Below are 144,179 nucleotides of genomic sequence, written 5' to 3' on the forward strand. Positions count from 1 at the left end.
TAAGAAACGTTAGAGATTTATTCCGTAGGTATGTATTTCTAGAACAAAAGAATGCCAAGTATGTTTGGCAAATGCACAGTTCTACTGAATCAATAAGACCCAAATGCGATTTTATTCAAAGTATAATACAATGTCTAGACTGATAAAGTATTCCTCTTACAGTCAAAGATTATGAATCTAAATAGTTGAATAAGACTTTATTTAAAGTATAATACAAAGTCAAAACGGATAAAAGCGCTTCTTCTTACATTCAAATTTAATATATTTAAATATTTGAATTAGAAGCGCGAAGGAAAAATATTTGAGTACAAAAACAATAATCGATATGCGAAGTAAAAATCGAAAATGAGCATTAATTCATCAATTAATTACGGCCACCTTTGAATCTCTTTGACAAGGGTGCTGGTTAATTAAACCAATTAGTCTGCATTTATACCGTATGATCTTGAAAGGAATATCTCACCATGACTAAAATGTTACATCCCCAGGTATCAATTTATGTGGGTACCGTTAGATAAATATGCCAGAGTCTCAAGGAATACTCGCAGTTCTATATTTTAATGTAGACTGTGTACTAGCTAAATTATTTTGGCTAGCATTATTCTTTATAGCATGCATTGGAGATAGTAAATCTATTGTTTGTTAGATCTTACTAACAATGCAAAAAAAGCCTGCATTACTATTTCATTTTTACACGCTATACAAAATAACGAGAACCTACCTCGTACATAGCTGAGCTCACTTACACCAGGTTTCACCTGGATATTCAGGAACCTACCTGACAGAGCATTAAACAATAACAGGCTTTAATAAAATCTAACGTGAATCACGTTAATATTGATTAATAATTTTAAATGAAAAATGAATACAAATATTAATACAAATCCATAAGATTCTACTAACGTAGGATTTAGATTTTATAGCAACTGAAGAAGACCTTCGGGTCGAAAGCGCTTTTGCGTCAGGATATTGTTTTCCTGGTAAAATCTTCCAATCCTATACCAGTGTATCAATTATAAAACGATACAACTGCTCATACTATGGAAAAAAATACGTCAGCAATTGACAAAAAATACGTCATTAATTGACATTGCAAATACCGCAAAAATTTAAATTACAATATATAATAACGTGTCAGCGGTATGCATACATACAGGGATATATATTATTAAAATACACGTTAAAGAGTTGGGTGAGATTAAACCCATGAGGTTACCTCAAACTTGGCACGGGGCCCTCATGAGGCATTCTGAACCATCAGCTGTGGTCGGACACCCGCAACCCCCCTAAACATTTTGTATCAGGGACCAAGATTATCCCGAGGGCGGGCACCCCTTAACCTGTTACGCAGGGGTTGATGGCCCTCAGAATGCTTATCCTTTTTAATCATACTAAACAAACTACGACACACTGCCTTAAAGATACCATAAAATCAAAACCCGTCTTTGAACAGTTATAATTCTGTAGCTCTTATATAAACAGTGGAATGTCGAGAAAATGATAACAAACATGAGAAAAGAGCAATACTTCTTGAAATAATGTAACAGACATGAGAAAAGAGCAATACCTACTTAAATAAAGGAATGACTAAATAAAAGATGGCCAATTGATTGATAAAGTGATTGATTAACAGATCGATTGATTGATGATCGACTAATTAATTGAATAAATGAGCATTTTGTAAATGACAGAACACAACGGAATGAATAGAAACTATTCAAACGAAGAACGATACTAGTTGCGTACTAATAAACTGATTGACTGATTGATTGATTGATTGATTGATTGAGTCGCTGATTCAAAAAATGAACGAAAATCAACAAATGGCACTATATGAATAAGTAAACGATTAAACAATGCATTGGCATTTTTGTTGGTACTAACGGATTCAGTAACTGAATGAATAAATGATGATTGATCAAAAGCTTGACTGACTGACTAATCGAAAGATTGATTGAATGAATAATGATGTAATATTAAATGAACAATCATCAAGTGCATGTATAAGCATAAGTCAATGCAGAAGTGACTGAATGATAAAAGTGTTGACTGATTGATTGATTGATTGATTAGTTGATTGATTGATTGATTGATTGATTAGTTGATTGATTGATTTCATCAGTAAATAAATATTCAAAAGTTGCAATTAATAAAAAAGAAAACGAGTCAACAAAGTATTAAGATTCATTCCTGTGGCAACGAACCTAAATACAATACAAATAAATCAGAAAGATAAAATCTGGTTAATAACTAAATAAATCACTATTAACATAATTATGAAATGAATATTGAAGGAATAAATTGAACAATGTCAATAAATCTATCAAAATGCGATTTTATTCAAAGTATAATACAATGTCTAGACTGATAAAGTATTCCTCTTACAGTCAAAGATTATGAATCTAAATAGTTGAATAAGACTTTATTTAAAGTATAATACAAAGTCAAAACGGATAAAAGCGCTTCTTCTTACATTCAAATTTAATATATTTAAATATTTGAATTAGAAGCGCGAAGGAAAAATATTTGAGTACAAAAACAATAATCGATATGCGAAGTAAAAATCGAAAATGAGCATTAATTCATCAATTTAATTACGGCCACCTTTGAATCTCTTTGACAAGGGTGCTGGTTAATTAAACCAATTAGTCTGCATTTATACCGTATGATCTTGAAAGGAATATCTCACCATGACTAAAATGTTACATCCCCAGGTATCAATTTATGTGGGTACCGTTAGATAATATGCCAGAGTCTCAAGGAATACTCGCAGTTCTATATTTTAATGTAGACTGTGTACTAGCTAAATTATTTTGGCTAGCATTATTCTTTATGCATGCATTGGAGATAGTAAATCTATTGTTTGTTAGATCTTACTAACAATGCAAAAAAAGCCTGCATTACTATTTCATTTTTACACGCTATACAAAATAACGAGAACCTACCTCGTACATAGCTGAGCTCACTTACACCAGGTTTCACCTGGATATTCAGGAACCTACCCTGACAGAGCATTAACACAATAACAGGCTTTAATAAAATCTAACGTGAATCCACGTAATATATTGATTAATAATTTTAAATGAAAAATGAATACAAATATTAATACAAATCCATAAGATTCTACTAACGTAGGATTTAGATTTTATAGCAACTGAAGAAGACCTTCGGGTCGAAAGCGCTTTTGCGTCAGGATATTGTTTTCCTGGTAAAATCTTCCAATCCTATACCAGTGTATCAATTATAAAACGATACAACTGCTCATACTATGGAAAAAAATACGTCAGCAATTGACAAAAAATACGTCATTAATTGACATTGCAAATACCGCAAAAATTTAAATTACAATATATAATAACGTGTCAGCGGTATGCATACATACAGGGATATATATTATTAAAATACACGTTAAAGAGTTGGGTGAGATTAAACCCATGAGGTTACCTCAAACTTGGCACGGGGCCCTCATGAGGCATTCTGAACCATCAGCTGTGGTCGGACACCCGCAACCCCCCTAAACAGATCAAAAAATAGGTCAGTACGTTAGATCAATGGAAAGCCTTGTGAACACTCTAGAGACCATATTTATGACCCAATCTTTATGAAACTTTGTTAGAATGTTAGTCTTGATGATCTCTAGGTCAATTTCGAAACTGTGTCATGTTGGATCATAAACTAGGTCACCTGGTCAGATCAAATGAAAAGCTTGTAAACACTCTTAAAGGCCACAGTTGTGTACCAATATTTATGAAACATAGTCAGAAAGTTTGACTTGATGATTTCTAGGTCAAATTTGAATCTAGGTCATGTGGGGTCAAAAACTATAAACGACAGTGTCTACTTGCAGTAGGGAGCACAATGCCTAACTTTATAGTGCTGCCTCACCCCACCCAGTCACATTATACTGACACCGGGCTGACCAGTCCCATCATTATCCTCTTAATGCTGAACGTCAAGCAAAGAAGCTTCTAGTACCATTTTTACGTCTTTGGTATGACGCGGCCGGGGATTGAACCCACGACCTCCCGCACTCAAAGCGGACGCTCTACCACTAGGCTACCGAGGCGGTAGGCCACAGTTGTAACTCAATCTTTATGAAACTGGGTCGAATGTTTGTCTTAATCATTTCTAGGTCAAGGTCGAATCTGGGTCATGTGGGGTCAAAAACTAGGTCACCCAGTTAAATCAAAGGAAAAGCTTGTGAAATCTCTAGAGGCCACAGTTGTAACCAAATCTTAATGAAATTTAATCAATATGTTTGTGACGATCTTTAGGTCAAGTTCAACTCTTATCATGTGGGGTCAAAAAAAAATAGGTCAGTAGGCCAGATAGTAGTAAAGTAATTGTTTGTGCGAAGTCAATCTAACCCCATTTGACCTTTTAACCCTTGGTCCGAACCGACCAATGCCGAACAATTTAAAATCCACAGGTTTTAAACCCAATAAAAACCTCTGATTTAACTAAAGATGATTTAATTAAAGATGATTTAAAATGAAGAAAACATATGTCTTTATTTAAAAATAGTTTCCACTTAAAAACTTTAAACACTACACCGAGATACAAAATGTAGAATAAGTTTGGCCTAATATAACATACAGGAAGTAAAATATAATGTGGTTGAATTTAGACCACATTTATTTTCTGTTTAAATAACTCTTTTACTTCCTTGTTTTGTAATCCTTCTACATAGATAAAACAACTGTTAAAGACATTAGAAATGACACAAAATGTACACAATACCAATAAATACATTAATAATTATCCATGAAACAAGAAAATTTCAAACTAAAAATAACACAGACCGGGAAACCAAATGCTAAATATAACAACTAAAAATAACACAGACCGGGAAACCAAATGCTAAATATAACAAATATAATAAGGTTGGTTATTTACAAATCTATCCCTCTTTTTATTAAAAAACAAGTAATATCTCCCTTTGATAATTGAAATTCATACAAATTATTTTAATTAATGTTGGAAGAATAAAATTACTTTAGGAGTTGTTATTATTTAGAAACAAAAAGTAATTGAATAAATTTAACACATTAAAATTATCCATTCAGAATCCATCCGTAGCAGTTCATTTCAGCAGCAATTGCAAAGTAAGGAACTCTACTGACTTAACAGTAAAGAAATTCATCTAAACGTGCATTAACACATTCCAGTATCAATCCGTATCCAGTTAATTTTAGCAGCAATTGAAATGTATAGAACTCTACTGACATAATAATAATATAATAAAGAAATTCATCTAAACGTACATTAACACATTTCAATATCAATCCGCATCCAGTTTAATTCAGCAGCAATTGAAATGTATAGAACTCTACTGACATACTGATATAATAGTAAAGTAATTCATCAAAACGTACTTTAACACATTTCAATATCAATCCGTATCCAGTTTATTTCAGCAGCAATTGAGAAAGGAACTCTAATGACAAAATAACTTGATGTTGATACACAAGAGTTTTCATAATGAACATTTTTATATATCGAAGGTCTGCCGTATTTAGCTTCACCTCATAAATGAACACAATGTGAAACCTTTTTAGCTCACCTGAGCCAAAGGCTCATGGTGAGCTTTTGTGACCGCTCAATGTCCGTCGTGTGTCGTGCGTCCGTCAACATTTTCTAAAAAAAATCTTCTACTTGAAAACCACTGGACAGAATTTCAAATTTATTTAAAGAATTGAATTCCATGCAGAACTCTGGTTGCCATGACAACCAAAAGGAAAATCTTTTTGTCCAAAACCGCAAGGCGTAAAGCCTTGATATTTGGCATGTGACATCATCTAATGACGATTGTTCAAATTATGCCCCTGGGATGAAAAGAGGCCCCGCCCCGGGGGTCCCAAGTTTTACATAGACTTATATAGGAAAAAAACTTATTTTTGTCTAAAACCACAAGATATAGGCCTTTGATATTTTGTTTGTAGCATTACCTTGAGGTCCTCTATCAAAATTGTTCAAATTATAGCCCTGGGGTGAAAAGAGGCCCTGCCCTGGGGGTTCGCAAGTTTTACATAGACTTATATAGGAAAAAACTTTAAAAATCTTCTTGCCTGAAACTGCAAGGCCTATGCTTTTGATATTTGGTATGTTGCATTGCCTTGTGGTCCTCTACCAAAATTAATCAAATTATGCCCCTGGGATGAAAAGAGGCCCTGTTCTTGGTTCCCAAATTTAACATAGACATATACAGGGGGAAAAACCTTCTTGTCTGGAAGTTCAAGGCATAGGCTTTTGATATTTGGTATGTAGCGTTGCCTAGTGGATGTCCAACAAGAATGTTCAAATTATTCCCCTGGGGTGAAAAGAGTCCCCACCCTGGATGTCACTTGTTATATAGGAATAAATACCTCAAAAATTATCAGATCATAATTATTTCCTGAACTGTTTAATTATAATTACCTGATGACCCCAAGTGATTAGGGGTCACATGACTGTGACCTTGACCTACTGACCTACTTCCTTGTTTTTTAAGGTATAGCCTTGAAATTTGGCTGGCATGTACAGTTTTGCACACCTATCGTATAACTGACTTTCATTGACCATGAATGTGACCTTCTGACCTACTTTCTAATATTTCAACATCAGTTTGCCAATTTTAAACATGTGGCTCATATTACTCAGGTGAGCAATTCAGGGTCATCATGACCCTCTTGTTAAAAATTTACTTTTGTATGAGCATGTGAGCTCAATAGATACTTATTGTTAAATCATAGCAAATGCTACTTGGCTCCGCAAAGTTAAATAATATTGTATTGCTGAGCAATTTATTATCAGGTATCTTAGACTTGGTAGCAGTTACATTCACAAAATGCATTATTTAAGTACATAATGAATGTTGATGCACCCGTATTTATCACGTGTAAGATTGAATTGTATCAAGTAAAGTCGGTACTGTAACGTGTGTTCATGTTATTAATTTCAATACAGATTTGGCAGAAGTACAAAATATAATTGGTAAATCCACGTTCTTATATACGGTAATATATAAAAGTATTACTCTTTTTCATCGTCATCAATAGTCATGTTTATTATGCCCCCTTTGAAGGAGGGGTATTTTGTTTTGCAGATATCAGGTGGTCGGTCGGTCGGTACGTAGACCAATACGTTTCCGGATGATAACTCAAGAATGCTAAGGTCTAGGATCATGAAACTTAATAGGTCGGTCATAACCAGCAGATGACCCCTATCGATTTTGAGATTGGTAGGTCAAAGGTCAAGGTTACAATGACACAGAACAGTTAAACCGTTTCCGTATGATAACTCAAGAACACTCAAGCCCAGGAGCATGAAAATTATCGGCGAGGTTGGTCATGACAGCAGATCCCTATTGATTTTAAGGTCAATAGGTCAAAGGGCAAGGTTACAGTGACACGAAACAGTTAAACGGTGTCCGGAGGATGACTCAGTGCAGCTCTGGCCTAAGATCATTGAAGTTGACAGGGAGGTTGGTCATGCCCAGCAGTTGACCCAAATTTATTTAAAGGTCAGTAGGTCAACGTTCAAGGTCATAGTGACCCTGAACAGTTAAACGATTGATTTCTGAATGAAAACTTAAGAATGCTTGGGCCTAGGATCATGAAAATTGATTGGGAGGTTAGTCATGACCAGAAGATGATCCCTTTTGATTTTGACGTCAAAGGTCAAAGTCACAGTGACCCGTAACAGTTAAGTGGTTTCCAGACGATAACTTGAGCCTAGGTGAACGAAGCTAGATAGGGAGGTTGATTGTGATCCGCAGATGACCCTACTGATGTTGAGGTCAAAGTTACAGTGACCCAGAACATTTCAACGGTTTCCGGATGATAAGAACGCTTTTGCTTGGGATCACGAAACGTAATAAGGAAGTTGATAATGAGCAGAAGATGACCTTTGTTTATCTTAAGTAAGGTCAATGTCACATTTATGCAAAACAGTATAACTTTCGATTGAATGACCAAATAATTTCTGTTCCTTGTGCAGTTTCTGAATGCATCAAGTGTGTGTGAGTTGGGGGGGGGGGTGGCATTTCCTGTTCTACGATTTCGTGTTTCGTCTTAGTTTCATATTTACCATCTAGTGTTTGATATTTAACATACATTTGTTTGATGCTCTTCACCTTCTGTTTAAGTTAACTGTCAGACAGTGCAGCTTTTCTTCTTCAATTTATAAATGTTCGAATTCTGCTTATCCTATTTGCAGTAATAAGAATAACAGAACATGCTTATTTACTTATCTGTCCAGAAACTCCCTGTGCACAGAGAATGTAGATATCTTGCTGATATCCTTTTGGATATATTTTGTTGGTAATTTGCTGCATTGGGACAGTATCCATCCCAATTATGTTGTTATTGGCAGTATAACAATTCACACAATAAAGTTTATATGATAAGAATGTCATCAATATTTTTCATGATATACTAATTTGTTGAAAGGCTTCAACCAAGACAAAAATATTTCAGTCTTTAAAAACACTATCAGTTACATTACAGCAATTGTTTCTCCATCAGCACATATTGCAATTTGTAAAGTTACATGACCATTTACAGACGCATTTGATTGATATGGATGTTTTATACCTTTCTGTACTGCCCTGTAGCTTTGAAGAGACCCCACTTTTTATCAAGGTTATAATTCTTGTGATGTCATCTTTAATTCCTAACTTCGTGTTTGTTGTTAAGCAAAATAGTAAACCCATCAAACTGCTCAGGCTGGAGTTCTGAACGGGCCTGCCTTTGAATCATTGATTTCAATATTATGATATCATGGATTTGTTAAATCTTTAAAGTATTAATTCTAACATTCTTTCTTCACTTTTGTCAACAAAGACAATATCTGAAACATTCATTACACATTCAATGTTCCTTTTTTCATTTTGAATAAATGCACCTATCAGTTTAATTATACTAATATCTGTTTCTTAAATATGTTGTTCTTTTATTTGATGGTTTCAATATTGTTGTCAATACTTACATTTTACATTGATTATATATTTTATGTATATATTCTGTATATATTAAACATGTATACATCCCTTCTAACATTCATACACTGATAATAGGGTTACAATCTGGGGCTTCCTTTCATGGAAATCGTTTTAATGGAATATTTATCTTGTTTTGTGTTATTGTGAAGTGCATCAATGCAGTTATTTACGTGAGAAATAAAGAATTTTGCTTTTTAGTTTCAGAAACACATGTACTGTATTGAGATATTCATGGGCTTATTGATGAAATATTCACTTATGAAAAACTACACTGAACAAAAACTAAAAAGCAAAATGAAATTTCAAGTATTCCAAGTAATCTTTAGATTTAAACTTATAAAACTGGAAAAAGCAGTCAAGAATGTGAATGATATTAAGTCTATGAAAACCAAATTGTTACGAAAACAATCACATAATGCTATTTAAAGCTGACAGAAAGATACTGAGTGCTGTATGAAAGACACTAATGAGTCTGAAAACATTTTTCATTAGACTTTAAGAAGATCCTTTTAAAGCAAAGATCGCAACGAAGCAAATAAATAGCAAACTCAGTTGGATCTTAGCTGTTTATGAAAGGTAATGAAGTGTGAAAAGCACCTTATGCCCCCTATCACTGGCTTAAGAGGAATTCTATTTTAGTAAGTATGGTCCAAAAGGACAAGAAAATCAAACAACACTGAAAGTGAGAACGAGGATGTTATTTTTTTACAATCATCATATGGCACTTAAAGAGTATTTAAGGGATAGCAAATTGTTTTTTTAAGCTCATCCTTTTGAAAGCATAACAACACAATCGAGCAAAATAATAGCCGATTTGATTTGATTATGTCTGCTCGTTAGATGTAGTGAAATGTGAAACTGCCTTCATACCGCTAGCACTAGCTTAAACAGTTTTCTGTTATAGTGAAATTTTATGGATTACTTAAAATTTGAACTTAAAAGCAGATGAAATGTCTGAAAAATATGGAATGCATAAATTATGAGGCAGTGGTGTTACAAGAATCAAATTCTGCACGTCTTGATTAAGATGTTACTTACGATGTTTGCACTTTAATATTACCTAACATTCATGAATTAGAAAGCAAATGACAAAAGAAGATCATAGGCTCTCAAAATCACTTAATTTTTATGAATGAAATTTGATTACACTTTGATTCTGAAGCAATTTGTATCATACTCTCGAGTAGTTTCTTGCTTCAGTTTGAACTTTTGACAAAGAAAGGTAATGCCTTTGTCATAACCTTAAGTATGTAACTTAATTGATAATCAAACTTTTTTGTTATGATTGATGCATAGTTACTATTAGTAGCGTTTCTCTTAATGTTAGGTATATTAAGGAATATTTCAACACATAATATAATTTAGTCCTTGTCTGTACAATTTAGAATACCAAAGAATATTTTGTACATTCTGTCATTCTTGTAAATGTTTCAAAATGACAACAATAGTCTTCTTTATTTCATTTGTATAAAGTTTTATATATTTCTTGTATCTTGATTTGGTATCACTAAAACAATTTTGTCCAGCTGGTTTTAGTTTTAAATCTAAAGTTTTTACTTTAAATACCAGCATATTTTCTTTTGTTTATTAGTTTTAGTTTGGCACAACTTTGCAAAAGAAATCCAGTCATGTAATGTTGAGCAGTTAACCTAACAAGTGTCGATGGATTCTGTAGTGGAACTACTCATTTCTCTGCAGGCAAGAGCTAAGTTTCCCGTATTGTACTGGTGGGTGTAAGTCTACTTGTACTATGCTGACTTTAGACACGATGTCTTTTTTTAATCGTCACGGAGAGCAAAGGCCTCATCCAGATATCTGACTCAGGACCCTATGATTCATACAATAAAGCTAGGGTTGGTTTTGTATATGTTCTTTTAATGCTACTTTTACTGAAATCCAAAGTGAATTTTTTATAAAATATGACTTTTACTAACAGGAAGACTGAAAATATAAGCTGTATGATCATAATATTATGAATGCACAGACGGATATTATTGCGTGTTTTATTGAAGTTCCATCTGGAATTAGAGTTACATGGACGGTGCATTATATTTTAGGCTATTTCTGAAATAACAGAAGAAAACCTTTTTAAAATTAACAGCTAACAGTTTAAGTAAATCAGTATGCGACAATTTAAGCTTCAGCTTCTTTTTAAATATCTTTTTAAAAAGCAATGGCTGTGGTAACGTATTTTAAAGTGTGTTACGGAAAACATAACACATTCTCTGACAAGTAAAGAAGTATATTGTATTTTTATAGTACAAAATAATTAATATTAACCATGTTTATGGAATATTTTCTGAATAACTGATGCAATACAACAAGGTTGTTGAAATGGTAACGTCGTAACATGTGTAATGCATGTTACTTTTTTATTCTTCCTTTAATAAAGTGTTAGTTCTATGTCTAAAAACATTATAGACCACATAAAAAATTGTTTTTCATTGATAACAATTAATTATATCATTTTATTCAGTTTGAGGGGTTTAAGAATTTTATTCGTTGTTTGTGACACCGATTCATTTTATGCAAATTAGCTGAGCACATCCAGTTTTGAGTAAACAAATGTGCCATAAAAGTAACAAAATAATATATTACAAGACACTGAGAGACTTTAAGATCAGAACAAAGCTGATTAGTACATTTAAATTGATCTGAAACTTAGAAAATGTTTTTTTTAACAACATTTTGTCATCTTAACATTCTCATTAATATTCATGAATATGCAAATTAGTTAATTAACATAAAATGCTGCTTTCTAAATGCCAATGTCTTAGCTCCATTTTGACATGGTCGTATTTTCCAAAACTGAACGGTTGCCATGGAAACAGTGAAATCTTATTTAGTGGGAAAGAGTTTTTTCATGGGAACATTTTTTATCTCGAAAGGGTTGGTCCTGCCGAACAATTTGGTCACTATGAAAAAAAAGTCTAGTGGGAGGTGCATGGCAGACCTCATTGGCCCCCGTACTATGTATTAATATACTATTTTCTAGAAGTAGTGTCGGTTTCTCAGTCTGAATATGCTAAGTTAATAGTAATTGTGGCTGGTTAACCCCTATTTCAAACAACACCAAATCATAGAACGAAACTGAACATCATATTAAACTGGCGTAATTTAAAGGAGTCGTACTTTCAGACAGCTCAACACTTTTAAACATGCCATTTTCAAAGAACTGTAACATATATATTCGTTTTGAAGAATTTGCAAAAATGTCCCCCGAGTTCTGAAATTTCACATAACTATGTGGAACGTAGTTTTCAGCAAGTGTTTGCTTATTTCTTTACAAATGACATTCATTTTAAAGGGGGATGGGGGAGTGGGGGACAACTTATCCGAGCATATTTTAGTATCAAGTCGTACAAGACAGTTCCGTAGAACATGTAACGGACAGGTAGATTGTTGGTAAAGATATTTATAAAATAACTGATAAAATCAGCTGTTGGGATTTTGTCTTATAAAACCCAGACTGTGAATTAGCATGTACAATACTGCATTGCTTTTCTAATTATGTAACTATGTGTAGTCTCTATTTGGAAAGCTGCTTGGTATGTGTTTTACAAACATTTAAAATTAATATGTTATTTTAACTATTATAAGTGCATGTATTTCCTTGTAGGTAAGGTTAGAATGCAATACCAAAACAACACTTAGGGTTATTTATTTTTTGTTCTAGAACTTCCTATCATAACAAAACTGACTAGTTCCCTTTTCTTACGGAATCAACACATGTACAAAACACGGTAAATTTGTTGTGTATATAATTGTTTAATCTGAAATATTAAAAAATAAATATTCAATTTGTGTTTCTTTTTGTACTTATTATACGATATATTCCAGTTCGCTATAATAAAATTGGGTTCGAGCCTCACTCGGGGCGTTGAATTCTTCATGTGAGGAAGCCATCCAGCTGGCTTACGGAAGTTCGGTGGTTCTACCCAGGTGCCCACTCGTAATGAAATGATGCACGGGGGGGGGGGGGGGGGGGCACCTGGGGTCTTCCTCCACCATTAAAGCTGGAAAGTCGACATATGACATATCATGTGTCGGTGCGACGTTAAATCCAACAACAACAACATTTTGAAGTAAATTTCTATGCTGCGGATGAAAATCGGCTTATCCCTTTTAAGGTCACAGTAACTGTGCTTGTTTTATTTTGTTGCTGGGAAATGCATACCTGCAAACACGATATGAGCTTGCCTACTTTGGTAGAGCACAGATCAACAAATAGAGGGGTTCCGAGTTCGATTCAAGGGTTAGGTGTATTTTCTCCATGAAGATTTGTTAAAAGACATTGTCTGAAATCATTTATCTTTTAACCTCTGTTTTATGTTGGTAGTAACTTGCGGAAAACAGGTTAGTACTGGTACAGAATCCAGGAACACTGGTTAGGTTAACTGCCCGCCGTTACATGACTTAAGTTCTGTTGAAAAACGTTTTTAATGGATAAACAAAGCAAACATGACATGACTTTTTGTAGATGAGAACTGTGATAAATCTATACTGGTACTGATGATAAACCCGGACAGATGATAAAGTCGACCACCTTGGAAATATTTGATTGCAATCGGTTATTTATAAAATTGAACACACCATCTAACAGTTTCCATTTACAACACCAACTGGTGTAATTAAAACCAAAATTGGTAAATATTCTGTATAAATATATGACTTACATTTATCTGTATAAAAAATATTTATCCAAAATTACTGGGGAAGAGGGTGTTTTTCTGCGCATGCTCACTGACGCCACATGAAGGCCTGCCATTGGGTCACTTTTCATTACTTGATCAGGAATGACTGTTGCAGTTTTTGGGGGAAAGTTTCAATATAATACTACCAAGAAAATTTTGTAAATGACAAAGTGTTGGAATTTATCATCAGTCAACCTGCTTATAGTCCCCATTTTACTAACGTCTTTCAATGCCTCATTTCGTGTGTTTGCTAACTAAATATAAATTTGAATTATGTTGTTTTTAGCAAATGTTAAGCTTTATTTTGATACCAACCATTGATTACAAATTGCAGAAATAAAGAAGTTACAGGTAAAAAAACCTCATTTTCTGTTCGGGTTTATCATCTGTACCAGTATATTTGTAAAGTATATGTGGATATTTGTCAGAAATAAACTGTATGAACAACTTAACAATTATTTCTGATAGGGAGTTGGACATAGTGGCAGGAGGGGACTGAATTCTAAGTTCTGATATGAACAGTTCATACCTATGTTTACTGTCATGTTTTAAATACATATGCTTTGACTTAGTTTCACTATTAGTTGTTGGTTAAATAGAAGGAAATTTCCAATAATAACATGTGACACATTGTTTCTTAGTATCTGTATACATATCCAATTGTTCTACCCCCTAGTAAGAAGTTGACATGCCTTTATTATCTGGACTTCTAAACCTATTGTTTATGCAGTTCATACTTCAAAATGGGATCAGTATATTATCACATGACTCTTTATATAAATCGCCAGTCTATAGTTTGTGCTATTGACCAGTCTACAGTTCAACAAAAAATTTAGATGAGAAAAGGTAAACAAGAGGGTCATGATGACCCTGAATCGCTCACCTGAGTAATATAGGTCACATGTTTCAAATGGCAAACTGACATTAAAATATTAGAAAGTAGATCAGTATGTCACATTCATGATCACTGGAAGTCAGTGTTAAGATTGGTGTGCAAAACTGACGTGTCATCCAAATTTCATGGCTGTATCTTTAAAACAAGAAAGTAGGTCAGTAGGTCAAGGTACTAATTATAATTAAACAGTCTAAGAAATATGATCTGATAATTTTTGAAGTATTTATTCCTATATAACTCATACAACAAATGAACCCTAGGGCTGGGCCTCTATTCACCCCAGGGGCATAATTTGAACAGTCTTGTTAGAGATCCACTAGGCAATGCTACATACTAAATATCAAAGGTCTAGGCCTTGAACTTTCAGACAAGAAAATTTATAAATTTTTCCTATGTAAGTCTATGTGTAACTTGAGACCCCCCAGGACGGGACCTCTTTTCACTCCAGGGGCATAATTTTAACAATCTTGGTAGATGACGACAAGGCAATGCTTCATACAATATATCAAAGGCCTAGGTCTAGAGGTTTCAGACAAAAAGATTTTCAAAGATTTTTCCTATACACAAGTCTATGTAAAACTTGGGATCCCCGGGGTGGGCCTTTCTTCAACCCAGGGGCATAATTCTAACAATCTTGGTAGAGGACCATAAGGCAATGCTTCATACCAAATATCAAAGGCCTAGGTATTGCGGTTTCAGACAAGAAGATTTTCAAAGTTTTTTCCTATACAAGTCCATGTAAAACTTGGGACCCCCCGGGTTGGGGCCTCTTTTCACCCCATGTGCACAATTTGAACAATCTTCATAGAGGAACATTAGGTAATGTCACATGCCAAATATCAAGGCTCTACGCCTTGCAGTTTTGGACAAGAGGATTTTTAAAGTTTTTCCTTTTGGTTGCCATGGCAACCAGAGTTCTGCATTGAATTCAGTTCTTTGAACAATTTTGAAAGGGGGCCACCAAAGGATCATTCCTGTGAAGTTTGGTGTAATTCTGCCCAGTGGTTTTCAAGAAGATTTTTTTAGAAAATGTTGACGGACGCACAACGGACATCGAGCGGTCACAAAAGCTCACCTTGAGCCTTTGGCTCAGGTGAGCTAAAATCTTAGGAAAGAAATTTTTTAACTCATTTCCAATGTCACATAATTAAACACTTATTGAATGTTATTATTAAAAACTTATTGCCAGCAATTGTCAAAACTACTACCTTCAAATTGGCTGGCATCAGTAAATGTATCATATAAATTAAATTGGTTAATCAAATGTTTCTGTAACAAAAACTTATTTTGAATGCCAACAGCTATTTTTATATGTAACACAAACAGTTTGGAAACTGACTATAAAAATAAATTTATAGACCATCCTTAAATTACAGAACTAAGCAGAAATGAAAATCATAAATTTTGCAATTTGGCTAGTGGCCTCTTTCAAGCATTTGCAGATACATTAGTGTGTTTTAGGCATTTTTAACCTCTAGAAAGGTATCAGGTAACCAAACGTTGGAAAATTTTTCAAACGCTTGATAAAACATGTACTTGTAGGTTTCAGCTAATTCAATCAACACTACATTATAACAAGAGCTCGTTGAACATGAAATGCCACCCTTGATGCATTCAGTAATTGCACAAGGGACAGAAATTATATGCTCACTGTAAACAAAAGTTCTACCATTCTGGTTTAATCTGACTTTGACCTTTAATCTATTAACCTAACAAGAGATTACAGAGTGATCTTGGTATCATCCACTGAGCCATTTTTGAATGTTCCAAATTTCAAGACTAGCTCAAGGTCAAATTTCAATTCAGTAAAAGACAATGTGTATGTGGTCCAAATTTGAAAGCTGTGGCTTGAGAAATGTGAAAGTAGGTCACTAGATCAATCTCAAGATCAAAGTTCATTTCGGTACACAAAACTATGTATGTGGTTCAAATTTGAAGGCTGTAGCATGAGAAATGTGAAAGTAGGTCACTAGGTCAAAATCAAGGTCAAATTTTATTTCAGAACATCAAACTATGCAAGTGGTCCAAATTTGAAGCCTGTACCTTCAGAAATGTGAAAGTAGGTCACTAGGTCAATCTCAAGATCAAAGTTCATATCAGCACACAAAACTATGCTTGTGGTTCAAATTTGAAGGCTGTAGCATGAGAAATGTGAAAGTAGGTCACTAGGTCAAAATCAAGATCAAATTTTATTTTGGAACAAAAAACTATGCAAGTGGTCCAAATTTGAAGCCTTTACCTTCAAAAATGTGAAAGTAGGTCACTAGGTCAAAAACAATGTCAAAGTTTTTTTTCGGTACACTAACCTATGCATGTGGTCCAAATTTGAAGGCTGTAGCTACAGAAATGTGAAAGTAGGTCACTAGGTCAAAATCAAGGTCAACTCATGTCAAGGTTCATCTTGCCACTTAAAACTATACATGTGGTCAAATTTGAATGATGTAAGTTATGTGCATGAAGATTCTAAGTTTTTCCCTATGTAAGTCTATATGAACCATGTGACCCCTGGGGCGGGGCCATATTTGACCCTAGAGGGATAATTTGAACAAATTGGTAGAGAACCACTAGATGATGCTACATTACAAAATACCAAAGCCATAGTCTTTGTGGTTTGGACAAGAAGAGTTTTAAAGTTTTTCCCTTTATAAGTCTATGTAAACAATGTGACCCCCCGAGTGAAGCCATATTTGACCCTAGGGGAATAATTTGAACAATCTTAGTAGAGGACCACTAGATGATGTCATATACAAAATATCAAAGCCCTAGGTCCTGTGGTTTTGAACAAGAGGTTTTTTAAAGTTTTTTCCTATAGAAGTCTATATAAACCATGTGACCCCCGGGTGGGGCCATATTAGACCCCAGGGAAATAATCTGAACAATCTCGGTAGAGGACCACTAGATTTTGCTACGTACCAAATATCAAAGCCCTAGGCCCTATTGTTTTGGACAAGATCAGAAATCTTTTAACTGTTCCTGGCCAATGTGACCTTAACCTTTGACCTCAAAATCAATAGGTGTCATCTCCTGGTCATGAACAACCTCCGCATCAATTTTCCTGACCCTAAGCCCAAGCATTCTTGAGTTATTGCCCGGAAACCATTTTACTGTTCCTGGTCACTGTGACCTTGACCTTTAACATACTGACCTCAAAATCAATAGGGGTCATCTGCTGGTCATGACCATCCTCCCTATCAACTTTCATGATCCTAGGCCCAAGTGTTCTTGAGTTATCATCCGGAAACCGTTTTACTTTTCAGGGTCACTGTGACCTTGACCTTTGACATACAGACCTCAAAATCAATAGGGGTCATCTGCTGGTGATGACCAACCTCCCTATGAACTTTCATGATCCTAGGCCCAAGGGTTCTTGAGTTATCATCTGGAAATGGATTGTTCTACATTCCGACCGACCGACCATCTGCATTCTTCGAAGGGGGGCATAAAAAGCATTTGTTCTACCTTTTAATGAAAGAGTTTGAAATGCTGAATAACAGAGGACCATTTGTCTGTTTTTACCATCGGTTCTGATTTATATCCTTTTCTACTTCAAAATGAAAACAAAACTGAAACAGATATACGTCAGCTGATATAAACCCACAATACATGTCTGACTACAGAAGAATGTTTTACATAATTTCTGAAACATGTCGTAATCTAATCATAGTCACATTTACAAGCTTTTCTTAATCAAATATAAATGCGACAGCCATAACTGCATGCTTGATAACAATTTGTTAATCAAAGGCCTGAAGGGCCCGAGTCGGCTAATGATTGATGTACTGACAGTATAGTCTACCAGTTTCAGTTTGTTTTTAGTTTTTTTCCCCAACTAAAGAGAGATTTTTTTACAATAAATGAAATGAACATTCGGTCGATGCTAGTAAAACTTTGATTGACATTATACAAGTATTTAAACCCAATATATTTCTCTAAAATTGAAGAGTGGTTCGCAGAAATAAAAATGTTGAAAGTACAAACTACAATTTGACAGCTAACACTAAGATACTGCTCATGTCTTTATATATTTTTCCAGTAAACATTTGCCTCCGGCATTGCCAAAAGAGGCAATTATCGGCTGGTATATATTCCCACATGATAAAATTTGAATATGACAATTTATAATATTAAAATTTTACAGCGCGGATTGCCACATACAATTTGTAACGGATGGACGAAAGAAATGATATTTTACAGATATTATAATGGGCCTGGTGATAGTCTTGTCATATGTTATTGTTCAATCATATTATAAGTGATGTCAATTTAAAGTATACTTACCTTTCCGTTTAGAGATACATGTATATAAATGTTGCTCAGTGTCAATATATAGTGTAACCGATATTAATAAATGCAGTTCTTTTTTAGTTAAAACTATCATTTATTCTATTTCAGACTTGTTAACCCCTTAAAAATCATGTCTGTTATCCCGAAGTCCATCCACTTTCAATTATCCATTTTGATTCATGTAGACAGACAGGCCCAGACCGGGCAGAAAAATGTTTGAGCCATTTTTACGTGGTCGGTAGCAAGGTGTGTGTGGGGAGGGGTGTTTCTTTCCGCTTTAAATTGCAGTCAGATTTTGAAATGGGCATTGCGGCAGGTGGTAAAAGGGCAAATGTATCAAGCTGTAAAGTGGCAATATGGGGGAAGGGTGTGGGAGGATACCCCTTCCTGCAAGTAGGGTTTGGGGTATTACCACAAGAAATTTTTGAATATGTAGACCCTTGATACAGCCTTTGGTGCGATTTTAACTGAAAATCTTCTGTTTCAATTTCTAAATATTACCTAGATTCTTTCTATTATTACAATATCCAAAGTATGACTGTCACTTCATCTTTTTACTTTCAGATCATGCCTCAGGACTAGAATATGAGTCTGATATAGATTATATGTAGGTGTAATAAAAATAAATTCTAGAATCATTTCTGTTACAATAATATTTATCATGTATGTTACTTGAATGTTAAAATTTCATAACACAGCTCGATATTTACCCAAAATATTATATCTGGATACGATTACACTTTTCCCCAGTTTCAACAATATATTTTACAAATTGTGATGATACGAAGACATTTAGCAGCAATTGGCAGTATCTGACATTGAAGTTTACGGTTCAATTACCTCTTATTTAAATATTTTCATAAAAACGTTGTTTCGTTTCGTCAAAGCAACCAAACATAGACGATCTACTTTCGATTTCAAAAACTACAAGAAAATACAATTTAATGTTTCGCCTATTTGTTTATTTCTCGAAAAATAAGAAATAAAATCATTTTTAATATCAGTAGTAACTAAACAAACCAGCAAGAGCTTCTTCTTCCGATAATTTATCCATTTACTGACTGCAAAATTCAACCCACGCAAAGTCGTAAGCGTTGTTATAAACAGGTCACACGTGTCTGCCGACAAGTGTCCAGAATGTAGTTAGGATTCATCCGCGAAGTCTCGCGGAAGAATTAACGTACTGCACATATCTTATTCGGGTCATTTAAAATGAAGCTGTCATAATCTAATTTCATCGATGTGGTCAACTCTTTGATAAGAGACATTCAAATGCTTTCAGAGGTACCCACTCAATAAAATACTAGCAGTATGTTCTGGAACTATATTTTATCTTTCGCTGGATGTTACGCAAGCTTTGTAAGCCTATGCAATTCATAAAATGCACAGCGCAATAAATTTGTTATTTGCGCAATGATTTTAAAGATTATTTTTTGAAACGGACAGGGTAACAAAAGGATAATTTGGCTAATAAGTTAATATGCAGTTTTTATTTGAATTTGTGAACATCATATTTGCTATTTTGTGACAAAAGGGCATAAAATTCGTCACCATAATCATATGCACAAATGTATTACCAAATCCCACAGAATCGTTATGCGTGTTTATGCTTAATGAGTTACCGCGGAAGAAAAAACGTGGCTTTATTCGAGTATTGCACTATTACAAGTCATAAATATGACAGATTACATCGTATATTGGTCATAGCAAATAGGATTGACATAAATGAACTTCATTCGATCAATGAACTCTTTGAAATTAGAGACAATCTAATGGAACGTATTATTATTATATTAACATCACTTCGCTGTGTTGTGAGGCCATTTAAGAATGAGAAATCGGGCGATAGCAAGGACTCGTCAAATGCTTGACAGCGTTTAGCCGACTCAAAAATTGCACTAGATAACAAGAATGGCAGACTGTCAAAATTATGCCTGTCATCAAATTTGACTTGATTCACGGGCCATAATCCAAGAGTGCCTGGGGCGATTTGGCTGATTATCAAACTTGGCTGAGATATTTTGCCCACAAACATTATCAGCATGTTTGGTGAAAGTCAGATGAAAACTGTTTGACTTAGAGAGCAGACAAGGCTAAATTCACAGATTTCCAGTAATTCAAGGGCCATAATCCAAGAATGCCTGGGGCAATTTGGCTGGTTATCGAACTTGGCTGAGATATTATGCCGACAAACATCTGCAAGTTTGCTGAAGATCAGATGAAAAGTGTTGTCCTTTGAGAGCAGACAAGGCTTAAGTCGCAATTTTTAAAGTAATTAAAGGGCCATAATTCAAGAGTGCCTGAGGTGATTTTGCTGGTTATTGAACCTGGCGGAGATATTATGCCCACAAACATTGTCACTAAGTTTGGTGAAGATCAGATGAAAACTGTAACTTAGAGGAAGGACAAAGCTAAATTTGCAGATTTTCAAGTAATTCAAGGGCCATAACTCAAGAGCGCCTGAGGGGATTTTGCTGGTTATCAAACTTTGTAAAGATATTAGGCCATAAACATTGTCACAAGGTTTGGGGAAGATCAGATGAAAACTGTTTGACCTTGAGGGCAGACAAGGTTAAATTTTGCAGATTTTGAGTAATTCAAGGGCAATAACTCAAGAGTGCCTGGAGGGATTTTGCTGGTTATCTAACTAAACTGAGATATTATGCCCACAAACATTGTCATCAAGTTTAGTGAAGACTGTATAATAAACTGTTTGACTTAGAGAGTGGACATGGTTTAGCACGCCAACCGCCCGCCACGGGTGTTCACATAATATGCCCTGGGCAATAAAAATGAGAAACTGCTTCATGTTTTGTTTAAGTTTCAAATCTTTTTATACTGCTCAGCTCTTTCAAATTATCACTTCATTGTTATTCTACAGCTTTTGTATTAAACATTCAATCATCATAAAATCAAAATGTTCTGGCTGATTTTGCCTCGTATTCAGATAGCCGTTTCAACATGTCCCTTAAAGACAACTCTACAAAGAGTGCTGAAAGGTTGTTCTAGAAAAAGTGGCCTCAGATGCACAGGAAATGAAGAGGTTAATTGGAAACTATGGCTGAACTCTTTACTCCATAACTTCTTCCTGTATCTTTCCTGTATTTTTGGGCATTTTCTTTCCAGATCCATCTTCCAGTTCCTTGGCCTTGTAGTAATGGGGAGCAACTTCTAGTAACCAGCTGTTGTCTATCTCAATCACCTGATATAAATATTGAAAATATAAAAGTAATAAAAATACCTATGTTCCCTAATTAACACTCTCCCCTTATAAACATACACTCAATATAAAACAGATTCAAGCTATAAGGCAATATCAGCACTATATTAAGCTATAATTATTAAAATTCATTTATTAGAAGCTGGATTTATAGTTTACATATATTGTTAAAAAGGGATGCTTTTTTAATATTTTCGGATCTTAATAAATACAACATGTTATGCACTCAGGGGCATTAGTAAGCGGATGTAAGGTAGGTCAGATCTAAACAGGTTCTCGTTTGTTATACCATGCTAGATTCAATTATGTAGTTAGTTTCAAACACGAGTCAAAGACTAAACTTCACAGGTAATGTTGTATGATGACTTTCAAACTTGGTTAACAGAAGAGAAAGACAGTAGGTTCTTCTATGGGCAATATATTAGGCCAGGACTTAGTCTGGCATGCACCTTGGTAGTACCCATTATATTAAAACCACTATCTGCCATAATAACCCTTATCATGCTGGACACAATTGATTCTGCTTTTGCTGCCAGTGTAGATCATGATCAGCCTGCACATCCATGCAGTCTGATCATGATCTGCATTGTTCGCCATTCAGTCAGTATCTTTTAGATATGTACCTCTTTTAACAGTTAATAGTAATGTCCAAATTGAAAGATGCACAAGTTCATTTTAGAAATTTAGCAGGATTAAGGTTAATGGCTCCCGTATTACAGCTGTCTCTACCATTTGGTCACACGAGCTCACTAGATGTTGAACTGTAATTTCTCTCAATCAGTACCTAAACCTGTTGAGAACTGCAGCTGCAAAGGAAATTATATTTATCATTTAATTATTACCTGTCTCATGAATTCCTTTGTTGTAAAAACTAGTTCATGATAGATGAGCCATTTAGGTCTGTCTTCAAATAGAGAGCTGTTTGGATGGACCATAACTGTTTGTTTATGTTTGACAGTTCTGTAGTTACCTCCCTTGTCTAGTTTTGCTGTGTGATAGAAGAAACCTGCTGTAATGGCCTGAAGATGAAGATAAAAAAAATCGAGATTAAGTTGCTCATATCAAGAGCAATATGACAGCCTATAACAAGTTATAAATGGACCAAAAAAATCATAAACTTGTAAGACTAATATACAGTCAAAACTCAGTATCTCAAACTCACTTACCTCGAAATTTCGCTTAAGTCAAAGAAATTTTCAAGTCCTGTCAAATTTCCTCAATTATGTATGCATTTCAACTTTTGACTTACCAAGACTCCAGATGTGTCAAAAGGGATTTTCAGTCCCATCAATAAAATTCAAGTGCATTGTAAACTCGGTAAGTTGAAGTGAAACAAGAGCACCGCCTTGCAGGTGCTGACGCTCATCTGATTTTTTTTGTGTAATAGAAATATTGTCCTACCCATGATTTTCTAAGTCTAAAAAGGGTCATCATTCTTGCAAAAAGCAGGATAGAGTTATGTTACTTGATGTTCAGTGTCCACTTATGATGGTGAAAAACTGTTGCAAGTTTTAAAGCAATAGCTTTGATAGTTTATGAGAAAAGTTGACTTAAACATAATACTCAACCAAGAAAATGATTTTCTAAGTCCAAAAGGGGCAATAATTATTGCAAAAAGCAGGATGGAGTTATGTTGCTTGCTGTACAGGGTCAGATTATGATGGTCAACAAGTGTTGCAAGTTTCAAAGCAATAGCTTTGATAGTTTAAGAGAAAAAGTTGACCTAAACATAAAACTTAACCAAGAAATCTGATATTTTCTAAGTCCAAAAGGGGCCATAAATCTTGCAAAAAGTAGGATGGAGTTATGTTTCTTGCTGTACAGGGTCAGCTTATGATGGTGAACAAGTGTTGCAAGTTTTAAAGCAATAGCTTTGATAGTTTAGGATAAAAGCTGACGTAAATATAAAACTTAACCAAGAAAACTGATTTTCTAAGTCCAAAAGGGGCAATAAATCTTGCAAAAAGCAAGATGGAGTTATGTTTCTTGAGGTACAGGGTCTGCTTATGATGGTGAACAAGTATTCCAAGTTTCAAAGCAATAGCTTTGATAGTTTAGGAGAAAAGTTGACCTAAACATAAAACTTAACCAAGAAATTTGATATTTTCTAAGTACAAAAGGGGCCATAAATCTTGCAAAAAGCAAGATGGAGTTGTTTCTTGCTATACAGGGTCAGCTTATGATGGTGAACAAGTATTCCAAGTTTCAAACCAATAGCTTTAATAGTTTAGGAGAAAAGCTGACCTAAACATAAAACTTAACCAGGCAACGCCGTCGCAGACGCCGACGCTGACAACCGCTCAAGTGATGACAATAACTCATCATTTTTTTTCAAAAAATCAGATGAGCTAAAAACTACGTGATAAAATTTCACACATCATTGTGAATGTGGTTGGTTTTTAACACATGTTATAGTAAACAGATATAATTAATTACACATTTACATTTAGTAATTTAATTGAACGCCTCTGATTTTGAATTTGAAACTGGTCTTAAATTTTTTATATAAATCTTGATATAGAGACATAGAGTGCAATAAAAGAATGAGTCCCTCCTAATAACTCGAATTCTGGTTATCTCAAACTGAAAAAGTATGGTCCCTTGAAATTCGACTGTAGTTTCAAGTGAACAATAGGTTAAACTTGGTGTCCCTACCATTATTCCAATTCCAAGTGATCAAATGTTTTTAAGATATCCAAAATTTGACTGGTATTTTGTGCAACTGAGTTTTGGGCAGTACTTAAAAATGCCTTCAAGACAGCCAGAATTTTGAGATACCTTAAGTGAGATTCAAATATCAACTTTCAACTGTTTTTATTGTTATTTCTTCCCTGATGAAGGCTTAACGCTGAAACGTTGGAAGTTAATAATTATCTATGAACAAACGCTACACGTGTTGTTGATTTTCTTGTTTATTAGAAGATAAACAAGAGTGCTGTCAAGCAGGGCAATATACGCCCGAAGCTTTACATCACAGGATGGGAGCAAAATTTAAAGAACTTGACTGTTGAAGCCCAAAGGACAGGAACAACAAAAAGAAGAAATTCCAAAAAAAAATTCTTACCAGGTAAAGTTATGTCAAAATACATCTAAAAATTGGATGTACAACAGAAAAGTGGTCTCGGTTTTTCCCTACGGCCAATAATAAAAAAGTAACAAAAAATGGAAGTAATACAAAAAAAATTTAGTGTAAGAGAACAAACAAGAGCTGTCCGTAAGACAGCGGGCTTGACTTTTCTCAGTGCTTGACTCTAAATTAGAGCTTTGCCAGTAAAAAATTCTAAGTTAAAAAGACACATAACTTTGTCAAAATTCAATCAGAGTTATGGGAATTGTGTCTTCTGGTGTAGACTTTGATAGTAAATAACCATTTTGAGTTTTAAGTCAAAAGCTTTAATAGTAAAAGAGATATTTGACTTTATCAAAAATTTTAGCAAAAAATTCTAAGTTAAAAAGAGACAAAATTATGTCAAAATTCAAATCAGAGTTATGTGGACTGTTTCTCCTGGTGTAGATTTTGATGGTAAATAAGTATTTTAAGTTTCAAGTCAAAAGCTTTGACAGTATTAGAGATATTTGACTTATCAAACATTTTAACCAAAAATTCTAAGTTAAAAAAAGAGACAAAACTAGAAAATGCTTTTGTAAAAAAGCGCATGTCTCCCCCAATGCAAAGTCCTATAGGCAAGAAGTCAATAGGGGTCAGGAGCGAAAGTCAAAGAGACACTGATGGTTGGCTGCAATAGGGATCATCTACTTGGCATGTCCAGTCATCCCGCTAAATTTCAACACTCTTGGCCTAGTGGTTCTCAAGTCACTGTTCAGGCTCCTGTGACCTTGACCTTTGATCAAGTAACCTCAAAATAAATAGGGGTCATCTACTCTGCATGTCCAATCATCCTATTAAGTTTCAACATTGTAGGTCAAGTGGTTCTCAAGTTATTTCCAAAAAATGATTTTACATGAACAGGCCACTGTGACCTTGACCTTTAATAGACTGACCCCAAAATCAATAGGGGTCATCTACTCTGCATGTTCAATCATCCTATGAAGTTTCAACATTTTGGGTCAAGTGGTTCTCAAGTTATTGATCCGAACTGGTTATCAATGTTCAGGTCCCTGTGACCTTGACCTTTAACGGAGTGACCCCAAAAACAATAGGGGTCATTTACTCTGCATGAACAATCATCCTATGAAGTTTCAACATTCTGGGTCGAGAGGTTCTCAAGTTATTGATTGGAAATGGTTTTCCATGTTCAGGCCCCTGTGGCCTTGACCTTTAACAGAGTGACCATAAAATCGTTAGGGGTCATCTACTCTGCATGACCAATCATCCTATGAAGTTTCATCATTCTGGGTCAAGTGGTTCTCAAGTTACTGACCGGAAATGGTTTTCAATGTTCGGGCCCCTGTGACCTTGACCTTTCACAGAGTGACCCCAAAATCGTTAGGGGTCATCTACTCTGCATGACAAATCATCCTATTAAGTTTCAACATACTGGGTCAAGTGGTTCTCAAGTTATTGACCGGAAATGGTTTTCAATGTTCAGGCCCCTGTGACCTTGACCTTTGATGGAGTGACCCCAAAATCAATAGGGGTCATCTACTCTTCATGACCAATCATCCTATGAAGATTCAACATTCAGGGTCAAGTGGTTCTCAAGTTATTGATCGGAAATGGTTTTCAATGTTCAGGCCCCTGTGACCTTGACCTTTGACGGAGTGACCCCAAAATCAATAGGGGTCATCTACTCTTCATGATCAATCATCCTATGAAGTTTCAACATTCTGGGTCAAGTGGTTCTCTAGTTATTGATCGGAAATGGTTTTCAATGTTCAGGCCCGTGACCTTGACCTTTGACGTAGTGACCCCAAAAACAATAGGGGTCGTCTACTCCAGCAGCCCTACAACCCTATGAAGTTTGAAGGTTCTAGGTCAAATGGTTCTCCAGTTATTGCTCGGAAATGAAGTGTGACGTACGGACGGACGGACGGTCAGGGCAAAAACAATATGTCTCCTGGGGGAGACATAATTATGTCAAAATTCAAATCAGAGTTATGGGGACTGTTTCTCCTGGTGTAGACATTGATGGCAAATAAGTATTTTAAGTTTCAAGTCAAAAACTTTGATAGTAACAGAGATATCCGACTTTATCAAAAACTTTAACCAAAATTCTATGTTAAAAAGAGGCATAATTCCGTCAAAATTCAAACCAGAGTTATGGGGACTGTTTCTCCTGGTTTAGACTTTGATAGTAATAACTATTTTAAGTTTCAAGTCAATAGCTTTGATATTATGATAGTAACAGAGATATTTGACTTTATCAAAAACTTTAACCAACACAGATGCTGACACCAGGGCGAATGCAACAGCTCTACATTTTCTTCGAAAAGTCGAGCTAAAAAGGATCTGCCAAATAAAAACAAGAGCACTGCAATGCAGAGCAATATACACAAAGCAAAGTCATATATGACCTTTGACCCCTAAGTGTGACCTTGACCTTGAAGCGAGTCATCCAAAACATGCACTCTGCATATCGCCTCAGTGTGGTGAACATTTGTGCCAAATTTTTTTAAATCCTTCAAGAAGTTCAAGAGTTACAGTGCAGACACAGCAAAGTCATATATGACCTTTCACTCCTAAGTGTGACCTTGACCTTGAAGCTAGTCATCCAAAACATGCGCTCTGCACGTCGTCTCTATGAGGTGAATATTTGTGTCAAGTTTCTTTGAAATCCTTCAAGGGGTTCAAGAGATACAGAGCGGACACGAAATTGCTAACAGACAGACGGACGGACACTGGGGGTATAACATAATACATCCCTTTGGGCGTATAAAAAAATGTAAACAGTTAATGAATGACCACAACTTAAATGTCATTCTCATGTATTAAATACACCCACAATATCATCTAATTTTTGTAAAATGGTGGTACCTAATTGACTTTAATGTAAGTTACAGAAATCCCAAGTCTACTCATTTTTCGTACCTAACAGCATCTAAAGGAGTTTATTAGACCTCAATTTCAATTAACCTTTCTTACACTGACAGTATGAGACACAGTTTCTAATTACTTACACTTACCTTCCTACTATTTATAGTATCTAATACATTAGATCAGACCTCATTTTCCACTTACCTTCCTATAAATACTGAGTTTCTAATGGATTAGATCAGGCCTTAATTTCCACTTACCTTCCAAATATTGACAGTTTCTTATAATTTAGATGATTACACAGACTTTCACATACTTTCCCATTACTGACAGAATCTCATGGACATCAGTTTCCTCTTACCTTCCTAATATTGGCGGTATCAAGTGGATTAGATGAGACCTCAATTTCCACTCTTTCCATAATACCCTCCAGTTGATCACGTACATCTCTTGCTCTTTTCATTGACCTGTTCAAGTAAAACATTTATATAGTTATTCTGGTTACAAAATGTTAGAAGTTTACACTTCAATAAACTGTTGTTTTAAAGAATAATTACAAAAAAGCTTGTTCATCCTTCCTCAAAGGTGAAAGGGATATAGTAGGGTTATTATAACAGTTCCTAGATCTGGGATGCAGTATTCGGCTGGAGTGGATTTTGCCAGATCTTGCAAACTCCACGAGAGCCGAATACAAAGTCCCAGATCTGGCTACTGTTATAATGACCCTTTTATTATATACCTTTACCATTTTGATTCTTGTTTTGTTCTTGAACGAAATCTTTTATGTTTATTGATATTAAATGGAACTTAGTGAAGTTTTTATGTGCGCTATTTATAGTAATATGTTGGATCATGCATATTAATGAAAACAGTCCGGCAGCATGCAATATGGAAGGTACAATACAGAATTTAAAAGGTACAATACGGAATTTTTGTCTGTCTCTTCACATTTAATTGTGAAATACAAGCCGATTTTTTTACAGAATTTATATAGGTATATAATAAAGTAATATATAGTACCGGTAGTCTTATCTGTTACCTTCTACAAGGAACTGTTTCATGCACAGAAAAACTGAACAAAAATTTTCAAAGTCCATGACTCTTATGAACCTTTTTATTGATTGTGGTCACCCTTTTTTTTTTGAAACATTTAGAAGAACTGTTTATTATATGAAATGCTACTACAAAAATTCATTTGTTAAGAAATCAATAAGATATTAAAATAGTTATTTCTTATGCATTTTGGGAACAGTAGAATACCACATTTAGAGCTGTTGCCCTTGTTCTATCCACCTCTGGCACCAATTGAAAAGCTGTCTCCCCTTCCTCAAAAAAAAAACCTTTTGATCTTTCCTTAAACATTCATAAATCAACTGTTCTCTTTTACTGTACACTCATTACACAACAGTACAGAACCTCCTATGTAACAGATGACGGACCTACCGATACTGTATAAAGTTCTCATAGCACCACTGAGTTGAGTGCCCAGTTTCTTCCCTATGATTGTAGACATTCATCAATGTTATATGGTCCCCTCCAGGAAGGAAGAAATTCCGTCGTGCAGTATCTGCATGTACAACCTTGTCTTTGGGTCGGTAGAAAACCGAGTTGTTCACAGATAACATCGCTGTTATTGTAAGAATCTCTTTAGAACACTTGTATCTGAAATAGTAAATTTGAAGGGAAATAATGTTAGCACTGACTAAAGATGCTGTATTGTTCTTTGTTCAAATTGTGTCAAGTAAGAAAACAATCTAAATACAAATCCTTTTAACAACTTTTCATCTACACATTATGGCAACCTTTGAAGTTAAGAATTACTCTTGACAATAATAAGGCAAACAGATAATGAAAGATGCCTTAGTAACCTTTGAATAACAATCTATTGATTGAAGACCAGTCTGAAAACAGCAGATTCTGATAGGCTGTGTCTGCAAACACTTTGGATTGCCCAATGGTAAAGTTCTATTTTGAGACTAGTCTCTAAACTGTTGTAGGATAACTGAATTTAATAGATTAAAAATCTGATCGATCAATTTTGTTCAATACTCACTTTTCTGATGCTAAGATCATTTTTGACAACATTGGATCTACAGGAAATTCAGCCATTCTTCTTCCTAGCTTAGTTAACTCCCCTTTGTGATTCAGTGCACCAAGGGCATATAACTCTTCCAGAGCTAACACAAGAGTCTCATGAGGTGGTGGGTCCATAAAGTCAAAGTGAATGAGATCATTAATTCCTAAACTTTTAAGTAACAACACAACATTTCCCAGATTAGTTCTCTGTATTTCTGGTATTGTATTGTCTTCAAGTTCATTTTTATATGCCCATGCTGTGTAAAGACGAAAGCACTTTCCAGCTGAGACACGACCAGCACGTCCAGCTCTCTGATTGGCTGATGCCTGAAAAATAGAACAATTTTTCCATTCTGTTACATAAATGGAAGGGTATAAATTACTTAGCTGCTTTTTAAGGTTTATACATACTTATACACATTAATTAAAGTTAACTTACACTGTTCAGCAAAACAGCTTTTTCTCAATGTCCATATCTGGACAACCTACCTTTTGACAAAAGTAAAATACTTCTGCATTTGCTATTCAATGACATCAAAATAACCAATTTTAGAGAAATGACTCAGGGGCTAGCTATAGGTCGAATTTTTTTTGTTTTTTGGAAGAAGTCACTTCTCCCTCACGTTGGTTTAGGGAGAAGTGGGGAGACTTTAGAGAGCAGTGGGAAGATTTGAGTGATTTGAAAGGTGGCTGTAATTTTCTTGTTTCTAGATAAAAACACTGATGTGACCATTCATTTTCTTAGTTAGATCATTTCTCATACAGTGGTTATTGTTTCATTACAAAATTCTGAAAAAAGTTGTTTTCAAAATTCAAGACGATGCTGTAAATTTAACCCACCAATTCTTTTGCTGTATCTCGTGTTTATTTATTAACACCGAGTCATCAACTCCGCAAACAGTATCTCACCTGAAAAAAACTGTAAGTAAACTGTGTAAACTAGAAATATATATTCAAATCAATTCATTGATGGAAGTCGATTAAATGTAGTTACATTACATGTCATTCTTTTCCCATAGACAACAACTAATTGTGTACAATATTCCAATTAATCGCATGATTAATCAGCAATTTCTTCGTAAAACATCGGGTTTTTTTTCACTTGAACATGTTGACATTTAACTTTAAGTGTTAAAGGCATAACTGCTGCAGCAATTGGCTGAACACAATCGACTCTGTTGTATCAGATAATTTCTTCTTGGAGAAAATCTCACAAGTACCTGAGGTATGCGGAGTTTAAATTATGCTATCTGCGTGTGTGTCTTTGTATTTAACACTCATTTTGACACGGTGCAAATTGTCAAAGTTAGGGTAGCGGACCCTAATTATTGAGTGCAGATATCAAAGAAAATCTGAAGACTTGCGATTTGCTTTCAGGTTAGATCTGAGCGAAGTTTGAAGTTTCAAAGCGAATATGTCGCTCAAGTCGCCCACTCGCGAGAGCCCTGATAATTGCAAAAGAGCAAGACAGTCTTATTTACATTTACTACACACTTATTCAGTGTCTCGCCAGAACAGACTTCGTTCATTATGCTGCAGTATACTTTCCAAAAATAGCCAGCTCAATAGAACCTGAATGTTAATTTTAAACAAAGTTTTTATGTAAATGCTTAAATACAGAAAAGAGTACAGAAACTGTTAAGTTTTTTAGTACGTGTTAAATTTCTAACAATAGAGAAAACAAAGAGAAAATTTACAGAAGTTGATAACTTTTTCATCAATCTGTAACTGGAAACCTGAAAAATATGTCACTGATTAGCAAAGAGGAGAACTACTTTATAATCATCACTTGGCAGGTACAAAATGCCTTACCTTTGACACAGGTGTCACTACCAATGAGTCCATTCCTGTCCTTGCATTATAACTATTCTGTTTACAGAACCCAGGGTCTAACACATATTTAATACCATCAACAGTCAATGAAGTTTCAGCAATATTTGTTGCTAACACAACTTTACGAGCCCCAGGTGGGGTTGGATCAAATATTTTTGCTTGTAAGTCTGAGGGAAGATTTGCATAAATTGGTGCTATAATGAGTTCCTTGATTTTGGATCCGAGTTTCCTTGTTCTTTCCTGAAGAAAAGAAAAAACATCACTATTGACAATAAGCAAAATTCCAATGCTTGTTTCTTTAAAACACGCTAATGCTACAATGATGTCATGTTAACATGTCGTCACCTTGGCACAAAAAGTGAATAAGTCCTTCTTTAAGTCAATGCAGTTATCCACTTCTTGCGTTGAGGTGACGATGTGATGATGTCAATTTTGTTGCTACCAAGAAAGAGCACTGCTATATTTTATCTTCTGCTTTAGATTAAGGGCATATAAGAATCGAATTAATGTATAGCAAAATTGTGTTTTACCTAAAGCAATACATTCGAAATTGGTTTTAAGTCACCAGAATAATTCACATGTTTTGTGCTGTGGGAAAGAAGTAATATTTATTTATTTATTTGGGTTTTACGGCTCACCAACACAACATAGGTTATATAGTGCCAAACAGGACTACAAAAGAAGTAAAGCCATTACAACCTGTTACTAACCTGGAGTAATAACACTTTGTCATAAATTTCTTAAATTTGGGGTCTTGGCTCATGGCCTATCACTGATGTTGTTCAAGAACAGGAGATATTGGTTGAATTAATTTTGTCTATAAAAGGTAAAGAAGAATTTTTTTGATATTCCAGCAGGAAAAGCTTACATGCAATAAAAAAAATAAACATTCATGTTTTTGGACATTGAAATTGTTAAATTATTTGAATAAATCTAATAAAATGCTCACATTTTATTATTTCATTTAATTTATTTTATAAATCAACTTGTGTTCTTTCCAAAACTGAGTACATTTTTCTTTAATCATATAATAATTTTTTTAAAAAAGATCAAGATTTATCAAGGACATCGTACGATTTGATGGTATTTGGTCCTCATTTTCAATCATGAATATTTCAAAGAGTGGGCGCACAATGGCAATAAGTGAATTAAATCTTGTAGTTTGATACGTCTCCAGTACACATTCATTGAAAAACTCTTTGAGTTTCGATTATTAAAAGAAAAACAAGAGGACCGTGATGGTCCTGAATCGCACATCTCTTCCTACATGACCCAGTTTTGAGTATCACGTCGTTTTTTCTATTATCTGACATAGTGACCTAGTTTTTGAGCTCATGTGACCCAGTTTTGAACTTGACCTAGATATTATCAAGATAAAAATTCTGACAAATTTTCATGAGGATCCATTGAAAAATATGGTCTCTAAGAGAGGTCACAAGGTTTTTCTATTATTTGACCTATTGACCTAGTTCTCGAAGGTACGTGACCCTGTTTTGAACTTTACCTAGATATCATCAAGGTGAACATTCTCACTAATTTTCATGAAGATCTCATGAAAAATATGGCCTCTAGAGAGGTCACAAGGTTTTTCTATTTTTATACCTACTGGCCTAGTTTTTGAAGGCATGTGACCCAGTTTCGAAACTGACCTAGATATCATCAAGGTGAACATTCAGATTAATTTTCATGAAGATCCATTGAAAAATATGGCCTCTGAAGATGTCAAAAGATTTTAATAATTTTAGACCTACTGACCTAGTTTTTGACCGCACGTGACCCAGTTTCAAACTTGACCTAGATATCATCAAGATGAACATTCAGACCAACTTTAATACAGATCCCATGAAAAGGATGGCCTCTAGAGAGGTCACAAGGTTTTTTATTATTTGACCTACTGACCTAGTTTTTTAAGGCACGTGACCCAGTTTCAAACTTGATCTAGATATCATCAAGGTGAACATTCTGACCAATTTTCATGAAGATCCATTCAAGGGTATGGCCTCTAGAGAGGTCACAAGGTTTTTCTATTTCAAGACCTACTGACCTAGTTTTTGAGCGCAGTTGACCCAGTTTCAAACCTGACCTATATATCATCAAGATAAACACTCAGACCAACTTTCATACAGATCCCATGAAAAATATGGCCTCTAGAGAGGTCTAGCAAGTAGCAAGTTATTTGAAAATCCATCCATGGTTGACAAAGATATGGACCGGACACGCCCATCAATGCACTATCCTTTAATGTCTAAGTGTGACCTTGACCTTTGAGCTATGAACCTGGGTCTTGCGCATGACACATCGTCTTACTGTGGTACACATTCATGCCAAGTTATTTGAAAATCCATCCATCGATGACAAAGATATGGACCGGACACGCCCATCAATGCACTATCCTTTAATGTCTAAGTGTGACCTTGACCTTTGAGCTACGGACCTGGGTCTTGCGTGCGACACGTCGTCTTACTGTGGTACACATTCATGCCAAGTTATTTGAAAATCCATCCATCGATGACAAAGATATGGACCGTACACAAAAATTGCGGACAGACCAACAGACCGACAGACGGTTCAAAAACTATATGCCTCCCTTTGGGGGCATAAAAATCCAAGTTAAAAAGGGACATAATTCTGTCAAAATTCAAATCAGAGTTATGGGAATTGTGTCTCCTGGTGTAGACTTTGATAGAAAATAACTATTTTGAGTTTCAAGTCAAAAGCTTTAATAGTAACAGAGATATTTTACTTTATCAAAAATTTTAACAAAAAATTCTAAGTTAAAAAGAGCATATTTCTGTCAAAATTCAAACCAGAGTTATGGGGATTGTTTCTCCTGGTGTAGACTTTGATGGTAAATAAGTATTTTAAGTTTCAAGTCAAAAGCTTTGATAGTAACAGAGATATTTGTCTTTATCAAAAACTTTAACCAAAAGTTCTAAGTTAAAAAGGGGCATAATTCTGTCAAAATTCAAATCAGAGTTATGGGGATTGTTTCTCCTGGTGTAGACTATGATAGTAAATATCTAGTCTAAGTTTCAAGTCAATAGCTTTGATAGTAACAGAGATATTTGACTTCATCAAAAACTTTAACCAACACCGACGCCGGGGCGAGTGCAATAGCTCTACTTTTCCTTCAAAAAGTCGAGCTAAAAATGAGGTTAATATGACCAAAAGTATGATAATTAGAAGGGCGTAGAGGCAACATATTAATTCTTTAAAGTGTCCAGGAACAATGAGAATGTTACTTCATGGTTAATATCGCCCCATTCAAGTGTGAAATATTTTCATTGATAGAAACTCATCATACAAACAAGAGGGCCAAGATGGCCCTAGGTCGCTCACCTGAGAAACACACCATAACAGTGTAAATATGTTTTACCTAGTGATTTCATGGGAAAAAATATTCTGACCAATTATCATTAAAATTGGAGCAAAAAACCTTGAGTATAAACAAGTATTTTCTTTGATTTGACCTACTGACCTAGTTTTTGACCCCAGATGACCAATATTTGAACTTGACCTAGATTTCATCAAGGCTATCATTCTGACAAAATTTCATGACAATCAATTGAAAAATACAGCCTCTATTGCATACACAAGGTTTTGCCTTGATTTGACCTAGTAACCTATTTTTTGACCCCAGACAACCCATATTGAAACTTGACCTGGATTTCATCGAGGCAACCATTCTGACCAAATTTAATGAAATCCAGTGTAAAATGCAGCTACTATTGCATACACAAGGTTTTGTCTTGATTTGACCTAGTGACCTAGCTTTTTAATCCAAATGACCCATATTCGAACTTGACCTAGATTTTATCGAGGCTATCATTCTGACAAAACTTCATGAAGATCAGTTGAAAAATACAGCCTCTATCGCATACATGAGGCTTTGCTTTAATTTAACCTAGTGACCTACTTTTTGACCCTAGATGACCCATATTCAAACTGAATCTAGATTTCATCATGGCAATCATTCAGACTTATTTTCAGGAAGATCAACTGAAAAATACAGCCTCTATTGCATACAAAAGGTTTTCCTTTGATTTGACCTAGTGACCTACTTTTCGACCCCAGATGACCCATATTCAAACTAGACCTAGATTTCATCAAGGCAATCATTCTGACCAAATTTCATGAAGATCAATTGAAAAATACAGCCTCTATCGCATACACAAGGTTTTTCTTTGATTTGATCTAGTGACCTAATTTTTGACCCCAGATGACCCATATTCAAACCTGACCTAGATTTCATCAAAGCAAACATTTTGATAAAATTTCATGAAGATCAATTGAAAAATATAGCCTCTATCGCATACAAAAAGTTTTTCTTTGATTTGACCTAATGACCTACTTTTTGACCCCAGATTTCATCAAGGCAATTATTCTGACCAAATTTAATGAAGATCAATTGAAAAATATAGCCTCTATCACATACATAAAGTTTTTCTTTGGTTTGACCTGATGACCTACTTTTTGACCCCAGATGACCCATATTCAAACTTGGCCATAGATTTCATCAATGCAATCATTCTGACCAAATTTCATGAAGATCAATTGAAAAATACAGCCTCTATCGCATACACAAGATTTTTCTTTGATTTGACCTAGTGACCTAGTTTTTGACCCCAGATGACACTCGGCCTAGATTTTATAAAGGTTATCATTCTGACCATAATTCATGAAGATCAATTGAAAAATACTGCCTCTATCGCATACAGAAGGTTTTTCCTTGATTTGACCTAGTGACCTAGTTTTTGAACCTAGATGCCCCATTTTCGAACTCGGCCTAGATTTCATCAAGGTAATCATTCTGACCAAATTTCATGAAGATCAGTTGAAAAATACAGCCTCTATCGCATACACAAGCTAAAAGTTGACGGACGACAGACATTGAGCAATCAGAAAAACTCACCTGAGGCTGTTTTTATTCATTATCAGGGTCATATTTTTCTTTCCATTGAAGTTTAGTAGAAATTTTATTTTTAAGGTTACTTGAGGAGAATGGTAATTGAAATTACACAATGTCCTTTTACAAACAGCAATAGAATTATTTCTAATTTTGTATAACATATAAAATAAACAAGGAGGTCTTATGTTCAATTTAGCAGGTAAAAAAAGTTTCATATAAATGAAACTTTTTTCCCAGTTGGATTGAAGGGCAACAAAATATCCTGAAATTACTACTTATATATTATGTCCATGCCCATTGAATAAAGAAAGTAACCAACACTTAACATATGGAACTGTGTCCTCTGACAGATGAGACTATGTCAATGAGTAACCATACAATGCAAATGAGACAGTGATTCTACCATGGCAATGAGTAACAATACCATGTCAACGAGTAACTGCTAAGAATGAACCTTTAATTCCCACTTACAGTTAACATTTCACTGGCTGTCTCTATTTCCTCCTGTCCAGTAAGAAAGACAAGAATATCACCTTCATCTTGTGTACAGTGTATCTGTAGAACCGAGACCACAGCTGTATCTATATAATCTGCTTCAGGGGCCTGTAAACAGGAAAATACCACATAGTGAAAATGAAACCTGGATTGGAAGATTGGAATTCTTTCACTGATATATCTAGAGGTTTATATTTTTTACTTCTTTAAAAAGAGACTTTTCGTTAATTTCAGAAACACATTTAGCAGTATTATGCTTCTGTTATATTTTTTTTACTTTTTCACTGACTGTTGGAAGGCCACTGCTTACAAAGTAATGAAGCTGCACTGAGTTACTGCCTAAACTGTGAGTTACCTGAAAGCAAGATAGTTCCATACAAAATTTCAAGTGTTTGATTCCTTTTCTTGCATTATCTATTATACAACTAATAGAAACATGAATACAGTCGAGACTGCCTTAACGACCCCCTGAATTTAGCGACTCCCTGTTATATGCGACCCTATTTTATGCTCCAGACGCAAGTTACTATTAAAAGAGTCTGAATTAAGCAACCCCCTGCCTTACGCGACAAGCGACTGTGAAATCGGGCTCCCTAATCGATATTTAGACCGTTTTCAGCGACTTTGAGACGCTCCCCCACAAGATTTTACACGACAGAGTTACCGTTCTTTATGTCACGTGAAGTTGTTTGAGACGAGAACTTATTTGTTTACAAACAAGAGCTGTCTCCATAGGATGACAAATGCCCCCGATGGCACTTTGAATGAATAGTTATGGCCGATGTTAGAGTTTAGGACCTTTGAGCTACGGACCTGGGTATTGCGCGCGACACGTCGTCTTACTGTGGTACACATTCATGCCAAGTTATTTGAAAATCCATGCATGGATGACAAAGATATGGACCGGACATGCCCATCAATGCACTATCCTTTAACGTCTAAGTGTGACCTTGACCTTTGAGCTATGGACCTGGGTTTTGCGCACGACACATCGTCTTACTGTGGTACACATTCATGCCAAGTTATTTGAAAATCCATCCATGGATGACAAAGATATGGACCGGACACGCCCATCAATGCACTATCCTTTAATGTCTAAGTGTGACCTTGACCTCTGAGCTACAGACCTGGGTCTTGCGCACGACACGTCATCTTACTGTGGTGCACATTCATGCCAAGTTATTTGAAAATCCATCCATCGATGACAAAGATATGGACCGGACACGCCCATCAATGCACTTTCCTTTAACGTCTAAGTGTGACCTTGACCTTTGAGCTACAGACCTGGGTCTTGCGCCCGACACGTCGTCTTACTGTGGTACACATTCATGCCAAGTTATTTGAAAATCCATCCATCGTTGACAAAGATATGGACCGGACACGAAAATTGCGGACAGACTGACAGACCGACAGACTGACAGACCGACAGACTGTCAGATGGTTCAAAAACTATATGCCTCCCTTCGGGGGCATAAAAATGGCTGATGAAAAACATAAACAAGAGCTGTCTCCATAGGATGACATATGCCCCCGATGGCACTTTGAATGAGTAGTTATGGCCGATGTTAGAGTTTAGGACCTTTGACCTACGGAGCTTGGTCTTGCGCGCGACACGTTGTCTTACTGTGTCACACATTCATGCGTAGTTATTTCAAAATCATGCATGAATGACAAAGATATGGACCGGACATGCCCATCAATGCACTATCATGAAAAATGACCTTTAACGTCTAAGTATGACCTTGACCTTTGAGCTACGGACCTGGGTCTTGCGCACGACACATCGTCTTACTGTGGTACACATTCATGCCAAGTTATTTGAAAATCCATCCATGGTTGACAAAGATATGGACCGGACATGCCCATCAATGCACTATCCTTTAAAGTCTTAGTGTGACCTTGACCTTTGAGCTACGGACCTGGGTCTTGTGCGTGACACGTTGTCTTACTGTGGTACACATTCATGCCAAGTTATTTGAAAATCTATCAATCGATGACAAAGATATGGACCGGACACGCCCATCAATGCACTATCCTTTAATGTCTAAGTGTGACCTTGACCTTTGAGCTACGGACCTGGGTCTTGCGTGCGACACGTCGCCTTACTGTGGTACACATTCATGCCTAGTTATTTGAAAATCCATCCATCGATGACAAAGATATGGACCGGACACGCCCATCAATGCACTATCCTTTAATGTCTAAGTGTGACCTTGACCTTTGAGCTACGGACCTGGGTCTTGCGCGCGACACCTTGTCTTACTGTAGTACATATTCATGCCAAGTTATTTGAAAATCCATTCATCGATGACAAAGATATGGACCGGACACGAAAATTGCGGACAGACTGACAGACCGACAGACTGACAGACGACAGACTGACAGACGGTTCAAAAACTATATGCCTCCCTTCGGGGGCATAAAAAGAACTGTTTTGACATTAGAACAGCAGGTTAAGGCACTTGAATTGCTCAATTAGGGAAAAACAGCGTATAAAGTTGCTGAAGAATTGGGAGTCGGTGCATAAATTAACTTTATTCCTGGTGAAACAAAAATATGGCGTTATTTAACAGGAAACGACGGAGTAAACACAGATTAAAGATGCAGTCAATAATCGAATAAATGTCAATGAACAATTAGTACACAAAAATATAAATATCATAAACCTCAGTGTGCAAATAGTTCAAATGGAACATTTATATTTTACTGCTCCCCTTTGTTTTCTTGCCAGATCATGAGCTTAAATTTGTTTTACCAACATCATACGAATGATGCAAATTATTTGAAATTGATATTTTATCAATATGCAATTAAAGAAATAGTATTTAATCATTTTCCACTCCTACCTTAAAAGAGGCTAATATATAAGTATCCGATATTCATGTACTTTAATTGGAAAAATATATGAAACCAGCGTCATCCTCTTAAGTGAGACTGTTTTAAGAGACTCCCTGTCATATATGACCTTTTCGCTGCTTCCCAAAGTCGGTCTCTTAAAACAGTCTCGACTGTATCTCTCTACATAGTATTATTTTTTCAAAGAAGCATTTTTGAATGAGACACATAGGCACTACTTTGTTTACTTCTCCCTTACTAACTTTGATTTTTTTATTATGTTTTAGATCTTCCAATTCATATTTTTGCAGGACATAACTGAATTTCCAAACCTCAACCCCAATCCAAAGTGGGATAAAGGTGGGGTTGGGGAGGATTAGGGGGACAAATAAAACCATATCATATGTTTGCCAACAACGATTTTGGTCACATGGCCAGTTGTCTTGGGAAAGTTTGTGATACAATGAAAATAGCAAAAAAACTCAATGAATATAACTGTAAGAAGAAATACATTGTGTATCAAAAATGCCAGCTAAAACTAACTGTCATCATGTTCAATTCTCAGACAACACATAGGAAACTAAACAGTGCAATTTTATGTCCGACTTCCATATTTTTTTTTTATTATTGCGTGTTTATGAGTAAATGGTAGTTAATCTCTAGCCTGCTAGTGATTTTGCCTTTGTGACCAGTGCAGACCAAGATCAGTCTGCACATCCTCGATGGCTACAATGGAATGATAGACCAGTCCATTTTAGAAATTTAGCAGGGTAAAGGTTAAACAAATGTACAAAGATATTCCAAGAAACAACCACAGCAAGCTTATTTTACCTGCATATTTGAAATGAATAGGTCTTGATTCCGTACTTAACTTTTGAAAAAAAATGTCAACTTACCTTAGTATAATAAATATCAACTGGGAACCGTCGGCCAGGAATTCTGAAAACTGGAGCATCGTCAAAAAACTACAATGCAGAAAGAAAATAATTCAATGAGGACAAGATTTCAGTCTGAGGGACAGCTATATTCTCTGTAACAGAGTTTTATGACGACAGGAAATATGAACTTGAGAATATAAGATTCTTTCACTGGTTGTAGGTGCAGATGGGAATTTCCGGTCTCGATGGTAACTGTTTAGCGGTAAGAGGGCTCCAGCCTCCTTACCGCCTAAACAGTTACCTGAGAGCAGGATATCCCCATCTACACCTATAACCAGTGACAGAATCTTTTTCTTGCATATCGATATCAAAACAATGATAAAAAATAAAATCAATCAAACAGCTTTCTTTTTAGAACTATTTCTTATAGCAGCGTATTTAAACAAAGCGTGAGAAAGCAACGTCCGTAAACAGGAAAGACATCTTGACATTTCAAAGACAAATATCAATGTTTAGTTCCGGTTTTGTTTTATCAGTTGCAGCCTAACCTTATGAATTTTTGATAAAATAACGTGTTTTGAATCAAATAGAAATATACTATCAGGAACAAAGAGGAACTGTCAAGGTACTGGATCTTTATTCCATTTTTTTAAATAAAAAAATATGAATAACTACATAAATCTTCTACGTATAGGTAGTTTGTAATACGTCATTTAAAGCACGAGAGTCATCTTAAACCCCGGGGTGTAAGATGGATTTTTCCACCAACGATAAAAATACAGGAAATTCCCGTCTGGTATGCAAGAAAAAGAGGGCCATGATGACCTTATATCGCTCACCTGAAATATTTGTTTTTAGATCTGGATATCATTTTGTTTGAGTTATTGGAATAATTTGAACAATCTTGGTAGTTAGTCACCCAAAAATACTTTTCTGTGAAATTATTTCTAAAATCAAACAAGCAATATCGGAGGAGATGTCATTTGAACATTTTTCCATTTTTAGCTTTGGCAGTCACTTCTTTGACAATCTGACATAATTTGAACAATCTTCATCAATGGTCTTATAAGAAACAAATTAGTGAAAAATTATTCCAATATCAGACCAGAAGTTTCTGGTAATGTCATTTTGACAGTTCCCAAACTACATATACATGGGGAAATGTGACCATGCCCTCTGGCAGCCATGTTTTTGATGAATCAGAATTATTTGAACACTCTTATTTGGTCACCAATGGACTGTTCCAGTGAAATTATTTTAAAATCAAATAAGCAGTTTCTCTGAATTTTTTTTATTTATCCAGTACATAGATATTAGGAAAACCTGGCAACTATTTTGTTGATGAACCTGAAAAAATAAAACAACCTCAACAGTGGGTCATCCAAGGAACATTTCTGTTTTTGAGTAGATTTATTTCTTTGACAAGTCGAATAAGTTGCACAGTCTTTGAACATTTCTATAAAATTATTTCAAAATCAGACCAGTGGATAAAAAGGAGACATTTTTGGAAGATTTTTTGCAGCCCTTATGTGCAACCAGTTGGAATTGTTTGAGCAACTTTGGAAGATGATCACTCAAGGAACATTCAAGTCAAGTTTTATTAAATTCCAACAAATGATTTTTGAGGCATATTCATATTAATAATAATGATAATAATAATAATAATAATAATAATAATAATTTCTTTATTTTATGAAGGAAAACTCATTATGTAATCACATAAGCAGATGCAAATGAAATCACATATTTACAATGAGGCCTTCAACAAGGTACAAATTATTTCTTTAAAAAAAAAAATGCCTATTAAAACAATACAATATCAACTAGAAATGTGTCCATGAGACACAGATGCCCACACTACATGACAAAGGACACAGATCAACTTTGGGAAAACAATATGTTGCTAATTAAAAAAAAATGCAAAACATAACCATATATAATGTACATATAAACATATATGCTAAAAAACTCATTTCTCTTCGTAATGACTGTAGGTAAAATATTTTCGGAGCTACACGCGACAATACATTAAAATGACAATAAATCTGGACGCAAAACCCCAGATGCACAACTGCACATGCTGACCAACATTCCTGTAAACTTTGGTGACTCTATGTCAAATACTTTTGGAGCTACGCGCGACACAACATAAAAATGACCAATTTTTAACTAAGTCAGGGGCCATAACTCCTACACGACTGAATGAATCCGGACGCGAAACCCCAGATGCACAACTGCACATGTTGACCAACATTCCTGTTAACTTTGGTGACTCTATGTCAAATACTTTTGGAGCTACGCGCGACACAACATTAAAATGACCAATTTTTAACTAAGTCAGGGGCCATAACTCCTACACTACTGAATGAATCTGGACGCGAAACCCCAGATGCACAACTGCACATGCTGACCAACATTCCTGTTAACTTTGGTGACTCTAGGTCAAATACTTTTGGAGCTACGCGCGACACAACATTAAAATGACCAATTTTTAACTAAGTCAGGGGCCATAACTCCTACACGACTGAATGAATCCGGATGTGAAACCCCAGGTGCACAACTGCACATGCTGACTAACATTCCTGTTAATTTTGGTGACTCTATGTCAAATACTTTTGGAGCTACGCGCGACACAACATTAAAATGACCAATTTTTAACTAAGTCAGGGGCCATAACTCCTACACGACTGAATGAATCCAGACGCGAAACCCCAGGTGCACAACTACACATGCTGACCAACATTCCTGTAAATTTCTTGACTCTATGTCAAATACTTTTGGAGCTAGGCGCGACACAACATTCTCGGAAGGACGGACGGATGGACAAGGGCAAATCTATATGCTCCCCCCACCCACAACACAAAGTGGGGGCATAAAAAAGAACAAAAGGTAAAAAAAACGCATTTGATCTGAGCACCTGTAGGATTATGATTTTGCAGTGCAGACTTCATCAAATAAAAAATTTTTATTCAAAGGAAATGTTGAACAACAGACAGATGATAGGTAATCACAACAGCTTCCCTGGAGCACACTGTTTTCTAGTGAAGTAAAACACATGTTCCCAATGTGAGTTTAATCAACAAGAGGACCATGAAGGCCCTATGTTGCCCATCTGAGTTTCACAGCTTAATTGAACAATTTTGGTAAATAGTCAACCAAGCATAACTGTAGTATTGTTTTAAGATAGGGCCAGCAGTTTCTGAAATTTTCAGTTTTTCATATAGCCGTAGAGAGAATAAGTTCAGCCTCTGGTAGCCATGTTTTCAGACAAATCACAAGAATATGAGGGAATTTGGTAGAAGGTTACCCAACAAACATCTCTGTTAAATTATCTTGAAATTGGACCAGCAGTTTTAGAGGGGAAGATTTTCAAAGTTCTCCATATAAGATAAAACTATGGCCCCCTGACAGATGGAGTCATAGACAGTAAGACATTTAAACAGTAAGACAATTTATCTCCCATAGTCAGGGGAGACATATCAAGCAAGTACAGAAGCTTAGTTTGGGTATTTTTCTATTGTACTTCCAATCACTGCCTCTAATTAATGTATAAACAAGTGACCCGGTATTGCAGTGGCAATACAGAGTCCCCTACTTTTGAAATAACAATTTTACTTGACCTTCAATAGTGACCTCGACCTTTAACCTACAACCGTGGGTCCAGTGCATGTCACATAGTCTAATAACTGGGAACATTTTTCTGTAGTAATAAAAAATCCTTCACTGCAATTAAAAACAACTTTTACTTGACCTTGAACAGTGACCTTCATCTTAAACTGAAAAGCATAGATCATGCGCTGACACATTGTTTTATCATGGGGAATGTTTGTGTGTTGCACTCAGATAACCCATCAATGCATTTAAAAGTTATGGAACAGAAACAATTTTTACTTGACCTTAGATAGTGACCTTGACCTTTGACCTACAAGCATAAGCATGTATGTGCATATTCTACATATTGCCCTCTACTCAAATACCAAGTTTTATTAACCTAGTTTGAATACCTTTTATGTTTTCACAGGACCGAGATTTGCCGAAGGACAGACAGATAAAAGGATAGATGGTATTTCTACAGTCCCCTCAGGTGGGCTAATAAAGCAAGTTCAGTAGTGGCAATGTTACTGCTAGAAATTCAGAAGTACTAAGAGGTTGAGACCTTGAAAACATCACGTTTACCATACTTTGGTGTGTATAGGTCGCGGTAATGTATAGTACGCATCTAATTTTTGCCCTGGAAATGGTAGGAAAATTGAAGTTCTAGCGTATTAGTCGCAGTTAAATTTCAGATTTTTACCGGCAAAAAAGTTATGGCGGCGGCCATATTGCTGCCGCGGACTGAATCATTATCAGAACCTGATTGGTGGAAATCGCACAGTGTTATTTTCGATCCTAACCGTTTCGTACCAACGGTAGTATCGGTAATAGACTGCACCTCAAATCAAAGAAATGCGGCTTTTTGACACTAATTGGCAGCAGTCGATTTGTGTTTACATTCTGCAATTATGCAAGTTAAAGTGTGAATTGTTTGCACAGCAATTATAACATTTTTCCGCGTCATGTAATTAACTGTGTTCTTTTGATTCTGAGTAAAAAGATTAACAAAATATCTCTTTTTGGAGTTTTTTTTATTATTTAAAAATTAAAAGTAAAAGTTTTTTATTACGCTAAGAATTAGTATAAACAATGTTTGGAATGGAGGACGGATCTGTCCGGATTTTATCTAACCTGTCATGGCGTCCAGTAAAACGAAAGTAGAAACTAACATTATTCAAACTTCAAAAACATCATTGAATTAAAGTCATTCGTAATTTCAATAGTCTGTATGGGTTATTTACGATATATTTTATTGAAAATAACCGCTATTGGTTGAAAAGCTGCCGATATTGATACTTTTTATCCATTTTGTTCGTTTGTAACAAATGCATGTAATTTTGCGAGAGCTACGATCAGAAAATTGGCCCGAAAAAAATTCTGCTGGCAATGTTCTGTCATATAGGCCGCAGGAACTTTTTCAGGCAGCAAAATGGGTAGAAAAAGTGTGACCTATATGCACCAAAATAGGGTAAATAAACAGAAATTAAAATAAATTTTACAACTAGAATGTGTCTGCAGTACACAGGGTGTACCCCCCACTGGTACATTAGTCACAAATAAGGGACAATAATTCAAATGTTTGCAGTCTTAAGGGGGTATAGCCTCAAAAAACATTTCATGAAAAAGTATTCATCATTCTAGGCCATATAATTTTTGAGCTATGAGCATCACAAACAAATAATCAAGGACCTTAACTCTGGAAATAGGGGGCAGAGGAAGTGCGCGAGTTCATATCAGGATAAACAGTCATGCAAGTTGTCATCAATCAAATTATATCAAATACTTTTTGAGCTAGGTGTGTCACGAACTTCGGACAGACGCACGCACAGACACGACCAAACCTATAAAATCTATATGCCCCCACCACTCATTGGGGGAGTATGATGGCACAAAAAATATCATAAACACAAATCAAAGGTGATCGAAAGTAATCTCTACCTTCAATTTAACACTAGTACAAAGTAACACTCGTATATAACTGATACAAAATGCATCCATTATATGGATCAAATTGCAAATGTCCCAATAATTTTGCTATTATCTAAGATTTACTATAAATCATAAAGTCAACAAATACCAAAGAATACCTGTGAGAATTTTTCCGCATCTAATGTAGCACTGGAGATCAGAAGCTTGAGGTCAGGTCGAAACCTTACAATATCTTTCACCAATCCAAACAGAACATCAGTATGTAATGTCCTTTCATGGGCCTCATCTATAATCAGCACACTGTCAGGTAAAATATAGAACTCATTATGTTATCAATTAATTACTGCTATAATAATATTGCAACTCAGATATATTAATTAGAATCAATTTTGATCATATTGCAGAATGACTTAAAATTTATAAAATTAGAAATTGCTTTTGTAAAAAAGCACATGTCTCCCCCAATGCAAAGTCCTCAGGGTTTTCCCTGATGCACAAATCCTGCGTCATAGTCGCACTTTTCTGACAAATGACCCGTAAAAATAAATTCTGTATAATCAGTGGCTAAATCACTAGTATAAGAAAAACAAAGTTTTATTCAAAATACTAATTTTAGTATCTCTGTATGACCCCCAAAATTTGAAAATGACCCCCACATGTGAAACACTGGGGGTCACAATGACCCTTATTTTCAAAAGCCAAGGGAAAACACTGAGTCCTATAGGCAAAAAGTCAATAGGGGTCAGGAGTGAATTTCAAAGAGACACTGATGGTTAGCTGCAATAGGGATCATCTACTTCGCATGTCCAGTCATCCCGTTAATTTCAACACTATTGGCCTAGTGGTTCTCAAGTCACTGTTCAGGCTCCTGTGACTTTGACCTTTGATCAAGTGACCTCAAACAGTGACTGGGAAACCCATGCGCCATGCGCCATAGTCACATAAAAATGAAAAATGTCTCATGAGTTTAAGCGCTGGTGCGCCCTGCGTCGCATAAAAACGCGAAAGGACGAAATTTCGAATATTTTTGAGTACGAATCTGATGTAAAGGGACGTAACTTGTGCGCGTAGTGAAAGCGCTTCCGGTATTAAGAAACGTTTGTTTTGGGAGAATATTTCTTTCTAGTCTTCGTTTTTATGTAAGTTTTCAAGCATGACCTCCAGAAAGAGAAAATTGTTGCCCATTAAAGGTCAACAGAAGTTACAAAAGGATGTCAACAATAACGAGGCACCGAAAAATGACATTATCCGAGACCGAGCCTACCGAGGTTGATCAAGAAAAGTCTAGTCAGTCAGAGCCTGAAACAACTGCATCTACTTAAAAACACATTAGAAAAATTCAATCTAATTGGTTTAAACTCTGGCCTTGGCTATATGAATCTGATGGTGTTTTATATTGTAAACCATGTGTTGATAACAAGAAGAAAAACAATTTTATGTCGGATATAAGCTTCAAGCTTATTTTGTAACTTTTATATATAACCGACGTTAAATAAATATTATCTTATCTTATCTTAACTGGTTGCTCTATGTATAAAACCACATCAATCATGATCAATGACGAGACATGAAGCTCCCTCTGACCATGTTAATGCAACTGAGGCACCAAAACTTGCTATTGAATTTCAGCAGGCAGTCCAGCAATCACACTCTTTAGAAGATAAAGCTGTTTTAAAGTGTATAAAAACAGTATTATGGTTAGGTGTAAGGTTCTTTGTGTTGGTTTTTTAAATGACGTACACTCAAGTCTGAAAAGTATTAAATGTTACTTTATTTGCCATTGTTTTGAAATTCATAAATGATTGAAAATAAAGCTGTGAAGCTATCACAGTGTTAAGTTACTATCACATGTAAGAGGTACTTTAATCTGCAAAGATACTGATTCCTAGAACACAAGTTGCAACTGTCTCATAGAAATTTCCGAATGTCACATAAAATTTTCAAATGTCTCATAACTTTTTATTAAGACGAGACATTGTCCCATAGACAAAAATTCTTTCCCAGTCACTGCTCAAAATAAATAGGGGTCATCTACTCTGCATGTCCAATCATCCTATTAAGTTTCAACATTCTAGGTCAAGTGGTTCTCAAGTTATTTTCCAGAAATGGTTTTACATGACCAGGCCCCTGTGACCTTGACCTTTAATAGACTGACCCCAAAATCAATAGGAGTCATCTACTCTGCATGTTCAATCATCCTATGAAGTTTCAACATTCTGGGTCACGTGGTTCTCAAGTTATTGATCGGAAATTGTTTTCCATGTTCAGGCTCCTGTGACCTTGACCTTTAACAAAGTGACCCCAAAATTGATAGGGGTCATCTACTCTGCATGTTCAATCATCTTATGAAGTTTCAACATTCTGGATCAAGAGGTTCTGAAGTTATTGATCGGAAATGGTTATCAAGGTTCAGGCCCCTGTGACCTTGACCTTTAACGGAGTGACCCCAAAAACAATAGGGGTCATTAATTCTGCACAGACAATCATCCTATGAAGTTTCAACATTCTGGGTCAAGTGGTTCTCAAGTTACTGACCGGAAATGGTTTTCAATGTTCAGGCCCCTGTGACCTTGACCTTTAATGGAGTGACTCCAAAATCAATTACTGACCGGAAATGGTTTTCAATGTTCAGGCCCCTGTGACCTTGACCTTTGACAGAGTTACCCCAAAAACAACAGGGGTCATCTACTCTACATGAACAATCATCCTATGAAGTTTCAACATTCTGGGTCAAGTGGTTCTCTAGTTATTGATCGGAAATGGTTTTCAATGTTCAGGCCCCTGTGACCTTGACCTTTGACAAAGTGACCCCAAAATCAATAGGGGTCATCTACTCTTCATCATCAATCATCCTATGAAGTTTCAACATTCTGGGTCAAGTGGTTCTCAAGTTACTGACCGGAAATGGTTTTCAATGTTCAGGCCCCTGTGACCTTGACCTTTAATGGAGTGATTCCAAAATCAATTACTGACCGGAAATGGTTTTCAATGTTCAGGCCCCTGTGACCTTGACCTTTGACAAAGTGACCCCAAAAACAACAGGGGTCATCTACTCTACATGAACAATCATCCTATGAAGTTTCAACATTCTGGGTCAAGTGGTTCTCTAGTTATTGATCGGAAATGGTTTTCAATGTTCAGGCCCCTGTGACCTTGACCTTTGACAGAGTGACCCCAAAAACAATAGGGGTCGTCTACTCCAGCAGCCCTACAACCTATGAAGTTTGAAGGTTCTAGGTCAAATGGTTCTCCAGTTATTGCTCAGAAATGAAGTGTGACGGACGGAAGGATGGACGGACGGACAGGGCAAAAACAATATGTCTCCCCCATAATAAATGCAACTGTACATGAACAAACTGTTACACTTTTTTGAGTTCAGGAGTCATTCAGCATTCATTCTGATATACGATATTATGATATTGTATTATTCTTCACTGAATATCAATTATTATCATAATTATTCAATCCAGATAGTATATAAAATTAACACAAACACCAACTAGGCAGACAAAAGTACTACTACATTTGTTAGCAGGTCAGAGACCACCCATGGTTCTAGCCAGGATTTTCTGAAGGCATGTTGCAGAAGGATATTTTTTGACGAGCAAAGGGGTGGGTGCGGGAGGGGTGTCCCCTCCTTCATGGAGGGTATGGGGGTCACCCCAGAAAATTTTGTGTTACTACAACTCATTTTGGTGCATTCTGGTGCATTTCAGAGTGAAAAACATAGTGGTATTTTCAGTGATTAATAAGCATCATTTACATGTACAACAAGAAAAGATATTAGGTCACAAAAATCCTATGGAGTTATTTGCTGAATGACAATTAAAAGTTCATCAATTTTAAGTTGCTAAAAATGTTCATTTACTATTTATTGTACATAAAACAACACAATTTTAGCACTGCACACAGATCTATTTGTATTTTAAAGTTTATGTCTTCTATTTCTGCAGAGTTTATTTGCTGAAAACTTATCCATTTTAAGTTTTTGAAAATGTCAACTGTTTGTTGTACATACATGTAAAACAACACAATCTGAGACTGTCATCCAGGGAAACGCTGGATCAATGCCCGATTTCCTTTGGCCATTTGGCGTGGCTGGGAGGGATTCTGAAATTGTGACCGGGGCCTCCGTGGCCGAGTGGTTAAGGTTGCTGGCTTCAAATCACTTGCCCCTCATCGATGTGGGTTTGAGCCTCACTCGGGGCATTGAATTCTTCATGTGATGTTCTTCATGTGAGGAAGCCATCCAGCTGGCTTATGGAAGGTCGGTGGTTCTACCAGTGTCTGTTCGTGATGAAATAATGCACGGAGGGTATTTCAAACTTTTCTCTACAAGTTCTATTTTGAAAGTGACGACAAAAAACATTAATTCTTGCATTTTCTTTTCGATATTACGCCCGAGAAAACACATTTCATACATGTGAAAAACATTAATATTACGGCGATAATTGTTCAAAAACATTTTACCATGTTGCACAATTTTTGACTTAATTCCTTACATTGTCTTTTCTTGATTGTGAAAAACATTCGGACGATAATTGTTGAATCATCTGTCATTATATCTAATGACATGTATAATCTTAAAACTTGCGAAAACAGTCACTTTCATGTACACATCACAAGATACCGCCTGTCAAAGGATTTAAAGGCAGAGCTACGATGAAATTTACGTCACACGTTCCACATATAGGAAGCTGTCATTGGTTTATCGGTTATCTTAACTGGCATCGCTTTACCTAAACTATCGGGTAGCACGTGGATGCTTTTCGAATACACTATCGAATTAATCGGGGTGTTTATTGGGATGATTTTATGACATGTCACTTCGGCAATTAAGGGATGACGGGGGAAATAAGGGATGTCAAATATACAACTCAAAGTCTGAAGGCATGTCGCATGCGACAGGCGATAATAGCCTGGCGAGAACCCTGCCACCAATTCAACAAGACCTGTCCGTAAGACAGTGCGCTCCACTATTCGGGGATTTGACAGTAAAATGAATATATATCTGAATAAGAGACCTCTACTTTAAAAGGAAGATACACCAAGGGGCATAATTCCATCAAATACACAAATTTGAGATTTTAGGATTGTTACAACACATGCAGATGATGATGATAACGATATATTTTGAGTTTCAAGTCATTATCTTATATAGTGCCAAAGATATGTCCAGAAAACGAAGTTTGTAAAAAATTTAAGTATAAAAGGGGCAAAATTCGGTCAAATATAGAAATCAGAGTTATGGGGATTGTTACCACACATGCGGATGATGGTGATAAAGATACATTTTAAGTTTCAAGTCTTTATCTTATATTGCATTAAAGTAGTATCCAGAAAGCGAAGATTGCAAAAAAGTTTAAGTACAAAAGGGGCATAATTCTGTCAAAACACAATAAGAGTTATGGAGTATGTAGCCACACATGCAGATGATTATAAACAAATACTTTTAATTTCAAGTCATTATCTTTTAAAGTACCAAAGATATGTCCATAAACGAAGCTTTCGAAAAAATTTAACATGAAAATAATTCAAAGTATAACTCCTTGGTGACCTTGACCTTGGGTATAATGGGCAAATCTCCTACACATACTTTGTTTGTATGCTGGACAATGTTTATGTGAACTTACAGTATGATATAAGCAAAAGTAACAAAGATATGACAGAAAAACAAAGGTTGCCAAAAAACTTTAACCTTAAAAATAAACTAAGTATAAGACCTTGGTGACCTTGACCTTGAATATAATGGGCCTAGTCCCTATACATACTTTGTTTGTATGCTGGACAATGTTTATGTAAAGTTACAGTAAGATATAAGCAATAGTAACAAAGATATGACAGAAAAACAAAGGTTGCCGAAAAACTTTAACCTTAAAAATAACCTAAGTATAACACCTTGGTGAGCTTGACCTTAGGTATAATGGGCTCAGCTCCTACACATACTCTGTTTGTATACTGGACAATGTTTATGTGAAGTTATAGTAAGATATAAGCAATAGTAACAAAAATATGACAGAAAAACAAAGGTTGCCGAAAAACTTTAACCAAGAAGGGTCACGCCGACGCCGGGACGAGTAGTATAGCCCTCCTATTCTCCAAATAGTGGAGCTAAAAACGTAAGGGGAACTTACTGGGAAAGAGGTAACGTCTGTGACCCTAAAGCGCTCACCTGTGTACAAGGCTTCAAGTGTGTTTGTGTAACGAAATGGTACAAGTAGAAAGTTAGGTTTCTTCAATGTTAGCCTGTATTATATACATGTTACTGACATTTTTTAACTTAGGGCTATAATCTGAACAATTATGGTAGACAGCACAACTCCGATATCACATGCCAAATATCAAGGCTCTAGCTATTATTGATTCAAAGAAGTTGATTTTCATAGTTTCTTATATATAAGCCTTTAGTAAGTAACATGTCAAAGAGGCAATAATTTGGACAAATATGGTAGAGAGTGACACCCTTATATCACATGCCAGATATCAAAGCTCAAGAGAAAAAAATTTTTAAAGTCTGATAGCTGAAAACCTATTTTTCTAACAAAAAAACCCATATGTTCAATGAACCAGAACCATTTGAACAACTCTGAAATAGGGCTACCCAGAGATCATTAGTGTAAAGTTTCATCAAAATCCATTGTATGTTTTTGGAGATGTTGTTTAAAGACATTGTTCATGAAAAGTGACCACGCCCTCTGGCGGCCATGCTTTTTAACAACTAAAAAAAAAATGTGTACAATATTTGTAGAAAGTCACACAAGGACCATTTGTGTGATTTTATTTTAAAATGGGCTAACAATCTTATACAAGATTTTCTAAGTTTCTACTATATACATATAGGGAAAATTGACCACATCCCCTGGAAGCCATGTTTTTTGACAAATCGGAATAATTTGAACAATCTTGGTTAAGAGTCACACAAGGACAATTTGTGTAAAATCATTTTAAAATCGGGTCAGCAGTTTCACACAAGAAGATTTTTAAGTTTCCACTATATACATATGGGGAAAAGTAACAACGCCCTCTGGCCGCCATGTTTTTTGACAAATCAAATAATTTTAACAATCTTGGTAGAGGGTCAAACGAGGACCATTTGTGTAAAATTACTTTAAAATTGGGCCAGCAGTTTCACACAAGAAGATTTTTAAAATTTCCATTATATAAATATGGGGAAAAGTAACAACGCCCTCTGGCGGCCGTGTTTTTTGACAAATCAAAATAATTTTAACAATCTTGGTAGAAGGTCAAACATGGACCATTTGTGTAAAATTATTTAAAAATAGGGCCAGCAGTTTCACACGAGAAGATATTAATATAGGGAAAAGTGTCCACGCCCCCTGGCGGCCATGTTTTTTGATGAATCGGTATAATTTGAACAATCTTCGTAGAGGGTGACATAAGGCCTATTTGTGTGAAATTCTTTCAAAATCGGACCATTGGTTAAGAGGAGATGTCGTTGAAACTTTTTCTATTTTTAGCAGTGTTGGCCCTATGTGCAACCAAGTGGAACTGTTTAAACAACTTGTTATGTAACTTGCCATAGATGTTGAAGTTGTGTGTGAAGTTTGAAAGGGTTTTGAGAAACCTGCCTACAAGCAAAACTTTTACCAAAATTTAAAGTTAAAATGGGACAAAATTTTCGACAAAATTGATAGGGTTGTGTCACATGTCCTGAGAGCTTAACTCAAGATACCCCAAGACATTTTTGAATTATTTGAAAGCATTTGGCCCAGTAGTCTCTGAGAAACCTGCTTAAATGCAAAATTTTTAAGTTTTTCTCTTCTTTTTTTTGCTATGACAGCCCTAAATATGAGAAAGCACTTGAATAACTTGAGAGAGGTCCAAACAAGGGCACTGAAGAACAAGTTTTGTCCATCAAGTTATTATTATTATTATTATTAATTACCAGAATTTTATAGCGCTCTTTTCATCTATAAAATAAACGTTCAAAAGCGCTGTACAAACTACATATCATAGAATGATATGGACATACAATACAACACAAAAAATATATCAACAATGAAAGGTATTTAGCCTGAATCAGGTTTTACTCTACATTTTGATTGTACTAGATGAGTAAATGAGACAACAGATGTAGTTGTTTGAAAACTTTTACAATCTTTGGATCTACGCCACCATTTAAAGGTGTCAAGTGGAATTATATGAATAGCTTGAAAGATAATCATGCAAGAATGTCATCGTCGCCCAATTGAGTAGAACAGTTCTTTCTATTCTTCAAATAGCTGAGCTAAATATTTCGATGCTGGGAGACAAAAGATGGATGAATCTACCTATAATAACAGCTCATCTTTAACAAAGTTAAGGTGACCTAAAAAGCTTAACCCTAACCCTGCTATATTTCTATAATGGACTGGTCCATCTTTCAATTTGGACAGTACCACTTATTATTCAAAGGGGTTTTCACTGAAAATTTATTGACTGAATAGAGAACAGTGCAGACCATGATCAGACTGCACGGATGTGCAGGCTGATCTTGGTCTGCACTGGTCGCAAAGGCAGAATCATCTGCAGCCAGCAGGCTAAGGGTTAATCAAGGCAAAGAATATCCCATTTATTGGTGTGAAGCAAACTATCAGATCAGTGTTAAAATCTACACTTCTAAATTAGTGTTTAGTGTGAATAAATAAAGTTCTAACTATGACTAGTGTTAGTGTGGAACATCTACTACAACCAATACCTGTTGGCAATTTTCTATGTGCTGATTTGAATAACTTTTCCCCTGAAACCAGTGTAAAGTAAAAATAACCACAGTGCTAACTCAATCTATACAGTAAACAAGTGAATGAAGTATTGCCATGCAATACAAAGTCCCCTACTGGAAGGCACCTAATTTTTTCTACTGCAGCATAACATAATGAACTGATATCTGTCAATGATGTATAAACAATATTGTACTACATATACAATATGTTATAACATTATAACAACACACTTGGATTAAAATGTGCATATATAAAAACCCACAGTTGTTTTCATATTGAATTTTTTTGGCTGATTATAAAAATGTTATCATGTAAGTTATTTATAGTAACAACAAAGGGAAATTAATCTTTAAAAAAAAAAAAAAAAAAAATTAATAATATAAGTCCACAAGAAACTCTTTACCAGGTAGAGATAGGTCAAAATACACCTAAAAATTGGATGTAACATGCATGCTGTACCACAGAAAAGTGGTCTCGATTTTTCTCTACTGCCAGTAATAAAAAAGTTACAATAAAATCTATTTATAGTAATAACAAAGGGATGTAATTCTAAAAACAAGGGTGCCTCATGGTGGTGAACATTTGGTCCAAGTTACATCAAAATCCCTCCATGCATGAAGAAGAAATGTTCCATACAAAGTCATTCTTGAATTTGACCTTTGACTTCTAAATATGACCTTGACCTTAGACCTAGGGACCTGGTTCTTGCGCATGACATGTTGTCTCATCCAGGGGAATATTTGTGCCAACTGATATCTAAATCCTGCTTTGCATGACAAAGTTATAAACCGGACAGGAAAAAAATCCTCTTGACCTTTGATCTCAAAGTGTGACCTTCACCTTTAAGCTAGGGTACTGGGTGTTGCGCATGACATGTCGTCTCATCATGGGAAACATTTGTGCCAAGTAATATTAAAATCCCTTCATGGATGGCAGAGTTATGGACGGGACAGGAAAAAAACTCTGTTGACCTTTGACCCCCAATTGTGACCTTGACCTTTGAGCTAGGGGTCCGGGATTTGCGCATGACACGTCGTCTCATCATGGGGAACACTTGTGCTAAGTAATATTAAAATCCCTTAATGAATGTCAGAGTTATGGACCGGACACGAAACAGACCCTGTTCATGCTATGTTAACATTTGACTGCTAAGTGCGACCTTGACCTTTGAGCTAGTGGTCTGAAAGTTGTGCATGACATATCGTCTTATTATGAGGTACATTTGTGCCAAGTAATATTAAAATCCCTTCATAGATGGGAGAGTTATGGACCGGACAGGAAAAAAACCTTGTTGACCTTTGACCTCCAATTGTGACCTTGACCTTTAAGCTACGGGTCCAGGTTTTGCGCATGACACGTCGTCTCCTCATGGGGAACATTTGTGCCAAGTAATATTAAAATCTCTTCATGGATGGGAGAGTTATGGACCGGACAGGAAAAAAGCCCTGTTGACCTTTGACCTCCAATTGTGACCTTGACCTTTGAGCTAGGGGTCCGGGATTTGCGCACGACACATCATCTCATCATGGGGAACATTTGTGCCAAGTAATACTAAAATCCCTTCAAGGATGGGAGAGTTGTGGACCGGACAGGAAAAAAGCCCTGTTGACCTTTGACCTCCTATTGTGGCCTTGACCTTTGAGCTAGGGGTCTGGGTTTTGCGCATGACACGTCGTCTCATCATGGGGAACATTTGTGCCAAGTAATATTAAAATCCCTTCATGGATGACAGAGTTATGGACCGGACACGAAATTGCGGACGGACGGAATGACGGAATGACAGAATGACGGAATGACGGAATGACGGAAAGACGGAATGACGGAAAAGAGCATTCCTATAGTCCCCAAAACTGGTTTTCAACCAGTAGGGGACTAATAAATCATAGAGTATATTATGACTAAAACTGTAACCATATTCTATACCAAAACAAGAGGACCATTATGGTCCTGAATTGCTCACCTCTTCCCACATGATCCAGTTTTGAGTATGACGTCGTTTTTTCTATTATTTGACATAGTGACCTAGTTTTTGAGCTCATGTGACCCAGTTTTGAACTTGACCTAGATATTATCAAGATAAAAATTCTGACCAATTTTCATGAAGATCCATTGAAAAATATGGTCTCTAGGTTTTTCTATTATTTGACCTATTGACCTAGTTTTCGAAGGTACGTGACCCTGTTTTGAATTTTATCTAGATATCATGAAGGTGAACATTCTCACTAATTTTCATGAAGATCTCATGAAAAATATGGCCTCTAGGGAGGTCACAAGGTTTTTCTATTTTTATACCTACCGGCCTAGTTTTTGACCGCACATGACCCAGTTTCGAAACTGACCTAGATATCATCAAGGTGAACATTCAGATCAATTTTCATGAAGATCCATTGAAAAATATGGCCACTAGAGAGGTCAAAAGAGTTTGATAATTTTAGACCTACTGACCTAGTTTTTGACCGCAGTTGACTCAGTTTCAAACTTGACCTAGATATCATCAAGATGAACATTCAGACCAACTTTCATACAGATCCCATGAAAAGTATGGCCTCTAGAGAGGTCACAAGGTTTTTTATTATTTGACCTACTGACCTAGTTTTTTACGGCACGTGACCCAGTTTCAAACTTGACCTAGATATCATCAAGGTGAACATTCTGACCAATTTTTATGGAGATCCATTCACAAGTATGGCCTCTAGAGAGGTCACAAGGTTTTTCTATTTTTAGACCTACTGACCTAGTTTTTGACCACACATGACCCTGTTTCGAACTTGATCTAGATATCATCAAGATGAACATTCAGACCAACTTTCATACAGATCCCATGAAAAATATGGCCTTTAGAGAGGTCACAAGGTTTTTCAATTATTTGACCTACTGACCTAGTTTTTGACGGCACGTGACCCACTTTCGAACCTGACCTAGATATCATCAAGGTGAACGTTCTGACCAATTTTCATGAAGATGTCGTGAAATATATGGCCTCTAGAGAGGTCACAAGGTTTTTCTATTTTTAGACCTACTGACCTAGTTTTTGACAGCATGTGACCCAGTTTCGACCTTGACCTAGATATCATCAAGATGAACATTCAGACCAACTTTCATACAGATCCTATGAAAAATATGGCCTTCAGAGAGGTCACAAGGTTTTTCTATTATTTGACCTACTGACCTAGTTTTTGACGGCATGTGACCTAGTTTCAAACTTGACCTAGATATCATCAAGGTGAAAGTTCTGACCAATTTTCATGAAGATCTTTTGAAATATATGGCCTCTAGAGAGGTCACAAGGTTTTTCTATTATTTGACCTACTGACCTAGTTTTTGACAGCATGTGACCCAGTTTCGAACTTGACCTAGATATCATCAAGATGAACATTCTGACCCACTTTCATAAAGATCCCATGAAAAATGTGACCTCTAGAGTGGTCACACGGTTTTTCTATTTTTAGACCTACTGACCTAGTTTTTGACCACACGTGACCCAGTTTCAAACTTGACCTAGATATTATCAAGATGAAGATTCTGATCAACTTTCATGAAGATCCCATGAAAAATGTGACCTCTAGAGTGGTCACAAGGTTTTTCTATTTTTAGACCTACTGACCTAGTTTTTGACCGCACGTGACCCAGTTTCGAACTTGACCTAGATATCATCAAGATGAACATTCTGACCCACTTTCATAAAGATCCCATGAAAAATGTGACCTCTAGAGTGGTCACAAGCAAAAGTTTACGGACGAACGTGTCACAGAGTTATGATTATGAATATTATTTTTGATGAATTTAATATTATTAATGCATAATATTAAATTCATCAAAAATAATATTCATAATCATAACTCTGTGACATATTGCGGAGCAAATTTTTGAAGGAGTGAGGATATGTCACAGAGTTATGATTATGAATATTATTTTTGATGAATTTAATATTATGCATTAATAATATTTGATAAATTTTTAAGTAGTTGTTGGGTCAAATCATGAATGCACAGCAGCTGCATATTTATTATGGTCTGGACAGAATTAAGTATAGATATTAGGCAAGGTGTGAGCTAATTAAGTGTACATAGCTTATCTTTGATATAACATAATGTCCATGCTGGTTTTGTCTAGAAAGCAGCATGATCTACATACTGCAATTTGGTATGGTATTACTTGTTAAAAGTCACACATAGGTGAAAGTGCCTTTGATCTTTAGTTTGATGGGAAAAGATGGAATCATCATTAGTAACCTAATTAATGAATATTGACAAGTTATCTATTCTTTTACAAAGGCATTGATTGGTTAAGAAAGGGTCAGCCCTGTGAAATATGATACCTGTAGGTGTGGCTACGTTCAGAAGCTGCTCAAGTTTGTAAATTGTTGTGGTCAGAAGATTTTAAGACTAAGAACTGTTTAGGTCAGAATACTTTTTAGGTTTAGAACTGTTTAGGTCAAAATTTGGAGTTAGATCGGAAATTAAGAAATTATGCAGAAAATATTATTAATGAGATAATGAAGTGAAAGATTTAAATAAGGTTTTGGAAATATATTTTGTTATTAATTATGATGGACATGAACATTACATATATATCTTAGAACCATAGAAATAAAAGGAACATAGTAAAATGGAATTGTTGGTTAACTTATTAATTATCATAATAAAATCAGGAGTTAATTCCCCTAACTTTACAAACGCAGGGACGACGGACACTGCGCGATCACAAAAGCTCACCTTGTCACTTTGTGACAGCTGAGCTAAAAAACAAACAAACAAACAAACAAAAAAAAAAGACGGCCATGATGCCCCTATATATTGCTCACCAGAGTTAATCTGGCCTACTGACCTAGTTTTTTTTACCCCACATGAGCCAGTTTCAAATTTAACTTAAGAGTTCATCAAGACAAACATTCTGACCAAGTTTCATAAAGACTGAGTCACTACTGTAGCCTTTAGAGTGTTCACAAACTTTGCCTTTGATTTGACCATGTGACCTAGTTTTAATCCTAAATGACCCAGATTAAAACTTGACCTAGAGATCATCAAGACAAACATTCTGACCATGTTTCATAAAGATTGAGTCACAACTGTGGCCTATACAGTGTTCACAAGTTTTTCCTTTGATCTGGCCTACTGACCTAATTTTTGACCCTGAACAACCCAGTTTCAAAACTGACCTAGAGATCATCAAGGCAAACATTCTGACAAAGTTTCATAAATATTGGGTCAAAACTGTGACCTCTTGAGTATTCACAAGCTTTTCCTTTGACCTGGCCTACTGACCTAATTTTTGACCCCACATAACCCAAATTCATACTTGGCCTAGAGATCATCAAGACAAACATTCTGACCAAGTTTCATAAAGATTGGGTCATAACTGTGGCCTCTAGAGTGTTCACAAACTTTTCCATTGATTTGACTTTGTGACCTAGTTTTTGACCCCACATGACCCAGATTCGAATTTGACCTATAGATAATCAAGACAAACATTCTGACTTATTCTAATGGGTTTCAAACTTGAATTGTGGTCTCTAGAGTGTTGACAAGATTTCTCTTTGGGAAAAAAAAAAAAAAGATTTCCCTTTCATCCCATATGACTCAGATTCAAACCTGACCTAGAAATGATTAAGACAATATTCTGGCACAGTTTCATAAAGATTGAGCCACAGACGTGGCCTCTAAAGTGTTCACAAGCTTTTACTTTGATTTGACCAGGTGACCTAGTTTTTGACCCCACATGATCCTTTGATCTGATTTACTGACATAATTTTTGACCCCACATGACCCAGATTCAAACTTGACCTAGAGAACATCAACAATAACATCCTGATCAAGTTTCATAAAGACTGGGGCACAAATGTCGTCTCTAGAGTGTTCACAAACTTTTTCTTTAATTTGACCTACTGACCTAGTTTTTGACCCCACATAAACCAGTTTCGAACCCGACAAAAAAATCATCAAAACTAACATTCTGACCATGTTTCATAAAGATTGGTTTAAAAATGTAGTCTCTAGAGTGTTCACAAGCTTTTCCTTTTACTTTGATCTGACCTACTGACCTAGTTTTTTACCATACATAACCCAGTTTCAAACTTGACCTAGAGATCATCAAGACTTACATTCTGACCAAGTTTTATAAAGACTGGGTCAAAATTGTGGTCTCTTGAGTGTTCACAAGCTTTTCCTTTGATCTGACCTACTGACCTAGTTTTTAACCCCACATGACCCAGTTTCAAACTTGACCTAGAGATCATCAAAACTAACATTCTGACCAAGTTTCATAATGATTGGGTTACAAATGTGGTCTCTAGACTGTTCACAAGCTTTTCCTTTGATTTGACCTACTGGCCTAGTTTTTGACCCCACATGACCCTGTTTCAAACCTGAGCTAGAGATCATCAAAACTAAGATTCTGACCAAATTTCATAACGATTGGGTCACAAATGTGGCCTCTAGTTTTCACAAGGCAAATGTTGATTGACGATGCAAGACAGACGACACTGGACGCCGGACAATGGCCGTCACAATAGCTCACATTGAGCACTTCATGCTCTGGTGAGCTAAAAATGATCTTTTATTTCATTTATGGACAATATAGTTCTTACTGGGGTTTACGTCAGCATGATATAAGTCATATGGCAAATTTCCAGACTTAAATGGTGCTGGAAGACCCTAAGTGTTCCTCCAAGCATTATATCTGACACCAGCAACACCTGTTTACACAAGTACACTGGATGACTTCTTTAAATGTAAGAAGTCTACATACAAGATGTCAAACACACAGAGGTGATCGGCAAGTGATTTGAAGTCAGTAGCTTTAACCACTCCTCGAAGGCATCAAAAGAGGAAGTATATTTTCATTCAGTTGCATGATGACCTTCCTACATGGGTTTTTCTTAGAATAAGAAACATTTCTCCAAAATGGAAGGAAAATATGCATAAATAAATACGCAAGGTCAAAGTTATACAATAACAACATAAATATACCTGTAGGTCTTGAGATCTGGTTCACTGAGGAACTCTCTTAACAGCATACCATCTGTCATATATTTTACTACAGTTCTTTCTGAGGTACAGTTCTCAAACTGGATACTGTAACCAACCTATATAAAACAGACAGTCAAATATATCTATAAATTGTAGGACAAAATAATCATCTAATGGCTTGCTTTCTGACCTCATGGCATATATCTTCAACAGAAGCAAAGCAACTAAAATTTACTTGGTACTGCTTAGTATATACATGTACCAAGATTTCATAAATCTGAGCTAAGTTCAGCAACAATTAAAAAACATTCTATCAAAATATTGTTTATTACTTATTTCATTTTTGAATACAAGAACATAAACCAGAGTAATTCAAAATCTTCAACTTTTGCATTTTTTATTTCCCTAACTTTTACATTTGTTTTTCCACCTTCAATAATGCAACCCAAAGCCTTGTGTATTTGACCAAATATCAAACTGATGAAATCCCATTCCCTTGCATCATCTTTTCACTAAAAGTATATAGGAATTTTAACAGTTCTAATACCTTTATTGTTAAAAACAATTCCACTGTATATAGCATCGTATACTTGTATTTAGTCAAGATTCTTATCTTTCAGAGTACGTACACATAGAGTGCGTTCAATTCGGTCAAGAGAGAGAACATGCGCAGTTTATTGTCGTAGCCAACAGGCTCGAGTCAGGTCGAGTTGAGCGTAAATATGATCAATCAAAAGGATTTTAATCAAAAGGACGCATCCACATTAATTCAATAAATTTGCATTGTTTATCAACATCAGCTTCGATGCAAAAGTTAAACTTTATTTACAATCGGTACAACTTGTGCTCAGTGCTAACCTTTCGCTTTCCGTTGCTACACCGCCATTTGTATCAAAGCAGTACGCACATTTGCACTTCACTCTCCATTGCGGGAGGAGCACGTTCTTGACCTGTGACCTCGACACTAGTGTTGCACTACTCGCGTTCGATTGGCGGTAGTGTGAAAAATCCACTCGACTCTACCCGAATCGAACACACCCATAAAGACTGCTACAAGAGACCACCATTCTTTGTTTTATACTTGCAGTGAGAAGCAAGCTCATATCAGTACACCTTCTTGCTGAACCATTACTCGTGAGCTCAGCAGGGGTCGCGCTGTCGGTCGCCAATGGCGCCAAATGCGACAATTTACAAAATCTGGCTCTAATTTGGGTCAGTTGGCGAAAGTCTGTGGCGACAACAAAGCGATAATCGGGCCGAGACATTTTCTTTTTTCGATGACGTAACCAAATGATATAAGCGACCCGAAATGTGCTCCCAAGTTCAAGGTTGATTAATCGATAATTTTTGACAGCCGAATGTTTTGACAAGCACCGATTGGTGTTGATTATCGCACACACGTGTTTAATCATGTAAACTGCAGGTCATTAATTTCAATCATGTAAACAGTTGACAATAGATTACTGCTGTACAATAAAGGTGTTGGCGGTGTTATGGATTTACAAAAGGAGGTATGATATTTGATGATAGTCAGATTTAATTGTTCGTTGGAATATTTTAACAGTTTATCGTTATTGATAATTGCTTGATTGATTGTAATTAATACATTAATTGCCAATTACTTAATTCACTTTATGAATTTCAAAAGTGAAAGTTTGAAAACGTGTTTTGTGTGTGATAATCACTAATTATGACTCTGTTTATGAACCTGTATATAATGTTTCCCTGATTATAGTGATTTCACTATACAGTATGGACACTATGGATTCTTGTCCTAGTACTCCTTGTAAATCTCAAAAACGTAAAGCTGAGGAGATCTGTGCAACTCCTCCAGCCAAAATTTTTAAAACTTCTCAAAATTCTAATTCTCCTGTGAACAGATCATTTCAAGAAGCCTGGCAAAGAGACTTTCCTTTCTTAAAATATGATGCAAAAACTAAGTCAATGTTTTGTGATTTGTGTCTGAAATGCCAGTGCAACAATTCTTTCACAACTGGGTGCAATATCTTGAAGAGAGAATCAATCACAAAACACGTGAAAACTAAAGGTACATTTGAATGCAATGAATTTTTTCTTTTATTTTTTTAAGCCGCGTTCCACAAGGAGTGATTTTCTGAAAAATATAGTTTTCTTGAGCACTTGCTTTGTTTTTAATATTTTAACAGAATGTGTTTTTTGTAATCTGAATGTGGATAGTGTTGATTGGATTATTTTATGGATATTTATGGATATTTATAACAGAAAGGTAACAACTTTTGTTTTCTATTTAGACCACAAGACAGCTGCAGATGCTGCTAAGCTTCGAGTCCAGATGGATGTTGCTAGACAGGCCTCCATTAGTAAGAGTGAAGGGGCGGTGAAATGTGCTCTGGCAAATGTGTACTTTATGGCCAAATCAGATCTTCCAAGTTCCATGATGGAAAATTTGAACAATTTTCTGTTGTATCAGGTACAGTAGTAGAATTTTAAATAACCAAAAAATCAGAAGAATGAATTGGCTAAGATTTCTTACCAAATAATTTTGTATCATAATAATATTGTATAAAATGCACGGTTGGGCTCGAACCCATGAATCAGTCACAACTAAGAGCTTAGTTAAAAAAAGAAAAATGTGTAATTGAAAGTTGACTTCTGTTAATATTTCTATGTATTAACTATTAACGCATTAGACTTTGATATATAAAAATAAATAAATAGATAAATAAAAATAAATAGATAAATAACCCACTGTAATTTTGTTTCAACTAGGAATATTTCCTCATTTTGATTCTTCAAATTCTAAAAGTGTTATAATTAGGATACACTTCGGTTTTCAGGGTGTATCTCAGATTGCTGACCTTAAGATTGATGAACACACTAGCTATGAACATCACTCCAGTGTCGCTGAATTTCAGTCATGTATATCATCCGTGATAGAAGATGACATCATTGAGAAAGTGAAACTAAGTAAACACTACAGCTTGATGTTTGACGAAAGTACTGACATTTCAGTGCACCAAAATATAATTATGTATATCCGTGTATTAGAAACAAATGTTCTTGGTGTTGTTGAACCTTGTACATATTTTCTAGGTGTTGACAGTCTACATAGGGCAAATGCAGAATCTATCTATATGAAAGTACTTGACATGCTTAATAAAAAAGGGATAGAATTGTCAAACTTATGTAGTGTAAGCACTGATGGGGCATCAGTTATGGTAGGAAGCAAGACTGGTGTAGTCACTAGACTGAAAGCTGATGTACCGGGTGTAATTGCTACACATTGCATAGCTCATAGGTTAGCGCTGAGTTGTTGTTCAGGGGCAGACTGTATTCCATATATGGTTAAAGTACAAGAAGTCCTCAATAGTGTGTATAAGTATTTTCACCTCTCCCCAAAGAACATGGCCATGCTAGAGATGTTGCAGAAAGTTAGTAAGGGTCATAGTTCCAAGTTTAAGGAAGTGTTTCACACACGTTGGCTTAGCTTTGAAGGCTCAGTAGATGCGTTTATCAGAAACTTTAGTAGCCTAGTGTCAGTATTCTTGGAAGAGAAATCAGGGAAGTCACTCAGTCTGCACAAACCTATAACATGCTACAAATTTCTGTATGTGGTCCATTTCTTGGCAGATGTGTTGAAACCTCTCTCAGTTCTATCTAAAATGTATCAAGAGTCAGACCTAGATTATTCAGAGGTGACACCAAAATTGCAGTCCACCATCAGTTCTCTTGAGAGATTGCTGTCCGAGAAGTCAGGCTTGAGACTTAAGGAATTTACTGACTCTGTTCCTGAGGTTCCACAGGTAGGGGAAGATGGTTTGTATACATTTGAATATAAAGGTCACACAATCAGAGATGGTGAGAAACAGCGTAGAGAAGCAGGTAGTGTTTGTGAACAGTTTGTAAATGGTGTCATTCGTAGTCTGAATGCAAGGTTCTCTGACAATGAAGATGGTGCTGTCTTGACAGCTATGAGTAATATTTTCAACCCACTTGTAGAAGCAGGCTCTAAACCAGGGGATGTAGACGTAGCAGCAGAGTATATGAACCAGATAGGGTTTGAGAACAGTGGTGAGGAAATTCAGTTATTTGTAGAGTTTGTCCAGTCCTTAGTACAAGAGAAAAACAAATCTATTAGAACCTCTAAGGATGTAGCCAATTTAGCCATTAGAAAGAAACAGGTATATCCTGTTACTGCTGAGTGTGCAAGTAGATTCTTGGTAGCACCTGTCTCCACAGTAGATTGTGAGAGAGGGTTTAGCAGGCAGAACTTAATAAAAACATGTTTAAGGAGTAAAATGTCTGTGCAGTCATTAGATAGACTACTTAGAATATCAATTGAGGGACCTGAAGTCAAGGACTTCCCATATGATAGAGCCTTTAAGAAATGGGCATTGATGAAAAATAGAAGAATTTTGAAATAAATGCTGTGAATCTTGAGTCTGGTAAACCTGATGATGTTCCATAACAAACAAAAACAAGAATTTTAATTACTAAATGTTTAATACTGTCATATTTGTTGTATTGTTTTCTCTGTTAAACATAAACATTATTTTTAAACAGACTGATATACATGTAACAAGTGAATAGGAGATTTTTTGCTGAAATAGTTGTTTTGTTAATTTTCAGTCTGCTCAACATGTATTTTTGTACTTAAGTATTCAATGAAAACATGTGTACATACAATAAGGATAATTTCAGTTAAATGATGATTAAGTACTAGAAATGTTAGTATGCTACTAGTCTACTAGAACTTAAGTATGAGCTTTGTTAAGTTTTATTTAACAACAGCCTACATGTACAAGTGTCTTTAAATGTGCTTTGTGAAGTGTTGTGTAAAACAGCTGACATGTACCAGTACCTTTCAGATATGGTTAAGAGAAACACTCATTTTACAAAATAGTCTTTAATCTGTGCTTGTTATTTTTGTATTTGTTTTGTAGTCTTGAAAATAGAACTGAAAATAAATGAAGTTGAATTTTAGTATTTGTTTTTGTTCTTGTAGTTTATAACGCAGGTAAAATGAACTTTCATTTCCCATCTTCCTCTGGCACCAATGTTGGCTCCAGTGGCTCCTCCTTGGCTCCAACTTTTGCCAAATGGCGAAAGTGTTGGCGACAGCTAAAAAATTTCCAGAGCCATCCCTGGCTCAGTATCAATGAAGAAGCCCTTGATTTGTAAAATGTCTATTCAATTATCAGGAGCATCAATATTTACAGTCTTATATCCCAGTCACACATGCGGCACGGATAGCTACGTTTAGCCACGGATAGAAATGTAGTAATCCGTATCGATTCAGTTCCCTGTTTTAACCTTGAACATATACAAATTAAATCTTTCAAAGTTTTAAGAACATAACATTGATGCTGAAATACAAAAACAGTGAAAATACCAAATAATCAAAACCTTTTCTAGACAGACTTGGATGCCACTGTGTGATATATTTTGCTTTCTTGGACATAATTTTGGGAAATCCTGATAATGCAAACAATGTCGGAATAAATGTGGATCATGCGTCTTTTGAGAGACAAACAATGAATGCCAGTAAATTTATACCATAGGCTCAATTTTATGACTAATTGCACTATTATCTATGATAATGAGTTAAAAATCTAACTTTTTCAGTGATGGTATCAGGCATCTGTAAGGCTTGGACAAATTCAATCTCCTTGTCCATGATTACATCGTATTCTTTCACTTTGTTTTTCTCTTTGGCTTTCTGTTTGGAATCTTTGGCCCCAAATGATGCAAGTGCTGCCCCAACATGCTCTTCCTCCCATTTCAACCGTTCAGAACTAGGGCCTAAAAGACATAAAATATTTAGTGTAGATAGGATATTTGTTTGTTTCAATATAAGATCAAAATAACTTTCATTTAGAGAACATCAGTGCAATGTTTTTAAGAGCTGCACAATCATAATTTGAGCCGTGCCATGAGAAAACCAACATAGTGGCTTTGCGACCAGCATGGATCCAGACCAGCCTGCGCATCCGCGCAGTCTGGTCAGGATCCATGCTGTTCGCTAACAGTTTCTCCAACTCCAATAGGCTTTAAAAGCGAACAGCATGGAGCTTGACCAGACTGCGCGGATGCGCAGGCTGGTCTGGATCCATGCTGGTCGCAAAGCCACTATGTTGGTTTTCCCATGCCACAGCTCATTTTGTAAAAATATAAATTATATACTGTTAATATGCGAAATCAGTTTTAAATACCATGCTAAATGATATCACTCTCCATATCAAGTCATCATAATGTTGATATTGGAAAAAAAGTCAATTCTTTAGGATATTTAGATTTTTTATGTTTTTATACATATCTGTACACATTTATATACTCAGGGCACTAGACAACTTTTGGGGACAGGTACCCATACCCTCAGGAAGGGGAATTTTTCGACATTTTAAGATAAAAAGGGGAAGTTTAAGCCATGTATATGTAACTACTTTTCACACTTATTTATACTGTTTTCAATCATTTCTAACTGATGTGATTATATTGCAACAGTAATCTTCCTCAGAGGCACTATATAATATTAAAAGAAAGAGTTAATATCTATTTGTGTCAAACAGGGGATTTTTCTTCTGAGAAAGGGGGAAAAACATATTATTTTAGGAGGGGAATGGTACCCATATTCGGCCCCAAAAATGGCCAAACGAGTGCCCTGTATACATCTGTATCTTCACTGATGTACTGATGTACATTTTGGATATAATTTCCAACATTATCTATCATGCATTCAGATAGTTCCAAAATTTTTAAATATTTCATTTTCATTGACAATAGTGGCAACCATTCTGGGGATCGAAATTCTAGATGTAAAGGTACTGTGAAATCATTAATATTCTTGGGGGACTAATTTTTGTGGACTTCGCATTTGAGTCAATCCACAAATTTAATCCCAACAAACAAGTAAAATTCCCATTCATTTTAATATGTTCAAAAGTTGAAATCCATGAATTTATATCCCAAGGCAATTGTCATTTTGACCAAAACCATGAAATCATGCCCACTAAATAAAATGATTTCATGGTAGTCTACAAAATCAGCAATAAAGGTAAAGGTTTAACCCTTAGCCTGCTAAATTTCTATAATGGACTAGTCCATCATTCAATTTGGGCAATACCATTTATTATTCGAAGGGGTGTTTACTGAAAATTTACTGACTGAATAGCGAACAGTGCAGACCATGATCAGACTGCACGGATGTGCAGGCTGATCTTGGTCTGCACTGGTCGCAAAGGCAGAATTACTGCCGCCAGCAGGCAAAGGGTTAATGATACATGTTACATCTTTCACAAAATGCAAATATTACAAGATTACCTTCGGGTCCCTCTTCCTTGAAGTATTTATCAGAGGGTTTATCATCTTCCTTTGGTATAAAGTATCTGTTGACCTTCTCCTTATCGCCAGCTGACTTGTGTTCCTTCGCTAACTTCAGCACTTTCTTCTTGTACTCCAGCTCATGTTTCTCCTTCTCTGTGAGTCTGAAGATACATTTCACAAATTAATGACTGCATAAACAAGAGGGCCAAGATGGCCCTAGGTCACTCACCTGAGAAACACACCATAACAGTGTAAACATATTTGACCTAGTGATTTCATGAAACAAATATTCTGGCCAATTTTCATTAAGATTGGACCAAAAAATGTGGTCTCCTCAGGTTTAAACAAGTATTTTTTTAGATATGACCCAGTGATCTAGTTTTTGACCCAAGATAACCCATATTCAAACTTGACCTAGATTTTATAAAGGTAAACATTCTGACCAAATTTCATGAAGATCAATTCAAAAATACAGTCCCTATTGCATACACAAGGTTTTTCTTTGATTTGACCTAGTGATCTCATTTTTTGAGCTAAGTTGACCCATATTCAATCGACCTAGATTTTATCAAGGCAATCATTCTGACCAAATATCATGAAGACCAATTGAAAAATATAATCTCTATCGCATACACAAGGTTTTTCTTTGATTTGACCCAGTAATCTGTTTTTGATCTATGATTGCCTATATTCCAACCTGACCTAGATATCATCAAGGCAATCATTCTGACATACTTTCATGAAGATCAATTGAAAAAAAAAAACAGCTTCTATGGCATACACAATGTTTTCCTCTGATTTCATCTATAGACCTGGTTTCTGACCCGCAATGACCCATATTCGAACTTGACCTAGATATCATCAAAGTAATCATTCTGACCAATGGCATAAAAAGATCAATCGAAAAATACAGCCTCTATCGCATACACAAGGTTTTTCTTCAATTTGATCTAGAGAGCTACTTTTTGACCCAATATGACCCACATTCAAAATCGACCTAGATTTGATCAAGGCAAGCATTAGTATCAAGTCATTCTAGTAAGGGGTATTGATGCTAGACAAAATGGTCCCATTTGGTTAACCTCGTACGGATGGATGGATGGATGGACGGATAAACGAATGGACGGACAATCAATATATGCCTCCCGCATCAGTAGATGCCGGGGGCATAAAAATACAGCCTCTATTGCATACATGAGCTAAATGTTGACAGACAGACAGACGACAGACAGACGCAAGACATCGTGCGATCATAAAAAAAACAATGTCTTTGACAACCATAAATGTCATTTTGATGGCATAAAAATGAGGGTAGAATCATGAAACATACCAACAGATATCAGTTAAGCCTCAAACAATCTTTTAGGTTTTTAAGAATTAAGACCTACATTTTGTTATAACACACTATGTACCTTACAGCAAAGTATATTACCTAGTACAAATAAGGTATTACAGTGTGCTACATTCACTGCTGTTTCTGAACTAACATACTGTAATTTCCATACATATGCATGTGTAATCCAACATCAGGACATTATCTCTTTCAAAATTATATAAATCTAGTAAACAAACTCACTTTTGATCTCCAAATAAATATTCCTCATCATGAACATCAGCCTCCAATTCTTCCAATTTGACAACATGACGTTTCTTTAAATAATCTCGACGTGACTTCTTTCGTATCTCTGGTACAATCTTCTTACGGTCCTCTGTTTCCAAATGCAGTCTTTTCTGTGCTTCTTCATGAGCCTATTCGAGATGAAATATTTAGGGTATTAATATATGGAATACTGTCTTCTTTCAATAAATGTAAATAAAAACTCATATGAGCACTTGTATAACAGGACAATGAAATTGCAAATAAAGAATTTGAACAGAAATATTTCCACAGATGATCTGCATACAGGTTGAATAAGTGCACTTTAGTAACAGTTAAACGTAAGTGAAATGAATTAGAAACGGAGAATTTACTTCTACAGAATAGCTGAAATTCTGACGACATTTGCCGATGTTACTCAAAACAAAATAAATAAAGTATTTTAAATGTATTTTTAAGTATGAAAAATGCATCTGAATGACTAAGATTCGGCAAAAATATGTCTAGGAAAGATTGGCATTATTTACCAAGTTTATTCAAGAATTTGCAGACTTGTTTTATAAAACGTAAAACTAAACAGAATGTTTTAAAATCCTTTTTTATACATAATAATTATACAGATTTTATCACCACTATGCAAATTTAATGGCTGCCGAAAAACAAAAGAAGTGGTTTGCAGTGACAGAAATAAAGATGTACTGAGCTGTAAATTAAAATTTTTTTTAAGATTTTCTTTTAATTTCCTTGTTGTATGGGCTTATAAGACGCGTCCCACTCTTTAGACTGGAAATATGACCCCTAAAAATTCATTTTATAAGCGAATATGTACAGTAACATTTTAAACTACAATCTTTATTTTAAAAGTTAAGATAATGAAAATGATACAAAAGTAATATCAAGAAAGACACACTACTTTTTAAAGAAATATTTGACAGGTGCGATGTGCATAGAATAAGGTCATTGTAGTTTATGAAACAAGGTTTATATTGTACCATTATAAAAAAACTGATGTAAACTTAAACTGTCTTTTTTATATATTTCATTCCACTAAATATTGTGAAAAGGTATTATATATATATATATATATAATATAATATATATATTTATATAATATTTTATAAAATAATATATAATATATATATATAATAAATATTATATTATATATATAAATTATATATATATCTATATAATATTAAACATACATAATCATTTTTGCATAAAAGTAATGCTTTGATACAAAGAATAATTACATTTATTTTATGCTTACTAATGAAATACTGTATTCTATCAGTTAAATGTTTTTATATCTCATCACTCACACTGTGAAAATACGAAATCTATATATTATTATTATTATTATACCAGATTTATATAGCGCCCTTTTCATGATGAACACATTCAAAGACGCTTTACATATAGCAAATGCAGCCATACAGGGCGCGAAATTCATCCTCTACTAGCACAGACACAGAGCGATCTGACCAGAGGGACAGAGTGAGATAAAGCCCCCAGAACAGACAGAGAGAACGTTTTAGATAAAGACGTGTCCGGCTAACTTAGCCTAGCTCTTGTGAATAGACAGTCTGGTTCTTTAAAGTGCCCAGTGTATAACACAGATACACACGAAGCCATCTTTCTTGGGAAGAACCAGTACAGGCCTCTAGTTAGGTGGGAGACACTCAAAAACATCTCAGAAATTTCCAGTGCCTGGACCATGATTAGAACCCCGGACCTCTGGACTGACAGTCAAGCTTGTTACCACTAGACCACCAGCCCACCTATTTTTGAGATATAGATTGTCATCAACAGATGACAAACGTTACAACATCAATATTACTAAACATAATGTAAGTTGGCGAGCATAGCGAACCGAAAAAATCAAAGAATGGACATTCAAGGGTATTTTAGTGTAACGAAAAATGCAAGCTTTGCCGAAAACGGGGAGTGCGATCTCACCCATCGCATCCCCCCTGGTAACGCCCATGATGATCATTACATTTATTTCAAACTTTGTGTTCAAGAATACTGTAACATATACAGGAAGCAATTAATAATAATCAGCTGTGTTAATTGATTTCTGGAAAGCCATGACAGGATAGTTTTGTGGTTGTCTGTTGTAAGATGTGAGCTACTAATATGATAAATATTAACATGATAATGCATATTACATTAAACACATTGTCTTCTAAATTCTACTGTTAATTATCAAGTATACTTGTAACTGTGCCCGAATTATTGTTATATGTGATAGTAAGAAATCTGGTCTGCCTTTGATTTACTATAATTCATCAAGTCATTTCTTTTCCAGGCTGATTACACTGCCCAATCGGGCTTTCGACATAAAAACTAATATGTCTTGAAAAATAATGAAGATATTTCTTTCAAACTTGGTCCATTTATTAAGCATAACATATGATGTATATTAAGATAGAAATAACTCTGTTGCCTTCAGTTTTGTTAGAATTACTTCCCTTTTTCAGATTTTAATGATGCATAATTTTTGAAGTCCAAAAAAATTTTGTTTTAATGCAATGTTTAGAACAGAAAAGGGTTGAACCGTTCAATGGCTTTCTACACTCATTCTCAAATTATTTGGGATTTTCGGTAGTATTAACATGAAATCAAACTGAAGATGCACAATGACAAACTAGTTTATTTTTGTTTTAAAATTTAGCATACATATCCAAATAATGCAAATATGTGGTTCCAAAATATTTTGAACATCAAAGAAATACTTTGTCGCGGTGAGTCGGTACTATCTTTTTTTGACAATAAAATGTAGCGATTTATTACAGGTTTTAACTGATACTATGGCAATACTAAAACTAATGTTTTTACACTAATGCAGCAATTGGCAATACCTCAAAATTGAATATGATAACAAATAAATTTACAAAACCATGAACAACAAAGAAAATCTTGAAAGAAAACATTTGTATCGAATATTACAAAATATTTCTAGAAGAGACAATTGCCGTAAAAATTCTTACAGATAATCAATCATTATTGTCTCTTTCTTTGATGTTTGTTCTATAATCACGGCAAATTTCCGCCCTAGATATTACCATTTTGCCCTAACACTGTGCCTAATGTATACGTCGCATTTACGGCAGGTACGCTACATACATGGTATATTGTACATTCCATTACTGGCATTTCCTGTTGATTTTGTCAACATTCTGTATGCATGGTGAGGTAAGAAAAACTACTTATTTTCATTGAAGTTCAACGTGTTTATAGAAGCGATATATTCAGTAAGAGCTGCAGATCATTCACGCTCCTGATGATAATGTGGTTTTGGCCAGTTATTCTTTAGTTTCTTCAAACATTCGAGTAAACTGACGTGTGAATTCGGTTTCGAACTCGGACGTTCACTTTCATGTTCATTTTCTTTCTCTTAAAATCATTCCGTTGACTTTTCACCTGCTTAACGCGAGAATGGTGTATCAAGTTACAAACGAAAATATATATCATGGCGTAAATTCATGTTTTAGGGGAGCTTTATGCCAAAATTTGCAATGTAGGCCCTATAAAACGGCGCATCTACAGAAGTACGCCACATAAAAAGGCCGTTATATTTATAGTAACTGATTACAAATGTCTTAACTCGCATCTATTCTTTCATTTTATTTACATTTTTTAACATTTATAAACGGTTTTGGAATTACATAATGTAATAACAGTAATATTCATTATTCGAAAGATAAAATAAACATGCTTGTTTTGTATAAACAGTACGGTATAGAATTGCACGTTAAAGTTTTTACCTGAGAATCATAAATATTCCATATATTTTCGTAAATTAATCTTTGGTGTCCGAACAAACGAATTAAAAACTGAAAATGTATTTCACAAGTAACATAATGTCGCATTTACAGGTAGCAGTGCGGACAAAACCTTCCTCACTCCTAATTTCGCATTTTTTTTTGTTGCCTATAACTGACTATATCTTTTTCTCAAATTTTATCTGCAGACTTAACAGGAAGGAAAATTCTCATAATACCCCAGTCACACATACGGTGCGGATAGCTACGTCTAGCCACGGATAGATACCCTTACGGAAATATTATAGTTTGCCGCGAACACTTGCTGCGATCATGCCGCGAATATCCAGCGAACACTTTTGATACAGTTGCTATAATAGTTTGCGGGATGTTCGTTTGGTGTTCACTTTTCACACGCAAATTAATTTTGCCGCGAACTTCCCGCGAACACGTAGCTGTGAACTTCCCGCGTACAAGTTGCTGCGAACATCCTGCGAACTAGCTGAAAACCATCTCTACAGAAATTAAATTTGTGTACAAAAAAGCATGTACAGAAAAAGTGCAAAAACAAATAAATTAGTAGGAATCAGGGATATAAATTTATTGAATAAACTTCAACACTGACTGAAGTTGTAACAAATTCAAATTGTCAATGTCTGAACTTTTTCATATCATATTTGGAGCATTTTAAACAAAGTTTTAATGATAAAATATATATATATATTTGAATTTTAACTGTTACTTGTCATTTCAATAACAGTGTCTGAGTGCATATGTATTCATTTCATCCCAATGTTTTTCTTCACACTACTTATAAGTTACATGTATTACTACAAATCTGTCATTGTTTTACATGTTAATTATCAGACTTATGAAGCTAAGAAATTGTCAAAATAAGCTAGTTTTATATTTCTTTTTAGATAATCTGATATACAGCTCTGCAAAAGGTTAAGCATATCTATTTCATTTTCAAAATTCCTTATGTTTACTGAGATATATAAGTATAGATATTAAACATAAATTTTCTGACTTACCACAAAGAAGTATATACATTTGTGTATTCCTATTAGCCTCTAAGAATCACTTATGAAAACTGTCTGTAATGCACACAGATTTCCTTCTAAACATGTCCAAAATATCTGGTTGTAATTAACTTATCAGACTCGTACTGTGACCTTACAGGATAATGTTACAAATTAATTGATCTACAATTACCTGCTCTTATAAAAGCTCTTCAGTAACAGTTTACCAAAAGATTATAATCTTCTAAGTTCTTCTCGCGAACATGCCGCGATCATTGGTCTTCCAGCGAATATCTCGCGAACTAGTATCAAACCAATCGCGGCATGATCGCGGTAGCAGCCAATATCCTGCGAATACTTCCTGCGAATAGGTATGTTCGCGGCATGTTCGCAGCTTTTTGACCATTTCGTAAGGGTAAGTAGTAATCCGTATCGATCTGTACCTGAGCCATTTCTATCCATGGCTAGACATAGCTATCCGCGCCGTACATGTGACTGGGGTATAAGGGAGACCGATCTCAGGTTGAATGTGCCATTTTTCATATTTTGCCTTGTTCTCGAGCGCTGTTTCAGTTTATCAGTACATTAAGACCATGTTTACATGAAATAATATTTCCGTTAAAAAATGAAATGTAACAATAGCCAGGGATCGAATTTAACGGTCGCTAACTCGCAAAATTCGAGTAAGAATAAAAAAATGCGAGTAGAAAATCATGGCACTCGAATATTTTTGCGATCACATTCGAAAATCGGGGAATTCGCTCAAACTGTCCTTTTCTCTTTAAAAACTCCTTTCGGGCAGTTAAATTACCGATAATCACGTGACTGCTTCTAGACGCTTGTCCCTTTATACAAAAGTAATTATCGGATATGTAAGTAAGCGTCTAGGCAATATTTGTTTTCATTCTGGACGTCTGTAATTTGCAAAGTTCTGTGAAAATGGAGAGGAAATAACATGTTTCTTGGTGCAAAAAAGCCCGCGGAGCTCAAAAATGCTAGCAACACTACCAACTGTGACCTGAGAAAAACTTAAAAGATCAACGTCAAGCCAAAAGTCCAAAGAATCATTGAGTACTTTGGTTTGTATCATACTTTCAAAACCAGAAAGTCCCAAGCCTGTCCGAACTGTGAACTTTTATATGTAACCAAACAACAACAAAACAACTTGAATTTAGCACGTAAACAGCTTTTAAATAATTGCTAGTGGAACCCATCATTTTGCTAGTGGAAAAAAATGGAACTAGCAAAAATTTGCTAGTTGGAAAAAAAGTTAAATTCGATCCCTGAATAGCGGATACAGTCTTTAGTTTAAGAATACTGCTAGTGTAAACATGGCCTGTAAAACATCACAACTTACCCCGAATCTGGGGTAGGTTGTGGCAGTATGCGGCTTACACTGTGCAAGGTACACCTTACCTTACAGTATGGTATAGCATTATAAAACTACATGGCATTTAACCTTTTCGTATTTCTGAATTCACATAACTCAAAATGCTGAATTTCATAATCGATATCTTATGTCGATATAACTACAAAAAAATGAACTGTCACAACACGTCAAATGGCTCATTGTCACAGGAGCAAAAATTTTTTCAAAATGTTTTGTTGTCATTTTTTTCCTAAGAAAACATTATAATTGTAATAAATTTAAGTGCATATGGCTAATGGACCCATGTATCCTAAGTACGTTACTGCCACCTGTGGTCCGAATCAGCCTGTTTCCCTTCCCTTTACAGTGCTTTAGGGTATAGCGGATAGCTAACTAATTTTTCTTGCATTCTAATTCAAAGAAACAAAATTTAGTAGTTTTTTTTCTGTATATCAGACAGAAAACAGCTAGATAGTAGATTATCTATTCTTTTCAAAACATTCAGCATTTAATAGAAATTCATGTGATTTTTCTCTCCATGCTATTGTTTACGTACGTCGTGGTTTAGGGCACAGGGGTTCGGCTCATGCCTAGGTCCAGGCCCTACCCAATAAGAATAGGGCCTGGACCTAGGCATGACCCGAACCCCCTGTGGGTGTACAATATAGCTTTGGTCATTTTTTCCATTATTAGTTTAAAATCCACATCTAAACAAACTTCCCAATATTTTTTTTACTATAAATCAGAATAATAATGTATTCTCTTTTCAAAAACATTCAGCTTTTTAAATTTCTATCAAATACTTTTCATTCATTGATGTTTTTTACATACACACTCATTTAGTCAGTAAAGGATAGCCTCGATTTTTATTTGATAACATATGAAAAATAACACGACAAGCAATCATTTAAAATGTATGTCAGAATATCCGTCTGCATGCCAGTAAAAGAATGATATGAAAATTTATACAATAATTCAAGTCTAAATGCAAAATTTATCAACCTATCCCCTATACCCCGAGCGGGTGCGACCCTTTATGTACCAGTTCATTTATGTACCAGGTACTTTATGTACCACTTTGAGACTTAATGTACCACATATATTATATAGTAGCTATACTTTCTATATACCTATTGTGCATAGGTGATAATAGGTGATAATTTGGTTGTAATTTACTGTGAAATTGTTGATTAAATCAACAATATGGGCCAACATTTTAAATTGACTTAAATTAAATATTTAAAGTGATTAAACAGTTTAACAATGCATTTCACAAAATTGGAATAAGGAACAATTCATAGAGATCAATTAATGCTGGATTTTTTTAAATTTTATTTTATTTTGTATGTGGTACATAAAGTCTCATAAAGTGGTACATAAAGGGCTGGTACATAAGTGGACTGGTACATAAAGTCCCACATTCCCCCGAGCTATACCCAAAAGCACTGTATCTCTTTATTTGTTCACATACTCTTAGTACTTTATACATTTGTGTATCCGTATCTATCATGAATGAATTTTGAAAGAGCTGCGTTCTTGAAACATTACTTTCCCTTCGAATCTTTGTCCTTACCCGTTTCCGTGTCTCACCGGTCATGATTTCAGCTGCGAAAAAACCGCCAACCGTCAACTGTAATCAAATAGAGTGACTTCCCTTGGAAGTAATACGCCATTTACAGGTTATAACACACTAAATTTAGCTGTTCTTTAGGTATGAAGGTATTAAATGCCTCCGCCTACTATTTTCCATATAAAATTATCAATTTATAACATATTTTTATCAAGATTTCTAGCCTTTGACTTCCTGCGAGACTACCCTTGTCTTGAAGGTCTGTCTTTAGGCAATCAAAATATACCCAAAAAATATGGGGTTGACCATAATGCAGTGAAACCATGGTCACGTGACTGAGACACGTGATGAAAACGCTCATACTGCGTAGGTAGACATCAGGAAATACATACTTTCACTTTCATTTTGCAAGACAGCTTCCAATCAACTTTGAAGCATATAACGTAGCTTAAAATCATCTGCGGACATTCCTTTTTACAATCGAGCATCAATAAAGCTTATATCTGGCATGAAAATGGCCTTTACTAGGCGGGAAAATTGCACGATATGGACTACATCCGAGTGGACCACGGAGGCATATCCGGCTAATTGCCCCCTTCATGCCTTATTCTATAAAGGTTACATTCTACCAATTCAATTCCTTATTTATTTCATAATTAATAACAAAACATTCAGACCTCATTTTCAGCACTTCAGAGCATTTCAATGATATGAAAACCATATATGGTCATTTAGTATAACATGTCTTCTTATCAAAAATAGAAAAATATTGACATGTTATGTTGTATATAAGAAAAATAATCTGTTCTGAGAAACATCACCCTCTAAAAATGCCCCCATGAAAACAGCCGTTTAGCAATTACGCGTAGGTAGACATTTTTCGCAAAGAATAAAACCTATTCCAGGAAATTTACAATGAAAATGGTCTAGATCTATTCTCAATACAATAAGCAATAAACATAAGCAAAAAATTTAACTGTCACCTCCTCATGTCACTCATTATACCAGATTTCATCCATAGCATGGAACTACATTTTGGACTACTTCACATGTAACACTGAGTAATCACTTCCGGTTTGGTGTAATCCGTCCTCAGAACATATACCTTAAAACAATAGCAAAGACTTTTCTTACCAGTCACATATGGCCGTAGTAAATAGACCTTAAAACAAGAGCAAAGACTTTCATCACAAGTCACCTATGGCCACAGTACATAGACATTAAAACAGTAGCAAAGACTTTTCTGACCATTGACCTATGGCCACAGTATGTAGACCTTAAAACAGTAGCAAAGACTTTACTGACCTGTCAGTTATGGCAGTGTACATTGACCTTAAAACAGTAGCAAAGTCTTTCCTGAAAATTCACCTATAGCCACAGTACATAGACCTTAAAACAGTAGCAAAAACTTCCCTGTCCAGTGACCTATGGCCTCAGTATATAGACCTTAAAACAGTAACTAAAACTTTCCTGACCATTGAACTATGGCCTAAGTAATATATAGCACAAAGGACTTTCCTGTCCAGTCATCTATGGCCAGAGTAAATATACAATAATATAGCAACAAAGACTCTACTTACCATTTACCTATGACGTCAATAAATATACCCTAAAACAGTAGAAAAGACTTTCCCGACCAGTGACTTATGGCCACAGTACAAAGACCTTAAAAATAGTAGCAAAGACTTTCCTGTCAAGTCACATATATAATTCACTTATGGCCACAGTACATAGACCTTAGAACAGTAGCAAAAACTTTCCTCACCACAGTAAATAGACGACAATATAGCACAAGACTTTCTCGACCAGTGACCTATGGCCGCAGCAGAAAGACCTAAATACATTTGCAAAGACTTTCCTGACCGGCCAGAGTAAATATACATTAAAAAATTAGAAAAGACTTTAACGTCCAGTGACCTATGCTAAAGTACAAAGACTTTCATCACAAGTCACCTATGGCCACAGTACATAGACATTAAAACAGTAGCAAAGACTTTTCTGACCATTGACCTATGGTCATGGTAAATAGATCTTAAAACAGTAGCAAAGACTTATCTGATCAGTCACTATGGCCACAGTAAATAGACGTTAAAACAGTAGCAAAGTCTTTCCTTACCAGTCACATATGGCCACAGTAAATAGACCTTAAAACAAGAGCAAAGACTTTCCTGAAAAGTCACCTATGGCCACAGTACATAGACATTAAAACAGTAGCAAAGACTTTCCTGACAATTGACCTATGGCCACGGTAAAAAGATCTTAAAACAGTAGCAAAGACTTATCTGATCAGCCATCTATGGCCACAGTAAATAGACTTTAAAACATTGCAAAGACTTTCCTTACCTATGGCCACAGTACATAGACATTAAAACAGTAGCAAAGACTTTCCTGACCATTGACCTATGGCCATGGTAAATAGATCTTAAAACAGTAGCGAAGACTTATCTGATCAGTCAACTATGGCCACAGTAAATAGACGTTAAAACAGTTGCAAAGATTTTCCTGACCTATGGCCACAGTACATAGACCTTAAATACAGTAACAAAGACTTTCCCGATAAGTCACCTATGGCCATAGCACAGTGACCTCAAAAACAGTAGCAAAGACTTTCCTGACCAGTGACCTATGGCCACAGAAAATAGACGGCAATATAGCACTTAAGACTTTCTTGACCAGTCACCTATGGCTTCATTACATAGATTTCAGACAGAACCAAAGACTTTCCTGGCCAGTCACTTATGGCCACAGTAAATAGACGTCAATATAGCACCAAAGACTTTCTTGACTAGTCACATATAGCCACAGTAAATGGACCTTAAAAAGTAGCAAAGCCTTTCCGGACTAGTCACCTATGGCCACAGAAAATAGACCTGGAAGCAGCATCTGATACTTTCCTGACCAACCCCATATAGCCACAGTACATAAACCTTAAAACAATAGGTGAGCAGTGATCTACGGCTACAGTAAATAGACGTTAATATAGCACCAAAGACTTTCGTGACCAGTTACCTATACAGTACATTGACCTTAATACAGCATCTGATAATTCCTGACCAGTGACCTATGACCACAGTAAATAGATATTGATACTACACCTTATACTTCCCTGACCAGTGACCTATGGTCGCAGTAAAAATATTAATACTGCAACTAATACTTCACTGACCAGTGGCCTATGGCTGCAATAAATATACATTACAGTAATACTACACCATATACTTCCCTCACCAGTGACCTATGGCCACCGTAAATAAATATTAATACTGCGGCTAATACTTCCCTGACCAGTGACCTATGTCCACATTAAATAGACAATAATACTACACTATATAGAATGTACTTGAAAATGAATAGTAGTGTATAATAAAATAAAACAATAGTCACATGACTAAGACACGTAGAAAAAATTAGTGGAAATCCTTTTAGGGCAGACACTGCTATTACTTTTTCCATAGACTTCCATTATAAGAAATGACCCTGTCACATGCCCCAAAATTGAGAAATGACCATTAAAATGTAATTCTTTCAGTAAGACAGCTTTTCAGACACATAAAAATAGCTATTTTATATAGACATATCCAATCCGTTTTCTTACAATTTTTCTTTAGACAAACCTACCCCCTTTCTTGAATGACATTTAGAGACAAAATGCCCACTGACACCTACTATTCTAAATACAGAACTGTTAAGTAAACAATTTAGCCAGGCACTAGTAAAATATTCCAAATTTCACGGAAAACATTATATTGCTTGATTTTGACACAAATTTTATGATTGTAAACATAACATTTTTATCCAATCAGCTTACGTCTTATTGAATCTTACAGGTTTCCCTACCTATTCTGCCCATAAGCTACGAAAACGGAGATTGAATGGACTGTGATCCCAAATACCAGATAATAATGCACTAGTAAATACTAGAACGGGGGCATATTTACTGTCATGGAAAATTGCAATATTTCTTTCCTGCAGACGAGGCAGATTTCTAATCTTGCTGCTCTGAATTCATTTTTTAAATTTCGATTTCTCTTTTAACTTGAAATATTTTTTCTTGTATTCCAATTACTAAGATAATGTTCGCTTGATAGTATTATAAATAACACCGTTTTCTACTGCACGTTTCATGCTGTAATTTACTTCTTGTTTATTTTCGTCATTATATGGACCCAGCATTAAATAACTAGTAAAAGACCCGCAATTAAAAGAAAAAAATAACATTCGTTTTCTCTTTATACGCTGAACCATAATTCTACAATATGTATAATCCAACGCATATGTAAACGAAAACCAACAAAGCAACAATCTATTCCTTGTTATTAATTTTCTCTAGGTTATTCCGGACAACCTATCCTGTTAATTTTCTCCCCAACCAATGGTCATTATTGCAACACGAGTGTCGAAAACTTCATTATTAAAGAGAACATTCAATACGTTTCAAATAAGACATAAAATCAGTGCCGTCTCGCTAACATACGTTTCCATGGTAACGATTCTTGGGAAAGCTTAATATCCCGTTTGATTTGCGAATAAGATATGCTCCACCGATACTACATATGTTAAAATGTTTACCTTGGATATACACGTTAAAAGACTTATATAAAAGGTATATTGGCTATAATGTATTATAAGTATAAGACGGTGCAAACTATGAAATAGGTTTCAATTTTCTCACATAGGATCCTGTTTATTCTATTAGGAGGATCACATAAACTATTCCTTCATACAACAATAAACACGTGCATCTGGAAAATATCACATCAGGTAAGTTGTATACTTTGTTACCGAAAAAATAACAGTTACTTTGCACCTAATGTTTACAAATATCGATATTTTGAATGAAGTCTGTGAATCATTGATAATACTATTAAAGGTTCAATAAATATTTACTGTAAATAATTTGAAACGAAAGATATAGCCCGTTCCTGTCTTCGGTACGTGCTTTTCTATTTCGTTTTATAAATGTGAAGTTTTTATCCACTCAAATTAGTTTTTAATGCAAATGAAAATAATTGTGCCTTCCAGTATTTTTCAAACTTTTGGCGATCGAGTTAAGAAAATAAATAATCTATTTGAGTGCAGCGTTAATCGAAATATATCAAACTCGTTGCTGAAAACATGTTAGCATCCATGTTACTAAATCAACAAAATAGTTATAATACTTCTTCGATCGTAAAGCATTTTAAATAGAAATTTCCTTTATATTAACATTACATCATAAACATTCTAGAAACTGACAGATATTGCAGCATTTCGAGAAGCCTTAATGTCAAAAACAAATATTTTATGTTTGCTGCTCTGCCAATAGAGCAGACAGCATTAGAGAAACTAATGATTTACTCGTTGTAAACAATGAGAAAACAGCAGGGGGAAATTAAATGTTAGAAGACAGTGTAAACATCTTCGCATGATTAAATGTTTGAACATGTAGATGAGTTTTAAGAGGAAGAGAATGGTGTGGTGAAACATCTGCGTATTAATTTCGTGAACAAACATCTTTTCCTCATTATTGTGTGTGGTTGGTTCCATTAAACATCTTGTTCTGTCAGTTAAGAATATGTTTTGCTAATATTCGATTTTTTTTCAAGGGCTAAAAATTATGCAAAACTTAAGAAACAACATTACTGCTTGTTACTTATAATTCCTACGCGCATTGCAATGAGCGACAACTGGCATATTAAATTGTACAAAACATCTGAAGACATAATAAAACAAGATACCAGAAGCTTATTAGCATTTTCTGTGCAGGTAATGAGATTTAGATGCGTGTACAATGCTAAAGAATTGAACAATATACTCAAGTAAAAAAATACATAGGTTTGACAAAAAATAGATGAATAAATACTTATGTATGTAACTGTTACGACATTTTATTGATTATAATGTATAGACTTCATCACCAGACCGCCTCGGTAATCCAGAGGTAGAGCACCCGCTTCGACTGCGGGATGTTGTAGGCTTGATCCCTAGCCGCGTCGTACCAAAAACGTGAAAAATGGTACTAGCAGCTTCTTCGCTTGGTCCTCAGCATTCCTTGATATTACTAGGACTGGTCAGTTTGTTGTCAGTATAATTTTACGGGAAGGGGTAACATGTCACGTGTCTACAGCGTGATATTCCAGAGAGCCAGCACAATAAATCTGTTTCAAGTATACATCGAAACAGACGCTTAACATACACACAAATTTATCATTATCCAACGTAATTTCAAACAACGTTATAATGTTGCTATAAATAGGTAGATGTGTACATGGTATATATATATAGTTATTAGATTTGGGTGATAAAATTTGTTTCGTATATGCTCCTCAATGTACAGTTTTTGGTTATGTTTATTAAACGATCGACCTGCTTTCGGCCACTTTTATCTTCTTTCTTTTCTCTGCTCTTGTACATTATATCTGTCAGACATTACGTATGTACATGAATGATCGGCGCATTGATCTGTTGTTGATATAATTACATTAATGTGATTGTTGCCATCAATCATTTTAGATGCGCTGCTTTTTACAGTTCCCTTACATGCTAACATGCTATAACCCATTGTCTACTTCTGGTACGCATTTCGTGACTTAAAATTGATATTTCAAGGTAAAATAAATAATAATCTAAAATCATTGCGGGTTACTGAGTGCAGAAAAGGAGCTTAACCGATATATGAACTATGTTTTCGACTTTTCCAATTTTTGTTTCAACAGGAGTAGGTAGATTGCACCAGTTTTGAGACTAAAATTCTTTGAACCAGTATAATTCACATGCAGTATAAATATGGTAAAATTTTCTGCTAAAGTTTTAGATAAACGTTGGCGTCAAAACATTTCAAATTGTAGGCCATTGCATGAATGTGAACTCAATACATTAAATGAGTGAGTGAGTGAGATGGGTTTTACGGCGAATCGACACAAAATGGTCATATATCGCCGAGAAGAAATCATATTGCAAACGCCAACTGTAAAACATTAACATTTATGTGAAAATGTAAAACATACCGAAAAACATCCATGTAAAAATGTAAAGCATATCTAAATTTTTACATGGATGATTCTGATATGCTTTTATGCAGTGTGCTTTACATTTTTACATGGATGTTTTTAGGTATGTTTTACATTTTCACATAAATGTTAATGTTTTACAGTTGGCGTTTGCAATATGATTTCTTCTGATCATCGACACGTAAACATATAATGACATCATCATTAAAACTAAAACAAGACAGGGAGGGCCATCAACATACTGTTGTTGTTTTGTTGTTGTTGTTTTTTGTCTAACGCTATATATTCTAAGGGATACGTTCATTATGTACAACTCCACTGTCTGATATGCTTTACTTTCAATCAAAGCCATTGGATATACGCAATTTATATATAAAGATTTTATTTAATCGAATGAGTAATCACCTTGTGCGGTATATCATTTATATTTGTAATAGCTTAAGCATTTTAATATAATTACAGAATCAAGATGGGCCTTCGAGGTATTGGCAGCTTCATTAAGTACTCTATGTTCCTCTTCAACGCAATCATTTTGGTAAGTGCATATAACAATTCTCCTGTTGATCAAGGTTTTATCCAAACGTTGTGTTGCTCAGAGTAGAAAGTTGTGTTGCTCAGAGGAAAGTTGAAAGTTGTGTTGCTCAGAGAAGAAAGTTGTGTTGTTCAAAGAAGAAATTCGTGTTGCTCAGAGATGTTTACAGTTCAGTTACATAGCTTAGATTGCTCAGATCTCGTCACTTCAGTTTAGTTGTAGCCCATATAGCTTTCAAATTTTGCTGAATTATTCACCAAAATTTGTAAACATTAATAAATGTGAACTATAAGCGGTATATTTATTAAAGGTATTTAATTTTGTGTAACAAAATAATGTGAAACATTTGAAATAGAATTCAACAACGTAGTGTTATCTATATTTAGTATTTTTTAAAGACGTCAGCAGATGAATATGAGTAGTATATATGGCGGAGCTTATCAGTTCTAAACATCTCAACGAACTTTTTAGTAGTTTCTCAGCAACTGACAATGATTTTGCATGTACCCGTAACTTTTTTTGTGGCATAATTATAATAATTTCATTTACATTTACTATTGTTCACTGAACTCAGGTGAGATCAAGAGAATTCCGTTCATATTTGAACAGGTACGATATCTTATGTAGACGGACGGTATTTTGATGAGCTAAATCATAGCTAATATCTGCTTTGAAGATGCTGTTAAAGCCTACAAATTCAACGAAATGGATCGTGGAGTAAACCACATTACAAATTATTGTACACGCGCTGAGGTACATACTTACCTTTTGATCTGATAAGAGATGTTCGTGTATGTTCAGGTATATGCTAAAAGTGTGAGAAAGTCTGTAGATGAACGGCAAAAATGTAAGAAAGACAATAAAGGATATCATAAATATTTAATCAAGGCAGCATCGTGAATGTTTCAGTACAAGCAAAACCTGTATATACATTTCTTTATGAAATATGAGTATGTAATGGAAATTCCGCTGTTGCAATATTTTTAATAGGATAATTATGTCATAATTCCTTCTTGACAAAATTTACTTAAAAATACAGGACTTGAAAAATTGTAATGCAAATTTAAGTATCTACAACTTTGAGCTTTTTATTTTTTTAATAAAATTCAAATTAATACATAAATCTTCTACATAAATGTAGTTCGTAATACGTCATTTACAGCACGAGACCGGGGTGTAAATGGATTTTTCCAGCACCGGTAAAAATACTGGAAATCCCGTCTGGTATGCAAGAAAGTTCATCTCCGGTACCTCGTTACAAACACTTTTCAATTTTGAATGAAAAAAAAAATAGTCAAAGAAACTGATTCTTCTGTGTTTCAATAACAGATTTCTTATGTGTTTTAATAACAAATCTCTTTTGTGTTTAAATAACATATTATCTGGCAGCAACTAAGTTTCATAGCAATAAATTTCTGATATCTAAAGATTTTCTATGTATTTTGTTGTCGTACGAGCTGGAAAACTGTTTTATTTTTTTTTGGAGGTCAGTGCCTTTAAAATATTCCAATATTTAAGTTTTATACGGATTTATATTTACACCCGATTATTATATATATATATATATATTGCGTGTTTCTATTATGCATTTTTAATGGTCTCATTATACCACATTTTGTTATATTTTATACGACTCTTATGGCTGAAAACTGTTGAAAAAGACGTTAAACACGAACACACACACACACACACATACACACGCACGCACGCACGCACACACACACACATACTTTCTATTAATACGATAAGTAACTGCAACATGATGTATTTTTTTTATTTAAAGTCTTTTCAAACGATGTGGATATTGACAGTCTATATAAAATGTGTGATCTCTAATGTTCGATATCATTTCGCATAGAAAATCTCTAAAATATTTGTTATTTTAGGTAGCTGGCTGTGCTCTTGTCGGTTTTGGAATATACACAAAGACCAGTTCTGCGGGCGTTACGAAATTCTCTTCCATTTTGGGTTCGAACCTTCTGCCAACAATATCCCTAGTGCTGATTATAACCGGAGCCGTGATAATCCTGCTGTCATTTCTAGGATGCTGCGGGGCCATCAAAGAAGTAAAATGTATGCTGCTAATGGTAAGTCGTCCAATGATGGAATTCCATAACTGGTGTGAATAATTCTATAATTATCCTAATCAAAAGTGTCTGTAGAATATTTTGCGTATTATATAAACAAATGTTTTTTGCATTCACATATTTTCGTACAGATAAGATTCTATTAATTATCTGATTACTCATTGCACATATATAGTAAATATGCAAGAGCTTCAAACGTTCTAATTAAAAGGATACACAAGAACATTGCATACACTTGTAATTCAAGTAACAAGTACAAAACGTCCGTATTCAGTGATTAACATGCTATAACTTACATGTAAAATGCAGATTGGTTTACACCGATATTAAGTTGAATCAAAGGTTTAATACTAACATAAAATTAATAGATTTAGTTTAATGCAGTTCACTTATGATAAACATACTTACAACCGGACAAGAGATTTTTTTGTAAATGTGTTCTTAAATTCTCAAACGTTTCATCGCGATCGTTTGTTGTGCCATGCTAAGGGCATCTTAGAAAGAAATAATGATGACGAGGTGACCTAACTCTTTTACCTGCAGAACAAATTGCAGTAAGTTAACGTCAAATATCTTAGAAAGAAATGTTGATGATGTGGTGCACTGTTTTAGGAGGAAAGTTGCCAATATACAATAAGTTAAAGTCAAATATGTCTGGATCATGTTTAAACATTATAACTTTAAATTCTAGCATTAAGTAGACAAGGAAGCCTTTCTGTATGTTCTGTATGATATACGCGCCTTGGTCATCGTAACTGCTTGCGCTGTGATATACAGGCTTTTTTTCAACCGAACTGCTTGCACTGTGATGCACAGGCTTTATTCATCGTAACTGCTTGCACTGTGATATACAGGCCTTAGTCGTCCGAACTGCTTGCATTGTGATTTACAGGTTTTACTCACCTTAACGGCTTGCACTGTGATATACAGGCTTTAGTCGTCCGAACTGCTTGCACTATGATACACAGGTTTTAGTCACCGTAACTGCTTACACTGTGATTTACAGGTTTTAGTCACCGTAACTGCTTGCACTGTGATGTACAGGCGATAGTCATCATAACTGCTTGCACTGTGATGCACAGGATTTAGTCATCGTAACTGCTTTTGCTGTGATATACAGGTTTTTTCATCCGAACTGCTTGCTCTGTGATGCACAGGCTGTAGTCATCATATCTGCTTGCACTGTGATGCACAGGATTTAGTCATCGTAACTGTTTGTGCTGTGATAAACAGGCTTTTTCATCCGAACTGCTTGCACTGTGATGCACAGGCTGTAGTCATCATAACTGCTTGCACTGTGATGCACAGGCTTTAGTCATCGTAACTGCTTATGCTGTGATATACAGGTTTTAGTCATCGTTACTGCCTATGCATTAGTCATCAGAACTGATTGCACTCTGATATATAGGCTTTATTCACCATAACTGCTTGTGCTGTGATATACAGGCTTTGGTCATCCTTACTGCTTGTGCTTTCTTTTTCAAGCCGTATTAAAGTATTTTTCTGGTTTACTAATGCAGAAAGTATTAAGTTAAATGCGTTTCGGGGTAAAAGAACGTCAGCGTCGAGCGCATTATAACCTATTCAAAAAATCACGTGCAATCAATTAAACAGTATATTTCCAATATAATGTATGAATAAATAATTTATACTACGCAAATGAGGCGGGATCAGATTCTGGATTACTAGAGTTTCAACATAAAAATGTCTTCATGTTGGTTTTGTTACTAGGAGTTTCTATTACCTTTGTTTGAGGATAGAACCGAAGAATATAACTGAAACACTTCCAAACTTCATATTTTGCAAATCGGACTATGGTATTCAGAATTGCATTTTCTAGTATACAGCAATAGAAATTTACAAAATGTATGTTTATCTTTTTCAAATAAACCCAATCAATGATTCTGTTCTCCTCTTCTTAGATTGGATACTTGTCAGAAAGCAAAATGATTTATGACCGTTGAAGAGCACTTGTATATAAGAAGCTACTTTCAAAGATACAACGTTATGATTTTCCTGTCTATAAATATGTATTTAGTTCAATAATCTCCAAATACTCTATACATCCGCCAAGTAAAACACTCTATTACAATGTAGAGAGAGAATAATAATGTTGTATGAATCACAGACACACATTTTTATGTGTTCCTAAGCGAGGAAAAACAGTTAAACTGTACTCATATCACGCAGTAAAAATAATGTAAAATATACCAGCAAACATAATTTATCTTGTTCAAATTACCACCGTAATCAGGTGTAGGTGTGGCCTTGCACTAAGCATGATGCAGTTGGAACAAACTTATGTTCGTCTTTTAGACGGAACAATTTATTAGTGGAACAATCGATGACCTTAACTATCTTATTATTCTTCCTTTGCGTTGAAAATGGAATAAACACAATCTCAAACACTGACCTATAGTTTTGACATTGATATTTGGTTAGAATAGTTGAATGTCAGTTGTTGCGTTGACTTGATGCGTGGAAATATGGACCCAGGTTTCATGAATATCCTTCAAAGGGTTTTAGACAATATGGAATAGACATAAAAAAGGAAAAGGCTCAAACATTTGAAGCCTCCAGTTAATATTGGGTCAATGCATAGGGTCTGTTGATGATTAATAAACAGCCATTCTAACAATATCATTCAAGGGTTTTAGAATATATAAACCTAATACGAATTTGGACGGGCAGATTTACGGACTACTTGGAAAATAAATATATCCCCGTCTTTGATGGAACATAATTACCATCAGTGACTGAAATAATATGATCAGATTTGATGCATACAACATTTACGATACTAGAAACTTTGACCGGGTGTACTAATGTGTATACATACATTTTACCCAAGTACATATCAAAGAATGTAACACTGAGTATTACGAAATAATACAAAATATTAGCTAACTCCAGTGTAAAAATAACAATTTTGAACAAGACCTTACGGCTAAGTCTGACATAGTGTTAATATTTAATAGATCGTGACAGATACAGAGCCGTTATGAAAGAGTAAAAGCATGTGAACATATACAGCCTATTCTCATCAACTATATATCACATTTTGATGGAATTATTCTGCTAGCAGACTCCACCTTAGCTATGATGTTGACTTAAATATCTGATATAAGTTAATTCTCAAACGTCAAAATAGATTCTTCAGAGCGGGGTTTTGATATGACATTAAGTATTGCTCATCTTGACTGATTGCCCTATTACACGATCATATTGCAAAACAAAGTCGAATCTATGATAACAGTTTATAAAATGCTTTATTATCTGATGCATATCAACACAAATTGAGCAGAGATAGAACCTAAAAACTTTAAAGATAGAAAATGAAAAGTTAAAAATAAGATAGGAAGGCATTAAATATCAAATAAAGTCTGGATTTCTAATTCCTTAAAATAACCCATTGCGAATTTTATGGAAGCTTAGTTTATATCAATAAATGAAGTTTTGATAACAAAACTTGCATCATGAAGTTTTATTAATTTTGCGGGATCGAAATCCAAATTGACTATCAAAAAGATAAGTGTGATTTTATGTTATTGTATTGTATGTTATTATGCACTTCTTAGCCTGTATTTGGTGTACATTGTTCATAAAATTCGATGTAGAGGATCAAGGTTCTGGACACTGATACCGATGCATAGATTGTTTAGACTATAAACGTAATTCCGTCTGTTTGCATCAATACTTGTTGATTAAATGTCTGCACTTACCGCAAATAAACTGTTTATCACATTAAATAATAGAAAGTAATCATTGAGAAGCTTGTATCCATATCCTTGCCAATTTAAAACGGCTACTGGAAGTTAACGCATGCACCCAGCTGTTCATAAGGATATCCAATAACATCATGTTTTTTAAATATCAAAAGGTATTAATTTAAATCATTCAAATTGATACTTTATTAGTTTAACATAAAGTACAGTTAAACGCCTTCTTTTTTTTCGTTCTATATTTACTTCATAACTAACGATTTTAAGGCGTTTCCACATATTACGCACTGCGCATGTATCTTAATATATAAATACCGCCTTATGTTTACTCAGAATAACTTTTAATTGAACACGTTTCTTTAATAACGCAAAAAGTGAACATCTCTCTGGAGCTCTATTATTAACGTCCTAAGCAACCACCTCAGCCCCTCTCTCTATGAGTATATTTTCTGGTATTATTCTAAGCAGTGAACGTACCTTTTGTTTTACCTTTGATACGATTCTAGCATTTTCACTAATTAAACGGTGATCACTCCATGATATTTCTGTAGGGGGTCAACATATTTTCATGTCGGGTCAGGCTAGAATAAGTAGTCGATAATACAATTGTTAGTGAACCTCCACGGAATTATGTGGAGTCAGTAAATAACCCTTTACCCTCCTTCACTTTACTGACCTCACATATATAACGCCTTGCCCTCCTTCACCATACTGACCTCACGTATATAACGCCTTATCCTCCTTCACTATACTGACCTCACATATATAACGCCTTACCCTCCTTCACCATACTGACCTCACGTATATAACGCCTTACTCTCCTTCACTATACTGACCCCACATATATAACGCCTTGCCCTCCTTCACGGTACTGACCTCACATATATAACGCTTTACCCTCCTTCACCATATTGACCTCACATATGTCCAGGGAGGCTCACTAACAAAGTAATCAATATTATGAGAAATAACCACACATTATACAGATTTCGAAACATATCAGTTTAAATCACAATCACTCAATACATATACAAGTACAAAAGCATTAGCACGGGGATATAAAAACTGTTGATATGTTTGATTTGTCTGTTCCTGTTATTGGCCGAAATGAAATATTCTCAAGATTCTGGTTTAGATGATATAAAACATGACAGTGCGAACTATCAAAACACTCCTGAAAATCACTTTCTAGACTAGACTAAACAAAACAGATCGAAATATACTCGAAAACCACAACAGCATTATTTACGTATTGATAAAAGAGAAGCAATTAAACTGCTAACACATCGCACATGTCCTAATAAATGAAATCCATGCGTTTTCAATAAAAATTGTAAGTCATAAATAAAATATCAAGGATAAGTAGCCATTTAAAACGTTTAAAGATATAATTGAACCTCATATTTCTACTTATACGTAACGTACATTAACTGTTTCAGACCAAAAACGAAATATGTAATGCTCACATGAAAGCATATTCCACTTTTTTAACAAAAGCATTCGCAATCAAATCTCTGTGTAATAGAAGTCCTTTTATACCGGTGCTGGAGGGGTGTTAGTGGTGTTGCACTTGATCATTGGTTTCCTTGGTTGCATTCTTTGCTTCCAAAGGATCTTCTAGATTTTATTTTCTACTTTCTTTTTGTTCTGAAACGAGAAAAGCCAACTTTCTGCTGCACTGTTTCATTTTTGTCCGCGTTACCCTCAGACAGAGCCAGAAGTTTGAGTCACAGATTTAAATTAGTGTCCAAAGTTACTTTGAACTGGTCTCCGCGATTCAGAGTTACAATTTATCAAAAGGAACAAGGTTAGCTAGTCTCCTTCTGAACATAAACTTCATTTACAATTACCACTTAACCATGTAAAAAACCTATTGTGACCGAATCTGTCAGAATCTGACGTAGATATTTTGATCTGTTACAATATAAATAATGTGAAATAAAGTATCTTCTGCAAACAAGATTGCGTACATCATTAGACCTTTTTCCAGGGATTGTCTGGTGTGACATGAAGTGCTATTATTCTTGACAAATTACTTCTGTCAAAAGCTCAAAAACCTGATAGGTCATTTAAGGTTTATGAAAACTGTTTATATAATATACTGATGGAATTTTTACATTTAGACGCGGTCGTCCAGTAACGGTGAAAACTTTAAACTGTTTCAGAGTAAGATAAAATACATTTTCCGTTTTAACTTACACAAAATACTTTATTGTTATTCTGCTCATGCGTATGTTGTTGTTTTTTCTTCAGTTTTTCTTTTTGCTGCTCCTAATATTTCTGGCGTTTTTGGTCGGTGGGATTCTTCTCTACGCATTTCAAGACAAGGTAGGTAAGAACTGCTCATTGCCGCCATGTTTAAATATTTTCTTATAACGTTTTACACATACATAATGTGTATAAATCGTCTAGTTTTTCCATTTGTAATCTGTTTCTCTTTTGCCGTTGTTTGGGTTGCTGTATTTACATTTGCTATAGTTGATCTGTTTGTCTTTGTTTGTGTTGTTTTATTTACAGTTATATATACCTGTTCTGTTTGTCGTTGTTTGTGTTGTTTTTATAGTAATACATAGTTGTTCTGTTTGTTGTTGTTTGTGCTGTATTTACAGTTATATATATAGTTGTACTGTTTGCCGTTGTTTATGTTGTTGTATTTACAGTTATATATAGTTGTTCTGTTTGTTGTTGTTTGTGTTGTTGTATTTTCAGTTATATAAAGTTGTTCTGTTTATCGTTGTTGGTGTTGTTCTGTTTACGGTTATACATAGATGTTATGTTTTTCGTTTTTGGTGTTGTTGTATTTACAGTTATACATAATTGTTCTGTTTGTCGTTGTTTGTGCTGTATTTACAGTTATATATAGTGGTTCTGTTTGATGTTGTTGGCGTTGTTATATTTACAGTAATAATATTCTGTTTGTCGTTGTTGGTGTTGTATTTACAGTTATACATAGTTATTCTGTTTGTCGTTGTTTGTGCTGTATTTACAGTTATATATATATAATTGTTCTGTTTGCTGTTGTTTGTCTTGTTGTATTTACAGTTATACATAGTTGATCTGTTTGATGTTGTTGGCGTTATTGTATTTACAGTTATATATAGTTGTTCTGTTTGTCGTTGTTTGTGTTGTTATATATACAGTTGTATTAGTTATTCTGTTTGTCGTTGTTTGTGTTATTGTATTTACAGTTATATATATATAGTTGTTTGTCGTTGTTGATGTTGTTGTACTTACAGTAATATGTTCGGTTTGATGTTGTTGGCGTTGTTGTATTAACAGTTATATATAGTTGATCTGTTTGTCGTTGTTTTTGTTGTTGTATTTACAGTTGTATTAGTTATTCTGTTTGGAGTTGTTTGTGTTATAGTATTTACAGTTATATATATAGTTGTTTGTCGTTGTTGGTGTTGTTATACATACAGTAATATATAGTTGTTTGGTTTGATGTTGTTGGTGTTGTTGTATTTACAGTTATATATAGTTGTTCATTGTCTTTGTTGGTGTTGTTGTATTTACAGCTATACATAGTTGTTCTGTTTGTCGTTGTTTGTGTTGTATTTACAGTGATATATATAATTGTTCTGTTTGTCGTTGTTTGTGTTGTATTTACAGTTATAAATAGTTGTTCTGTTTGTCGTTGTTTGTGTTGTTGTATTTACAGTTATAAATAGTTGTTCTGTTTGTCGTTGTTTGTGTTGTTGCATTTAAAGTTATATCTAGTTGTTCTGTTTGTCATTGTTTGTGTTGTATTTACAGTTATAAATAGTTGTTCTGTTTGCCGTTGTTTGTGTTGTTGTATTTAAAGTTATATATAGTTGTTTTGTTTGTAGTTGTTTGTGTTGTATTTACAGTGATATATATAATTGTTCTGTTTGTCGTTGTTTGTGTTGTTGTAATTACAGTTATAAATAGTTGTTCTGTTCGCCGTTGTTTGTGTTGTTGTATTTATAGTTATAAATAGTTGTTCTGTTTGTTGTTGTTTGTGTTGTATTTACAGTGATATATATAATTGTTCTGTTTGTCGTTGTTTGTGTTGTTGCATTTAAAGTTATATCTAGTTGTTCTGTTTGTCGTTGTTTGTGTTGTATTTACAGTTATAAACAGTTGTTCCGTTTGCCGTTGTTTGTGTTGTTGTATTTAAAGTTATATATAGTTGTTTTGTTTGTAGTTGTTTGTGTTGTTGTGTAGAGTCATTCAATAAACTTCATGATATTAAACCTACTCTAGGGGAATGGCACCAAGGGAACAGATCTGTCGGCAGGGAGGAAGTTGTTCTTTCTCGTTGTTGAATAGGTCATACCCGTTTGACGCAATCTTATCTTTTGAATAAAGAAGATCAACCCAATGTGTACCATGTCAAACACCGCTAACAATTAAATATATTTTAATCGACTGTGTCGACTTTGTCCCACAACGCAGTACACACTATGACGATCAATCTTTGAAAGAGTTATTTGAAAACGTTTCAGTCGGAAATATTTTATCGTTTTTAAAGCAGATAGGAATTTATCAAAAAATCTGACATTTCATATTTTTATTCACATCTTTTGCAATATTAATATGTTTGCAGCTGATATTTTAACACATACGTATATACATTTTTACATAAATGATTTTAGATATGCTTTACATTTTTACATAAATGATTTTAAATATGCTTTACATTTTAACATAATGTGCTTTGCATTTTTACATAAATGATTTTGGATGTGCTTTGAGTTTTTACATGGATGATTTAGTGTATGCTTTACAATTGGCGTTTTCAATATAACTTAATTCTTCTCGGCGATGTATGGCCGTTTTGTGTCGATTCACCGGAAAACCCAACTCACTCACTAGAGTTATATCTAGTTGTTTTGTTTGTCGTTGTTGGCGTTGTTGTGCACATTTTTCTTGTTATTTGCCTTTGACGTCTTATATTTTTCAATTGCATAGTTCTGTTTGACATCGTTATATTTTGTAGATTTTTTTTTGTCGCCAGCTTGTATAGAATATGATTTTAGTGAGACCAGCATGTACAATGAACTAGTAGTTTGTCATCCGTTTCTTGTTGTATATATAATTTTCTAGTGGGTCCGTTTATTACCCACTCGTTGCCATGTTTACTACAGTTGTCTAGTTGTTCCGTTTATTACCTGTTCGGTGCCATGTATACAATTGTTTATTTTTTTCCTTTTATTTCCCGCCCGTTACCATGTATACAACTGCCTATGTGTTCCGTTTATTATCCGCTCGTTTCCATGTAGACAATTGTCTAGTTGTTCCGTTAACTATCCGTTCATTGCTGTGTAAACAATTGTTTAGTTGTTCCGTTAACTATCCGTTCATTGCATGCTGTGTAAACAATTGTTTCGTTGTTCCGTTAAGGTATTAGATCACTAATAGAGAACCTCCTTTTTGAAGAGTATTTAATTCATACCATAAACCTACTTTTACTGCAATTCTTAGGGGGGCGTAGGTTCAAGCCCTATTGGGACCAGATTTTTTTTTCTTTATTTTTCTTTTTTACTAGTAAGTTTTTACTTCTTTCAAGACTTATTATTGATGTTTTGTACAAAATGGAAGAAGATGAATCTTATAAGCGATTTTTTGGTGTTCAAAGAGAATTTACTACTTAAACAGAAGGGGTAGAGTTACGCATCTTTAAAAATATTGAGTTACGCACGGTGAAAGTTCCCTATTTTGCTTTCACTCTTAGATTATATATTGTGGAAGAAATTTAGGTAGGTTTTACATCTTCCCTAAGGTTATTTTTAAAAGGAGTAAGCAAAATTCAAAACAGAAACACATCATTTGACCTTATTTTTTCAATGTTGAAGTATGAATTTTGTCTCATTAAATCTGTTTACTTGAGGCACCATAGAAAAAAATGATATTAACATTTTTATTTTGTGTTTTATAATTGGTTATCAATAGCTTGATGTTTCTTCTATTGAAATTAATGGTAAAATGAGTTCTCTGCAAACGTTTTGGATAGTGACTATCACTTTGAAATTGATCTCTACTTGAGATTGAGGAGATACCATAAGTTATTCAAAATTTATAAAAAACGGCACGGTAAAAGTTGTTTAAAATTTGCAAAATAGTGCAAAACACGGTTACCTTTCAGAATATACCAAGCAAAGGCCATTTTGTAAACATTACTATTAGTGACCTAATACTTTAACTATCCGTTCATTGCTGTGTAAACAATTGTTTAGTTGCTCTGTTTCCTTTATCTGTTCGTTGTCATGTATACAATTGTCTAGTTGTTCCGTTAACTATCCGTTCATTGCTGTGTAAACAATTGTTTAATTGTTCCGTTAACTATCCGTTCATTGCTGTGTAAACAATTGCCTAATTGTTCCGTTAACTATCCGTTCGTTGCTATGTAAACAATTGTTTAGTTGCTCTGTTTTCTTTATCTGTTCGTTGTCATGTATACAATTGTCTAGTTGTTCCGTTAACCATCCGTTTATTGCTGTGTTAACAATTGTTTAGTTGTTCTGTTTTCTTTGTGTTCGTTGTCATGTATACAATTAAATGGTAGATATGGTTATAACTCGAACGGATATTCTTATTTACCAATTTTGCAATCAGTTAAGGAGGTGCTTTAGTGATGATTAGTAACAAAGAGAAATTGCTTTTTAACGAGAGATTTTTCTTTCCTTTTTTTTTGGCAACCGGCTGAATTGAACCATTTCTTTGATATTATGTAAATATGAATTACATGCTGATACTCATGTTAACATTTAATCTTGTAAACGTCAGCAATTTGATGTATTCTGATAAATCACAACAGCATTTCTCGGAAAAAATACTAATATCGCGTTTTATTACAAATAGATCCCTGTAAGACGTTTAATATTAAATTCTTAGTCAAATGTTAGACAGGATATTATTCTCTTTTGCTAAGTTTTACCGACAGACGTGAAATCTCGAAAAATACTATAAATTACTGTTAATATCGACTAGTAACTACATTACACACACGATCACTCATACTATCAAAGCCTAACATTTCGATAACAAGACAGTTTTGACAATAATAAATAATATAGGCATAGGAAATAGAGATCAATATAATTGCACCTTTACTAATCCTACCAGGTGTTCTGAATTACAAAAGTGGATCTATTGTGACATTTTGATACAAGCAAAACTGTATTATCTGCACTATTATTTACCTACTGGTACTTCGTTTTATTATTGGCTTGTTAAAAGTTAATTTTTTACCATATGTAAGTTGACAGAATCATAGGAACTATGTCTTGAGGGGTAAATCAAACACAAATGAATAAATCCTTAATGACTGTGTTGTGCAAAAAAGTATGATATTGTGTCTTAAACAGTTTTCATTTTCCACTCAATTGTGTAATTGCAAGGGAAGTAAACTAATAGATCTCTACTTATAAGTACTAGCCCAAGGCAAGAGTTGTCATTCTTTGTGGATCACAACTTTAAATTAAAAAATAAAACTTCTGTTATTGATATTAACAAAACTATCATAAACTTCACATTTGTGAAATCATTTTTGGTTATTTCAAGGACTTGGAAATTAATTTCTAGACTTTATTTAATGTAATTCTATCATTGAAAATTTTAGGGCCTATCTCTAAATAATAATAATAACCCGCTGTCCAAAATACGATACGAACATTTCGTCTATTTAAGTAAGTCGCCTGTATATTTTATAGGCGGATTTGTTGATGGTTAAGTGTGGTCACAAAATGTTTGAAAACTCATTTCATTTTCCTTGGATAAAACATTGACAAATTGTCTTGATCAAACCTATTTTCTCAGGATCTGTATTCTTACTAAATACATTGAAAAAAGAACGGAAATAATAATCCAAATCAGCCAGGCTACGCAAACGCCGGTCTGGAAAAAAAACAAATCCTTGTGAATTCAAAGCCCTAAATGGGCTTAATGCGGCGGGCAAATTTAATTGTAAATACATGTAGTGCACTTTAGTTTAGACATAATCTATTTTACTAGCTCATTGGTTCATCTCAAGTAGATTAGGGATGACATTGATATAGGACAGTTTTATATTTATTTTCACAATGCATTTAAGTATGGGCATCGGCTAAGTGATTCCCTCAAACGCAAAATAATCTCATTATATTGTAATGCAACCAGTCTGATCCAATATGATTAACCTCAGTATTAGTCCCTATGATGCATTCCTTTAAAAAGTGAATTTAATAGTTATGTAGTGTTTGAGAAATAAAAGGAAACGTATGCTACCTAAAATAGTTCTGGAGCGATGAGTTCGTACTTTAATATCAGTAACAGCTGGTCGTGCGCTTTTGTCAACTCCTAATTTTAGCGGTTCTGTGTCCGCAATATTTATGGTCCGCGATATAAACATTGGTGAACTGGTCATACCAACACTAGATTTTAGAGTTTGACCTTAGTGAACAAAATATTGTTATGCTATGTTTAGCTTAACTCGTATTCCTACACGTCGGATGTAATTACTAGTTTTCTTATCTATGCAGTTCCCCATGTTTCAAACTACATTTGGGCGATAAGCAGCTTTTACCGCTCTTTCGCAAAAATCAAATAATCCGCGTTATAACGGTGAATACAGATGACGTTAACGGTTAACGTATTAGGGTCTTAGATTTATTTTAAGATAGTTTGTTTTGTCATGTCTAAAGGCTGCAATCCGATACAACGCTCCAAAGAAATAAACATTTTACCATATGTCTCGTAAGTGGAAGGTAAATTTACGCATTACCAAGGATATATTTGAACATCCTTAACATCATAGCCAAAAGTTCTTAATTGCTTGCACATATTTCTTTTTTTTTTTTTTTGTTTCACTGAAGATTGAGGATACCACTTTGAATCAACTTAGACACCAGCTGCTCGAGTCGTATGGTACTGATGGTGAGGAATCGGTAACTGAAGCCTGGGATTCTATGCAAAAACTTGTAAGTATTCCTGTCTAGTTCGCTTTAAAATATGTGTTTACAGATACAACCTGTGTCATGAGATAGTTTGAAGTTCGAGTACAACAGCTGTATTCGAACCACGTGTCGAGTAACGATTTATTTAAACATAACAAATCATTTCATACCAATGAGCGACAATTGCATGTGCAAGAAGAGCGGACTCAAATATTATATGTAGATTCGTCAAATTCCTAACTAGGTCTTAAGGTTATTTCACACTAGTCTATAAGGTTTTATATTTAAAATAAAATATTTTGTTTTTCTTGTTAAAGATTTAACTAATTTATATTGGAGTACACCACCCTATATTTGTCTATAATGTGCTTTAACCGTAATATGTGATATTGACTATTTTCTAACTCGCGCGTCAGGAAGTATGTTGAAGACAGTATAATACATATTCGTATGACTGTGTCTTTATTAATATGGAAACATTTGATTTACCTAAGTGGTTTTCTTATATTTTAATTTGTATTTTTTAAGATATTAAAGTAATATAAAACAGAGACTGGAGTGCTTATCATTCTTATCAACTTTTCCACACAATCCACAATTAAATCTTAAAATCTTAATAACGAGAATAGTCAATAATATATGTTACTTTAAAAGTAAACTGAAGTTACGTTTGGGTTACATTAAGATTTATCTTATTATATTGTTTTGTTCTCAGCACGTACTAACATTAGTGGTCAAGACGTTTCTTTAAAATAGCAATACATCTTTGTAATCAAATATTTGGTCGTGTTCACTGACTTCGAACTACTTGGCCACTCTTGCGGGTTCGAAACCTCGTTTGTGGTGTAAAATTCTTTCATGAGATGAAGTTATCCAGATGGTTTGTGGAAGGTCAGTTACACTACCCAGGTGCCCTCCCGTGCCTGACATAATACCTGATAGCACATGGGCTCTTCCGCTCTGAAAAGCAGGAAAGTTGCCATATGCTCTATAAGTGTGACGGTAACGTTAAACCCAACAAAAAAAAAAACCCAAAACATTTCAGATTTAGATTCCTTTTATTTTTTAAAAAATGAAATCATGCTAAAACTTGATAATGAGCTTAGGAAAACAGTGAAAATGTTTTTTACTGATGTTCCTTTAATCCATTAATTTTATAAGGGAAGTTAAAGTATGTAATAGTTGCTAAACAAAACTATATTAAATTCAACAGGAAATAAATAACTAATTTAATCAATCATAATAAAGTTTAAGTCGGAGAAAGATACCACTCATCGTGATAAAGACATGTCCTCGCATCTCTTTTTATCGCACTATTGATTTTTAGCAAGTATTAATTTCCTACCAGCTTTACTAAATGGTATCATTCATTAAATTTTCATTTTCCATATGATAAAGTTGCTTTTGTTAAACATGGATACAGCTGAAAACTATACGCGTACTACCAATTTGACACATACTTTTGCGAATGTTAGTGAACATGACTGTCGGCTATACCCAGGCGAGGATGTTAAATGCTTAACTTTGAAATATAGTAAACTATCCTCTTCGATGTTGTCCATTGCTGGTTCGTTACTGACCCTAGGCATTGTGGTGCTTTTTAAGAAATATAAGGAATTTACACAGCGTATGATTGCAAATCTCAGTTTAGCATCAATGCTGGTGGGTATCAGCTATTTATTAGATGAGTTTGAAGAACATGCTTCTCCGCTGTGTATGTTGCAAGGAGCTTTGATGACGTTCTCGATTTGGTCAAATATGATGTGGATCGTTTGCATCATTGCTAACTTGTACAGAAGAGTTATTGTTGGAGTCGACTGGCGGCGAAAAGAGATACTAATCACCGTCACATGCTGGACAATACCATTGATAATGATGTCATTACCGTTTGTTGGCGATATGTACGGACCTGCTGGGGTATGGTGTTGGATAAAGAATGATGTTGCATGGAGATTTGGCATATGGTATATCTGGAACATTCTATCTATCGTTGTATTCTTCTTCGTCATGGTACACATTGTGTACACATTGTTAAAGGCTGTAAACGAGCAAAGGTCAGATCTTGGTGTACTACGCGTCCAGACATTACATGCAGATATTCGAATACTTCGAATGTATCCGGTAGTGTATTTCGTGGTAAATATATTTCCAATAATAGGACGGATTCAGGACGCCTTGTATGGCTACAGCTTCGAAGTACTTCTTCTTCAGACACTTTTTGGACCGTTGCATGGGGCTGCAATAGCTTTAGTGTTTGTATTAGACAGAAAAACCGCCAAGCTGTTAAACGTTAAAGATTTACGAAAAGCAGTAGGAAACTGGAGAAAAAGCAAGACACAGATTCAGGAATACCAACACGGAAGAGAGTTTTCCCGCAATGTACCCTGTGTTGAAACGGAGTCCTCGTTTTAACAAATGAATCTTAAAATCTACCTTTAGAAGCAACTTTTAATTACCAAGTCATTTTAAAATTGCAAAATATTTCTGCACAGACATTTCATACATCTTTAATCCAGTTTGCGTAAAGAAAAAAATAGCAGATTTTAATGTTGATACATGTAATAGACATAGGTAAAACAGGTCAATATCATTCCATTTTAACTAATCCTGCTGGTCCTGTAATACCAGTACAACAACTGTACATAAATGTGGCATTTTAATGCATGCAAAAATGTAGTATATTCACTGTAATTTATACTGATTTTCACTTTATTTTGTTATCGATGTTTTGAAGTTAATTGTTTGAATAAGATGTCAAAACGTCTGAAGCAGTACAGCAATGGTATACCATACACATACGAATGTATTCCAATTGAGGTTTTTGTGAAAAAATACGACATCGTATCTCAAACCGTTTTTCATTTTCTACCCAACTGTGTAAGTGCAAGAGGAGTAAGATATCTATGCATGTAAGCTTTTGCCTGAGGCAAGAGTTGTCATTCTTTGCGAACAAAGGTATTGATATAAGTAAAACGTTCATAAAAATCATTTTTGGTTATTTGAAGGATTTAGAAATCAATATTTCTTGACTTTAGTTAATGTGTCTTTGAAAAATTAAGGTTCCATCTCTGCATGTAACAATAGGTAATAATTGTAAATTTATTACGTTTATTATTGCATTTTCGATTCAAGAATAGATTACATTCATATTTTGAATATTGACTTTTGTGGTTTCTCAAATATATTTTATATTTTTCCCTGTAAAATTATTAGATATAGTCAGCTCTTATATTCTAATATTTTGCTGAAAGCAAATGTAATTGACTTATATTTTGTCTTACTTTGTGTATTTTGTGATATCAATCATTCGTACATCAATATATGAGCCGTGCCATGAGAAAATCAACATAGTGGGTTTGCGACCAGCATGGATCCAGACCAGCCTGCGCATCCGCGCAGTCTGGTCAGGATACATGCTGTTCGCTAATGGTTTCTCTAATTGCAGTAGGCTTTAAAAGCGAACAGCATTGATCCTGACCAGACTGTTCGGATGCGCAGGCTGGTCTGGATCCATGCTGGTCGCACACCCACTATGTTGGTTTTCTCACGGCACGGCTCAAATATGATATACATATGATCATGTAGGGTTTTGTTTTGAGGAGGCTCTTCATGGAACGTGTCTATTGTTTTGGATGTTTGCCCGTTTTAGAATGGCATAAGTCAGTTGAAAGTATTGATAAGATATGCTGTATTTTCCCTTTGATTACCTATTCCGAATTCCTTAGTTTTCAAAATTGTGTCTTTATACAGTTCAAGTGTTGTGGAGTCAGCGGAGATGTCAATTCATCGGATTCTTGGGCTATATACAAACTTGCATCCGCATGGTTTGCAGGTCAGTCAGGTATGACAGAGTATATTTTATCAGTGCCTACCTTTTCATTTGAATTGGTAGCCCTTCCTTATGCAGACATGATAACGCGTGTCCAGTCCTGCTTAGTTAGTATGCCAATGTTTTGTTTTACTCGTCAAGATGGATACATAAGTAGGTTTGTGATCCAAATGTATTTAATAAATATACATTGTTTTTATAGCTTTTATTATCATTCTTTGCTAGAACGTTTCGGCCCAAGTCACATGCACAAGTCTTTACGTACTTTGCAATTATTCTGGCAGATAAATAACGTTATATGTATTTGTTAGTCAGAATAATTGCAAAAAATGTAATCTAAGACTTGTTCATGTGACTTGATAAAGGCCTTGGGCCGAAACGTTGCCGCAAAGAGTATTAATAAAAGCTAAGTAGGTTTGATTGGACTGTAAAATTGTTGCCCTTTTTTATCATTTCCGTCTTATATCACATTACAAAGTATATCACTTTCCTTTCTTGTCTTTGGTGACAAAATCTAATTTATTTTTGGGGCGATATTTTGTTTTGGTCCGGTCATCTCTTCGTTTGTATGCTGAGGTCAAATGTCAAATAGGACATTTCCTGTCCGTTCTCTATATTTTGCCCATTTGAATGACTTTCAAATACATTGTACAAGAGGGGTGGGGTTTACTTTATAGTGCCTGTTCGTCTTTGATCTATTCAGAGTACGATGATATCATCTTATTTAACATTTTTCACGGCTACAATTTGCCTCCGTGTAGTAATACTTTCTGTATTTATAATCTTAAAGTCATGACAGCACAGCAGACCGAGTATGTTCCAGTCAGTTGTTGCAAAGATCCCGAGAACACACCTAACGTTACCAAATGTCAGGGTGTTGTGGATAAACGCAGTATCCCAGTCATTGGACCTCCAGTAATTGACAAAAATCAACTTAATGACCAGTTGTATACAGAGGTATTTATTACTAATGCTTAATTTGAAATATATGTTTATAACACATTAGTGATGTTTGTTTTAGTATTTGGTGGAAGGTAAAACAGAAATGAAATAGATTATCCTGCAAAACGAAATCAATCATGATAAAACGGAGATGTAAATATCAAGAATGGATTCAAATAATATTCCACTTATAAATACTTTTGTGGATATTACCAAAGACAGTCAATGTTATACTTAAAAGTAAATATTATAGTACTGATACTTAGTTGAAAAGCGTAATAAAATATATTCTGTGTTAAACCTAGGGTTTAGTTGTAGTTTTGAATTACAAATAGTTACTGTAACTTGCTTTCAGGGTTGCTACACGTCATTACGTAACATGATAACAGGCAATTTGAATGTTCTGATCGGCGTTGGTGTTGGTATTGCTGTTGCTATGGTATTAATGTTTGTTTATTGATACATCATGCTATATCCTTATGACTACGTTATAATCGTCAATCAAACAATCCCAGAGACACAATACCTACATTAAGATAACATATGCTTAAATAAACTTAACATTATTGCATCTACTAGTATTTTGATAGGATATATCCGCAAATTGAGGGCACGTTTGGTTCGCATGAAGATTACAAAAAACAGTCTTTCGAAGTTATGCTTCTCTCATTTGTTATCATATAAATGATGCCATCTTCTATTAACTGAAACATCATTTAAGCACATGCATCATAAATTCCTACTTATGTTGATATTTTATGTGAATTTTGTTTTCATTTTCAGATCCTAGGAATGGTATTTTCAATTTGTTTGTGCAGAAAAATAAAAAACGATGATGACTATTACGATGAATGTGATTGATGTCAGTTCAAAAGCTCGAATGAAAAAGGATTGATGCATAAGTCTAACATTGTTATGTATGATGTTTATACCATTTATGTCTACTGAGAACGATTTGCATATCTTTTACATTTATGTTTTTTTCAAAAGCGTTGATGCATTTCAAAAAGATTCAAAGGGAAAACATTTCCTCTTACATTTAAAATATGTCATCGAAAAGTAATCATGTAAATAGAGAAACAGACGTTATTCACTTGTCTGTGTCAGTGTATAAAGACGTAATAAAGCTGGAAATTGTGTTCAACAAGTTAAAACATAGCAAAAGTTCCTTCTAGTGCATATCTATTTAAATATAAAATGATCATCTTGTAAAATTTTGGTTGCAATGTCTGTTTTATACTGCCAAAAAATTTCAAGTAAGTATTTACGCTAGTTATTTAACATAAATTGTTAAATCCAACAACAAATTAAATCTGTTACCACTTTCAGTAGAGTAAATACGGCAATAAGACATTGACCCGGTTAATCATTTACGATTCGATGCGTGAATTTGTTGCGCATAATAAGAGGGTCGCAATAGGGTTTGTTTTCACATATTAACTATGCATTTCAAGGTAACGATAATGTTTAGTTGTTTACATTTAAATTTGCTGATATATGTCTATCTGGTCGACTGAATGTATGTTTTTTTCCTCAAGAATGGAGGAAATAACATCCTCGGGTTTAGTAATATGTAATCCACGGAACGCGTTCAGTCAGAGAGTCGCCTCAATTAGGAAAGAATAGTCTAACGTCAGAGGTTATTTCTAAGGTCACGGAGTTTTATTGGCCAGCTTGTAATGATAACAGCTTTCGGTATCAGTAGCTCAGTCAAGTGTGACTTATTGAGCTATAATATTCCTTCTCAAGAGAAGGAATAACAACGCCAGTATGCAATGCAAGTACAATGTGACCATGTGCATTACTTATAAAATATTCATTCTGCTGTTTTGGACCAATTTAAATGCATTACATACACAATGATTGTTACACGTACATGTGTGTTTATGGTATACAGTCTTGAAAAAGATAAGAGAAGAAAACAGGGGACTGCCTGAAAAACATTATCGACCTATTACATTCTGTCGATTTATCAAGGTGTGACGCTTACATGCGTACGCTTTTCTTAAATGTCTGAGATAGCAGCTATCATGAGCGTGAATAACACGGTAAGGTATAATAAATAACAAGATCTTTTCACTGTTGTAATGATATTAAGGACGGCACTTTCCGCGGGATTGCACGGGCAATCTAAAGTTATTTACAAAAAAAACGGGAACACAATGGCGTAGTTCGAAAAATTCTTTTAAAATTGGTCGCCATAATTTCAAAAAAGTTATAGCGAAAACTAATTTTTTTTCTGACGGTAAAGAAAAATATGAACCGACACGACAATATGTTTTTTCATTGGATTTAAGATAATTTGAATTAAAACCAGGATCTGTTGTTTTTTTGTTTGTTTTATTGTTTTTTTTTTCATCGCAAGGCGAATTACAATTGAATATGTGTGTGTGTTCGGGTTTAAAGTCTTTTTTAACAATTTTTCAGTCATATAAACGACGGTGTCTACATGTAGCAGTGAGCACAATGCCCAACTTTCTAGTGCTGCATCACTGGAATATCACACCGTAGACACGTGACATGACAACCCACCCAGTCACATTATACTGACACCGGGCTGACCAGTCCTAGCACTACCCTCTTAATGCTTAGCGCCAAGCGAGGAAGCTGCTAGTACCATTTTTACGTCTTTGGTATGACGCGGCCGGGGATCGAACCCACGACCTCCCGCATTCGAAGCGGACGCTCAACCACTAGGCTACCAAGGCGGTTGAATATGGGCGAGTTTTTTGGCTGTTCAAAGTTCGTGATCCTTACATTTATTTTAATATTTTATTAGTCATAGAAAGCAAACCACTTATTTTTGTAGCAAGCTATTGAAAAAAGTATAAATATAAGATTTGAATCTTTAATGCGTTTATACGGGTATAAACAACATTGGGACTCCTTGCGAATATTCCAAGCATCAGTAGCGCACTTCATGGATTTGCAAGAAGTCACAGTGTAGTTTTTATCGGTATAAATGCATAAAATAACATTCAGTTCTTAACTAACGGTAGGGCTACCAGGCATATTGGATCACACTTTCGTGGACTTCACTTAGTAATGGGTTTTTAAAGAAACCGCAAAAAAATCTATTAACATATCATAGCTCTCTTGTGCGAATTGTTCTTGAAAAAGTGGTTGTTGCCACAAGATAGGTTATGAATATTATATTCACTATGCATTGTGTGTAGCAAAAAAAAATTTTTTTTTTCGTATGAATAGTATTTGTGCTATGATATTAATGAACTTCTTTTCTCTCTGGTAGATTGCACGGACGGTTTGACGTGGTCCACACAATCGCATCAACAAATGATGTCGTTCGAAATAATCTTTCAAAATCGGCAACTAATATGTCAAAACTTACATTCAATATTATGGCTCAAACTAATTTTCTGACGGTAAAGATTAAAATTGAATCGACACCAGATGATTTTTATTTGATTTGATTAAATATTTTGATAAAAAAATTAAAATTCCTATCGGAAGGTGATTTGTAATTAGACGTCGATGTATAGATTTTTGCAGTTCTATCTAGAGGTTGTAAGGGTCGGTATTAGGAACTTTATTATGATTTTCTTATGTGAAAAAAAAAACAACTTCTGTTTAACACAAGCTACTGTAAAATTGTAAATGTAAGGATTCATGAGCATTGTTTGTGCATTTAGGTATGTATTGACCACACTGGGATATGTACAAATGCTAGTGCAATTGATGGATTTGCCAGATATACCAATGATTTACACCTGCATAAAGCACAAAGATAACATTAATTAATTAATTGTCAAGGGACAATCCGTCACCAATCTTAAGCAAAGATGAACATACAACGAAACAAATTGTATGCTACACCATGTATTTGATGACTGTAACAATTGTTTCTGTATGCCCATTTGTAAGCAAATATCACTTTTTGATCATCAAATTTATTTTCTTTGTTACGTTTTGTTCGCTTTACATTATTAATCCATTTTGTAAATTGTTTTAGTTTTAATTATTCCTACATTTATTTATGGCATGTCCAATTTCATTCTCATTGTATATAACGTAATTCTCAGCTTTCATATATACAAACTAGAATAAATGGATGGGATCAAATGAATGCATTGTATGTTAGTTATCTTTCTTTTGGTACCTACTGATCTATCACACAAACAATAGTAAAACAGTTCTGAAGGTCCATTATAACAAGTGGCTTTGCCTTCTCATTATCAGCCAAAACATCAGCCGCCTTTATATTTCATTTAAGGTGTACACGGTTTTGTTCCGAGATCTAAAAATGCAATAAATGTCGTGTTATTATTTTATTGTTGTAATTTATTATTTTTAATTTTGAATAATTTGTCAAATAAAAGACTATTGTTGGAGCCACCTAATTGCTAAGAGGGCAACTGTATTTGAAAAGATCTAACAATAAGCTTTACATCATAAAAGTCTCCAAATGTGGTTAATGATTTTTTGTTATCTTTGATAACTTCCATTGTAAAATCAAAATGTATTTTCCATGTATAGACATCGGGCAATTAAGTCATTGTCGTATTTTACACACATTTACATATAATTATGTTTTATGCTAATTAACATTATCCGAAAGTTTTATCAAAATAGAAGAAGTGGATACTCCATATGTCGCTCATCACTACAAAAACGAAAGCAGAACTCAACATTTACACATTCTACAGTTACAAAAACAATTTAGAGACATCCACAGATGTATTCATACGGCGGCACACATGGAAACTTCAATGACACGGTCAAGGGACATATTGCGTGCGTAATGAAAATAAACTCACAATTTCGAACAGCAACTGTGAGAAATAAAAAATAGCTCTTACCTTAATATTTCGTCAGATGTCCTTTCATTTTTATTACTTCATTCAGACGTCCAGGAATAGTTTGATAAAGCCCCCTTACACAGTCCACAGGGTTTTCCTCAGACAACAGATCCGGTGTACTTATATTTCCGGCATGTTTTTCAATATCTCTTTATGCGTAACCAAATGTTCCCTATTATATTTATGTCAGGTGACTGTGCTGGCCATCTTGTATCATTAATTTGATTATTTTGTTTATACTCTTTCACTATATTAGCTCTGTGCACAGGGGCGTTGTCCATAAATACATATTTATTAATAACAGGCTACACATTTTCATCAAGTATAGAAATGTACTTCTGATTATTTATATTACCACTTACATGAGCCAAAGTCCCTATCCCATCAAAACATAAACATCCCCACACCATATTACACTAGCCTTCCTCCGCGGATTCGTAGAAGCCACCTGGTGGTTATACACTTCGTTGTCTTTTCTCCACACATGAACTTTGTTTTTCGCACCAATTACTACCTGAGACTCCTCACTAAAGATCCATTTCTTCTAGCTGTCTTCTGCAGTCCTGTAACGCCTTTCCTTACACCAGTTTATCCGCTTTCTTCTGTTTTTTATCCTTAACGACCATGGCCTTCTTCGAAACCCTTCTTTTATAACCTAAATCTTTCAATTTTCGTGCAACAGTTTTTGTGCAAAAAGTTTTTCACCCTTTGCGCATTAATAATACCAGTTAAGTCTGACAATGATCTTTTTCTGTTATCTTTCACTGCCCTTGATATCTGATTAACATCTCTGTCAGTAAAAAGTATCTTGCAGCCTCTTCCATGTAGGTTTCCTACAGATCCAGATGCTTTATGTATTTTGATGACTAATGTTATAGTAGATCTAGGAATGTTCATTAATCTTGACAATTCTGAGTTATTTCTACCTTCAAGTGAACATTTTACAATCATATTTCTGACATCACTATTCAACTCTTTACGAATTTTAGCCACCTTTAAAATCTTTTTACAAACATACCAAAACAAACAGACGACGAAATTTGACATCATAAACGTCATCAGTTTATGTGAACAGTGCCCTCTGACCTAATTCCACTTTCATTGTGGCTAAAAATAACCCGAGTCAAGGTACAAATTAATTCCAGAGAGGTAAAACGCTCCACGTTTACGACGTCGGGTGGCGAACAATTATGTCCCTTGACTGTACACTAGCGTGTAATTCTATGAAAAGCGGCGTATGGTCTCCAGTTAAAATAATGCCTTAAACGAGAAAACAACGGCACGACTAAACAGACTGGCATTAAGAAAGGGGATATGAGGTTATGGAGCCAGCATATCACAAGAACTGCCAAAAGACAAAATTAAAAAGCAGGCACCATATCAAGCGGGTGATTATACATAAAATCTGGAAAGTAGATCCCTCGGAAGCACCGAGAACAATGCGAATATTGAAAATTGCAGACTCGCTTTAATTGAGTCTGTTCATGAGCAGTAATGGCAACATGCACCCTGCCGAAGCTACATGCCCATCTGCCCCGGCTATGCATGTCAACGGTCTTTAATTTAAAGTCCATGTCGTATTTCAATTCTTCAAATTCTAAATGATGTTTGAAATTCCAATGATTCTCGAATCGATCTATTAAGTCTATAACATAAAGGTCTACAAAACTCTGACAGTCTTGAGATAATTTTCAAATGGTTACAATAGGAAATAGTTTCCCATCATTAGATTTCGTATTTGTACGAATAAAGAATCATGGACTTCACGTATAAGGTTTAAAATTCTACCACCCATCAGAAAACATCTTTCATTGACATATTAAAATGAGAAATGGACATTAAAAACATGCTTCTTGAGTAGGATGATTCTCGTTTCGGATTCAAATTATTAATTCACAGTCTTACGTAGAGATTGTGAATATTATCAAAAATACATAAACATTACAAATATTGATCTTGACATTCAAAAGTTACCGCGAGCTACGAACTTCGCGTGATTTACCCGTGCTAGAGGGTGTGGACGGTAGTATGCATTTCCACTACCGTCCATGAACAGGTTCAATCAAATAAAATAATATAATAAAATAAAAAAAGTGGGAAACAACATGTTGCCTAACACGACCAACACGAAAATGTTGCAGGCTCGGTTTGATTAAGTCTGTTCGTGGACGGAAGTAAAAGTGAAAGCTACCGTCTGCGTCCAAACCGAGCCTGCAACATTTTCGTTTTTGTCGTATTGAGCAACCTGTAGAGTTTCCACTTTTTCTATTACGCACAATAGAATCCACAAGAAGATCATACGGAAGCATGAAATGTAACCAAGCAACAATGACAGCAGACTTGGTTTGAACAAGTCTGTTCATGATAAGTAATGATAGGTAATGCAATGTGCAACAATCCTAAAACTCCATTTTGACCAAAGTGAGACGCAAATATCCATTGTGATACAATTGATTATTTTTGGAGGCTTCAAATTATAAATACAAAACTACTATATCTGTAAAAAACAAAGACAAATATCAAACAGGGAATGCCTCGTACCAAAAACGCAGCTTCCACAAAACGAAACCCACATCCCACCCTTCCACCCCCCCCCCCCCCCCCCACACACACACACACATACTCGCACACAAAGCCAATACACGAGGACAAAACGAACACACAAAGGAACACAGTGGGGAACCGCCTTGGAACGGTCAGTGGCTAAAACACCACCGGTTTATGGTGTGCATCCGACCACACTCTTACCCCCACCATGTTCCAATGACACGGGCCAGGGTAAATAAAAGTAATCCCCTCCAGGTGAATCTCTAACACACGTAATGGAAACAAAAAGGCATGGCAGCTGATGCTGGAAATATTGCACATTCATAACCACACTCGCCATCTAGATAGTACTTATTTTCTGTTTGGTTGCGTTCTAGGTTCCCTAAGGATCTTGTAGATTTGATAAGCTTGCACAAAAGCAGTCTCGGAATTACCACGTAACGCCGAAAACGAAATGGGGAAAAAAAATAGGGAAAAGCGGTCATTCAGAGATCAAATATTACCTGGAACTTGGTGCTGTTATTTTTTTTTTGGGTACATATGGGGGATTTTATTCAGAGATTTGTATAATAAAGCGGTGCTCTGAGGCATAACGGTATTATTTTTTTCTTCGCTCTTTATCTTATTTACAAACTTAGTTAGATTCTAGGTTATAAAATTTTCACAACGTTGTATTTAAAATGGTAAGGACTATTTTGAGACACATCACATGTTTGGTATTGTGTTCAGTCTTATAACAGTCGAAAGCTACGCTTTCTCGTTTGATTGTGTCTGACGGGCCATGATAGGCACTTCTCTAAGTTCACTTGGACTTAACTCATTTTAAATTTGCCCTGTGGCCGGTTTCGTCGGATTCTTAAGGATAACATGGTGTAATAGGCTTCCATTTTACAAAAAAGCGTACATACAACTTGATAATTTAAGCTTTAAAAATGTCAAACGATAGAAATAAGATGCATACTAACAAGTTATATAATGACAGAAGTTCTCAAAAATTTCCTTTAGATAACCTCCCCTGATAATTTTTGTTTTTCATGAGTTATCTCCCCGGAAAACTAGAAAAAAATGATTTTCTCCTTTTCCCTACGGGGAATTTTAAAATTCTTTTTGATATTTGTATCAGAATCATATAATGCAGCTTTCTACCGCAAAATTGTCTCGAAACCCAAGTTCAGATTCTCATAATCAAAGAAATTATATATTTCCCATAGGCATCAATGTTAACTTCAATACCGATTATCTCCCAAAAAATGATAAAATTTGAAAAATCTCTCGGTGAAAAGTTTTTAATTTTGAATGTCTTTAAAGTGACCAAAATTCATTTAAATATTACTATCCAGTTACAATATATGAAAAATGGCTATTATACCATGTTATCCTTAATGGTGTTTATATTGATCTAATTTCTGACAGTCATAAAGTATATGCGTATATGGTTCTTTTATACAAATCTTACATGAGCACTTTTGTGTACCTACTGGAAGGGATTCATCCTGCGGGGATAATTTTTACTACTGTACCTTTTGAACGAAAGTACGTGTCCGTGCGCAATATACTTAAAACTCTCAGTGGTGGTTTTGCCACTTACCATTAGATAGCGATTTCCCTACCACTTTCCTCAGTATGTTTATTTTCCCCTTGTCTGTTTGTTTCACATTATCCATGTTTTATTTGTATATGTTTATCGTTTACCCATACAAACACTTCTCTAAGCTTTTGTATTATGAAGTTGCGTTCCTTTTATGTAGCAATTCCTATTATATTTGTACTTGTCTTTATGCAGCCTAGTGTACAAACAGCAGACAGCAGTCCTTATGTGTCATGTAGTGGCTTCTTATCAATTTGATTCAATAAATAGAATAAAACAAAGCATCTACATAAGGTTAAAAACTAGATTGTTAACTAAACGAATGAAGTCAGTTAAAACTTCATCTATCTGAATGCTCGTAATGTTTTGAAGATTAAAAGTTTACATATTTATATTGTTATTGTTGGACGAAGAAACTTTATCAGACAAAATAAAACAGTTAAAGGTAGATAACTCAATAATATCAGTTCCAAGAACTTGCAGTACGAATATACTCCCATAATCTGTATTAAATCAACTTGTTTTGATTATTTCCTACTGCTCATCGAACGTTTAGCTGAAAACATAATCATCCGTGAAGAGGCTCAATCAAACCGAGCAACATTTTCATTTATGTCGTGTTGGGCGACGTATGTTTTTCCACTATATAATTATCTAACTATCATAGCAGCATTGTCTGTGCCGTGTGCCGGTCGTAAAAAGTCTCCCCATTGTTATGTTAGTGTACTGTTTAATTTATCAGCTTGAACATTTCGGCTTGGTGGCTCCAATTCTCCAACTTTATTAGCTTTGGGTATTGTTTAATCATCCCTAGGCTAAGTTGCCTGCTTTTCAATTTTGCTTTTTGGCAGTTTCTGTGATATGCAGGCTCCATTACCTCAGATTCCCGGTCTAAATTCCAGTTTGTTAAAATCTGCCCATTGTTTTCTCTTTTAGGGCAAACTCATTATATTAACTGGGAAAAGTGTATCATTGAAGGTTCCATATACACCACCTTTTGAAAACACCTGCGGGTGTCTCTAAAGGTTATTTCGGTACATGTAACATGCGCAAAAGTTGAATTCTGCTCAACCCGGTGTTAGAGGACCTGGACGGTACCGTCCGTGAACAAGCTCAATCAATTTAAACTGTAAAGATACCATTTTGAAGCATAGAATGCAGTCAAGAAGAATAATAGCAGACCACATGATTCCATGATCCCAAAGTACAAGAAAATATAACAACAGTACGGGGAGACATGTTACAGAGCCACACGGCACTTAAAGATTGTTATTATAGTAAATACAACCTGTAAAAAAGATCTGTTGGAAGCATAGAATGCAACTAAGAAGAATAATTGCCAACCGAGCCTGCAATATTTCCAATTGTGTCGTGTAAGGAGAACTGTGGGATTTGTCTATAAATTAAAGTTTTGTCTTGCATCACCATTCGCATCACGGGCATTAATCACTCCAGTGACTTTTTTTTTTACATATGCTCAGTTCTACCACCCAGTATCGAAATAGTGCGCTTTCTCCTCTGACAATTCTTTTTTGTTCAGTACCATGTTAAATGTAATAGAAAATAAAAGTTATTCCTAGTTATTAGCAACCTTTCCTGACCCCATTGTTCAAGAGAATGTAGATCAGTCTGAAGAAGAATTCACTGTCAGATATACTATAGTATCATCTGCAGAGAGTCAGCCCGCCCGTTTAGCTCAGTAGGAAGAGCGTTGGTCTACGAATCGAGGGGTCGTGAGTTCGATCCCCGGGCGGTGCTTATGTTCTCCGTGACTATTTGATAAACGACATTGTGTCTGAAATCATTAGTCCTCCACCTCTGATTCATGTGGGGAAGTTAGCAGTAACTTGCGGAGAACAGGTTTGTACTGGTACAGAATCCAGGATCACTGGTTAGGTTAACTGCCCGCCGTTACATTGCTGAAATACTGTTGAAAAACGGCGTTAACACACAAAAACAAACAAACAAACAAACTGGCTTTGCATTTTATTAAGTCAGGGAGGTCTTTTATGCAGAAGAAAAAGAGACAAGGACCGTCAACAGAGAGCTTTGTTTAAAACCGGACAGAACAGGTAGAGTATCTGAAGTGCAGCCGTCTAGAGTGCGTTCCATTATTAACTACGATGGCAGGTGTCGGACTCCCACCTGGTCAAGATTGTGTATTAGTTTATTGTGATCTACCTTGTTAAATGCGTTACTAATATCCATAACAGTAACAACTAGTTACCTTTCAAAGTTCTCAAAGACATCTTATGTGAAGCTGATAAAACTGACAAGCTGGAAACTCCACAGGCCGGCCAACACGATACAGTATTGGTTTGACTGAACTTGTTCATGAACGTTAGAGGAAACACGTGCTACCGTCAATTCCCTCAAGCTTAGAGTAAAACAGAACTGAACATATGTACATGCTTCAAGTACTTAAATAGAGACCATGGATGGTAACATACATTCCAAAACTATATTCATTGGATTTGGATTCAAGGTGTGTCGTTTAGTGATTAAAGGATGAAGTACTTTTGTGTTTTACATGCAATGGTTTTTGTTGCCATTGCGCATTTGAGATATTCATAAGGCGGGAATAACTCACATTTACACTGTCCTGTGACTTTGGAACATGGTGGGGGGAGGGAAGTTGGGTGCGCATAATAAACCGGTTTAACAACGCCAGTCTTGAAATTTCCACTGATCTTTCCAAGACGGTGTTGTATTTTTTCTGTTAGCTGATCTTGTTCACCGCGCTGTCTGTATCTTTTGTCTATGTCTTAATGTGTGTGCGAGCTAAGGGGTTGGTACTTGTCTGTTGGCTATTGTCTATATAACTTGTTTTGTTTTGATTTTCCGGGTGCTTTTGTATGCGTGTATGCATACGTTTGTCTGCGTGTATGTATTGAACGTGTGTGCGTCCAAAGTCACTAATACAAGGCAATTAATCCTAGACAAGATAATATGCATATGACAAGATAAACTTGATTTACACATCTCCTGCTGATCTAAGCTTTCAAGTTGTTCATAGAATACTGATTTAGGCCAAAGCCTTGAGCACAGACATAGGACGGTAACCTCAAACCTTTGAAGTTTTCGAACTAAATGAATTAAGTCGAGATTATTTGATCTCTTACACTGTATCAATGAGAGTGCCATATAATACCTAGTTTAACGAGTTTTGTGTTCAGTCGCACGAAAAAACAATTATGACATCTGAAAATTATTGTGAATGCGAGATCTTTTATCTGAATGATTTACAATAATCAAGAGGCTGGTTCGAAGAGCATTCATATCCAATCACTCAATAAATTGACAATATTTTAATTTTAACCTAATTCAATAGATTTATCAAATTAGGCTACAGTGAAATCGGTCGTCAGTTTAAAGAAGTAGAATATGGGAGCTGATTCATACCGTAATACTTAAAACTCGTATTACCGAGTTGCCTGCCTTTAACTGTATACTTAAAAGAATCCATCAATAATTCAGCATGGGCGTTTACTTAGAAACCTACGAGACATAAAACGTTTTATTTATATATTTGAGTCTGACATCGTTTTGATCAGGACTTAAGCTTTATTCCTATTGATGTTTTATAAGAATATTGACAGTGCAGTAGTTATTTGATAAAAGTCTTTATTCATAAATAAATGTGTTATCTTTCAAACTGCTTTTCAATATTTAACGTTCATGTTGGTATCCAATCATATAAAAAAAAACAGTCACCTTTTAGAAACATTCCATTAATAATACTAGTATCAGTTTTAAGAAAATTGCGTGGCATTAAGTTTGACTTTCGATACATATTGACATTACGTAATATCATTCTGATAGAAGATCCGCCTTTCTGTCAAAACACTGAAAATATCCTCGACTGTTTAGTCATATTAAGTCAAGTACAATCTAATGATTACTAAATCTTAAATATTTAAGAATTAAATCCTAGTTGTGTGTGTTTATATGGGAAATAAACCATATTGGGACTTCTTGCAAATCCATGAATCGCGCTAGCGCAAAAAAGCTATAAATTATGTATTTTCGATGGATTTTAACAGAGGCCAGCATCAAAATCTCTCAACTTGGAAGTATTTGGACATAACACGAGCTTCCCTGTACAATGCATCTCGTCAGACCTGTAGATTTGCTACATGGAAAGATCTGTCTCTGTGTCTGTTCAACCGTGTCTGCTATTATGTTGCTTGGTTACGTTAGGCTCTTTAGCCAGATTTTAACTATCACAACAATAGTCTTTAGATGCCATGTGACGGCCTCGTACTTTGACCCAGTGTTGTTGTATTTTCTGGTCCTTTGTTATTAAAGAGAGTATTCAATTTTACTGTAATAGAATTCCGCATAAGCCGGTGCTAGGGAGCGTGACCCCAACCGGTATGTGCAGGCATTTTACTCTCGATTGCAGCCCAGGGGTTTAGTGGGTGTGGGAAATTTGGCCGGTATATGTTGCTGCTACCTGAAAAGTAGACAGAAAAAAAATGAAACAATACTGTTATATCAGTTATAAAACATCATAGAAAGGCGGATTATAACAAAGGTTTTGACACAAAAATGAACTCTAAACACTGATAATAAGCGACCAGTTCTAACACTAATTGTGACACTTGCTATGAAATATGCAAATATTTATAATATTTTTTCTAAAACGTGTAGTGTTGACATAACACGTGTGAAATATGTGATCTGTATAAAGTAATTACAGCTTTATATTCATGTGTTCACAATATTTTTGTATTTATATCTAATATAAACTGCGACTGGTTAACAGAAATAATTATTTTCATTTATTTATTTGTCTTAAGGGTGTAATTCGGTATTATCACATTTCAATTCTGAAATTCTATTTTCCGATATATTCTCCCTAAGGTATATTTTGATAAATTTTCCTTATAATGAATACAATGCAGATCGCCTGATGTCGAAAAACCTTGAATGTGCAGAACACTTTAGTCATGTGAATTATTATACTGCACTGAAAAACACTGTCTGAATATGTTTTGTGTTTTATTTTCAGTTTGTACTAGATATAAGAAAAAAGAAATTTAAAAGAGTTGGTTTCGAGTTACTGTCTTTATATAAAGTAGCGGCCATTGATCAGAGAGTGTTGGCGTGCGATTGCCGTTTCTGGGGGTCTAATGAAATTACCTTAATTACTTTAAAGACTAAAACTAACGTGTATAGTCATTTTAATGTTAGAACTTAAGTAAAATAAGCATACAACTGTTCTTTTTACGTCCAGTTCGAATGGGACTGGTTATTCTAATTTCATTTGGAATTAAAGACCGGTTCAAATTCAATGAAGAGCAGATTGTTTTCTGTTATGCTACCATTTTGTTTTCAGTCTTACATATATTTTCAGTCTGAAATAGTAATTCGTCATTTGTTTTATTTACGGAAATAGAATGTTGAAGTAACATTCCTCTGTTCATAGTACATCTTTACACCATGTAACAAATTTACCCCTTATTATATAAGGAACGTATATCTGTATTTCAAATTATTTTATCATGTTAGAATTTCATGAACCTTTTCTATACACAATGTAAAATTTTCACAAAAAAAAAACAAACGAGGTCTAGCATGTAAGTCTACGAGGCTGCGATAAGCTTGATAAAATATATCCCGATAAATGTTCCAGAAAATTATTTCAAATTATCCGTGCAGTGTACTTTGCTCCAAATTGAGGCAAATTGCGGCTCTATTGGATTAATTGGGGTCTAATTGGAACCAGGGGTTTTAGTAGGTATCTGTTTAAAAAGGCGGTATGGTTGAGGAAAATAAAATTGTCGGAAAGTTTCACTTTCTGTGTGAAGACTGGGGAAAAAATGTGTTTAAAGTATATAATAGACATTAGTGCGTCTGCATACATAACTTTTAACTTCATCGAGCGTTCAAATTTCTCAGGCAAATGTTAAACGGTCCAAGGTGCGGTAGAACGGTAATTCAGGCTTCGAGAGTGGTTGAGAAAAGCCACTTGCTCAAATAAATGTAAATATTTTCAAACAAGAGATGTTTTTGTGCCATGATTTTCAAATAAATAAAATAGAAGCTGTTCTTGTATAAAAATAATAATCGTGGTAAAATGCCGCAAGTATTGGGCAGAGTATAAACTATGTAATTATTGAGAAAAAAAACATTGTAAAAATCGTAAATTACAAATTAATGTTTCCATGATGACACAGAACGGAACCGGGGAAAGAAGAAAGAGGAATATTTATTTAAATAATAGGCGAGCTGAGCCGACCAATTTCTACGTTAAATCATGCATAGCGACAGAAAAATAATTTATCGCATTCTGACAGTGAAGATAATTTTCTCCGGCATGTGTTGTAAAAAATAAGACATTACTTTAACAACTCTTTGCAGAAAGAGAGAGTTTTACTGCACTGTAACAATGCCGAGCTGTAACTTATTCTTCAACTGTAAAGTCATATAATGGTAACACTGCGGTTTGCTTCAATTTGAAACACATTTCATGCTATTTTGCCTGGAATGAAAAAAATCTCTAAAATTATGCTTACCTACTCAGTTTATTTACATCGCTTGAAATATGTTGATTCTCTCATTTAAAATGATACCATTGCAAAAACGTTTTAATTATTAATGTATAATTAAAATGATACTATAGCGCTTAGATAAACGCTGACCTATATGATAAAATATTTGCATAATAACAGATCCTATTTTATTCTCTTTCCAGTTTATACATTGTTCTCCGGCGCTATTTTAAACACACGCATTATTTAAGATATTTAAGTGTTTTCTAACAATTACGTGCTGCATTCGAGTCTAAAGTAGCGACAACCAGGCTCCCTCTAACCACTTAATGTTCGTGAACTCCAAATATTGTCATCATTTTACATAAGTGGTAAACTAGAAAAAATGTCATAATATAATAATGAAATTTAATAAGCCTATAGTGTAAGTGGGCTAGAACAGTCAACAATCTTTTTGAGGCTTCCGTTTTTACATCAAATACTTCTGTTTGGACAACAATGTCTTTGATTTAGATAAAGTGTATTGAGGTTTGAAAGAATCCATAATTGAAACTGTCAGCATTAATTTCGTATGATCAAGGCCAAAGAAATTCTTTATTATTCGATGTTTAAACCAATATAAAAACATATTTGTTGCCTTTAATTGCGGATGAGGTTTATATTATCAGTATTATAATTATTAATTTTATTATTATTATTATTATTATCACAAAATATCAAAATATCTATAATTATAAGAATATTAACAGTTACTTTTTTATATATCATTTGTACGCAAGGCATCAACAATAATCATTGGAAGTCAAATTATGAAAAGAGGTTATTATAATATGACTGAAGTAATTTATGAATCTGTATGTAATTTTATCAGTCAAATTATCAAAATATTAAAAGGAAAATGTGCACTATAAACTTACTGTGTGTGGCCCCATAGCCTGCCATGGCACGGGCTGAGTGCTGTGAATAGTAGTTAGCTGCACGATTCATGTGTGATCCATTGCCATCAAAGCCATGTTGCAAGGAGAACATTTCACTAATGTCTTCAGATGGAAAGCCAACTGGAGGCTCATACCCGTTTGCCATTCTGTTTGCTTCTGGTCGCAACCAAGCCGCGTGCTGTTGTTCTGCAGTTGCTATATCCATAGCTTTTGCTTTCAAACACGAATCTCAATAATTTTCCTTGAGATATATATCAGTATAAAGTTTAAATATTGATCAGTATATATGCGATCATTGAAAACAAGGTCGTCTCAAAATCAAGATAGGAAAAAACAAAACACCATAAGTTTGCACAACTAATAATTGCGACTTTCATATAAATCCATATATTTCTGTCTGTTTTCTCTGTCTGTTAATCCAAGATGTACTGCTATAAATCTGAAAAAAGAGAAATGAAAAATTGATTAGAGATAAGATTTTGCCTAAGATTCTAAATGTGTAAACTTTGAAGAAATATTAAAGTATCCCAAAGTAACGAGAAAAAAAAAAACAACACGAAAATGATCTTTTATAAAATCAAAATCTAATTATTAATACATTTTTACAACTACACAACGAGTATAAAATCTGATGTTAGATTACATGCGATATGTATCAGATCTTTTTCAAAAATCGGCACGGTTAAATTTTATCAGCACTGTCGCTCGCTCGTTGATTAAACGGTGAAGATAAAATTGTCCTGAGCGGAACCTGACTTACGCCGTGGCTTATCAACTCCTTGCTATCACCATTTCTTGAGTCACGTGATACGTAGATATAGAGGTACTGCGATGATTTTCACTGGATAATCAGATATCAAGGCATCCCATCAAAAATGAAACATTTCACAGCGCACAGATCTTAGAATGTTCACGTCTAGATGTATAACTATAAACTGTCCTTGATTTTACAACTTGTGTAACTTAGAAATCCAAATCGTCAAATTAGTTTCAAATCTTCAAATTTACAAAAGAGCTTATTCAAGTGCAAGAGATATTGTATTTATGATGCTACACACAAATGTATATTTGTTTCATTCGCGTATTTGTAAACGAGAATACCGTGGCGCCAGTTACAGAGCAAAATGACGCGACATGAAAATTATGGACCAATCAAAGAATGAAAAGCTTTTGTTGATTTTGACATTAGCAGAGATAACGATCATTCCCGCCCCTCATCGAAACATTATCGCCACGAATATCCAGCCAAAACGCCACTCAAACAGAAAATTTTAAAGAAAATATCGTATCTCGGCGATCTTACTGTTTCGCCATTGATCGCCATGATAAAATACAACGCACCTGATTGGACGGGAGGCGTGACCAATATTCCTCCGCTGTTGATTGTTTGCGGAAGGGTACATTTACCGCAGTCACTCATTTGAAAATCGGGAGACGACTTTACATTTCTTTTCTATACTATATTTGTAAATGAAATGCTATTGGAAATGAAAGATCGACTTTTATGTCATTCAACTATTGTTAACAAAATTACGAAGGTTGTTGTTACAGAGAAATTGACTGCGATTTACAAATAGTCAAAGGGTTTCCCGTCCCGCTCGACAATAGATGCACAATAGGTGCTCGTCTTAGTTGGCCATCTCCTGTAGAATTATTGCGAAAAGATTAGGGCGATATTAAGGAGGATAAGAGCTAATCATTTCAATCATTACGCGGAGGTGAAATACTATTTTATACGATTTTCATTCTAAAGTCGCTACGACACACGCTCAATATTTTTGTAGAGCCACTTCAGCGAACCGCTGATAGTCAATCTAAATTTTTAGATTTTATCATATTCTATATTTTAATATAAAATGCAGCTAGAAAGCACACGTGTTAATTCCACAGATAAGGAAAGATTACACGATTAGATCTACAATATATTTTATAGGGAAACTAAAATCAACTACTTACATCTACAAGTGTAAAGATAATATCGAAATAAATTTTCTTTGAATTTCGTTGAGGAATTAATATTTAAGATAAGAAACTACATTAAACTAACTTTGGAAAGTTGTTTATATTAATTGAATTAGCCCAAAAAATAAGTTTAAGTATAGGGGATACGCCATAATGGCTGAAAGCTAAATTCAATTTATATAGTAAATTTGAATCTGATATGCATTAAGATAATAAGAATAGAAATAAAATAAAATAAACAGAAGAACTAAGGCTCATTACCGCTGTAAAAAAATTGCATTCTGATGATTTTATACAGTCTTGTTATATACAGAGGTATTCCTGTAAGAAAACTTATTTTTCATCATTTTGTTTCAAATAATTACTGTTTTTAAATTCATAATGCTGGCTACCGTTTCACCTAAAACAGATTGGTTTTTTAGTCTGAAGCGCCATTTTGAATGAAAACTACATGTTTTGCATTAGGGACCTAGGCAGGCTTGAATAGTACCAGGATATATTTTCATCGTTGATAAATCAGATATAGATCAAAGTGTATTTGTCAGAGAGGGATTTTTTTCATCCCTACAAAACGAGTTTTTGATAAGGCCGTTCAAAAGGCGAGTTAGTTTAATCCCACTTAACCTATTGGTGCCACGGAGCGATAATTGGCAACACCTTATTTTTCTCATGAAGTCACAATATAGGTCATAAATCATTCATTTTTCATAATACTTTCTTGTTAAAGATGCTAGGGTATAGTAATAACTCTAATAATTACTTTATGGGAAAGTTCAACCGTGTGGCGTTTTAATGGCGGTCTAAAGAGAGGACCAAGTAACTTTGCTCGCGATGTGGGAAAATATTTAACTTATTCTGTATTATTCCAGTACTAGACTAAAGCTTCTCTTGCGAAACTACGCTATGGGGCCTATCATAGAATATTTGTATGAATTATAGCTTGTTATTAAAGCATTGATGACATATTTGCTAAATAGCAGACACTCGTTAAATTTATGCGGTGCTTTCGACATGTTCCTAGTTAAGAAAAGGCGGGAAAATTTCAAGATTCGCACAGGAAAAAGTACGAAACACTCTAAACTGTACAACATATCTGAATAATTCGGATTTGTCGAAAATGGTATTTCACAAATATCAAACAGAAGATATGAAATTTCATTTGATCATTCGCCAGGCAATGACTTATTTGTTTTTGTTTTCTTTATCACTTGTATATAAAGTTGTCTTAGTTTAAATTTCATGAAACGTTATGTCTACGCATATTAGTGATAAACCCGGATCTAAATGCCCCAAGCCTCCGTGCGTATCAGTAAGTAATCTAACGTGAAGCGGACGTGGGTAAAAAACATATAAAAACACTAACAAAAATAAATTGGAAATAAATGTAGAAAAATAAAAGAAAAAAAAAACCACTGAACATTCCATAAGAAATATAGAAACGCTTAATTGAAAAGCAAAAACGTATTAATAAAACTTTAATAATCAAAGTAAAAAGATTTTTTTTCATTTTTTTTTTTTTTTTTGACAATTTATTTTGATAGAAAATGAAATTATGCAGTTTGGGTGGTATGTCCTTGAATAAGACGTTTATTTTTCTAGTTTGTACGTCATGCGTACAATTTAATATGGCGGTGTAAACCATTATCACGTTAAGACCGTTCACCAGTAGCGAGCCACAGGCACCCCTATCGCTTTCTCCTTAGTTTATCTGCCAATATTTCACAATTTTCACTCCTTTTTTAACTACATATTGTCAGACCTCTGTAGGAACCTCAATATAGATCTACCTTCAGATTCACACTTAAGTTGTTTCTATGTCGTGTGCCATCAAAATAATATCAAAGATTACATGAAGCCCTCTCAGATGACTGTAAAGATGTGGAGGGTATATCACTTTTGAATATATCTGATTTTAACAAATCTGATGAAATGTTAATGATACCTCTTTATATAATGTTTCATAAAAAGTCGCGATAAAGTCTACATACACTGTTATTATCACAACACCTAGTATAAAATTGAATGGCTCAGGTCCATAAAACATGTGATTGTCTGCGATTGCACAGACTGGGTCATAATTATTCATTTCTTCCTACTGGAGGGGCATAAAAAAACAAAACAAAACAAACAAAAAAAAAAACTACCAAAAAAAATAACAAAAACAACACCAACAAAAATAACTCTTCTGGCAATGATTACCGTGATCGTTGGAAGAAAGCAATTTCTTATACATTTTTTGTATTTTCATTACCTTTTGTGTGTGGGCGAGGGGGTGGTGGGGGGTGGAGGGGATAGAGGTCGGGGCAATAAAAAAATCTCTACTGGCAATGATTACCGTGTCTTTGGAAGAAAGCAAATTTTTATACTTACATTTTTGTATTTTCATTACCTTTTGTGTGTCTGTTTGAGGGGGTGCGGGGAGGGGAGGTGGATAGAGGTCGGGTCGGGGCAATAAATTTTTATTTGAAACCTGGAAGTTGGAATATGATCGATTCATATACTAACGATTTAAAAGGCCGACAATTGTTATTTGGCTTCGGAATTACACAGAATAAGTTACACTTTTATTAAATCTTTAAATTGTTTATACAAAAGCATTCTACTTTAAAGCCCGCAAGCTTCATATTCCAGCATCTAACATTTTGACAAAATATAATAAATAAAACTAATAAAATAAAAAGTTTATTTGATACAGCCAGCAACAAGAAGTAATGTTGTTGTTTTCTTTTTGTTGGCAAGTCAAATATGTGCTTCTATAAAATCTCAAAGATCTAACATATTTTTCTTCTCATTTTCTTTAAATACGTTTTTTCTCTCCAAACATCATAGCCACACAGGGTATTTTTTAACTCTAATGATAAAAGCATGAGCTTCCTTTCCTATTCATTCTGTTGTGATTATATTGACATACTTTCTGCTGTATTTTATAGTCAATTTGAAATTCCTTTGCTCGGATGACTTCCAGAGTTGCAGCGGGACTATCTCCGTGGATTTCCGCAAACTGCTGAGCTATAATTTACAGCAGGCTCGGACTAATTGTTATTTACTTAGATAAGGAATAATCTTGATCAGATCGAAGAAAATCATCTACCATAAAGATGGCTGTACGTTTTTGTATAGAAACCATACATATATTGAAAATATTATAATCATGTATATTTCAATGATAAAATCAGATCGCGGACTTTTTATTATTATCAGTAAACATTAGGTTTATCAGTAAGATTTAAACAAGGATCTTTTTAAAAGGTTAAGACTAAACAATTGTGACGCAAGTCCATATAAGTGTAGCTGTGTTCATGTCTTAGTACTTGTACTATTAATTAATGATAAAAATAAGGGGAGACATTCTAGCCCGATTGCCTGTGTGAATACTGGAAAAACGTCCCTGGGGAATAAGAATGGCGTACCATCAGCGCATCACACTCTGCTGTATGACCCAGAAAAATGTCAGTGTTGGTAAGTCGTCGAGATCTAAAAGATTACATTTATCCATTTTAAAGACCTAATATATGACTCCGTTGACAATTTATTCCGTTTTTTTTTTTGCGTGCATCAAAAATAAGAGAAATATCAAGTCATAAGATCGTCAAAGGAACCGCGGATAGTTTTGATCGATCTAGCTGTGTTAATGCCCAGATAAGGGCACCCATTTTATGAATATTCATGAGCTAGACGAGAGATAAGAACCGTCGTAAAAGCTTTTATTTTTCAGTACAAGGAGCTTTTCGCCGAAATCAATAATGTTTAGATGGACCTGTCACATTTAAACAAAACTGATACACTAACCGCTTGCAGCTTAATTGAAATTTACACCGGAAGTTGATGTAATATTAAGATAAATGTTTTTTAGAATTTGCAGACGGTCCTGTGTTTAGACTAACTAAATATTTGTTGTAAATATTTGATGTCTCTAAAACAGTGTCATTACGACATGCATTTTACTTTGTTAAAACGATTTGATAGAAAGAAATCGATATGAGCCGTGCCATGACAAAACCAACATAGTGGGTTTGCGACCAGCATGGATCAAGACCAGCCTGCGCATCCGCGCAGTCTGGTCAGGATCCATGCTGTTCGCTTTCAAAGCCTATTGCAATTAGAGAAACTGTTAGCGAACAGCATGGATCCTGACCAGACTGCGCGGATGCGCAGGCTGGTCTGGATCCATGCTGGTCGCAAAGCCACTATGTTGGTTTTCCCATGGCACGGCTCAATTATGAATTTATTCTGGAAACGTTTAGAACTGGCACAAATGTCTTATAATTTTCAATAAATATCAAATGGATTTTTGCAGTTTTGCAGAGGATACTGGTTTATATCATTTGAAAAATTTGAAAATTAAATCATGTAAATTACCTTATACTATAATTACTGCATGCAGAATGTCACGTGATGTAATCTGACAATTCAGTCTAAATTAAAGTACCGTTAATTACATTTCAATCAGTTGGTATTTTGATCTACTGGAAACACAAATCTTTTTAAACAAAAACAACAACAACAACAACAACACACTAACAAATGAGTATCAGAACGATCAATTTTTGAAAACTTTTTAAACGACAATGTTTTAGCTCTTTCGGACGCTTCATCAGAATGCGTTTATCGTGACAACCACACGGCTGCATGGCTGGAAGCCCCATCGGACAGATGGAGATGTCATCAACGCTATGTTAAAACATAAACCAGATTGCAGCCTAACTCTGACAGGTACATATCGTACGTTATATTGATTTGACAGCTAGAAATCTTATCTCAAACCAAATGTGTTAATTTCGATTTATACGAAAAATGACAAAGTGTCATTGCATAATGGTTACCCCCTTTACATCAATTTTATTCCCTTAACCTATACGCCAGAATCTCTCAGAAAAAAGCTATGCGAAAGTGTATATTTCATATAATAAATTTCTTGATTCTGTGATTTCAATTAAAATTGTACTGTGACACTGACAGTAAATAGTTTGATATAACTACCTTAAAAACATATTAATGCCATTGATAAGATACTGAGTTTATAATTTGTATTAGACATTTTTTTAAAGTTATACAAGCAAAAAAAAAAAAAAAGATATATTAGTTGAGACTAGTTCACCCCAAACAATTTGTTGCAAGCAAACGTCTATAATTGAGAACGATATTTCATCAGACCAAACAGCAAGAATTTCAAACAGATGCCATCAGTCAACTAAGTCCTGCCTATGTCCAATAAAAATTGATTTAAAATGTTTTCAATTCCACTAAGTCTTGTATTTGTCAAGTAAAAATTTAATTTCAAATGTTTTCAATACTATATCTTGTATTTGTCATGTAAAAATTTAATTTCAAATGTTTTCAATACTATATCTTGTATTTGTCATGTAAAAATTTGATTTTGAATATATTCAGTTTCGCTATCAATATTCAATCTATGATGGAATCTTTGATAAAAATACTTTTGCATATAAACATTTCATGTAACAATAACTTCTACATATCACTTACAGTCTTGAAAATGTTTACAAATTTGACATAAATGACACTAATTACATACTGTACTATTTAATAATATGAGCCGCGCCATGGGAAAACCAACATAGTGGCTTTGCGACCAACATGGATCCAGACCAGCCTGCGCATCCGCGCAGTCTGGTCAGGATTCATGCTGTTGGCTAACACTTTCTTTGATTGCAATAGGCTTTGAAAGCGAACAGCATGGATCCTGACCAGACTGCGCGGATGCGCAGGCTGGTCTGGATCTATGCTGGTCGCAAAGCCAATATGTTGGTTTTCTCATGGTGCGGCTCATATTACTATAATGCATTCGTTTAAAACTATAAATATCATAACAGAATGTGTTAATTGAACAAAATTAATATTCATCTTTTTACCATATTCATGCAAGCTACCTCCATATTCAGGATATTTAGGCCTTCTAGGATTCTCTTATTGTTTACACACGTTTTCAAGAATATTGGTCGAATGTATTTTTTTTGTGTACTTGCAAACCTGGTATATAACAGAATGTACTTGCAAACCTTGCAAACCTGGTATATAACAGAATGTACTTGTAAACTTGGTATACAACAGAATGTACTTGTAAACTTGGTATACAACAGAATGTACTTGTAAACTTGGTATTTAGTAAAAATCGATTAGTAGAAAATAATTGACAGCGGATGGAAATAAAAGAAGATATCTTGAAGGAGACAACAAAAGAAAATAAAGTATGATAGAAGCATTGAACGCTGTAAAGGCATGTCAATATTTGTTATCACTTAATGATTATTTTTCAGACTTTAACTCTCAAATGGCGTTGTTTTTTTTTTTTACCACTGACCACTCTGATTGTTTTCCGTATTTTTATTTATTGTCTTGCCGTCGTTGGCTTTATTGTTTGGTCTCTGTGGTTAGTGTATATGTCAGTAATGTTCACTTTGCTGCAGGTTTTCGTTTATAAAACGACTGCGCTGTTTGAACTATACTTTTTCTTTACAATATTTGATGTATGTGTTAAATCATTTTTTTATACACCAAATATATAGTAAGGGGTTTTCCCTTACTGGAAGCTAGAAAGATAGGTCGTTGTACCCAGCATAGGTTGCTTCGTTTTCTGTTCCAATCTCGTGAGAAAATCCCTTCTCTTTGTATATACTGAAATAAAATCTTAATCTTTGCAACTCATTAACACTGTGATCAGTGCTTGTATCTTTTAGATTTCCGTGTAAGTGTAAAAGGTTTACTCAATTTTCCATGTAGATACTACCATATTACAACCTGCTGCTGTTCCGTGTCATTCAGAAGCTTTGCATTCGGTTTCAGTTCATTTGGTATCCCTCGGTGTCAGCCGTTACACCTGCTTATAATGCAATAAACAGATTCATTGCGGAGCTTGACCAAAATGGCGTCAAGGAGTCAAAAAATATTTTCATGTGAATATTACTTAAAACTTTGTCAGTAAACCTGCCAATGTCAATCAAAGCCGTACTGCATGTTCCGTTTATTTTCGTCACGTGCATAGATAATCGGTACATAACATAACGGTAGCTTTCTGTCAGTGACGGTGGTTTGGTTATATGAAGACAAGTAATGCTTAACTGCGAGACATTTTTGTTGTAGGAATCTATCGAGAAGTATAATGCAAATACCAGTACATGTCTTTGGTTTGATATTCAGTTTGAATCATGTTTCTTTCTCTAAATGACAATTCCATGCATGTCTAGACGTATACCACCATGTAATGAAACATTTATTGCATGTGGCTTTTACGCTAAAGGGACGAAATCATATTTACGCCTTATGTTTAGTAGTCTTGATGAGTTTTCCTTTTAATTGTCCTAAAATCAAGTAGGAAAATATGACACTATAGTTTGTGTTTTTACAATTCAGCTAATGGAAACTGTTTTGTTATTGCAACCTCTTCTCTATCCTAAATACCAATTCTCGTTATTCACCATCTTTATGGAGAAACTGAGGCTGTAACATATTTGCCTTTCCAGTGATTGATTGACACAATTAACATTTATATTGATGTTTATCAAGCTAGTCCTCAATATTATTTCTTTAACTTCTCCAGTCATGTCTCATTCGACCCCGCTCTGGTCTGTTTACAATATAATTTGAACAATTCAACAAAGCTACTGTATGGCCGATAAAGATCTAATATCGTTTTCAAAAATGGGAAACTGTCCTGAAACTGTTTACTTTGATGAGAAATTGAATATTTATTGCCGGTTTCCGAGGTGGGGTAGTATTACGGGCGCAGTAATATTTACATAAATTAAACACATATCACGTGACTTGATTAAAGTACCCGCCCATTTTTTATATTTCATACAGTAGTCATTAAATGATGCGAGAATGAAACCGATACTGGTCATTAGCAATCGTTTCCCATTATAAACTTCTGTAAAATGTTATTAACATAATGGGTCCATATTTTTCGCGGTTCTTAATAATACAGTAAGAGGGAGCTTGAAAACTCCCAGTGTTCTCGTGAGGACAGCACGTCGTTATTGTCACTCCTAATAGCCCGTATGCCCGTCAGAATGTCAATAAATAAGACACATAAATACTGTTGCTTTCAGTCTAAAAACAAATTTAACCTTTCATCTTACTGTAAATTCAAAATGGTTCAAGATAAAACAAACTTACACGTGTACAAATACATGTATATTTATATCATTTAAATTGTAACGCATTAAACACATTGGTGATAACATTAAAATATCATAAATTTCCCTTCTACTCCTATAAGCTTCTGTTAGTGTCGTCCACATTAAACACGTTACAAAATAGAACATCGGTATTCGGAGGACCGAAGCAAAACATTTCTAATGTATGGTATTTTTCTAAAAGCCTGTTGCTGTTGAAGACGTAACGTAAAAATATTTGGCACATGCAAGCATGTTTAATACTAAAAACCCATTTTATCGCTAATTACTCTAACCTTGCAGATGCAGGCCAGACTTCACACAACTAGGACTGGAGGATAAAATACTTCAAAATTAGAAAGTGACTGACAAAAAAATAATAATGAGAAACAACAATTGCTTTAATTCCTTCGACTGCATACGACCTTGATATTACAGATATTGCATGCATTTAAGAAACGTCCACGGGGGCAATGTGTTTTGGGAAATGGGAACATTCATTTAGGTGCCAAATCCACACCCCACAAAAACAACAAACAAGCAAAATCAACAAAAACATCTTTTTTCTGAATTTCATGTGTCCATAGCTATAGATTAAACTTCAAATGCATGAATTTATTTGGGAGGGGCGGAGTTGTGAAATATTGTGCTTAATTTATAAAATCAGGATGAGGATAACAAGTTTATGGCCCAGACAAGAATGTTCAGTTTCTATGACTCTTTTGACCCCTTGTGATCTTAATATTGAAGACAGCAGTCTCGCAAAGTTTGCCTATGCACAGTGTAATATTGTGATCAATATCTTTACCAAGTCTAAATAAAATCAAATCTCTATTTACCCTAAACAAGAAAGTGTAACAAGTAATCTTTTGAATTAGAAGACATGTCAAGGTATTCTCTGCACAAACCAAAATGTTGTTATACACTAATGTCTCTTTTATATCAATTTTTTGTCAATTCGGAATAAGAGTAAAAAAGTTCATGGCCCGCACAAGAAAATGCAAAGGACTCTTTTATCAATCCTGGCCTTGATCTTGAAGAGACGATGACATATAAGCACTGCACTATGCAATGTTGTAGAAAGTATATCCTCAGGACGGCCAGTACATTTTTATGCAATCTCGCCTTCTGACAACACAGAAAATGACGTCAGATGACCTTCAGCTTTTCCCGGAAGTAAAGAAAGTGAAAGTACACAGGCTAAACTTGAAAACGAAAGTCGCACTTGCATTGGTCAATAGCCAGGGTTCACGCGCGGGGTCATCCCGTCTAAATGTATGCGCGTGGACTTATGTTTGCTAATAAGGAGTCAATGTTGAGCACTTTCAAACAATTTGAAAATACCTTGGCTTTACAAATCCCACAGGGATCCGTAACGAAGCAAGTGTATATGGAGATTTCGTCAAATCGTTCAAAAGGTCTTTTTTGATGTTGTCTGAAATTTTTGTGTTATATCAGTCGTAGAACTCACTTAAATTTGCTTTGCATGACGGAACAAAATAGGACATAAGTTTATTGCAGTAAATCTTGATGTTATTGTTTTGCAGACTTGTCGATTAAGAAGATACAATCGTGCAACAGGGTACAGTGACCGAACAGTGCAAGTATAGCATTAAATCATATATAGTTTTACTGTTTGATGTGGATCAGTGAAATGACGATTCAACATTAATATCAAAATGGACCGGGGACTTATAAAAAGATTCCTGAGCATACTGTCCCAATGTCATACTCAAGATGGATTTATTTTCCAATTTAATACGAGCTATACGGTTCTATTTCCATAACCTTTTCACTGGCGTTCTTTCACCATTTCAATACAATTTTATTTGAATTATCTTTACTTATTTTATGTACGATCTCATCTATATGACTGTTTTATCGACCTAGTCTTCGAAACGACAAGCGTAGCTTAGTAACATGTCTGCAAAAGTGATTTACGGCCCGATCATCAAAGGATTAATTAAATCTAGAAATATATTGTTGTCTAGAATTATTGCACTCATGCGAGCAACAATTCCAGAGACACGTCTGGAAATGAAACAATCTGATGTGCTAGTTATACTGATACAATTGTGAATTTTTATACCTTCTAAGAAGTCCTTGCCCCATGTACACAAAATGTGTTCTGATCTCAGCTGAGTTTAAGTTTGAAATTTTAATATCAATTTTACTAAAACTTCAAGGTTAAATTCGAATTGAGACTGACCATCAGTACTGAATAGCGATTTGACAATAGTTATTAACTTCAAATTTAGTTTTGAACATGCCATTTAGATATAAATGACAAAGGAAGTTTCATTATCAAACTCAGCTGAGATTGAAAATGTTTTGTGAACACGGGGCCTGAACGCCACTTTGCAGTTCGGGCATAATCCGTTTATTGGTAATGTAAAAATTCTTTGAATATTCCATAGGATCTGTTAGGATAAAGTTTAATTCGTGCTTGTACAATTCGGGTTGTTTTAACTCAGAATTGAAATGTTAATGCCTTGCGAAACTTATACCGCTACCATGTTTTATTCAACTGCCCACCTGCACTCACCAGGAGTATTCTATTGACATCATATGCTCGACTTTAAACAGACAATTAAAAGAGTAAGTAACAAAATTAATCTTTTCTCATGAGAATCGAGATGTAGAAGAATGTTAGAACATTGCGCAAATGTTGATACAGGATTTCTGCTTCACACTCTCATTTTTATTCCCAGCAGCACCTTTTATTGTGTCATCATTTAAATTATCAAGGCCAAACACGCCAACAAAACAAGAACCTAATCAGTCTATCCGATGATATATATTCACAAGGCAGGCGTCGATCCGATGTTATATATTATCAAGACAATAATTACTCCGATGTAGTAAGAAGGCAGTAATAAATCCGATATGATATAATAAGAAAGCAGTAATAAATCCGATTTGATGTAGTAAGAAAGCAGTAATAAATCCGATTTGATGTAGTAAGAAAGCAGTAATAAATCCGATATGATATAATAAGAAAGCAGTAATAAATCTGATTTGATGTAGTAAGAAAGCAGTAATAAATCCGATATGATATAATAAGAAAGCAGTAATAAATCCGATATGATGTAGTAAGAAAGCAGTAATAAATCCGATATGATGTAGTAAGAAAGCAGTAATAAATCCGATATGATATAATAAGAAAGCAGTAATAAATCCGATTTGATGTAGTAAGAAAGCAGTTATAAATCCGATATGATATAATAAGAAAGCAGTAATAAATCCGATTTGATGTAGTAAGAAAGCAGTAATAAATCCGATATGATATAATAAGAAGGCAGTAATAAATCCGATATGATATAATAAGAAAGCAGTAATAAATCCGACATGATGTAGTAAGAAAGCAGTAATAAATCCAATTTGATGTAGTAAGAAAGCAGTAATAAATCCGATATGATATAATAAGAAAGCAGTAATAAATCCGATTTGATGTAGTAAGAAAGCAGTAATAAATCCGATTTGATGTAGTAAGAAAGCAGTAATAAATCCGATATGATATAATAAGAAAGCAGAAATAAATCCGATATGATATAATAAGAAAGCAGTAATAAATCCGATTTGTTGTAGTAAAAAGGCAGTAATAAATCCGATATGATATAATAAGAAAGCAGTAATAAATCCGATATGATATAGTAAGAAAGCAGTAGTAAATCCGATATGATATAGTAAGAAAGCAGTAATAAATCCGATATGATATAATAAGAAGGCAGTAATAAATCCGATATGATATAATAAGAAAGCAGTAATAAATCCGATATGATATAAGAAGAAGGCTGTGATAAATCCGATATGATATGATAAGAAACCAGTGATAAATCCGATATGATATAATAAGAAAGCAGTGATAAATCCGATATGATATAATAAGAAAGCAGTAATAAATCCGATATGATATAATAAGAAGGCTGTTTTGTTTGTTTGTTTTGGGTTTAACGCCGTTAAGGGGCAGTTAAGCTAACCAGTAACCAGTGTTCCTTGATTCTGTACCAGTACAAACCTGTGCTCCGCAAGTAACTGCACAGTTCCCTACGATGTCAGACACAATGTCTTTTATCAAATCGTCGTGGAGAACATTCGACTCGCCCGAGGATCGAACTCACGACCATGCGATCCGTAGATCTGCGCTCTCCTTATTGACCTAAGCAGGTGGGCTTAAGAAGACTGTAATAAATGTGGCTGTAATAAATCCGATATGCTACAATAACAAGACATGCGTTTATTCGGTTTTATATAATAACAAGGCAAGCGTGGATCCGTTGATGTACAATAACAGGACAGTAGTAAATCCGATGTTATAAAATGACAAAGCACGACTCTGTCCGATACCATATAATGATAATACTAATAATAATACGACAAGTACGAAAGTTGCTGCAAGGTGCAGCAAAAGGAAACTCCGCGCCAAACAAAGCAGTGTTTGTAGTACTGATAGAACAGGAGATGATATAACGATACTTGTGTCTTTGTTGTAGACCATAGGAAAACAGACATACTGATGGGTTTCATGAATGTTGGAGAAAAAAACATTGCCTTTGTAGTGTGAGCAGGATTTTTATTGTTGTATTTAGTGACTTAATTATTGACTGATCATGACCCATATGCGAAATTGACCTCTAAGTTTAGGTATATGGAATGAAATGTATTGTACATTCAAGGTTGGGCTTAAATTCAGACTTACGTAGTTGTTCATCCGAAATGACTGAGTTTCAAACTTAGCTCAGATGTTACCTGTCTAATCAGGAATGTGGGCTCTATATGATACTTTCAAGTTAAATGATGAGGAAGTACTAAGATGTACAATGAATGAAACACAACAAACATCATTTTATCCCGCCTAGTGGTGTGAAACTCACAGTTTAAAAGGAACAAGAAACTTATAACCGAAGTATTATATGTTGACGATTACGTCGGTGTATTTGCTTGGAGGGCATTGTTGTTGTTGTTGTTTTCTTCACCTCCTCCTTAGGAGAACAGCTTCTGAATACACAGCAATGAATATTGACTAAACAGTTCACTACTGTAACCACATTTACCACTATATACAGTCATATACTGATCAACTGGTATTTTGGAAGGACAAACGGTCAATGTTGTGCAATCAGCCACCTCTCAAGAAAAACCATTGTCCTGATATTGCTAATGGTCAGACTGTAAGAAAACTACATTGAGATTATAGAGCAAGGATACTTTAAAATGCAAGTCACCTCGGCTCAAAGGCCATTTTTTTGCCTTATTTGTAAAAGGTATGACTATAATTATGCATATCAAGCATTATAACTAAAAAAATAATCAAAGTGTAAAACAAAAAATATAAGGCACTGTTTATGGATGTTTGTTCCAGACGTACGTACTGTGTAATAAGTTTAGTGTTGATTACCGAAAGAGGAATGGGCATAGCCATGCTATGACAGAGCCTTGTACCTGCTGAGTGAGTTTACAAACAATACATAGAAACAACATAGTAACAACTCAACACATAACATACAACAATTTTTAACAAATGCACCAAATGCTTATACAGAAGTATTAGATTAATACTTACAAATTTACTGTACCAATAACAGTAACACAATAAAAAGGTTTAAAAATTAGCATCTTTAATTTTACAGAGCAGTATCCGGAATTTCGGTTGGAATAAAAGTCCTATACCACCTATCATATGAAATACAATGTGGCAAATAACAATGCCTACAGTAAAATAAATCAATATTTAAAATAAAAGAAAAATAAAATTATTGCACACGAAAAAGGTAACCTTCTTTCTGGCGTTCATCAAACTGAAAACGAAAGGAATTTTCAAAGTGATGTCCGACACAAATTATTTCTTTTCTGCCCTTTGATTCCTTTCCTGCATCCTTTTTTCTAGTGAAACTTATTTTTTTTTTTTCGTTTGTGTTATGTAATCTGATGCCTTTATTATGGGCCAGATCTGACATTAAAAATAAAAATTTGAAATTTTGCAAATCGAAATGAAAAAAAAAATCCTCATTTACGACATACAATGGACACTACACTCACAAAAAGCCATCACAAATACTCCACGCCTGTGGGCGCAGAGAAGTACTCACTGAACTAAAGTATCAGTAATCGGAGGTAACCGTTTCAAAGCATAACTGTTGTTGTATTAAAATATGATCAGCATGAAAGTTGTTATCAACAAAAGCCATGTCGGACCAAAAAAAAAGGGGGAACAATTCTGAAAAGAAACAGTTATGGTTCCTGGAAAATGCATTCCCTCTATCATTCAGTGAAATGGATCTAGACAAACACGATAACACCTTAATTTAAAAAGGAAATCGGGAGAACCGTTGGATGCTTTCCCGATGGTCCATTGTCAAGCGCTAATGTGCATGTACCTTGTTTTAGAAATCTACCAATTCGGAATTAATTCTACAAGAACTTGTGGTAAAGATATAATTATTGTGCATTTCAATTAACAGTTTTAAAGAAATCCTTTCAGCAGTCTCGAATATATACCCCAGATAAGCCTAAATTTTGAGTATCAAGAAGGAGAGAAATTGAAGAAGTATAGATCTGAAGTAACTAGAGGAAGTTTACATCTATCTTGATGTAAACTTCCTTTGGATCAATTCAAAAGTTGCAAAATTATTGCAAAATTACAACAAGAAACGTGGAAATTCCACGAAAACCAGGTTTTCAAACTTTGCATCACGCCAACATGTTCTTTAAAACATTGGTCATATTCTATTATACATATCATTATTACTGGCGATCTGAATTTTCATTTGGACATTCTTTCTGATCGTGACAACATCAGTTTTAACAGTGTGTTACAATCTTGTGGCATGTATCAACATGTGAAAGAGCCCAACCACGTCCACGGTCATACCCTAGACGTGGTCATCACCAGAGACATGGATAACACAGTATCGGAAGTAGAAGTGACTGATCCTGGATTATCAGATAGCTCTGGAAAAATAGCCAAGGACCAATTGACGTTGATTCTTTCAAAGCTGATATTCTATCATCCGATCTTTTGAATTTGTCACACATCAGATGCAGAAACTCTTGTCTCATCATACAATAGTGAACTTTCAGCTTTAATTGACAATCATGCGCCTTTGTGTTCAAAAACCATCACATTAAGACCATCTTGTCCCTGGTTCACGGAGGAGCTCCACGATGCCAAACATTTGAAGCGTAAACTAGAACGTAAATGGCAGACTTCAAGACTCACCGTTGACCACTTAATGTATAGGAACCAATGCGCAATCGTTAACAAAATGTTACAAAATGGCAAGAATTGATTATTACTCAGAGAAAGTAGAATCAAGTGAACGAGACCAAAAACGTTTGTTCAAAATAACGAAACATTTATTGAACGGTCCAAGCGAAGTTGCACTTCCATCAGGCAAGAACTCAGAAGTACTAGCACAGGAGTTCAGCGGTTTCTTCATACTAGTTGATAAAATAGAAACAATCAGAACTAATATTGCATCTCTGGATCAGGTTGAATCCGTAACTCCAGAAGACGGACGCATAGCACTATATAATACTGCGCGTTTGGCTAGTTTCAGTCCAGCAACAGAGGAGGAGGAGGTGAAAAAGCTTGTTCAAAAGTCAGCTAATAAGTCATGTGAATTAGACCCTCTTCCTATATGGCTCTTGAAACCATGACGTCTTGAAACCGTGTATAAACGAACTTCTCCAAATATTGACAAAAATTGTTAACATCTCTCTACAAAGTGCAATCGTGCCAAAATCATTTAAAGCATCACGAATAAGACCATTGTTAAAAAAGCCAAGTCTTGACCAAGACACACTCAAGAATTACAGACCTGTTTCCAATCTGCCATACATCTCAAAATCCTCGAAAAAGTGGTAAACAGAAGAATTGAGGAACATTTGATAAACAATTTTCATTCAACTGAAACCGCATTGTTAAAAGTTCAGAACGACATTCTTGAATCCCTAGACAAAGATGACGTCACAGTACTTGTGATGTTGGACCTGTCGACTGCATTCGACACCATTGACCATAACATCCTTCTTCATAGATTCGAATTTAACTTTGGATGTGTGTGTGTGTGTGTGTGTGTGTGTGTGTGTGTGTGTGTGTGTGTGTGTGTGTGTTTGTGGTGTGCGCGTCTGGGTGCTGTGGGTTTCGTTTTGGGGAGGCTGCGGTTTTGGTACGTGGCATTCCCTGTTTGATATTTGTCTTTTTTTTTTTTTTTTTTTTTTTGGATTCGCTGATAAACCTCTTCAATGGGTGGCATCATATCTAACAGACCGCTGCCAAACAGTATGCATCGATGGCAAACTCTCTGAACCAGTCCTTATGAAATTCAGTATTCCTTAAGGATCTGTTCTAGGCCTAAAATTCTACACGATGTACACTAAGCCAATCGGGTCCATCTGTCCATCACGGTCTAAACCACCATTTTTATACAGATGACTCCCAACTTTATCTATCGTTTATACCAGTTGACCAAGCATCAAATGCAGCCAGAATCACGCGAGTTGAACAATACCTAAAAGAAATCATCTCATGGATGAATTCAAACATGTTAAAATTGAATGCAGACAAAACTTCGGGTAAACAAAACTGTTGAAAATTTAGAACTGGAAGTTGGCGATTCAAGCATAAGACCATCAAAAACTGTTCGAAACCTTGGTGCTACGCTTGATTCGAACATGCACATGGACCATCATGTTAATTCGGTGACTCGAACATGCTATGGCCAAATACGACAAATTTGTCACATTCGACCATATTTGACAACTGATGCAACCAAAACCCTGATAAAGTCGCTTGTAACCTCACGTTTAGATTACTGCAATGCTCTTTTGTATGGTGTGCCAAAATCAACAACGAGCAAACTGCAAAATGGTCAAAACACAGCTGCACGTCTTATTACGAAAACAACCCGTTTGGAACATATAACACCAATCCTTAAGATCTTCACTGGCTTCAATTACAAGATAGAATCAAATACAAAATTCTCATTCAAACATTCAAGGCCTTGCATGGACAGTCGCCGGTGTATATGAGAGACTTACTGGAGGTTTACGTGCCAACTAGAAATCTGAGATCAGCAAGTGCAGCAGCAACCCTTGTGCCACAAACAAGTCGACTGGTTTCCTACGGTGATAGAACTTTCAGAGTTGCCGCCGCAAAACTATGGAATTCTCTCCCTGACAATCTCAGAAAAGATTAATCACTACATTTATTCAAAAGAGCTCTCAAAACACACCTTTTCAAAATTTTCTACAACACATAGATACCGTCTGTGAGTGTTTCTGCCCATAATAAATATGCTATTGTTATTTTTGTGATACAGAACTGCGGCAAAAAAACAAAGACAAATATCAAACAGGGAATGCCACGCACCAAAAACGCAGCCTCCTCAAAACGAAACCCACAGCACGCAGACGCGTGCACGCATACACACACACACACACACACACCCAACACATAAGGACAAAACGAACAAACAAAGGAACACACACACAAAGCCAACACATCAGGACAAAACGAACAAACAAAGGAACACAGTGGGGCACCGCCTTGGAACGGTCAGTGGCAAAAACACCACCAGGGAGCTTAAACCGGTTTATGGTGCGCATCCAACCTCACTCTTACCCCCACCATGTTCCAAAGACACGGGACAGTGTAAATAAAAGTAATCCCCTCCAGGTGAATCTCTTACACACGTAATGGAAACAAAAAGGCATGGCATGTAAAACACAAAAATGCCCGTGTATAAATATATAAAAAGCAAAACTTAAGAACCAAAAACGTATGTACTCAATGCCTTTTCAGAAGACAGAGCAACAAGAGAAACACCCTTAAGGGCCAGAAGACAATATCAAAACAGTTCAGTCCTGTTAGGATTTATAGTCATTCGTCGCTGACGAAGATCTCTTTACTGTACAATTCATCATGTAATTAACGAAATTGGCAATTCATCCTTTATTTCATCATGTCACATTTTAAGGGTTATGACATTCTATGTGTGTGTTTTGCAAGACTTGAGTTTCACTTGAAGTTGTTATTATGATTGAATAGTCATGTTTTTGTGAGTTTCCTACATATCTGCGATATGTCACATGTTTAATTGTAAAGCGTCCTTGAACGTACATTTCATATGAAAAGGGCGCTCAACAAATCTGGTATAACAATAATAATAATAATAATAATAATATATATATATATATATATATATATATATATATATATATATATATATATATATATATATATATCTGACTACATCCAATCACGTCATTCAGAAGTGCAGGTATAAGAAAAGTACATGTGTCATTTCTCTACGTAACTTATGATTCTTTGATAAAAGCTACCTAAACACAAAGTTTGCTGACAATAGGTGCACCCAAACAAAAGATACTGAGCATAAACAATTTTTCTAGTTTTCGTAACAGTGACCCAAAATACTATCCAAAGCCAGTTCTTATATTTAAAGTTATAAACTCGAAACCAGCTTTTTGATGATCAAACTGAAAATTAAAAAAAAAATTTTTTTTATCATAACTATGACTATATTTTTCTATTTTTAGTTACCCAATGGCATTAAAATGACGTTTTTGTCACCGAAAAAGAACGAAAACAGAAAATACAGTTTTGGATCCCAGTGAGATTTGAACCGACACCCTTCCATTCCACAACACAAAAATCTATTTTTATTTCAAATATGACCCCATTTTTCTATTTTTAGCTACACTGACCTTGACCCTGATCGAAGTGACCTCAAATATATTCCCAACCTTTTATGTTTGATAAAAGCTATCTACACAACACTGACAATAACTGTACCAAAACTAAAGATATTGAGTGGAAAAAAACAAAGACAAATATCAAACAGGGAATGCCACGTACCAAAAGCGCAGCCTCCCCAAAACGAAACCCACAGCACGCAGACGCGTACACCACAAACACACACACACACATACACGCGCACACAAAGCCAACACATTAGGACAAAACGAACAAACAAAGGAACACAGTGGGGCACCGCCTTGGAACGGTTAGTGGCAAAAACACCACCAGGGAGCTTAAACCGGTTTATGGTGCGCACCCAACCTCACTCTTACCCCCACCATGTTCCAAAGACACGGGACAGTGTAAATAAAAGTAATCCCCTCCAGGTGAATCTCTTACACACGTAATGGAAACAAAAAGGCATGGCATGTTAAACACATAAATGCTCGTGTATAAATATATAAAAAGCAAACCTTTAGAACCAAAAACGTATGTACTCGATGCCTTTTCAGAAGACAGAGCAACAAGAGAAACACCCTTAAGGGCCCGACGAAACAGGCCAGAAGACAGATATCAAAACAGTTCAGTCCTGGTAGGATTTAAAAACTGCTTATCATAGAGTCCTTCCCCTCTTCCGTCAGACACAATCAATGAAGCCATTTTTCTATTTTTAGTGACCCCAAAATATCATTCAAAGCTAATTTTTCCGATAAGCTTGCTGTATACAAAATTTGGTGGCACTAAGTTCAAACTAAAATTATAAAGCGGAAACCACCTTTTTGATGATGACATTGAGAAAAAAAATATTTTAGAGAAAAATTCTAAAGTAACTGCCAACTTCCCCACATGAATTTGGCAACAAGTTTGTACTGGTACAGAATCCAGGAACACTAGTTAGGTTAACTGCCCGCCGTTACATGACTGAAATACTGTTGTAAAACGGCGTTAAACCCAGAACAAACAAAATCAAGCCTTTCATAATGCTGAAAGAATTATTAAAATCGGACCTTGAGGATGGCTTTCATATTGTCAGGCATTTCTTGCCCTTTAACATAATCGCTTT

The 144,179-nt window shown here is 35.0% G+C and overlaps 6 protein-coding genes across 7 annotated transcripts; 3 read left to right on the top strand and 3 right to left on the bottom strand.

Moving 5' to 3' along the window:
• Window positions 1–21,703: 21,703 nt before the first annotated feature.
• Window positions 21,704–62,360, bottom strand: LOC123529746 (pre-mRNA-splicing factor ATP-dependent RNA helicase DHX16-like). Its single transcript, XM_053521226.1, has 10 exons — window positions 62,249–62,360; window positions 46,716–46,857; window positions 41,053–41,121; window positions 37,298–37,429; window positions 31,897–32,157; window positions 30,062–30,411; window positions 29,452–29,670; window positions 28,370–28,475; window positions 22,916–23,092; window positions 21,704–22,055 (listed from the first exon to the last, which is right to left on the bottom strand). The coding sequence occupies exons 1-10, from the start codon at window positions 62,305–62,307 to the stop codon at window positions 21,924–21,926; spliced, it is 1,647 nt and encodes a 548-aa protein (XP_053377201.1). The 5' UTR covers window positions 62,308–62,360; the 3' UTR covers window positions 21,704–21,923.
• A 1,172-nt stretch (window positions 62,361–63,532) lies between these two features.
• Window positions 63,533–66,719, top strand: LOC123525386 (zinc finger protein 862-like). Its single transcript, XM_045304400.2, has 3 exons — window positions 63,533–63,759; window positions 64,519–64,697; window positions 65,065–66,719. The coding sequence occupies exons 2-3, from the start codon at window positions 64,560–64,562 to the stop codon at window positions 66,649–66,651; spliced, it is 1,725 nt and encodes a 574-aa protein (XP_045160335.2). The 5' UTR covers window positions 63,533–63,759; window positions 64,519–64,559; the 3' UTR covers window positions 66,652–66,719.
• A 538-nt stretch (window positions 66,720–67,257) lies between these two features.
• On the bottom strand, window positions 67,258–78,958 carry LOC128547666 (pre-mRNA-splicing factor ATP-dependent RNA helicase DHX16-like). Its single transcript, XM_053520734.1, has 5 exons — window positions 78,876–78,958; window positions 71,127–71,299; window positions 69,548–69,711; window positions 67,845–68,029; window positions 67,258–67,413 (listed from the first exon to the last, which is right to left on the bottom strand). Exons 1-5 carry the CDS (start codon window positions 78,897–78,899, stop codon window positions 67,258–67,260), a joined length of 702 nt encoding a protein of 233 aa, XP_053376709.1. The 5' UTR covers window positions 78,900–78,958.
• Window positions 78,959–83,333: 4,375 nt separating this feature from the next.
• On the top strand, window positions 83,334–109,954 carry LOC123529748 (CD82 antigen-like). Of its 2 annotated transcripts, none has more exons than XM_045310264.2 (9): window positions 83,334–83,475; window positions 86,324–86,396; window positions 88,280–88,480; window positions 94,456–94,530; window positions 101,019–101,123; window positions 104,850–104,940; window positions 105,719–105,885; window positions 106,226–106,309; window positions 106,654–109,954. In XM_045310264.2, exons 1-9 carry the CDS (start codon window positions 83,426–83,428, stop codon window positions 106,729–106,731), a joined length of 924 nt encoding a protein of 307 aa, XP_045166199.2. In that variant the 5' UTR covers window positions 83,334–83,425; the 3' UTR covers window positions 106,732–109,954. The 2 variants fall into 2 exon arrangements, with proteins under 2 accessions (XP_045166199.2, XP_045166200.2); XM_045310265.2 differs by having other exon boundaries at window positions 83,355–83,633.
• On the top strand, window positions 101,135–104,432 carry LOC123529747 (cyclic AMP receptor-like protein A). Its single transcript, XM_045310263.2, has one exon. It carries the CDS (start codon window positions 102,489–102,491, stop codon window positions 103,509–103,511), a length of 1,023 nt encoding a protein of 340 aa, XP_045166198.2. The 5' UTR covers window positions 101,135–102,488; the 3' UTR covers window positions 103,512–104,432.
• Window positions 109,955–119,174: 9,220 nt separating the features above from the next.
• Window positions 119,175–123,353, bottom strand: LOC123528788 (uncharacterized). Its single transcript, XM_053520735.1, has 3 exons — window positions 122,901–123,353; window positions 122,237–122,696; window positions 119,175–119,278 (listed from the first exon to the last, which is right to left on the bottom strand). The coding sequence occupies exons 2-3, from the start codon at window positions 122,460–122,462 to the stop codon at window positions 119,175–119,177; spliced, it is 330 nt and encodes a 109-aa protein (XP_053376710.1). The 5' UTR covers window positions 122,463–122,696; window positions 122,901–123,353.
• Between the last annotated feature and the right edge of the window lie 20,826 nt (window positions 123,354–144,179).

This window comes from Mercenaria mercenaria, chromosome 13, assembly GCF_021730395.1.
Source record: "Mercenaria mercenaria strain notata chromosome 13, MADL_Memer_1, whole genome shotgun sequence".
NCBI classification, from domain to species: domain Eukaryota; kingdom Metazoa; phylum Mollusca; class Bivalvia; order Venerida; family Veneridae; genus Mercenaria; species Mercenaria mercenaria.

What these genes read in the sequence shown, in the direction of transcription:
- LOC123529747 (XM_045310263.2), top strand. Translation starts at nt 102,489, where the DNA reads ATGATAAAGTTGCTTTTGTTAAACATGGATACAGCTGAAAACTATACG.
- LOC123525386 (XM_045304400.2), top strand. Translation starts at nt 64,560, where the DNA reads ATGGATGTTGCTAGACAGGCCTCCATTAGTAAGAGTGAAGGGGCGGTG. An exon ending in ACAATTTTCTGTTGTATCAG is followed by an intron (nt 64,698 to 65,064) that starts GTACAGTAGTAG and finishes TTCGGTTTTCAG; the next exon opens with GGTGTATCTCAGATTGCTGA.
- LOC123529746 (XM_053521226.1), bottom strand. Translation starts at nt 62,307, where the DNA reads ATGACAGATGGTATGCTGTTAAGAGAGTTCCTCAGTGAACCAGATCTC. An exon ending in TTGATATTTATTATACTAAG is followed by an intron (nt 37,430 to 41,052) that starts GTAAGTTGACAT and finishes TCCTGTTTACAG; the next exon opens with GCCCCTGAAGCAGATTATAT. An exon ending in ATACCGCCAATATTAGGAAG is followed by an intron (nt 23,093 to 28,369) that starts GTAAGAGGAAAC and finishes CTTCATCTTCAG; the next exon opens with GCCATTACAGCAGGTTTCTT.
- LOC128547666 (XM_053520734.1), bottom strand. Translation starts at nt 78,899, where the DNA reads ATGACCGGTGAGACACGGAAACGG. An exon ending in TATTTATTTGGAGATCAAAA is followed by an intron (nt 69,712 to 71,126) that starts GTGAGTTTGTTT and finishes ATGTATCTTCAG; the next exon opens with ACTCACAGAGAAGGAGAAAC. An exon ending in CTGATACCATCACTGAAAAA is followed by an intron (nt 67,414 to 67,844) that starts GTTAGATTTTTA and finishes ATAATTGAATAG; the next exon opens with ACATTTTACAAATCAAGGGC.
- LOC123528788 (XM_053520735.1), bottom strand. Translation starts at nt 122,462, where the DNA reads ATGGATATAGCAACTGCAGAACAACAGCACGCGGCTTGGTTGCGACCA. An exon ending in AGGCTATGGGGCCACACACA is followed by an intron (nt 119,279 to 122,236) that starts GTAAGTTTATAG and finishes TCTACTTTTCAG; the next exon opens with GTAGCAGCAACATATACCGG.
- LOC123529748 (XM_045310264.2), top strand. Translation starts at nt 83,426, where the DNA reads ATGTTAAAATGTTTACCTTGGATATACACGTTAAAAGACTTATATAAA. An exon ending in TTAAAAGACTTATATAAAAG is followed by an intron (nt 83,476 to 86,323) that starts GTATATTGGCTA and finishes ATATAATTACAG; the next exon opens with AATCAAGATGGGCCTTCGAG. An exon ending in TAAAATGTATGCTGCTAATG is followed by an intron (nt 88,481 to 94,455) that starts GTAAGTCGTCCA and finishes TTTTTTCTTCAG; the next exon opens with TTTTTCTTTTTGCTGCTCCT.